The following is a 144179-nucleotide window of genomic DNA, read 5'->3' as shown; positions in this document are numbered from 1 at the left end:
GATTTTCCATTAATTTAGTAAAGTAGATCCAGAACAATTTATAGACAGGACAGCTTGGCTTGAACCAAATTATTTTGAATCTAAAATGTATGTTCTGTAGTTTCTAAGATGGCTGCACACTGATAAACAGTTTAATTTCAGCTCTTCTTGTTTGAAAAAAGAAACTGATAGATAAGGGCCAGTAATTCTGCCAGTTTTAGTAAAATTCAGTTACTGGCTAATAAGTACATGGCCTGGATGCCAGCAAAGAAGAAATACAAAGAGCCTGAAAAAAATAGAAAAGGTAAAGAAAAAAGTGACTAGGAAGAGTCGTGCAGCTGTTTAGCAAAAAGCTGTTCAAGTTCCAACGTTGGTTCAAGATATGTCTTCCAGTAATTTAGCAGAAAAAATAAATCAAATGTGCTCAGAGCTAATTAAAATAAATGGAACACTGAAGTAGTATATCAACTCAAATGACAAAAAACTGGAAGAATGGAAGAAACTTTAAACAGCTATTCAGATGATCTAATAAACTACAAAAATCAGAGGACAAAATGAAGAAAAGGCTGGCTGCTTATGAGACTGCTGAAGAAGAGTTGTTTCAAAAAATGGCAGTTAGATGGTAGAGTATGCAGAGAAAAGCTGAGATTTTCTGCCATACCAGAGAAAACAGAGGGCACAGACTGTATTAACTTTATGAAAGCACAAATAAGTAAATTACCTGGTATTCCACAGCAGGATTTTGTATGCTCCAAACCTAGCCACAAGAAAGCAGTCAAAACCTATATTAGTAAAGAAGTGATCATACCAGCATAAAGAGTTGATCATAACAAAACCATGGCAGAAAGGAAAAGTATTAAAAATTGGAGACAGTAGAGTATTTGTGGAAAATGGTCATTCACTGTACAGCAGGTAGAAGAGAAGCAAATCCATCCCAGCTATCACTGGGACGTTATTTGAATGTCAAGAGGTTGGCATAAAATTCAAGTCGCTATACTCATCTCTCTTCAGAATATATTTTTCCTGGTGAATCAAAGTTGTTTTTTGATGCAGTACAGGCTAAGGAGGAAATAATTTGGCTGGTCCAACAAAAAATGAGCTATAGAACAGAAGGGGACTCTGCTTCTCATTCTTCTGATAATAAAGCTCACAGAGAGACTTTGCCAATGTTCCAAAGGAAAGTACTTTAGAGATAGAAAAAGGTGCAGGACTTGACAAGAAGAATTGGGAGTACCTTGGATTTAAACTAGAGTCTGAGGTTGGGAGATGGAGATGAACAGAAAGAACATCAGCAACATTGAAATTAGTGAATAAATGTGAGCCTATAAAGCTTCAACCACATTTGTGAAATATGGCTTTACAAGAAAAAGTGGCTGAGAAAGACTGGACATCTGTTGACATTGTTAAACTTGTGGGGGACTGAAAAGCATATACCCACATCATGTCATTAATATTTGGAAGGACACTTAAAGGGAAAAAAAAGAAAAAAAGTAACTGTAAGCAAAAATGTTTTGTTCTTAACAGTATTTACACAAAACATTTCATGAGATAAATTGCATGTCATATACTAAAGCATTTTTAGTGATTGCTTTATGTGATAAAGATACTAATGTAAACAAGTACAATTTTCTTCACTAGTTTTAAGAAATATAGCATTAAAATGTAAAAAGAAAAGATAGGCTGGATAAAAGCACATTTAAGATATAAGGCAGTAATCCTTGGCTGTTTGCATGGGGGTGAGGTGTAAAAGTACACTGATTATAAAATATGTAGATTTGAGATGTTTTCTTTTACTTTTGCATAGGTGGATGTCTGGATTAAGGGCCTTGGATTAATCTAAGTGAATTTTGCTTAAAAAAACAGAGTCCCTTGTGAATGTAATGAATAATTTTCCTTTAGCAAATGGATGTTCAGTGTCAGTTGAGAAGTCTGCAGCTGAGGGCAGTTGTACATTTTATACATTATGTTCTTTTGTTTCTATGGAAACAAGCTGACTATAGGCAAAGGCAATACATCTTGAGTCATCTGGACATTGTCTGCTGACAGAAACATAAAATTAAAAGGTACAGGGGCAAGCTGGTTAGTGAAAAATAAAACTTGAAATTATTGGAAGTGAATAAGAGATAGCATTTTTTCAGGTCCCTAAATTCTTCATTGAATTTACTACAGCAGTGTATAATTTAGTTTTATTTACAGATAGTAAGTGCACTATTTTAAGGCTCAAAGTTAATGTTTTTTGAAATTATATGACCTGTTTTTCACATCTGGGAGGGGAATAAAGATAAGACAAGAAGAGACAGCAATTAGTATAAGCAGAAGAACAGGTTGTTACGTGCATCTTAACACTGATAACCTTAGGTTTAGGTGTGTTAATGCCTGTGGGTACAGATGTTGTTTGGGAAAATTGTTCCTATCAAGATGGTTAAACTTCATTATCTGAAGATGTACATAGTTTTGTGCATTTGTTTTAAGTTAATAGGTTATTGGGGTGGTCCAGGGTATGTCAAATATGATCATATATCCAACCAATTAACATCATTATTATATCTGGGAATACAAATACTTCCATTGCCCTATTCATAGAAATTAATAGATTAGTACTAAGCTAACTGCCCTTGCGAGCCATTTTAAGCCTAGCTATTTATCCCTTGTGAGACTCAAACCCTGCACCTTGTGTTTGTAAGGCAAACACCTTAACCATTATGCCACCCTCCCATCCCCTACTCATAAAATCGCAGTTTACTCTCTCAAATACATTCTCTGCATCAAGACCCACCAGCAACACAGGTATTGTCTTACATTCTGCTTCATTTTGGATCATCATTGTTCTACTAATGTTGTAAAATGTTTGCCTCCCCTCCACATCAGCAGTGATTCATATCTATCAATACTGGCAACATATTTGCCATTCTTTTAGCTACTGCAGGCATAAACACATTATAATCATGGTGTAAAAATTGAAATGGGCCTATATGAAGCTGAGTCTGATGGGTCTTTACCATATTTAGGTATTATAGCCACCACAACTTTCTTCCAGGATGGTGGTGCTTACCGTCCTTTTAAAATACTGTTAAATAAAACCTTCAAGATCTTTATCAGTTTCTTACCTCCTAGCTTCCCAATTTCCCAGGAGTACCAATTATTCAGTGAGACTTTACTGCAGATTGATTATATGCCTTCATTTTTATCTCATCTCCTCCTGTCTTAATTGTTAATTGTTGAGCCTCATTTACCTATAACCTCAGCATGCTTAATATTCCATAAATATTTCCAGTTGTACTTTTTCTTGATTTCCACATTTCTCTGCTTTATACAAATTTTAATAAACTTTCTGAAATATCTCTAGTACCGCTTCAGGAACTCTGTTATTTTTTCTTGTTATGGGCTCCCTAATTTTAGTCACAGCTCTTTCTACTTTCTTTTGCCTAAGTCATTGTACTACTTTTTTGTGCTCTGGAGTTATTATCAATAACAGTTGCTTAACAGCAATCTTTCTAAACTTGTGCATGGTATCCAGATACTCCCCTACTTTCTCTTTAGCAATCTGCAGTTGCATCTATTCTTGTTCTGTGTGATTCCTCTTTTTCTGCAATACTTTAACTTTTGTCAGCCCCTTTAAATAATTCTTGTCACATCTTAACCATAACACTTTTTCTTTTATTTCTACCCTCTTTTTAAACTCCACTTTCATTCAATCTCCCTTGCTAGCTATATCAGGAATTGACATCAGAGTACAGACAAAGACAAAGGGATGGGGAATGTTAAGTGAAAGACCTGATCTGGTAGAGTTGTGTTCAGTTGAAGCTAAAACAGAAGCTGCTGGATAATTAGTGTGGAATATACAATATTACACACTAACTAAAGGAATCAATTAGAGGAGATTAGAAAATATTGGGAAGACAGACTGGATAAGCAATTCACAAGGAAACAATGGAAGGACATGTGTATGGTTCTCATATATGCAATAAAGTCTATAGGATTTAGGACTTTTGCTTGGAAGCATTTGCATATGTATTTTTATACCCCAAGCAGATTTTTTCCTCAGATAGATGGCAAGTGTAGGTGGTGTGATGGGAAAGAAAGAAATAATTGCAGACATATGTTTTGGGAGTTTAATGAGTTAACAGACTAAAAATTCTCTACAGAGTACTGTGTCATACTTATTGTGTGAGCAAATGGGTGTTACTTTTGAGCTTGTAATGTATCTGAATTGCCCAGGCATAAGGCCTTGTTAAGTTTAGTTCTGGTGGCTGCCAATAAAGCAATTAGTAGAAAATGGAAATCAAAGTCTAAACCAGCCATATTTGAAAGAGTGAAAAATTGTAACAGGCATAAAAAAATGGAAGTGGGATCTTTAGAAAAGGGCAAAAGCAAATTACACAGAAGAAAATCATAAAGTGAGGGAACAATACATGCAGGAGAAAATTTTGAAGGAGGAGTGAGGTTTAAAGGAAGGCAGGAAATGAACAATTTATATAATGTTGGACTGATGATGATTGTATAGAAGAATATATATGATCTATATGATATATAATGTTTGTAACTATTAACATCTTAGTATGGTTTGTTTTCTTTTATATAAACATATGTTTACCTTTGTCATAGTGATTGGTCAATAAAGGGGTCAAAATATGTGAAAAAAAATGTACACTTCATTATCTGGAGCTTCACATGACTTGGTATTTGAACCCCTTATATCTGACATTTTTATACAGGATTTATCTAAAGCCTATTTATATTCATAATGCTTTATTTATGCCATTGATTTAGCCTTATTCTCAATAATAATAAACCTGCCAAAAATAACCTAGGGATTGTTGTACCGATTATAGGTGCATCAACAGGTGATGATGATGAGAATGATGGTGGTGGTGGTGACAATGATTCTATATTAGCAAATCATCAGATATGCCATTGATTTGGCCTTGATTTCAGTAAGAGTAAATTATGATATGGAACAAATTAATGTAAAGCCTGACTCTGCTACAAGATTGGTTTGGTGAACATGATATAATTGTAAATACCCAGAGGATTAGTCACTTAACTCTGGCCATTCTAAATAAACTTATATATTTATCACTGAAGGTTACCAGATAGTGGAGCTCATGAAATATATATTTTTTAAGATAATAAATAATCATCTTACTTTTCAATCACATTTGTTTAGTCATACAGATAATTTATGCTTAACTTTTGGTGTTATGCAGGATTAAATATGTCCTGCCTTTTTGGATAATGCAAAATGTTATAACCCTCTCTTTGTTCTTCTCATTTTATATTTATTATGGTAATTTTCTTAGCTGCTTCAAAGTTTATTTTTGGAGACTGAGGTAATGTTGTCATGTAGCCTTATACTTTTATACAACTTTTCCTGATTGCATTCATTATTAACTGGTAAATCAAGCATGCACTGCATTGCTATTTTTTACACTATACCAGGGAGCCTGCTATGCTTTCAAAATATGTTGTACTGTATTTCCTAATTTATTTCATTTTAAACATGCCAGTGGCCTCTCTACAATAGGCCTCAATAAAGATATTTTAATCACATTTTTTTATATATTAAATACAAAATGCCATTAGTATACTGACTATGACTTTCTAAGGCTTATCTTAGATTTTTTTGTTGCTGTTATGTAACAAATTTTAAGGGCTTTTACTGTCAAGCAAATACAGCTCTTGAGAAACTCATACTTCTGTCATTTTGTTCAATATGTGATATGCATTATTCTTATAATAATTAATAATGAAGACTTACTAGTAGTTTCTTGGCTTATTAACTATATAGTGTTAATTTTATGTTTATTATGTATTGGGAGGGATTTAGCTCAGTGGCAATGTAGTGCCTTGGTATTACAGTCAGGTTTAATCCCCAGTAGCTAAATGCATTGTTAGGCAAGATAGCCAGAGGGTTAAGGCTGTGAACTATAGTTCTGATAGTACAAGGTTTGATTCCTTCTGTCCTCATTTTCCTCCTGCATGACCTTGAGCAAGTCACTTAGCTGGACAGTGTATGGAGACAACTGGGAATTTGGGCTCGGCTCATCAATGCTCTCCTGGAATACAAGCCTGGTAACTACCTATGACACTTGTCTATTTTTCAACTAACTTTAAGAAAGGGAGCATAAACATGTCTTTGTCTATTGCACGTTCATATTTTTTGTTGTACTGCTCTGTAAAAAAGGGTTTTACTTGATGGGTTTCTTAGTATAAGTTGTATTAATTATTTAATTGATTAGCATAAAGTTTTTTACTGTCCAGTATCTCATCCTTTGTAATTGTTTTCCCCATTTAGTTTTGCGCTTTTCCAAGCAAAGCCTTTACATAGTTCCTCATGCTACTAATGTAGATGTGAACACATTAAATTAAAAATTATATTAAATTATATTACTAAATTATTGCTTTCATACTGGTCTGAACATTAGTATTTCCCGTCAATTCTCTGCTCACAAAGGCAATTAATTGAAAGTGCACACACACACACACACACACACACACACACACACACACACACACACACACACACACACACACAAAAGCACCCACCACATATATAATCCTCAAGTAGCTTTGCATACTTATAAGAATTAGAATTCAAAATGCCAGCTCAAAATTAGTCATAATGTTAGCATACCTCTCAGCTATCCATATTTTCTTAGAATGTCCAGATTTTTACTTCTTATGTTTGGTCTGTTCCTCATAAAATTTCCTCTAGCAAATCACAGAGGAATGAAGTCACTAAATAATGACATACATTTGAGTTTGAGTATTCATATCCTTTAGAAAATGCATGCCAACACAAATCCTGTTATTCTAGCAACTTTCTAAGTTTGTAACAATATTTAAAATCTGTCCTTAGTTTTGCACCTCTATTCTCCCATTATTTTAGCCTTTCTCCAGATTTCTTGCATCACCTGGTTGAATGGTATGAAAGTTACACACAATAGTTGCAAACAAGCTGAAACAGAAAACTGGAGGAAAAAAACACATTAGAAAATTAGGCAGCCAATGTTTAATTTTGTAAAATATCAGACATTTTGTTCTGAAGGTTACTCCATTAACAGCCCTACAAACTGTAGTTTTCTTGTACTTCTAAGTCTAAGACATTTTCCATATTGCAGTAAAACTTTTTGTAATTATTCTTATGTACTGACTAGACGTGCTCTCCAAGAGACCATTGAGGAGCATAGCCCACTTTCTCAGACCCTTTTCTGGCTAAACAGCTTCTTCATAAGATGCAGCAGGCAAAAGAAAGCTGAAGGAATCAAACTCTGACCTGCAGGAAGCAGCGTATTAGTACTTTTATAGTATTAATCCTTTACACTACTTGCTAGAGGACAAAATATATTTGTTTTACTACTGCCAGATTTAGAATGTCCTACATCATCGCAACTTAATTGTAATGCTTACATAATTCACTAGAATTCGATGATTATTCTCATACCCCAGCTGATCTATAGTGTAAAGAACATAAATTTCATAATAATATTCTCCACAGCTTCCTTATGAAGGATGTCTTAAGTAGTAGTCATAGGATACAAACCACTGCAGTTTTTCATTCCCAACTTCATGATCAGTTGTGCATAATGTTGCAAGCTACTCATAGGTGATCCTTCACTAAGATAAATGAAATGTCACACTAAGAATGTAAGACACCATCTGAACACTTTTGTCTGTTTTCTAAGATGGACTCCCACAGCAGTTTCTTGGGACCAATGTCACATCTTTTACAGCTGCAGCAGCATAATACACAGTGGTCTACAAATTAATGGTCACATATGAAGTGCTGACTTCAGGACTGTTTTAATAGTACTAGTCCTGCTTTTCCCTTATCTGCTCCATTGGAATATTAGATAAAAACAGGAGTTAGTGCAGAGGAGTAAGACTATGGGATGCAAACAAGTTTCTTCCTTTAGTCAAGGGTTTGATTCCTTCAGTGTCCATTTGTTTACTGTTGGACTCTGAGCAAGTCTCTGAATAAGACAATGCTCTGGGGCAGTTGGGAAAGTAAGCTAGGTCCTTCAGTGGTCTTCTTGACTGCATATCAAGCCACTGGCTATAAACAGCAGTAAACAAAACCAAACAATGAACAGGTTAAAAGTGTTGAATAGAATCATATCTCCACTTCACATTGTTAATGTATTGTTACAAGGAACTGGGCATTTTGCCACCAACTTAGATAGTACCTTAGAAAAGCTTTACATGAAGAGGTAAAATGCATATTTCTTTAACAGAGGTAGCAAACCAATCTGTAAAACAAATCAATAAAACAAAACAACAAAAAGAACCATATGGCTGTTGGATGTGGCAGAAAAACATTTAAATGATAGCTCCACCCTCCCAATCCCTTTAGCTCATATAACAGTCCCACTCCCATAAAAATAGCAGCTTTACTTTGGCAGCCAAAGTCAAAACTATTTTAACAACTGAAATATCACTTTATTTTGTGTAGTCTTAGCACTGCATACGTGTATCATTTGTGCACACTAGAACATTGATGGAAGCTTGCCAGACCAGGTTTTTGAAGCATTAACCATCAGCAACAGATGACTGAGTAGGTCATTCAGGGGAATGGGTCAACTTCACACCGCACTGTGGCCATGGGAATGCTGAGAGTTGTTATTATGAATTACAAACAGAAGATGAAAGAAGTCCATATAATTAATGTACTTTGGAAGACTGTCTTGTAAAGCAGTGTGTATTGACTTCTGTTCTTAATTTATTATCTGCTGCATTGTCTATTTTTGTGTAATAACATCAGTACTATTGGTGCTTTTGTATTTGCATTTGTATTTGTTCTATTTGAGAATGTTAAATCTCCTAGTTCTCCCTGAAAATTGAATGTGGGTCAGTGGGCGTACTCTGCCAATACATTTCATTATCATCATTTTCTTTGCTGCTTGACTTGGTGAGGTTTGTACTAGCAAGCTGGGCAAACCAGACATCTTTATTCCCAACAACAGTTTACTGCTCATCCTGTGGGATCCTGAAATATTCCAAGGCAAACTGAGAACTATAATCCCTCCAATATGTCAGGGGTCCCCTCCTCCCAGTAGGCTGTGTCTGTTATATATCCTGTGGAGGCCCCAAAGGAGCTTCTTCATGAAGGACTCAAACTACCTCAGCTGACTCCTTTCAATGAGGAGGAGTACTGGATATATGTAGAGATCCCTCTACGTCCTACACTGTCACGGAGAGGGATCCCGGCTACCCTACATAGGAACTTAAGTTTCTACTGATTGCCACAGTGATCTTATGCTTTTTGCTTCAATTTAAAAAAGACTCAATTATGTATTCTATACACATACTACTACTCTATAAAGGTTATGTTTTTATATAAAGTATGCTGGTGAAAGGACCTGGCTTCATTTAATGTTTTGCACTTTTGTACCAAAAATCATCTGTCTTTTATTTTACAAATCAAATACAAATCATTGGGGCTTTCCATTTAGAGCTCATGCTAGACATGTGGTCATGGAAACTGGAGGCAGACCAAACATTAGCACGGGCATGGAACACTGTTCCAGTAAAAAACATTTATGGGTAAACAAATTAATGTATACCTATTGAACAAATGAAGTAGATTCCTATGAACTACATCTGAGTGGGTATAAACTGTCAACTTAAACTAAGCTACTAATCGAGTCTGTAATATAGTGGTTACCTAGAACATCACAATTAACAAAGGCACGATAGTCATGCCTGTGCTGTGCCATTGTGGTACAACTAAATTGTTCCAGGGGCTTGTCACTAGGTTAAAAAAGCAGTCTGCAAAACAAAAGTAGCAGTTTCCGTCTGCATGCCACTCTGCTCTGTTAGTTTGCATCTGTTATTATACAATGTGCAGGCCAGTTTGATAAAATGGTTGAGCATATTCCATCACATTTTAACTTCATTAATAATTGTTACCTCTTCTTTTTAACTTCATTGTTCATTGTTTATTTCTGTCTCCTTTATGTCTATGTCTGTTTTCATGTCTTACTGCACTAATGTCCTTATTATCTTCATTTCTATTTTTTCTATATTTTTGGACATATTTATCTTTTGTATTTGCTTACTTATTTGTTTCTTTGTTGCACTGCTGAAATGCCTTGATTTTCTGACTTTCTGCTATACTTCAGACTTGATGGGCAGCTTAGTTAGCGGCTTCTGAATGTCAAGATGTAGATCGTAGGAGTCTGCTTCATTCATTCAGTAAGTATCCCAAACTAATGCATGCACACACGAATATAGGAATATATCAATATCAAAGGAAACTTAATGTTACTGGATTCTCAATCAACACACTTATGCCTCAGTGGTACCTACACGCATATGAACTTTTAGTACAGTGATACTGGAAGTTAAAGACTTCAGTGTCAGCAGAGAGTGGGATTGTTACCCAAACGTTACAGTGCAAGGGTGACATTAAAAGCCATGTTAAGGCAGACCAAGGAAGATGATTAAACAAGAAATGAAACAGAAAAGTACCTCATGACAAACTGAAACAGTTCATGAGGACAGCATGTTTCTGCTAAGATTAGTAGACAAAAGTAACAGAAGGTGAAGATAGACAGAGAACAGTTCAGATGTAACATTATTTTTTTACAGAGGCGGTTGTAAAATTAGTATGTTGGAGTAAAATATGTAGTACAGTACAAGAATGCATGGGGTAGACCTATAGTATTTCTGATGGGATGTAGGCAAAAAGATTTTGATTGACAATGAATTGTGGCTTATCCATAAACAGGCGGATTGACAGATTAGGTAAGCCAGATGGTTACCTATCTGTCAGCATATCTTGTGTTCTTATACATACCCTTGTTCTACCTTATAGTATCATACCTGAGTCAGGGCATCCTATTTATTACCTTTGAGTGCTTTTACACTCACCATTTACACTTGTTTCTTTGGAACCACTGGATGTACCCAGCCCAAGTCCAGTGAATAGCTCATCTGGAAATCATACGCTCGCTTCCTTAGTCTAAGCTCTTTTATCTTTCTGCCACTTCCATCTCCAGCTTTTCCTATTGTTTCTGAAGGCACTAGTCTTCCGCCAGTGATAAGGGTACTATGTTAACTGTGTTTCTGAAAGTTCACAACAAACTTCAACCTACTTCTCCTTTTTTCTTGTGTATGTAAAATCTGCAACAATAGCCTGCCATAAACATAACTCATTGTACTACCTTTTGACCTTCTTATCTGTTTTCTTAAAAAGCGTAAAACACTTCCTCTTGTTCTTAATCATTTTATATTTTAACGTCTGATAATCTTCTTTCCTTTTTTACAAAGTTTAAGGTTCTCTATTTCTTAATCACTTCAGCTGTCTTTACTTCCCTTTGTGCCTTAATGTCTTATATATCCTCACTTATTAGCTAACCTTGCTTGAGTAATTTTCATTTATTTGCCTAAATATCATGTGAAGTATACTCTCTCTCTGATTAGGCTAGCTCAAAACAGAACTATATAGATTTTTTGCTTTTATAGTCTTCTATGAAAATAACACACATTTCTGGAAACCTGCGTTCTTTATTTGCTGTTAGATTTAGGCCATATTTAATCTCATTTCTGTTAACTGACTTCTTGTAGCTTTGAACATCTTCCAAAGGTTCAGTGTCTTAACGTGCAAACTTTTGATAACAGGATGGTGTGTAATTATATACCAGGAGTGTGATGTTCTGTTGACATTCCACTGCAGATACAGGAGTCTCTAGACATTATTACATGCCTTCACTCCACTTGGGTGACCACGCCAATCAAGGAGGCTTCATGTTGCCAACAACTTCTTCTCCTCCATATACACACAAAAGCACTTTACATTATTAGCTCGAAAGCTCACAAAAAGCAATGTTATTTTGTTTTATTATTCACTTTTGCCAGTGCATTTAGTTTTTATAAGCAGGTTGAAATGTTAATAGTAACAGCTGTTATACTAGTCGTTGAGTTTTCATTTGTCCATTTTGGGTAATAATATATACTGTATAATTTATTCTGTCTGGGTGGAGGTTTTTATGTCTTTTGGTGTTTGTTCTGTGATGGACTCACTACTGCATGAAGAAATCTACTAAGCCTAACACATTAAACACATGAGCCCTTTACATTTGCCAGGAAGGGCTGTGAATCTGGATGTGATAATACTAACAATTATATAGATATTGTTTTGATTTATTATATTATGTCACAAATTAGACATTTTTCCATGTATTATTGGCTGCGTGATTTCTGAGAGATGTGGTATATGTAGGAGTCTGTTCATCACTTACAGGCTGCTGTTTTCATGTTTGCAGTTTCTGAATGACATGTTTTTAATGTTAACTAAGCTTCCAGTTGCTTTTTTTATTCTTTGCTACTTCCATTAACATCCCTGCCATGGTGAGATGAGCTAAGATGGTAGGAAGATAACTCAGTTTTGTCTGCATGACAGAGAAAGAAGGAATGATTTTATTGTTATAGATTCCTAAAACCTCTGTCCAGAATAAATACAGTTTGCTGCAATTCCACACATCGTATACCACTGGATTTTTAAGCCAGATATCAATCTACAACATGTAAAATTTTGTACTGTATAAATCATTTGGCTTGTACAACTGAAGTAACAAGATTTTAAGAAACTAAAAACAACTTTTTTCATCTTAGTAATGCATTTCCCTATAGGAATACATCAATAAATTAAATAAAAATTTAGCTGCTCTGTCCAGAATGTCAGTGTCCTGATTACGTTTTGTGAAATTATAGCAACATTATTTGTTTTCAAATTGCATACATTCTATTAGGAAAGACAGAAGTGAAAAATGATCTAACCATCGATTAGCTGAGGAAGAGCTGATCAATACACCTGAAAAGTAGGATTTCTCAATCATAATTTAAAATTAGTTATTGCAAAAGCATCCTGGGTATATTTTTGGTTCCAGAATAATCTCTGCAGGTTTGCAGGCAAAACAAATCTTCTTAATAGGATTATGTTTGAAATGTAAGTCCTGATATATATTTGTAATGTGTATGTCAGGAAAGATCACAACAGGATGCATAGGCACTCCTTGGGGGATAAAACAATACTTCATCTCTCCTTACTTAATCCATTGATCTAATTGCCTTTGATAGATCTGTGACATATGAGGATCCTCGCTCAGATTTTAGACATAAAAGAACACAACATGACAAGATGCATTAAAAACACACTGGAGCTCCTAAACAAATGGATGACTATTAAAAAGGACCCACACTTTTACATTTGATTTTAATCATCCTGTCTTGCCATCAGTCTTCAGTTTTGCTGCTTTTAATATGCTAAGCATTCCTTCTTTGTCAGCAATGCTCACTACCGTAGATCTGGACAAATTTCTACCATCCATTGAGCAGTCTTTGGGAGTCAGTGTTGCAAAACTAAAGCAGTCAGTGTTATAGATAAACATCTTTAAGATACAGACATCTTTGTTATCACCAGTTATTCACACATTGAGCTAAGGTTCTCCCAATACAGTGACAGATGTATGTCCTGACATCAAATGAGGCATTGTGCCCGATAGTTATAAATCCATCAGTGATGCATTCTAAAAGTATTAATCCTGTTTATTTCCCTACTTCTTTGCTTTGTTTGTGATATGCGCAACAACAATGACTTTCTACACCAAATGCCATTAACCCTGCAAACAGAAGTTAGTCTCTGCCTTTCTTTGATAATGAAACTGTAGAGACTTCCAAAATGTCAAGGCCTGACATTTCTATCTATCTTGCTTTCAAAGTTATGTTAAAAAAGTGCAGTGTATGATGGTGCACTCTTTTGTGTTAGATAACTTTCTTGTGCATTCTCTTTCTGCAGACTAGGTACAGCGCACTCCAAGTGGATGAGAATTGGATGTACTGACTTGTACAAAGTAAAGTGACTTGGTGCTCTGAGGCAGAGGTGATTTGCTTTTGTAAGTTTCATTCTTTGGTGCATACCATGTCGTCTTGTGTAATGTGTCTGGCATGACAGTATACAGTACAGTACAACATTCTTTTTTACTGTTACTGTATCCCAAGGTTTGTGTGACTTATACATTAACAGATGGCTGTGGTCCTGCAAATAAGGAATTCCTTCTTCCAGACATAAGGTGCCCTGCTAGGTTTACCAATGAGACATTGATGATTCTTTTTTTCGGTTCACCATTTATCGAAAATTAAATATCAAAAACAGTGAACCCAAGAAAACAGAAAATAAACTTTTTTTGTAGGGGAGCAAGCTCTCTGCACTTTCCCATGTTGGGGACAACCCCCACTCCCCCTAGATTATATATACCAACTCCAGAGTCACACCACAGTGAAAAAAGGGAACCCCCTTAAACGTGCATTGCCAGCTCCCACAGTAGAATACATTGCAATGAAACTCAACGAGACATTAAGTTTTTGGTCTTAGACCACTCAACCACCAGTACAGTGAAACTAATAGGTAAGCCATTCTAGTCTAAGTTCTTTAGTACTCTATAGCAGAAGAGTCCCTTAAATCGTAGCTCCTTTAGTGTTAAACTTTATTCTTTCTCAGCATCCGGAATACAAACAACCAGCATTTAATTTTTTTAACAAGTTCTAAACTGGCTGATAACAGCAGCAGAAGAGACGGCTTACGTATACCATAACTCAGGTCTGATGCCATTATAAACTACAGATTAGACTAATGAGCTGTGAATAAGTTCATTACTTTCAGCAGGTTTGGATTTCATTCTTGTGGGTTTCTTTTCCATTTGTCATGTTCCTAGTATAATTTAGATCCCATGTCAAGGCAGCATTAGTGACTTTTAATTTTATGTAGCTTCTAAAAATAAATGTATAAAGCTGCTCACTGCTGTAGTATTATTTTTCTATCTACACAACTGATTAGCCTTGTTCAGTCAGTGATCCTGGATTTCATATCATGGGCTAGTGTGCAAGAGGCTCAGGCTGAATGCCTGATGGCCAGCTTTCATCCTTGAGACTGATACGGGTTTAAAGCACTTCAATATTGTCATCTATGTATGACCAGACAATGTTTCCTTATAGTTCTTGATGGTTTGTAAATGGTGGAGGACATTTGTGGGAGGTGTGTATGCAATTACATGTATGTAAACACCCATTTATTCATGTCTGTGATAATGGTCGTAGGCCTGGCTATTTAGAAAATTACCGGGAGTACTGTGGTTACTAGAGGCAGACAAATGCTTCATTTTTTCACTATCTGTTCAGTCTTTGCCATATGTGTCATTTTTTACTTCTTCCACCATCTTCCCTTATTAGTTAACCTGTATCTGCAAGGGGTCTATATTATAACATCGAAGTCTTAAAACTTCGAATGTTATAATATTGAACCCTATGCACTAAATGCTGAAAATAGCGAAGCTGCAGAATATCGAATACTTTCCTAGGGAAAGTATTCGGTGGGCCATTTCTGCAGCTACGCTATTTCCTCGACTGTGGAGTAAAGGTTACTGACTGGGTTAAGGTAAGTGTGTGAACAGATTGGGTTAAGGTGAGTGTGCGATAGGGACGTTAGGGTAGGGAGCGGGTGAGGTGAGTGTGCGATAGGGACTTTAGGGTTAGGGAGCGGGTAAGGTGAGTGTGCGATAGTTATGGACTTTAGGGTTAGGGAGCAGGTAAGGTGAGTATGTGATAGTTAGGGACCTTAGGGTTAGGGAGTGGGTAAGGTGAGTGTGCAGTAGTTACGGACCTTAGGGTTAGGGTTGGGTTAAGGTAAGTGGATAGCTAGTAGTGTATGTATGGCTTAGTGTAGGGTTTTGTGAAGTGTATGTGTGTGGATTATTTATTTTGGTGTGCTTGTGTTGTGTGTATGTTTGTCAGAACAGCAAATTTTTCCCTGGGAAAAAAATAGCTATTTTGAGCATTCGATGTTATAGTCTTTCAATCTAAATGGTTCAATATTATAACATTCGAAGTTTTAAGACTTCCATGTTATAATATAGACCCATCTGCAAGCCTGTCCTGTTTGTTACTATCCTCTTGACCACCAACAAATGTTTATCAGTTAGATGTTAACTGACAATTAACACTGTTAGATTAGATGTTAGGGGGCATTATAATTGTTCAAGAATTACAGTGATTTATTCATTTAGATGCCTGTGTAACTTGTTTTATAGAGAAGAAACAAAGATACATTTTGCTGCCAGAATTAAAGAACATCTTAGAAATATATGTACTGGTAAAAATATAAGCCATTTACCTGCATATTTTATAGACAGACATACTAGTGAAGTGAATTTAATTGGAAAGCTAGGTGTTAGGGGAACAGTTAATTTTTTTTTTTTGCAGTTTAAGGAAAGTATGTTTATTCTTTAATGTAATACTTTGGTACCCTTTGGTTTGAAAAGTGGATGTAATTGGAATTTAAAAAAAAAATAAATGATTATTTTGAATAGTGGATTGTTTGGTAATTAATGGTATAATTTCCTATTTTCTTATATTTAAGGGTGTTTTCTGTTTTACGTTTATTATCCTCCCATGGAAGGCTATTGCCGAAGTGCCAAGGGAATAAACTTTTTTTATGAGAAAGTCATTGCAATATTTCATTTAAATGTATATCAGTCTTATTCCCTGTCATGGCTCAGTATATCTCTATAACCAAGTTAACCAAACCAAAGTGTAAAAAGGTCACACAGACAAACCAATTAGTAATAACTACATGAAAAGCTGTGTGATACCTTAAACCACCTGTAATAGAGGCACATGGGAAATATGCAAACGATCCCTTAAGGACATCAAGTGTTTCAGCTATATGGCTTCTGAATGTCCATGACTTTTTACTTTTTAAGTCTTTATGGATACATTCAGGCCAATAAAGTCAAACCCCACTTGCTGTGTACATGCATGTTTCAGCCTTCTTGAGGGATAACACAGTGAAAACTCTAGCTTGGCTGTTAGTTGGGATATTTTTGCAGGCACCTTAATGATCATGGACATCAGCTGGGTTTAAACACACTGTGTTTCTCAAGTATAGCCAAAGAGTCCACTTATGCTGTGCTGTAGTCTATAACCAAGTTAATTTTCTCTTACAAGCATTTTCACACCAACTGTGATATTTGTATTGCACAGAGTTCACTTTTCCATGTAGTCAGTTTGTTGACAGAGTGAACTGCTTTGGAAATACATTGAAAGTGCTCTCTGTTGTGTATTGGAGGTGTTGTAAGAAGTAAGATCAAGTACTTGTGGTTACAGTAAATGTAGATTTTTGTTTTGATGCCCAAACTTTTCACTATAACAAAGGTTTTGGCATTAAGAGTGGGAGTGTATGTGTGAGTGTTTGCAGGTTAAAGTAAAAGTAAGGGGAAGGGAATGGATTTAGTGTTGTTCATGTGTGCGATGTATGAATAGTGTGTGCCTGAGTATCTTGTTTAGTGGTAGTGTTACAGAAAGGACTTTTAGTAAGATAAAGTATAGGACTGGGGCTAGGGGCAGGGGCAGTGTTATGGTTCGTACTCATTAGTCTGGGATTTGCCCATACCACCATAAGCAAAAATTAAACATATGAAACACCCAGTCTGATGGGATATTGAACAAGTAATATAAGCTACTAGCCTTATACAGTTCTTACTCCCTCTCAACTCATGCATGAAAATTTAAGCAATTGATGAGGAACTCAAGAATGCTGTGAGAAGCACCGTGGCTATCTACAAGCTCAAAATAGCCTCCAACTCTTCAGAGAACCATAAGACCTTTTTATTTGTGTATGTAAAATCTGCAACAGTAGCCTGCCATAATCTTAACTCATTGTACTACCCACAGCAGCTCAGAATCCATAGCTAAGATATTATTGAATAAATTCATCTCTAATTCACTCTACGTATTTTGCCCTTGGTCCACCTGCAGCAGTTCAGACCAAATTCCCTAGAATTAGTATTGACCGAATCTCAATTCTCCTTTCCAAAAAAAAAATAATAATGACACCTCCATGGGACCTGGCTGCTTATTTCTACACTTCAAGCATATAGGTTCATAGGCTTTTAATACGTTTACATTCAAAAAAGACTATCAAGAAGCTGAGCCTGGTGGGAAACTAGCAGTGCCCCCATTAACTGGCGTTTCTCCACATCTTACCTGTGAAAGTTTGTGATCACCCATCCAGTCATCCAGACTGCTATTAAGGGTTGCTAGAAAAGTACCCTGCTTGGTAGGTGAGGGCAGTCTATTCCAGAAATGGGATATACGTTGAGTTAGGTATCTGCCATGCCATCTGGTAGCTTTAAATCTCTTGAATAGGTGTTTGCTTTACCACTTGTTCTATTTAGGTGAAGGAGTTCAAAGAGCCCTGGGTCATTCATAACACAGAAAGCTAAGCAGAGATCACCCCTCAGGAGTCTGTCTATACAACAGTGAGTGGAGTGATAAAAGCTTTTTGTCTAGGAGTCTGTATGACACTGAGTAGAGCTCTTACTCTATCAGAGTAACTATGGCTACTGAAACCTGAGATCTTTTTGGTGAATAAATGTTCAAATCTATCAAGCCAGTTGAGGTACTTGGTGAGGTCCATGCCAAAGGGTGTATCATAGTCAATGATGGGCATAAGAAGGGATAAATAAGGTGGGAATTTAAGTTCTTTGGACCTTGAGGAGATGAGACAAAGGATATGTTGTAAAAGGTAGGCTGATTATCTACCTGCCACAGAGACATGGTGGTCAAAGAGGAGCCTGTAATCAATATATGTACCCAGCTCCATGATGATTATTATTGAAATTTAAGTGTAATCTTGTCTATTTGTTAAGCAGTAGTGATACTAGATTTATCAAAAGAAACTGTTGCATTTCTTGGTGTTAAGGGCCAAGCCTGTGATTAATACACTAAGGATTTGTTTGGTTCAACATTAGCTGGAGAATTTGAGTATGAGAATGTGATTTGTTAACTATCTAATTTGCAATTATCAGCAAATTTAGTTAGCCAAAGCCCCTTGATATCAGTTTTTATATCACAGAAAGATATAACAAAGAGAAAGGGAACCAAGGTAGAGCCTTTGGGACACAGATGGTGACATTTTTCTGTATAGAGCAAATACTCCCCAACCTTAATGGTATGGGTTCTGACAAACAACTAATTACCAATCCTTAGATGCCACACCTGAATTATTTTTAATCCATACTCCTAAATACTTAATGTTATCGTGTCCCCATAAATATGGATATTGCTGAACAAATTTGTGTGTGGATACATAAAGAACCACTATTGCCTTTATTTTATTAATTTTGTATCCTGAAAAGATATGAAACTGTTGCAGAATGTTCCACAACACTGTAATGTCCTTTTCTGGTTTTGTCAGGTATAAAATAATATCATCTGCAAATACAGCCAGTTTAGCTTGACTACCATACCAATTATATCCTTGAATTTTTGAGTCCCTTATTTTCTTTGCCAATGGATCGAAATGTAATGTAAATAGCAAAGAGGAAAGAAATTATCAGAGGACACCACCCACTTTAATTTTTGCTTCCAATTCCTTATATGTCCTCCTAATCAATCTTATAATTTTATCAGGGGATTCAAATACTTCCATTGCCCTGCTCAAAAAGTCCTGGCTTACTCTGTCAAATGCTTTCTCTGCATCAAACCCGCCAACAATAATGGTATTTTCTTACATTCTGCTTCCCTCTGGACCATCAATATTCTGTTAATGTTAAATTTTTGCTTCCCCTTCACAAAACCACAGTGATCCATAGTTATCAATTTTGGCATTACTTTTGCCATTCTTTTAGCCATTATAGACTTGAACCCTTTATATCAGGGTTTAGTACTAACTATCCTGTTAGTAATTGAGCCCCATCTACCTCTAACCTTGGCATATTTCATTCTTCCATAAACATTTCCATTTGTACCTTTTCTTGACTTGCATATTTCTCTGCTTTATACAGCTTTCATAGAATTTCTGAAATATTTCTAACACTCCTACAGGATCTTGTTACCTTTCTTATAGGCTCCCTAAGCTTGGCGACAGTGCTTTCTACTTTCTGTTGCCTGAGTCACTGTGCTAAAAGTGTTTGTGCTCTAGTGTTGTTATCAAAATCAGTTAATTTAACAGCAGTCTTTCTAAACTTGTGTATATTACCGAGGTAATCCCTACATTCTGCAGTTGATCCTCTTCTTGTTCTGTGAGATTTCCCCCTATTCTGCAATACTTTAACATTTGTCAGTCCCTCAAAATTATTTGTTACGTCTTAACCATACCTCCCTTTATTTTATTTACACCCTATTTTTAAACTCCAACTTAATTTTATCCCACTCCCTAGCTATATTTTCAGAAGTAATTTCTATCCTCTTAAATAGCTCCTGAATAATCTACACCACCCTTTCCTTAAATCATTCTCTTTTCAACAGATAGGTGGGAAAGCACCAGTGTTTCATTTTTATTTCATTACCCTATGTTTTTATTTTAGTTATTATTGTTGTATGATCTGAAATAGTTATTGGGTACATATTAAGATCTTCAATTAAATGTGCATGTTCCCATGAAATGTAAATTCTGTCTAGCCTAGCCCAGTTTTTATATCTTGGGGAATAATATGTAAATTCTCTCCAAACTCCTATTACTAAATTCACATCTATGCAAAATATTTTCTTAAATTACTTCAAAAATCTATCATCATCTGTTATACTTTCCCTTCTGAGCCCCCCAGACACATATTTACTGCTGCAAATCAAATTCCAGTCCCGAACTGTAAGCAATATACCTTACTGAAAACTGATTATTTCTCCCAGAATTTTCTTAAGCTCCTTTATAGCAGTTTTTGGTGGAATATCAATACATGTCAGTGTAATCCTCCTCCTCCCTTGCCAGTAGCCGCTTAGTACTACAGATGTGCCATTATTATATTTTTTATTCTCTTCTATCACTATTGGACCTCCTCTTGCAATTAATACAATACTCCTCTTTTCCTTTCTCACAGATATTCTGCTGAATAACCATCCTGAAAACCTTTATCAAATTCACATGTTTAGTTCTTTCCAAGTATGTCTCCTGTAACATAACTATTTGCACTCTACATTTTTAAATATAGTTCACTATTCTTTTTGCATTTATCTGTGAGACCACTGACATTTAAAGATATTGCAGAAAGCATCATTGTATTAAAAAGTTATTATTTCCACCTTTTATGTATAACACCTTTTTTAAATGTCTAATTCCAGCTTTTGAGGTACATGTATATACTCTTTTGCAGGTTGAACTTTTATATAGTTGTTTCATGTCATATCCTTTTGAGCCTATGTCACGTTACAAAACGTTTTGTTTTATTGAAAGCCCTCAAACAAAAAAAACACACCCCAATACTCCCCTAAAACATATTAACTCAACACTAACACACACAATTATGTGCATCTTCAAATATTGAAGTTTTGCCCTCCTAATAGGAATAAATGTCCCAAACTGAGAGCCACACTCACAGACTTGAGTTAACCTAAAAGAAAGAGTGCTGTCTGGGTTTATCTTATCTTTATAGTTCAGCTAGAAACTTTCAGAGAACATTATCTCTTAGCCAATTTCTCTCTTTTTTCTAGCCAATTTCTCTTTATCAGATTGTAGTCAATTTCTCTTTATCAGATTGTCACAATGTAGACATGAGGATCAGATACAGAATTGTTACTAAGCATACATTTATTTGCTAGAAAAAGCCTTATAATATTCAATATTCTTTTTCATTTACTTTCTTTCTCTTAAAACATGCTACTAGATCAAGCTAAAGGCCTTAATCCAGTCATCCCCCTTGCACGAATGAGAAAAAGCACACTATTTTTTATCTTTTGTCATGCTCCTTTAACCAGACTTTTTTTTAACATTGCATTGCCTTATCAAGGAGAAAAGAAGAAGAAGGAGGGTGGAAGAAAAAAAGAAGAAAAAAAAAACAGTAGCACCTGTTTACAACAGTATCCCCCATTGCATTTAAAAATAACTATGAAAACTACTTTATAGCATGCAAATAAAATCATGCGCTATAAAAATAGTACTATTAAGAAAAAAATGTTGTTTTATTTACAGTTAACTTTCTCCCTCCTATTCTCCTCCCCAAACATTAATGACATGAATAGTGCATTTACTTTAGAGTCCCCCACAAGTTCAAGAAAGTCCAAAGAAATCCAATATTTCCAGATTTTCCTATTCTATTTCACAAATGTAGTTATTGCTTTGTAATCCTATATTTGTCAATTTCCAAGTTACTTGTTTTATTCCTGTTCATCTCCATCTCCTAAATCCTATATCTGCTTCATTTCCAACATACTCATTCCTTGTAGTCAACTGTCATGCTCCCTTCCTTCTTTCCAGCATTTTCTGTTGAAACATTGGAAAATGTTTCACTAGCACAGTCTCTCTGTGGTCTTTATTACCAGAAGAAGCAGAATCTCTTTCTGTTTCACAGCTCAATTTTTGTTGGACAAACTTTTCTATTTCCTCCTTAGCATGTACTTCATCAAAAAATGAATTTGTCCCTCCAGGGAAGAATATTTTGAAGCTAGCTGGGTACAGCAGTTTGAATCTCATGCCTGCTTCTCTACATTCCCTGGATAATGGAACAAATTGACTTCTCTTCTACCTGGTGTATAATGAGTAGTCATTCTCCACAAACACTCTACTGTCTCCCACATTTAGTACTTTGTCCTTCTGCCACAGTTTTGTCAGAATCAACTCCTTCTGCTAGTAAGAATGCATCTTTACTATTAAAGGTCTAAGTTTTTTCTCATAGCCAGATTTGGAGCATACACATGCTGTGTACTTTCAATTAACAGCTACTGCCGTGGAATGCCAGTCCAGTTGCTTATTTGTGCTTTCATAAAATTAATACAGTCTGTTCCTTCCAGCTTCTCTCGTACAGCTGAAAATCTCAAGTTTTCCTACACTCTCTGCCTTATGTTTTAAAACATCTCTTCTTGAGCAGTCTCATATTCAGCCAGCCTTTTTTTCATTTCAGTCTTTGATTTTTACAGCTTTATCACTTCATCTGAATATCTGTTTAAAGCTTCTTCTATTTTTCCAGCCTATAATTGTTTGAGTTGATATACTCCATCAGTGTTTTGTTTATTTTAATCAGGTCTGTGTACAGATGTCTTATGATTTTTCCTAGGTTACTGGAAGTCATTTTTGGAACTTGCACTGCTTTTTGCTGAACAGCTGCAGTGCTTTTCTCATTCAATGCTTTTCCCTCACCTTCTGTAGCTGATTTTCCTTCAGGTCCTATGTATTTCTTTATCCCTGGCAGTGCACTAAAATTTACCTAGAAACACAACCGTCCACTGACCTTCTCTGCTGAGTTTCTTTTTTCACACTGGGAGAGCTATAATTAAGCTGTTACTCAATGTGCAGCCATCTTGAAAGTCCCTAAAGAACATGTTCTTAAAGTGTTATCAAAGACCAAAAATACTTTCTTCATGTATTCTGTAAACATACCTGGGTGTTTAATAAACCACATCAAACATACTCTCACTGAACCCCCCCCTTAAATTGTTTAAACTAAGTTTAGCAACAGGTTATGTTCCAGAAATCTGACACACTGCTGTGATCATATACTTCCACAAGAGTGGCCCTATCACGGACCCAAGACATTATACATTAATCAGTCTTATGAGTCTGATTTGCTAAATTTTAGAGTATAGTATAATCAATATCATTAAGGCAGCCACGGTGGTACAGCGGTTAGCGTTGCTGCCTCACAGCAAGAGGTTCACTAGTTCAATCCTCGGCTGGGGTGCCTTCTGTGCAGAGTCTGCATGTCCTCCCTGTGGTCGCGTGGGTTTCCTCCGGGTGCTCCGGTTTCCTCCCACATCCCAAAGACATGCTGTAGGTGGATTGGACACTCTAAATTGGCCATGTGTGTGTGTGTGTGTGTGTGTGTGTGTGCCTTCTGTGGAAGGTTGGGCACCAGGCTGGCAACTCAACTCCGTAAAACTCCACTGCCAATCATGAGCGGACAGGTGATCCGCTGTGGTGACCCCTAACTGGGAAAAGCCAAAAGAAGAAGAAGTATAATCAATATTATTAATTATGATATCAAGAATCTGACCAGGCTTGACCCACAACACTTTGGCTTTGTCAAGGGAAGCTCATATCTGTTGATAGGTTTATAAGTACCTGCTAAGTTGTTAAATCTTATTAAGCAAAACCACCAGGGAACAACCAAGAGATGATGAATAATGAAAATACTGCAGAAAACATTATGATGGAAAAAGACAGGAACTTAATAAAGCATTAAATACAAAAAAAGAAAAAAATGATTGTCACACAACATAGCAGTTAAGTGCTTTCATCCTCAACAGGACTTTTTCAAAACTGCTCCAGCTTCTAACACACTTAATTAAATGACACATTCTACCAATCAACTAATTAAGAATAATCCAATGAAAACCTACTAGAAATAAATACATAAATTAAACAGCCATTTTTTAAATTAACTTGTTATATATGTATATATAAATATATGTACAAACAATAAACATAAAAATTAAAAAATGAATTGCTGTTTTTATTTTAAAACAGGAACGATTGAGCAGTAATCGTTAATGCCTTGGAAAAATACATGCATTCAAACGAAACTGCCAAAACAGCTCCTATTTACTTAAATACTCCTTCCAATGTTCCAGCCTATTCAGAAGTATCAGCTTTTTCTAAAACAAAAAATACAAACTCCTTAACACTTTTGCATACTTTAGAATGTTTAAATAAAGCATTAGTGAGGTTACTCTTCTTAATGTACTTGTAATGCTCATAAATCCATTTTTTGAGCTGCCGTTCAGTCTTGCCCACATAAAATTTGTTGCAAGAAATTACTCAAATAGACGACTGCTTTTGTGTTGCAGTCAAATTTACCAGAGCATATTAAGCTCCTGAGATAGTTCTTACCAAATGTATTCTTACAATCAAATATATACCAGTACTGCTTACATCTGCCACATTTGATCATTTTTGATTTATTAATATCAAATGAACTAGGTGCAAATTTTAACCAGCTTGATGTAACACCCCTTTTAAAAATGACTTTTGGTGTGGCAATACATTTTTTTGTTATTAACACTTCATTAAGTTCCTGTGTTTTTCCATCGAAGTTGGTGGTGTTTTCTGCAGTACTGTCAAATCTTATTAACTTTTTTGAGAGGGTCACAAAAGCTGTAGACAGTGGTCATGTTGTTCATACAGCTTATCTCGATCTGGTAAAAGAATTTCATAGCATAGCTAATGCCAAATTTATAAAGAAACAATCTGCTTTAAACATAGAGCCTTATGTGGATAGCCAGTTGGCTGACAGAAAGAACCCACATAGTTTGTGAGGCAGGTGCCTCTTCAGATACTGCTTAGGTACCCAATGAAGTCCCCCAGAAATTTTCATTGGGTTTTCTTTTGTTTATCATTTACTTTTTTAATCTCAAAAATGATAACCAGGACCTCTGGATGACCAGATTTGCAGATGACTGTAGTCTACTTGCAACTGTCAAAAAAGCCCCTCAGATATCTGTACTCTTCAGAAAGAGCTTACCCTAGTTAATACTTAGTGTACAGATAAAAGCTCAAACTGTGTAGTATTGTTTATTTCAGGAAAAAATATATTACTCATGACATATAGTTTAAATAACAATGCCTTACTAAATGAAAATGTAGTTAGAGACCTGGACAGTTGGGTTAATAGTTTGTTCTCCTTTGGTCATCATGTGGCAACTATAGTCAGGAAATCCTTCTGCTAGCACAACTGAAAGCTAAATTCATTTTATTTAGATCCATAAATGTTATCATTCACCTATACTGAGCATTGATCAGACCCATTATAGTATATGATGTTCCATTTGGGATGTATCTCACTTGACATATAGCAAGCATGAAAAGCTCCAGATGTTCCTAACAAAAAAGACCTCTGGTCTTACGAACCTTAGTAACTAATGAGTGAGAGATCTGAGCCTTGCTTACATTGCCACTTCAGAGCCTATGATGCCCGACCTCTCAGTAAGTTAAACAGTGTGGCTAACAACAGAACAAGAAACATGTACCTTCATCAGGAGATGCAGATAAACAGTGCACAATCGAGAGATATATTCATTATCCAGTGCTTCCTCCTTCTATGGAACAAACTTCAGCTACAGTTTAAACAATATGATTGATTATATTCCTTCAAATTAGACCTAAACAACTGGATGGTTACTTTCAAATTTATCCCAGGATTAGCTGACTTCTCTCTCTTCTTGAAAAATGAGGTAAATCCTGAGAGTATTTATTGGCAAGTTGTATGTAATCATTAGATTAAAGTACCCTTGAAACTCTAATAAAGTTAATAAATTATCATATCTCAAGCTACCCTATTCATTCTTGTTTTTTTCCCCAGATTTTCCCTAATTTTCTTCCCTCTAATATAATATAAACTAATAATATTCTATCTATATCTCTCAAATGAACTCTTAGCTTACCTTCAAGGGTTCTTTTATAGCACTATTCACTAATCCTACATTGGTTGCTATATCACTAGCTTAGTATAAACCCAGGAACAGAGCTGTATCTGGCGCCATTCCCCAGTCTGACATGCCTCCCCTGTAAGTTGGGGAGCAAAAAAGGACTTCTTCTGCTTTTAAAAGTGTAACAAGCAGTTTGCTACAACTTATACCACACATGAAGCATGTCAGTGTCATAGTCCTGTCCATAAAAGTAGTATCAAAATTAATGTCTGCACCGTCATTCAGAAATGCCAGTACAGAAATTGATTCTGGTATTGCACTTCAAAGTGATAGGCATCTCCTGATCATGTCCCCTAACATCTTGTGCCCAGGGCTGCTGCCCCATTCACCCCACCCTAGCTATGCTACTCAGTATGAATATATAAAAATTCTGTTATTCCTCCTAACACTTTTGCCCAGATATCTAGTATGGCTTCCTAAATCTGCAAGACTGAGCATACAAAATAGTGGCACACATCTAAAAATTCAATCTTATACAGGTTTGTGTGACATATATGTAAATTAGGTCAGATTGTATGAATTTTCTGTGATTTGCATTAATTTGTTACAATGATTGTGTTTGCAATCATAAGCTTGTCCAGGAAACCTGCATGAGTACAAACTTCACACTATTTTGCAGCTACATGTTGCACTAACAATCATTCAGAAACTACATTGAAAACATGGGTCACAGGCTACCATTTTGTTCCTCATGGAAGTAACTCTTTTTAGAGGGGATTTGGGAGAAGGGCAGTTTCTGCTACTGAGGGACAGAGAGTGCGCCAATGTACATGAAGTAGAGCAAAAGAATGTGTTATCTTCTTCATAACCATTTCAAAGGGCATCTACTGGGGCCCCATGATGATGCCTTGAAAAACGTTGATGCTGTTATGATGGTGTTGAGTAGATAACTTCAGCCATGGGCATTACCAGAATGGGGAGACAGAGCAGGCATTGTTATGATGATCTGTGGCATTGTACCCCTGATGATCTCATCAAGAATGACATTTTAAAGAGATAGCACTATAGTCCTTTCTTAACCTGTTTTATGTTTCATATTGTTGTTACTATTTGTCAAAGTCAGCTAGGAAATATGTGTAGGCTACTGTGTGGCTCTTCAATGTCAGGTGGAGATGGTAATATGCCAAGTACATTTAACTGGAGCACTGAGAGGACCTGTTGTGTGTTGGGGTTATGCTTCACCATCTTTTGGTGTTTGCATACTATCTGGCATGTCCTCATATCTACCTGTGCTATATTTTCTCCTGGTGTAATTCCTCCAAGTCTTTTGAGTTGCTAAGACTGTGCTAGAAATGGACCACATTACTAAGTCAGGACACAATTACAGTTCATGAAATTAGTACTGTTTCATTCTTTGATGTCAGCCAAGAGTGCTCTTCCCAGCACCTACAATGTGCCCAGAATTACCTCCTTTTGTAATGTAACTCATACAGGGTTACATGTACAGGTAACAAGTATGTAAATTATTTTTTATTAGACCTATTACTCCTACTACTATTGGAACTGTCTGGGTATCTTTCTTCCACATTGCACTCATTTCTATCTACAAATCCTGGCACTTTATGATTTTGTGACTCTCTGTATGTAAGACACTGTAATCACTGGGTGTAGCAATTTCAATGATCAATGCTACTTTTGTCTTTTCATGGACGACTATATCTGGTTTTCTTGCATCTGTTTTTTTGAACTGTTATTAATAGGTGATCCCATGTGATATAAACTTCATCTTTCTCTATAATTCTTTGTGGTTCATGTTTCCAATGCTTCTCAGCTGATTCTATATTGTACTGTTTGTAGTGTTTATACAATCCCCAGTTCCACAGTCTTACCAGATTATTATGCCTTTCAATATAAAGGCCCTTTGCTTTGAGTGTATCACATCCTTCAACAAGATGAGAAACCGTTTCCAATTCTTTTTTACAGAACCTGTATTTGTCTAATTTGCCAAACTTTTCTATGGACTTTGTAAACCAATATGTACATAATCCACTATCCTGGGCTGCCAGTATTAGCTATTCATCTTTTGGTTTCTGTTCCCCTCTCCTTAACAATTGCTGTGTCAAATCTTGGTGAAACTGAGGTTATTTCAGGAGTTCTCTGTACTTGTCACAATATTTATAGCATTTCCAATTTTCTTTCCTTCTCATCTGATCCTTTCCCTTATACTCATTCTGTTTTTTTTGGCACATTCAGTTCCTGTCTGACCTTTGTCTACTTCTGGTTTGATTTGCATCCCTGCTTGATAACGAAATGCTTTTTCTAAACTAAGCAAAGATATCATCTTAGACTTCTCACATCTTATAACTTTCACTATGCTTGCATCATGAAGTCAGTAGGTATGTATGCAGTCCCACGACTGCAGAGCTATACATGTAATACCTCTTTCAGAGTCAGGAATATATAGTCTTGGTATAAATGATTTTTATATAACATTGGATAAGCATGAAACATTTTTCTTGTTTTCACATCTAATCGAGATAATACTTTTCGGGGCCAGTCAATCACCCCAAAAACCATAAATTAAGACAGGAAGAGTAAACTGATTTATAGCTTGGATTTTATTCCTAGATGTCATGGCAGTTCTCAATATTAGTTTTAGTCTTCTGAAGTATTCCTTACTGAGCTTTATTCTCATTCATTTATGCTTTATTGACAGTTCTTCATCTATTTTCAAGTATTTATACAGTTCTTCCTGATAAAGTTCCTTTATATCACATTCTTGTTCCAGGTTGATATTTTTTGGTGCTGCAGCTTTCATGTTTTAAATGTTGCTTTTACACATTTATGAAGACTACGTGTCATTTTTATATCATCTGAGAAAGTTTTAACCATTTGTAGTTGTACTTTCAATACCTCATCCAATGAACAATATAGGTATCAGTCATCCACAAAAAGTGGAAGAGAAACCTTTAGACAAGTTTGGTTTCTGGGAGCCAAATAGTAACCAAAGCCTAATCTGTTAAGGAAAATGATTAATGGGTTAAGGGGAAGGCAAAATAGCAGTGTTGACAAAGAATCACTTTGTAATATTCCCCTTTGAATTTTTATTCCTGGAATAATAATTTACTCTTTCTCGTGGCTCAATTGCAAAGTGGTTTGCCACGGTTTCCTAGTCACTGTAATATAACTGAACAATGTAGGGTGTATCTTATATATTTGTGAACATTTCTTTGTCCATGAATGTGGGATACTGTCAAATGCTTTTTTGTAATCTATCCATGCCATATTTAGATTCTTCCCCTTTTTACAATTCTCTTTTTATGACTTTATTTAGCAGCAAATGATCCTTTAGGCTATATGACTTTCTTTTGTTACCCTTTTGTTTTATTACCATGATTGAATTTTTTTCTAAATGACCATAAAATCTTCATCAATTCCAGTACATAATTTGTACATTGTTGAAGTCAAGTTAAAGGTCTGTATTTCTTAAGATAGCTTGCAGGTTCATTCTTAAGGAGGAGTATCATTTTTCTTGTTGTTAACCAGGGTGCTGTCTGTTCAGGATGTGCATATTAAGTAATTCTTACTCAGGGCTAAATCGGTTAAATCTTTGAGTTAAAAATGTTAATACTTTTAGCCAGAAGTTAAGTACTATGCCTGAGACTGGGGTTTTCCATTTAGAAGCTTTTCTTGATTTTGTCTCAGCTTCTATATATGTTACTTCATCCCATTTCACATTCTCTATTTTCTGTACGAGCACGTTAGTATATACATTGGCAACACACACTTGCCTGCTGCCCATCTCATAGTTAATGAGAAACATGTACGAGACTGTCTTCTGGCATCTTACAGAGTTGTCTGATGTGCCTTTCTCTTCAACATGAGCAGAACATGAGACCAGGAGATAAGAAAGGCTTGTAGCTAGCAATGCTCAGCTCTACTCACAAGTGTTGTTGTTTTTTAAACATATTCAGTCCAATGTCAGGATAGATTGACTTATGGCAAACTTCACATTGCATCTCCTCACTGCAGGTGTAGATGATAGCTTTGCCAGCAGGCATCAACTACAACTCATTCTTGCTGAGGATGTTGCTGTGGAGCACGATGATGATGACGCTGTTAGTGTCTCAGAGGATGGGGGCTCTGGCCCCTTACCAGCAGGTAGCATGGCAGCATTGCTTGACATGGTTCACATGCAGAAGGACCATGTTGTGCCAGCTTCAGTGGACAGGACAGTGGGCAGATATATGACCTGGAACAAGAGCCTGCTAGAATGGATAGCAGATTCACTCATCCAACCAGCCCCTACCATCAGACCACTGGGAGAGTACATGACCCATACCACTGGCCACATTGATCCAGCATGTGTTGATTGACCACTGTAATTTCCCTTTGGGCCAGGGAGGAAGAAAACAAACTATTGCCTCTACTCCACCATATTCCCAGCCATGTGTTACCCATACCCTTTATGTTGTCCAACCAACTCCTCACCAATTATCTATCACTCTATCTCATTCTATTCTTTGTTTCCCTGGCTAGTGTTTACACATCCACCCTTCTATGTCTCTGTCTAGCCCTGTACACTGCGCTGTATTCCCCTTTCCTACCTTGCTTTCCCTTTCACCCTCCTCCATCTTCCCTTCTCACTATATAATTCAAACACTGGTGCCCCACCCCCGAAAAAAATTCACCTGCCTCTGCCCCATCCTGCATCCTCCCCTATATTGCCATTCTTTGTGACTCTCTACTTGCTACCTTTCTCTTTTTTTCTACTTTCATAAGTACCTCTTTTCTTCCTTTTTTGTGTCTGTCAGATGTCCACATATATGGCCACCATAGCACTGCAACTGCAAATATTCTATAGCTATATAGTTTTCAGCAGCACTTGATGCGGTCCTGCCACTGGAATGCTACCGTGCAGCCTAACTAATAAAAGCACTATTTTATTTCTGACATGTAACACTCAGTGAGTTCATGTTTTTAGCTCACACAATATTGCAAAATATGGAGTACATCCTCTTTATGGAATGTGTCTTGCACTTATGTTTATGTGTTTAACTTTAAGAATGTGTGTAGCTGTGTTATTCATTTATGTACTCTCAGTGCCCTAGTAGGCACAGATAAGCACTGCTTGTCTCTCTTTGTGTATTTAATGCCTTCCTATGTTGCAGTGAAGTGCTTCTCTGTGTATCCCAGCTAAAGTGTTATAGATTTCCTTTATTTCAAAACCTCAAAGCAAAGTGCTCTGATTTTTGCTGTTGTTTGTAGCCTTGCTTCTTCTACATTTACTGATTTTTTTTATAAGATTAGTCTTACTAAACGGTACATACATTATTACATAACTGAACTACAGTTTCATTGGTGTAGAGGAATAAAGCTCCGATAGCAACCTAGGTGATGTGAGTTCATTTAGTAGCTTCATCCACGGAGCCAATGCATGCTTATCTCTCTTTGTGTGTGTGTGGGGTGGGGCATCTGTCTGGGCATAATCTGTGGTAGAATTCCCAGTGTACATTGAGGATCACATAGAGATGCTCTCAACATGAGAGGGATTATGTCCCATTTGAAAGAGCAGGTGGAAATTGGAAGGCCCATAGCACACCAACCCCCACAGATATGCACAAGGAAGCATGGAGGCGTATCCTCACATTGTTCTTTGTCAAAGCAGTAATATTCCAATAATTGAAAAAGCCACAATTATTGCTGATAAAATTTAACTTTTATGATAAAAGCATCCCTGACAACATGAGGGCCATTGATTATAAATCAGTTCACCTTGCATTAAACAATTTTCAATCTTCCTTAAAGCAGTTGTTTAGCAAGATGTCAGGGTTATTTTGTATCTTAATTAAAGTTGGGTTTTGAGAGGAGAAAGTATATCTTTTTCAAACAGGGGCTTAACCTGTTCAAAGCCAGCATTTTGGAGGAGCAGTAGTGTCTGCTAGGCTCAGTCTCCTCCAACTGCACCCCAACATCATCAGTTTGGGGGTAGAGATGACCATGGCGAAGTAAACAGTGCTTCCACATAGCTCTGGCAATTAATACCATTAAACAGTGGAATCCACTGGAATTCTTTCCTAGGTTTTGCTAAGACTGGAGCTATAATCACACCAACAAAGATAGAATGTGTTTGCTTGGAGTGCAGTTCAATAATTTATTCACTTTTGAAGCCAACCATAAGGAAACAAGCCTCTCAACCTTCCATCTCCAAAATGAGGAATACTACCTCTCATAATGTGGAACAAATGGGCAAAATATGGAACACTTCCTAACAGCTTACTAACAACTTCAACTAGGAAGCTCATAGGTTGGTTAAAATTTGTATTTTTTACTTACATAATAGTTCTGAGTTAATATGATTCAGTTCTATTTACAATGGATGTGATTTAAAAAAAATCACTAACACTGAACGTGTGACAGACCCTTTCTATGTGATACTTCAAGGAACATGAACTTTTAAGACCCCATATGAGGAATATTCTACATTATGAGGTTCACTTGAGTGGTTGCCCTGCCAGTGCTGGAACCACCACAAGACTTATCTACTGAGTTGAGCAACCCGAAAGCCCTACTTGCAAAAATTTGGAGGACATGACAGCTGTCAAACCAGAAAATGCAACATATAAACATATATTAGAACTTTATCCAACTCTTATAATTCTTTTGGAGATCACTGTCAATATGCAGGCTAAAAGAACAAAAGAGTGTATGGCTAAGGTAAGCAGCTATAGGTTTATAGGTAGGTACTAGGCTATCTGCCCGAGGGCATTTTTAAGCCTAGCCAGAGTGTGTCGGCTTTTGCCACCCTATTGATTAATTAACTGAGCCTCTGTCAAGCAGAGCCAATGAAGTGATCCCAGGGGTGTATTTTCTGTTACCCATCCACTCGTCAAGGCTTCTCTTGAATAGTGTTAGTGAGGGGCTCTGTCTAATGTAGTTAGGAATTTTGTTTCAAAGCATGGGGAGTCTCTGTGACAGGAATCTATCCCTCCAACATGTTCTATTTATTGTTGTGGTGATATTTAGCTCACTAGAGTGCATGGCTCGCAGTAACTTGCATTTCTTTAGGTGGAGCATGTCCATCAATTCTGAGTTGGACATGGCTTTGTAAGTCAGGCAGAGATCACCTCTGAGTAAGCGATATGCCACTGAGTACAGCTGGAGTTTTTTCAGTCAGGCTGCATAGGACATATGTTTGAGGCCAGTAATCCTCTTGGTGAGGTGCTTTTTGTGGTCTTTCCAGCTGCTGGAAGTGTCTTGTGAAGTACATCCCAAATGGGGCATTGTACTCTATGATGGGTCTGATGAGTGACGAGTAGAGGGGCACTATAACCTCTTTATTTCTATATGCGAACCCCTTAGTAATTAGATGGGCCACATAGAAGGATTTCCTAACTACTTTGGCAATATGATTGTCAAAGGAGAGATTACTATCTACCTGGGTCCCCAGATCTCTTATTACCTCTTATTAATTCAGGAAATACAGAAAAAAAAATAGATGAAAAGGAAGTCAGTAAGAACAGGAATAACTTGTAGGACTACCAGAGGACATCTCCGTAAACAAATTTTGAAAATCTTTGGAGGAACACCTAATGAAAGCCTTTAACTTAACACCAGCAGAATAAATCATAATAGAAAGGAGACATGGAACTTGGGCTTGGCCATGTGGTCCCAAGTAATGAAACTGTTAAACTTTGCAGATCGATCACAAAAGGATTATTCAAGCAGTAAAGGTGTGTGTGTGTGTGTGTGTGTGTGTGTGTGTGTGTGTGTGTGTGTGTGTGTGTGTGTGTGTGTGTGTGTGTGTGTGTGTGGGGGTGACCTTTTATAACATGTGTAGCAAGGTTTGGGTTTTCCAGAGCTTTTGTCAAGGCATTATCAAGAAAAGCATTTTCTGATAGCTCTGGTATAAGAGTAACATTACTATGATATTAAAGTGTCCTGCAGAGTTAGAAATAAAATAGAAAAGACAGAACTGAACCTTTCAATTTTTTAAGATCCCTATTATTTATTGCTTATCTATTACATGCTCGTAGGGGATGCACATCTTTCCTCTTGGTGCTATTGTCATTTCTTTGCAAAAGCATGTCTGTTTCTGACGTACCTGATATTACAGCTATAAGGTGCTTTTGTTCTTTTGTATACATGTTGAGGCGGGGAATACAGCAGTGGTGCTGGCATAAATACCCTGTATATACATCTCATATGCAATAACTGCAGTCTGTGCATTCATTCCACAATGCAATGTCTGTCCTTGTTAACTGTTACCTCAACTCAGCATTTAATTAACATGTTTATCACATTTTCACTCCCCTTTGTTAAGCAGTAGTGTTGGCTTGCATACATAAATTCCTCAATATACATCTCATATGCAATAACTGCAGTCAACACATTCATCCCGTAATGTATCTTCTGTCCTTGCTAACTGTTATTTCAACTCAGCATTTAATTAACATTTAGATCATATCTCACTCCCATTTGTTACACTGCAACTTTATATCCCTGTTACATCCTTTATTAGCATGCCCATTGTTAGTTATACACTTAACTGCGGTATTGTCATTAATTACCATTACATCAGTATTGCAGGATTTATGTCAGAAATGCTTCATATACACTGTGTCATATTTGCCTAAGGTTTATGAGTACACTTTAAATATTTTGCCTTCAACATTAATTAATTATGCAGTATAACACAGTTTGTGTATGATTCCCCCATTTCACTTCCCCTCCGTCTGTATTATTTCTCTGTACTTGCCCTTAATATATTTGGGCTCTAGTACATGTGTGTATGTGAGCATTGGATATATGCAAGACATTTCATTTACATTCTGTGCTTATGCTTGCAAGCACCTCTCCATGATCATGAACACTATGCTGGCCATGAAAAGGTGCTTGCAAATATGTAGGCACAATGAGCGACATGAATATCCGATTACCACTGCTGCTCATCACACTAACACACTTACATCGTGTAGGCTTAGCATGGTGCCTACACGATTGTTATTGAATCCCAGGGTATATTTTAACATTAAACCTTAGGTGTATGCACATTTTTGAAATGCTAAGTAGTAAATCATGAAGGCTACTCTTTGGCTATATAATCCTGAGTGTAATAGACAATTTGCAAAGTAATTTGAGGTGCAGGCAGAAAAAAGCTGGCAATGATTTCATTAGAACTAGCTGATCCCACAAAACATTCTGAAGGAAACACTAATCAAATTCTGGTAAAAAAAATGTTCACTTCAGGCTTTGCTCAAATATTATTTTCTTCTAAGTCATCAAACTATAACCTTACATTGTTCAATCCATAATGTGATTACTTTCCTAAAAGCAACCTGAGTAATTTTTAACCTAGAAGTATCTCCCAGGTGAACTGCCTCCCATATAAAATTAATTATGCGGCATACTTATCTAAAGCAACTGTTCTGCCATAGGACAGGAATTAAAAAGGTACTATAGACTTTCACACTTCAATTCCTGGTGGCACTCTTGCCCCTAGCCCACTTTCATGGTCACAAATGAAAGTCAATTCCCCAATTACTTACCTAGCACCAACCCATGGATAACTCCCATGATGACATAAGCTGCCCCCCACCGACATTATGCAATCAGAATGTGATTGGCAGGTGGTGTTGGTTACTAGATGCATACCACATGTCTATTAGTGGTTCCATTTACCCTGCTTTCTCCTACAAGCACAACCTTCCATCATTATTAGCACACATTGTATCTACTACATTGCCGCGGTTGAACAGATGTGGCAGTATATTGAATTTATGCCCAGCGCACAATACAGGGAAAGCGGTTGGTGAAGAAGAAGTGTGATTGTCAGAGAGATGAAGAAAGTAAACAGGAGTATAAGGAGACGAGGCATATGATGAAGAGAGAGGTGTTGAAGGCAAAGGATAAGGTGTATGGAGAGTTGTACGAAAGGTTGGAGACTAAGGAGTGAGAAAAGGACCTGTACTGATTGGCTAGACAAAGGGACTGACCTGAGAAAGATGTGCAGCTAGGGTTGCCACCTTTTCAAATGGCCAAAGTGGGACATTTTCGGGACACACATCAGATTTTACAGGCCGACACATACCCACGGTCAGTACAAAGGATAAAACTTTACTTTTTTGCCTATATAAAAGCTTGTTCTTGTAGCAGTTTAGTTGCTTATTCTGTTTCTTACAACATTTAGGTATTTTAGATACAGAAATAACTATTTTATGCAACTATTACATAAAATATGGGACATAATTATGTCCTACAATCTCAGGATATTTGCCATTTTTAATATTTTTTGTCAGGACACAACTGCCCAAAGAGGGACTGTGCCTCGCAAAGTGGGACAGGTGGTAAAGGACAATGAAAGAGACATACTTACAAGTGAGGAGAGTGCGTTGAGCAGATGGACAGAGTACTTTGAGGGCTGGCGAATGAAGACAATGAGAGAAAAAGAAGGGTGGATGATGTGGGGATAGTGAATCAGGAAGTGCAACAGATTAGCAAGAAGGAAGTAAGGACGATCTATGAAGAGGATGAGGAATAGAAAGGTTGTTGGTCCAGATGACAAACCTGTGGAAGCATGGAGGTGTTTAGAAGAAATGGCAATGGAGTTTTTAACCAGATTGTTTAACAGAATCTTTGAAATTGAGAGGATGCCTGCGAAGTGGAGAAGAAGTGTTTTGGTACCGCTTTTTAAGAATAAGGGTGATGTGCAGAGCTGTAGTAACTACAGAGGGATAAAACTGATCAGTCACAGCAAGAAGTTATGGGAAAGAGTAGTGGAAGTTAGGTTAAGAAGGGAGGTGATGATTAGTAAGCAGCAGTATGGTTTCATGCTGAGAAAGAGCACTACAGATGCAATGTTTGCTCTAACAGTGTTGATGGAGAAGTATAGAGAAGGTCAGAAGGAATTGCATTGTGTCTTTGTGGACTTAGAGAAAGCATATGACATTGTGCCTAGAGAGGAGTTGTGGTATTGTATGAAAAAGTCAGGAGTGGCAGAGAAGTGTGTAAGAGCGGTACAGGATATGTAAGAGGACAGTGTGGCAGTGGTGAGGTCTGTGGTAGGAGTGATGGATGCATTTAAGGTGGAGGTAAGATTACATCAAGGATCAGTTCTGAGCCATTTCTTATTTGCAATGGTGATGGACTGGCTGACAGATGAGATCAGACAGGAGACCCGTGGACTAAGATGTTTGCTGATGATATTGTGATCTGTAGTGAGAATAGGGAACAGGTTGAGGAGACCCTGAGAGGTAGAGATATGCTATAGAGAGGAGAGGAATGAAGACAGAATATATGTGTGTGTGAATCAGAATGAGGATAGAGGAATGGTGAGGATGCAGGGAGTAGAGCTGGAGAAGGTAGATGAGTTTAAATACTTGGGATCAATAGTTCAGAGTAATGGTGAGTGTGGAAGAGAGGTGAAGAAGAGAGTACAGGCAGGGTGGAGTAGGTAGAGAAGAGTGCCAGGAGTGAGCTGTGACAGACCGGTACCAGTAAGAGTGAAAATGAAGGTCTGCAAGATGGTAGTGAGACCAGCTATGTTATATTTGTTGGAGACGATGGCTTTGACAAAAAAGACAGAAGTCAGAGTTGGATGTGGCAGAGTTAAAGATGTTAATGTTTGCATTGGGTGTGATGAGGATGGACAGGAGTAGTAATCAGTATATTATTGGGTCAGCTCAGGTTGGATGGTTTGGTGACAAAGCCAGAGAGGTGAGATTGTGTTGGTTTGGACATGTGCTGAGGAGGGATGCTGGGTATTTTGGGAGAAGGATGCTAAGGATGGAGCTGTCAGGTAAGAGGAAGAGTTGAAGGCCTAAGATAAGGGTTATGGATGTGGTGAGAGAGGACATCTAGGTGGTTGATGTGACAAAGCAAGATGCAGAGAACAGGAAGAAATGGAAACAGATGATCTTCTGTGGCGAATCCTAACTGGAACAGATGAAAGAAGAAGAAGCACTAAGGTGAAGAGCAATATATGAGGCATTTTTTTCCTGAAATGAAAGGCAGAGGGATAGTTTTGTCCTGAGATCCACTGACAGTATAATGTGTAATTATCAAATTAACTGATGTGTGAAGTGTTTCTCAGTACATGAATCTTTCCTCACTGTACCCAAACTCATAGTAAAGAGGAAGTTATACTTAATAGTCCTCAAGGTGTGTAGTAATGAAATTTATACAAGCCAGAGATAAAGCAGAAAGCAAACAATGTTTCATGTTGGACTCAAACCTAGGACATTTAAAACTAATTCTAGTTGTGCTACAAGCTGCAAAGGTAAGGCAGGTGAAATCTGATATGGCCTCAGGTTACAGTAATCTTCCCTCCACTGTGCAAGTTATTAGAAAAAAAGCAATAAAGGTAGATGAGATATGCAGCTAAGCGGAGACAATTGGCTGCTTAGAAACTCTCTTGATAGAACATTTGACCACTCACAGCATGACTGGGATTATAAATTCAGTCATCTGTTTACACAATGCATTAAATACATGGTAAGGTGTGAGACTATGATGTATTTGGGTACCCATTTCAGTGGGACATTAAGTATAGGGATGTTTCAGCTGACTGACAAAGAGCAACAGTATTTAACTTGAAAGTAAAATAATAATAATAATAATAATAATAATAATAATAATAATAATAATAATAATGTTTCTATATGTTCTTTGTTTCTCAATAGTTAATTCACCTCTATATGTAAAACAGATGATGCATCATAGTATTTGTATTTGTGTGGCATTGCACCAGTAAATAAAAATATAATTGGCTTTATGGTACATTTTGAGCACAAACAAAACAGCATTCCAGATGATCAGAGTTCAAATTCCAGCTGAGAAACATCCTTATTTTAATCAGTTTGTACGAATTTATAAAACACTCATGCTTCTCCAGGTCTTACTGGTCAGAAAAGATAAAGTCAGGAAACTGAACTACATATCCCCTGCATGTTTGATGAAATGGAACAATCTGTAAAAAGAATAAATATATTAAGTAGTTGCAGGGCAGTCAAGTTAAATCTTGAAATTAAATGTACTATTTGCCAATATTTCCAAAACTGACAGAGCTGTAAGCGGTACTTATTTGAGATGTGGTATAGTTAATGCCAGCATAATACCAATATATTTCACATTCTACAAATTTGCTCTCATCTAAAAGGAATTAAGAATGAAGTGCTTACTCTATACTCAGAATTAATCTTCTTTTAAATTAGCACTGACCCTTTACTGTGTGTGCTCAGAGACTGCATGACATTCTCACCTTTGCATAAGATTTACTGTTTCCAAACCTATTTTCTTGTCTTGTGTGATCTTATCACATTGGAAACTGACCTTTGTAATATTATTCTAAGATGTGGTACTGTATATAGCTCCTAACATTTGATGAAGGGTTACCTGATGGTCTTTAAAATTAAATGAACTGGTTAGCTATCATATAAATGATAACATTAATTTAACATAATTTGATGTGCAGTTCACTTTACTGAATATTTCAGCTTGAGCGTATTTTTCACAAGTTTTTGCTAGTATTATTTTTTGATAAGTTTTAATAACAGATGTATGCTATTAGCATCGTTCACTGCTTGTTCTTTATTTAAAATATTAACCGATACAACACACTAAGTAATATATATAAACAATTTATTATACAGGTTTACAATGTGCATTGATTATAGGTCTCTCTCCATAAGGATTTTTAGGCCCAAGTCATTAGTGCACCCTCATTCTTTAGACTGGACTTTTTTACCAGTAACCTTTTTGAACTATTAGAAACACCTGTGAAAGGAATATTACCTTACAAAAATGTAACTTTAAAATGTATAGAAAGAAAGGAATACTTATTAAAAGTGATTATCTCTTTGAAACAAAGAATCAAGCACTAAACTTAAAATGTTGGCTCAGCTATGTATTTTGCCTTGTCAGCCTCCAGAAAATGTCCCCATTTCACCTTTATCTATGTACAATTTGCCATTTCACTCACTGTTTTTGCAGAGTATCCAATTCAAATCGAAAGTGGAATGGTTTAGTTTCCTGCAGCTCTTTTATCATAATGCCATTTTATATACTTTGACAGTCTGAGTTTGTGGTTTACTAGACTTCCAAGATATGGTCAAAAGAAGGAATTATACATGTATTTGCATTCCCCTTAACATTAAGTAGCCCGCTGTGAACATAAGTCATCCCTTTGCACAAAGGTGAAGCATCCACCGATCTGGGAAATTATAGACCCATCAGCCTAACTAGCCTGATCTGCAAGGCCATGGAACGGATTATCATGGACCTCATTAACAGGGACATTGGCAACCTCCAAACACTCGACCCCATACAGTTTGGCTTTGTCAAGGGGAGGTCATGTCTGTTAAATCTGGTCGACTTCTTTGAGACAGTCACCAGAGCCATAGACGAGGGGAAGACGGTGCACACTGCCTACCTTGACCTGGCCAAGGCCTTCAACACTATTCCCCACTCTGGCATAGTAGACAAACTCTCTCAGCTAGGTATCAATCCATAAGTTATCAGATGGGTAGCAAACTCGCTCACTGATAGAACCCACCTAATCAAAACAAGGGAAGCCACCTCAAGCAGTAGACCCGTAACGAGTAGTGTACCCCAGGAATCGGTCTTGGGGCCTCTGTTATTCGGGATATACTTCTCTGAGGTGCAGGTCAAAAACAGTGGGCTAAGGTTGACCAAGTTTGCAGATGACTGCAAGCTGGGCATGGACATCAATTCCCCAAGTGATGCAGACGTCCTCCAAGAGGGTCTCACCAGAAACATGGCCTCAAGCTGAATGCCAAAAAATGCATCATCATCCCCTTTGGGGAGAGTGATGTCTCCACATATTATCATATTAATAACATCCTAAGCATGCAATCAGTCATGAGGGATTTGGGAAACCAGGTTGATAGCAACCTGACTTTTGACCACCATGCTGTTTCTGCTGTACGGAAAGCTTTTTATATGGTGCACCTCATAAGTAAGGGTATCTCATCCAGGGACAAGGAGGTCATAACATCCCTGTAGTCTTCCCTTATAAGGCCAATTACTGAGTACAATGTCCGTTTTGGCATGTACCTCGCAAAACACATGCAGCAGCTGGAGAGACCACAGCGGTTCCTCACCAGAAGAATCCAGGGCCTCAAACATCTACCCTACACAGATAGGCTAAAAGCCCTGTCCCTCTACTCAGTTTCATACAGACTTCTCAGAGGTGACCTTTGTCTGGCATACAAAGCAATCTCAGACCCCACCTTGATGGGACTGCTGCATATATGCAAGTCAAGCTCCAGTCGAGTAACCTGCACGTGCAACCTCAGCCTGGTCTGTGACATCAATAGGACTTGTTGGCGGAACAGATTTGTGTCCCAGGGACTCCCCATCAGTGGAATAGGCTCCCTCTCCACGTCAAGCAGAGTACCTCATTATCCCTTTTCAAGCACAACCTGGATAACTGGATGGGAAACAGAAAATACACCCCTGGGATTCCACCTGTGTCCCTGCTGGACAGGGGCTTTGGGTGCTGACTTGTCTAAACATGGGCTAAACTCTTGGCTAGGCTTATAAGGGCCTCAGGGCCTAGTAACTTCCTATGATCCTAAGTGCACATTACTGTGGTCATGTGTATGTCAGTATTTTGGTAAAGTGCTTATCTGGTGCCTTTGTTAGTTTGAATTTGACTCAAAATGTAAAACCAGTTGAAAATCTTGCCCATTTATGAACATTTGTGTCTTATCCTTTTATGGTATGTACTTAAGTATTTATTTATATTTTTTTTAATATTTATTTACTGTGAAATTTTGACAGGACAGAGCCTACTTTTTTTGCAGGTCTGGTGAGAAAAGCTCCACAGCATTAACAAGAGAACTCCATATATTGCAATATTAAAATCATGATCATATTCATTTTCATTAAGGTGGATATCAGACCTGCATGTATTTACTGCAGTTTGATGTTTATTTATCAAATTATCAAGTTTATAATAGAAACCGACGTTAAATATTAACACATCGATGTTTCAACATCTAGAATTGTTTGTTCATTCTGATAATATTTAGTATAGTATTATTAGGATGGTGATGCATATGCAGCTTAAAGGATAGAACATTTTTACTTTAGGGAGAGAAAGTTAGGCTGAGTAAAAACAGAGAAGTTGAAAAGTAGGCTGAGATGCCTGAATCTTTCACCATATGTTTTGACATCAGACCCATCAGATGTAGGAATTGTGATTATGTCGTAGCGCATCTCTCAAATGTCCAGATTTTCACAAAATGTCCAGATTTTTGCTTCATATTTTTGGTCTATTCCTCATAAGATTTGTGGTTTTCTGACAAATCACTGGGATGACCTGAGGATTGAAGTCACTAAATAATGACATACATTTGAGTTTCAGACTTCACATCCTTCAAAAATGTATGTAACATAAACCTTGTTACTCTAGCAACTTTCTAAGATTATGAAAGCAATATTTAAAATCTCTCCCCATTTTTGGGCCTTTACCCCCCCCCCCCACCATTTTGTCAGGCTTTGTCCAGATTTCTTGAGCTAATAGGTGAGAGGTATGTGTGGTAGCAACATTATTACTTAGGGTACTAAAGTCTCAAAAGCCAGTTCCAATTCAGTGAAACATCCCTTTCATACTGTACTTTGTATATTCTAGTATTTTTTTAGCAATGGTTTTGCACCTTATTTTGCTGCTTTGGTTTCTAACACTTGACAAAGATGTGCTCAGTATATATATTTAATCCACTGAAATAACATACACATTATTATTAAATCTGATTGTGAAATTCTTGTTACTGAATGGGTAAACAGCAGCTATGTCTGGATGGCTAACCCTTTAGTCAGTTGTAAAAGTTTCCATAAGTGATTCACTTCTTAAGATTTTGGCATCTGTAAAGGCATATATCTTGTTATATTTATTTGCTTCAAAGGTGTCCACTCTTCTTCCATCCATCCAGCCATCCATCCGTTTTCTGAGACACTTGAACTGGTGAGAGCCATAGTGGTAGTAAGCTGGGTAGTGTAGATCAAACTTTCCTGTTCCCAGCAACCATTTCCAACTTATTGTACTAGATACTCTAATGTTCACAAGCAAGCTGAGAGATATATAATCCCTCAGATGTTTCCTGAGTCTGCCCACAGGTGTTCTTCCAACACGCTGTGGCTGGTACACCTCCCATGGGAGGTATCCAGAAGCACTTCTCATTGGGTGCCCAAAACATCTCAATTGATTCCTCTCAAACCAGAATCCTCAATGATTGCTGAACTTTCACTTTTTCATATGGAGTGTACCCAACTACACTAGGAATAAACTTCATTTCTTCCACTTGTATTTGCAATCTCATCCTTTTGGTCACAAAACTCATTACCAAATATAAGAATGGGGCACAGATTACCTGATAATGAGTAGACTTCTTCCTATAAGTCAGTTCTTGCTTCGTCACCATAGCCCAGTACAACACTTTCAGCACTGCCACCACTGCATGCATCCACTCGTCAGGCTTCTGATCCCCTCTACATTCACTTGTGAATAAGACCTCAAAATGCTTCAACTTGACATCTGAGGTAGCTCCCCCAACATGTAAGGTGTTAGCCACTAATTTCCTGAATAGCACCACGTTCTCTGGTTCAGAGTATCCAATTTCCATTCCGTTCACTTTACACTCATAAATGAACTAGCTGCTCCAAATGAATATCACAGCTACTCAAGGTGAATAGGGCAACATCACCTACAAGCAACAACAATCTAACTCAGATGCTCCCAGACTAAATAATCTCCAAATATCAGCTGTGCCTTAATATCCTCTCCATGAAAATCACAAACAAGAGGCCATCTAGGAATGAGAGCTCTGTTGACGTTTGAACATATTTAACTTAAAACTTAGAATACAGACATGATGTTCACTTCACAAATACAGGGAATGAATAGTGCACAACACCAGTACTGTAACCCTGTACTGGTATAACATTTCCCACATGACATCCTGGGGTACCCAGCTGTAGGTCTTTTCCAAGACAACAGCATGCATATAAACAGTAACTAGTGAATTCCCATGACCACTCTGTGCCTGAGCACAGAGATGAGTCATTATTACACAGTCAGAAAAGAACTAACATTGCCGCTCCTGAAACAGAGATTCACCTGTCAGAGAGATTTTGCTTCCTAGTACCCTGGCATAGCTTTCACAGGGGGATAGTGACAAATGTAATGCCTCTGTAGGTGGGCCAAACCCTCGTGTTCCCTATTTTGAAACTGGGGATAGTACTTCAGTCAGGAGGTATTGGTCTCACCTTCTATTCAACATTGAAAAGGCTTATTAATTATGAGGCCCTAACAGTATCCAGCACTTTCAACATTTCCATATGGATCTCACCCACTCCTATGACTTTGTCACCATGAAATTGTTTTATTTCCACAATGTCTTCATCTCCAGAAATAGACTCAATCCCAAAATGTGATTCTCTCATTAACACTTCAAAGAAGGAATATGCACTAGATGTATGAATGCCTCAAGGTGCTCCTTCTACTTCCAAAACGTGTCCTCTCCCAAGGTCAGTGTTTCCCTACCTTTGCTGAGAACAGTCTAGGTAGTGTCCTGCCTTACCCCCAAGCTGCTGGGTGGTTTGAAAGAACCTTTCTGAAGCCGTTTAAACCTCATTCTCTGTTACCTTACCAAACTCCTCTCATGCATGATCTTCATCTTCGTCATCAAACCCCCTTAGCCCCTACCCAAAAATCACCAGAGTCCATTGCCAACACATTCAACAGTTTCTTCACAGAAACAATCCAGGCCCTTGCTAGCAAACTTAAACCCACTTGTCCTAACGCTGAAACCCTTAAACCCAGTGACAATCTCTCCTTTAGCTTCCAAAAAGTTCTGACTTCACTCATTAGAGTCTTAATTAAAAAACTCAAACCAACCACCCTTTCAGCTGACCTCCTCCCTGCAGACTACCTGGAAAAAGCTGCTGATGTCATAGCATACCCTGTCACTATTTTCATAAACAGAACCATAACTGAACCTTCTATCCCCTCTATCTGGAACATATCCCATGCCATACCACTCCATAAAGGTGGCAGCTCCACTGAGCTGTCAGACTATAGACCAATAGCTATCCTTTCCCCTCTGGCTAAAATTATGGAAAAGTGTATCCATAAACAAGTCTTACACTACCTTATTCAAAATAATCTTCTGGCCAACTCGCAGCATGGATTTAGACCACAGAACAGTACCACCTCAGCCCTCCTCTACTTTTCTAATGTCATAAATTCCAACCGTAACAACAACAAACTATCTTTTGGCCTGTTTCTCAAACTTTCCAATGCCTTTGACATGGTTAACCATAAGCTACTCTTACTTACCCTAAATAAAATATCCCTAAACAAGCATGCTATACAATGGTTTCAATCTTATCTTAGTGGAAGACAGCAGGCTGTCCTTTGACAGGACAAACTCTCCACCCTTCTCCCCATTACCCTTGGTGTCCCTCAAGGCTCCATATTAGGTCCCCTTCTTTTCTCCCTCTTTATCAATGATCTCCACACTGTAATCCCAGATGCAGTCTGTATACAATATGCAGATGACTCGCCCCTGATCTGCTCAGCCTCTACCCCTACAGAACTCCTTAGTTTTACCCAGAAAACCTTTAATACAGTGGAAAACTGGATCTCTAATCAACAGCTGATATTAATCCCTAATAAAAGAAAGCTATTGCTCTTCTCCCCTACTCACAAATCCTCTTAACCTTCATTTACTATAACATCAAACAATGGGACCATAATCTCAACAGATATGTATACCAAACTCCTGGGTGTTATAATAGACAACAACCTCAAATATGATATGCATGTAAACCAAATGATTAAAACCGTTAATAAAAAAACTTGGCTCCCTATACAAAAACAAACCTTTTATCACCCCTCTAGCTAGGACTGCCATTGCCCGTACCCATCTGCTTTCAACTCTACTCTATGCCTCACCAATACTCACTAACTTGAACAAAACTGATCTCAGCAAACTCTCTAGCTGATTGTCAGGTTTGCCACAGGAACTCCCTACAGGACACACCATTGTCAAAACCAAGACCTCTTAGGTTGGCTAGAACTCCAGAGTCTAATTCAATTTAATCAACTTACTGTAGCATTCAAGGTTATTAACCATCCAGAAAAAACGCCCTCCCTTAAAAACATTATCCATCCTACAAAAACGCTAGGCCTCTTCGTTCCACTACAAAACTTTTGGTTCAATCTGTTAAAGCTAACAACCTATCTGGAGAATCTTTGTTTGCAAATTCAGTAAGCAAAACCTGGAATTCGCTCCCATCTGACTTTACTCTGAACCTCTCCCTTAATCAGTTAAAAAAAATCTAACCCAGTATTTTAAAACTCATTGGTTATGTCCTTGCTCTAACTTTGACTAAAGCCTCATCTACTTCCATAACCCTGCAATTTCTTTATTCATAGCAACTACCTCTTACACTAAAAGGTTTGAAAAGAGAAACTGTAATATCTTTGCAGATACTCTGTATATAAGCTGCACCTATAGGTTTGATAAGAGAAAATGTAGCATATTTGTATATATTTCTGTATATAAACTTTATTCTTCATAAGCTTGAAATGTGAGACTGTAACTTGTATGTTAATACAATATGTTTGTGCATATACTGTAACTTGCTTGTCTTTATCTGATTGTAAGTTTGGAACATTTCTCCCTGGGACTCTGCTGAAAATGGACATGTATCCAGTCGGACTATCCCGGTTAACAAATGTAAAATAATAAATAAATAATAAATAAAATCATCAACATCATTATCATCAACAACAACAGCCCCCTTTTTCCATTCCACAGTGGTGCAGCAGTAGCGTTGTTGCCTCACAGCAAGAGGTTCTCCCATTCAATTCTCGGCTGGAGTGTGGGGAGTGCCTTCTGTGTGGAGTCTGCATGTCCTCCCCGCGGTTGGGTTGGCATTCGAAAGACATGCGTAAATGGGCGTGCCTTCGATGAAGGTTGGACGTCGAGCTGGCACCTCGGCATTTATGAAAATCTACTGCCAATCATTAGCGGACCGGAGTTCCGCTGTGGCGACCCCTAATCGGGAAAAGCCGAAAGATAACAACAACATGAGCTCATGGTGTCATTTCAACTGTTGCCACATCTCTTGATTTACAGACACTCTTCTTTCTACATTCTTTGGCAGTCATGCCTGATAGTTGCAGGTCTTTCCTCACACAACCAAACACAAACGGCCAGCGATATGCAATACAAAGATACTGAAGTCTTAGATGAAATATATATATATATATATATATATATATATATATATATATATATATATATATACACCTTACCCACTGATGAAGGCTGGATAGCCGAAACCAGTTTGGAGACATTGACAATATGAATATTGAATAAATAAAATATTTGATTTTCATCTAAGACTTCAGTATCTTTGTATTGCATATTGCTGGCCATTTGTGTTTGGTTTTCAATGGTTTGGCCGAGCACACCATACTTGCAAAGCATATAGTTCTTTCCTCACACAATCCATTCACTTCTTGGTTGGACATCCTCATGTCCTCTTGCCTTCTTTCTGTTTCGCCCAAATTTTCTTTACCAAATCACCTCTAGCTTACCGGAACATGTGACTAAACCACTGTAATCTGTTCTCTTTGACAATATCTGCAATTGGGGCTACTCTGGCTTCTGCTCTGAAGTCCTCATTTCTGAATCTGTCTTAGAATGTGCATCCTACTACCCATCCCCGGTACTTAATCTCCATCAGCAGCTGCTCAGCTTTCACCACTCAGGTTTCTGTGCTACACAGAATCACTGGTTGTATTACTGTTTTGTACACTTTACTCATCAGTTTCTATGGCGTTCTTCTGCCATTCACTACCAGTGACATTTTATGCTAGCTGGTTGCAGCACCTCTGATTGTGACTTGGACTTCCTCATTCAGACTTTCCTTTTCATCAATCATACCTTCCAGGTACTTACAGCCGAGTGCACCTCCAGGCATTTTCTGCAGTTACCTCCTACAGCGCCTCTAGGCGTCAAATATTGATTGTTCATATTTGCATTAATAATTCCAAAACCATGTTACATACAAGGTTTCAGAAAATTTTTTGTCTTGAAGCATATGTGATGGCAACCACAACTGTATTGATATTTGACATCCCTCAATGAGTATTTGCTAGAACTGTAAGGTGATAACTTCATTTTTTAAAGGTTTAAGCCATGCCCACTGGGAGTTAAAGGTATACACTCAAAAGAGCTGTATGGGAGGGAATGACTGTTAACCTGTTCAGCTTTTTTCCCATCTATCTCACTTTTCAACTTCTTCTGATTTCCCCCATTTGCAGCAATGACCCCTGTCTTGTATCTAGTCTCACCCCATGTGCCTTCAGTTTTGCATTCCATTCTCCTATCATTTGCTGAAGTTCCTGTTCAGACTCTGCTTATAGACTGACATTGTCTGCATACAGCAGCTTTGTGAATGTGTCCCCTCCAGCTTGTTTGCTAATGTAGCCCATCACCAGTATGAATTGGAGTGGACTTAGTGATGAACCTTAATGCACACTCACTCAGTCCTACTGGGAACTCCTCTGTGAGTCCGAATACTGTTCATAAATGTGCCACTGGGCCATTGTACATAGCCTGCAGTAATTTTACCTATGTTTCCAGGACTTCAGCCTATTATAGGATTCTGCAAATCAGCTTTTGCATGACCTTCTCATATGACTCCTCCAAACCTGGGAATACCCAGTTGGACTCTTTCCTCATCTCCAGCTCCATATTTCTGTTTATTATCTATCTATCTCACTGCAAGCATTGGGTCAGTTGTACTAAATCCTAATCTGAATCTGAATCTGAGCTGCTCATCGTACATTTTACTTTCTACTACTCTGCATATTCATTTATCAACTACCATCTTCAGCACATTCATGCAATGTTGCAGGACTTTGATACCACTCTGTACTGTCCAGAGTTGTAAATGTCCCCTTTATTCTTCTACAATATTAGGAATAAAGATACTGTTCAGAATATAAGGTCCTGGCCACACCTAACTTAACAAAACTTAGCAACAATAAATAAAGTCCTCTTTACACAGAAAAAAAAACTGCACTTAAGTATTTAAGCAGATCTTTTTACTTGTACATTGGCATTAGAATATTTACTCTCCAATCATCTTGAATATGCCTTTCACTCCATACTTCAGTAGCTGTTTCTGCCCTAAGTCACCCAAAATCTTGATCACTTTGCTGTGACTTCTGAGCTTGCTACCTTCTCTGCCTTAATTTTCCTTACCGATTTTCTTATTTCCACTAGTTCGGGTTCTTCTTCCTTTTTTCATTGTGGGCTATGAATGAGGCAGTACAACTTCTGTGGGATTTCTTCATTCAGAAGCTTCTTGAAATTCTCCTTCCATCTGCCTATGATGGCCTCTGGACTAGTGTGCAGACTCTAGCTGACATCCCTTGAGAATGGTGTCTGGTGACCATGTACTTTGTCTTTCTGTTGTTGTCTTGAACCTAACAGACCTTCCTTGTAAAAACTGGTGACGTTTCTTTGATGCTTTAACTCTAAGGGTATAGTAGGCCAGGATCTCTACCCACTTAGCACTGGCAAATATGCATGCCCCTCTTTTTGTCAACATAAGTCAACATGGCCAAATCACCTGGCTCTAATAAAACTGAGTGGCTAACCCTCAATTTAATGAATATATACTGTATTCTTTAGTCTGTCTGTACTTGTTGGTCTAATCTGGTCGCTTTCCTTTTAACATTTGATTTATGGCTTTCCTCAACACCAGCATCTACCACTGACTCCTAGAGTTAAAACTATGAAAACCACTGCCCCTGTTTGCAACATCTCCTTGCTGTTGCCACAATTAAATAAGTCTTGAACAGGGTCCTTTTGTACTTTGCATCCCTGCCCCCCCCACCTCCACCCCCAGTGTACGTGTACTTTTCCAAAGTTGAACATATATACAAAATGTTAGTTGTGATAATATGATGCATCCATCCTATTAAAAAAAACATTAATTATTGCATAGTAGTCAGAAAACATGTTAATAAAAACACAATAGAATCAATTTATATACAAGAGAGGCTTTATGGATAGATAGTCATTAATTCCTGGGGGTGAGTTGGCATATTATTCAATATGGAAGTGATCACACTTTTAGTTTTTTGATACTGGAATCTGTCACCCAAAATCCTAGAGGGGGTGATCATAAAAATTATTTAGCATAAAAATTATTTAGCATATAGAGAGTTATGGTGGCAAGTATACACTGATGCCAACTCACCCCCAGGAATTAATGACTATCTATCCATAAAGCCTCTCTTGTATATAAATTGATTCTATTGTGTTTTTTATTAACATGTTTTCTGACTACTATGCAATACTTAGTAATGTTTTTAATAGGATGCATGTATTTATATCACAACTTTTAACATTTTGTATATATGTTCTGTTGCTTTTAAGGTAAATTGATATACTGCTCTCATTATTTAAAGTGTATGTATTCATTTTTATTTTGTTCTGGCATTTCATCTTTTGTGCTGAATTTATTGTGAGAGGAGGCAGTGTGTTTGTTGGATTTACTGCCGTGTATTTTTTACTTTTCCAAAGTTGGAACTTGAATTCATCCCACACAGCAGGAGAATCTGCTAGGCATTCTTAAGATACCCTCATTATGTTTGGGTTTCCCCTAGGCCACCCAGCTACCACTCCACCCATCTTACCTAATTCACCACCAAATAGTGATGGCTTAGCAAATCATTTGACCCAGAATAAATGACATAACTATGAGGTTGTTCATTTTTGTTCCAATGTATTTAGCACCAAGTGCACTTATGAGCTGCTTTGTGTTTGAAGAAAATTCAATATGAGTAATCTAATTACATCCCAATGAAGGTACAGTTGGTCAAACCCAATGAGTCATGGCTTTGCCTAATTGAAAACACAATAACATTTGTTTTTGTATTTTTTTTTTCAGTTGAGCAAGCTCCCCCTACTCCGCCATATATATAATAACTATATAGTCAAATAACTGCATATAAAAGTGAAAACCACAAAAAAACAAAAAACAAAAAAAAAACAAACTATGAATTGCTGCCAGTGTTATAACAGAAACTTATGAGAAACAGTGACTGACAAGGTGCAGCTCTTCCAGTTGTGATTGACAGTTTGCAACCTTGTCCACTTTGGGTCTATATTATATGAACAGAAATTCATAATCTCGAATGCTCTGAAGATTGAAAATGCCGGACCTCAAAGAGCTTCTTGTGGAATCGCAGTACAATGAAGGTCAGAATATTTGCCTTTTCCTCACTGTAGTGCGATCTCGGAGTTGGTATATATATTTAGCGGCTGGGGGGGCAACCCCCCCCCACAATAAGAAGTTTGAGGTCTGGCATTTTCGCTGTTTAGAGCATTTGAGATTATGAACTTTCGTTCATATAATATAGACCCGTTCACTTTTACTGAATCAGTAGCAGGGAAGCCATTTGAAAATGTGCTCATTATGGACAGTCCATGACTAACACAAAACTTTAATAACAATTCTTCACTCCGGTTCAGATTAGGCAAGCAATACCAACTAGCTGCTTGTCTTCTGATGGCTTTACCATTCTTCATGTCAGTAGGGAAATGTCTCAGTAGATCTATGGAATCAGTAGGTAGTAGCTTGTCAGCAGCAACTCTGTACCCACATAAAATGTTTTCAGATGGACTTAAAGAAGTACTGGAAGCCATCCAGGAATGAGACTTTGTGCTAGTACTTAACAATATGTAATATAAAATAAATCATAAACATGTATTATTTTATAAAAACTGCAAAAGAAATACAGTCAAGATAGAATTTTCATACTTCCATAATGGAGAACTATGGGATATATGCTAATGACCGCTTAAGGACATCAAGTGTTTCAGCTACATGGCTTCTGAATGTCCATGACTTTTTTTTTACTTTTTAAGTATTTATGGATACATTCAGGCCTAATTTTATACAATATACACATGCACATCTACTATATCTAAGTATCCCTAGTTGCTGTGCAGTGAACAACGCCATGACCATTCCATTATGTTCAGAATATTTGCATTTTTTTAATAAATCATTGATCCCATTTTCTGTGGCAGTTTTGTCTGTAAATCAAATTACTTGTGCTGTTCTAAATGTTCTGCTTGGCTGCTACCACAAAGGCAGAAAGGCAACTCAGTAGAAAGATCTCTTACATCTTTAGTGTCTGTGGTGTTCAGACCTGATTTCAGATTACTGCCTCTGAAGAATTTGCATATTCTTCTCATATCTACATAGTTTTTTTTTCTCTCGGTACATTGAATAGCTACACTAAATTGTCCACATGCATATGTTTTATTTACCCTTCCCTTTGTGATATAAATGATGGCTGAAATGGGGCTATGGCCCGACCCACTTATTTGGTTAACAATTGTTAAAATAAGTAAAATTAAAAAAAAGAAATAATGGAGATACATCCACTGTAGTCATATGTGTTGAAAACCACACTGTATTTAAATACTTCGTACCTCTACCTAATGTTTCTTAAAATAATAATATTTATATCTAACACAATTATTCCTTGTATTACTGTTTTGAAAAGAATACAGATAAGGCTTGCAACCCCAGATTTATTATAACATAGAAACTTAAATATTTATTTGACATCTAAGCTGCATTATCTATATTGATGGTGAAAATTTTAACTCTCTTTTAATAAAACAGAGATAAACCAAGCTGATGCTAATGCCTTCATTATGAAATAGGGTTAACACTGGAGTTTGCAGCAGCTACAGAAAGAATTAAAAAACAGGGTGAACAATAAAACATTATTTCACATCCATAACTCATTTTATTTAAGTAAAGTTCTTCCAATATTTCAAAAGGTAATCTTGTTAACTGAAACTAGAAGTGAGTGCCCTTTTCTTATAAATGATTAATTTCTATGAATAAAGTAAACCCAGTTCTGCCTTACATATATTTCTAAAAAGAAATTATAGAAATTTGACCTCTTCTTGACATGCCTATATAAAGTTTTCATTAAATTTACATTATGGTTATGATCTTTTATTTTTTAATCATAACATATTTGGGGCAGCAAAATACTGTAGACAGCAATCATTAATAGACTGAGGATATAGGCTTCATAAACTGAGAAACCTACAGAGAGAACTGAAAATTATTTTCGTCTTTATTTTCATGGTATGCTTATGTGTAATTCAACCTTCCTTAATAATGAAAACTAACCTGAGATAATAACAAAGAGCGACAAGTTCAATTATATTTGCAGTGAATATAATTCTAGAATTATTAGTTTTTCCAGACCTCATAATTTTTGCTTATCTAGATTTACTATCAGTTAATACTTTGCAAAAATATAAGCAATCGACTATCTTCTGCAGTCTACCAAGACTGAAAAGATAAGTAAGCCATCACTCTAGGCAACAGCTCTGCAGTAATTGCTGACATTTTTAAATATGTCACTGTCTAAACTGTTTAACTCTGAGCACAAGTTATCTAAATATAATTAGAAATAAAATGGAAGTAAGAAAGTAGCCTTGCTGTTAACATGTCTTAAAGACTGTAACAATATCACTGTGCCAGTTAACTTGTTTCACTGTTCAAGGTTTTATTTAGGAGATGGCAGTTATTCATGGAAGGGTGTTGTCTGGCCCTGTTTTTATCCAAAATATTTCAGTGGTGATTCCTGTGAACTTCATAAATCTTATTTAAAATGTATAAAAAGACATAGAGAAATGATGATCATAGACTGCTCCCCAGGTTAAATGATTCAGGATGAAGCAAAAGTGTAGACTAGATGTACCTTCTCTGCAGACAAACTGGAAGTCTGAAAGGAAGTCTGTCATTTCAGATTAGCTTTTATCCCACATCTTGACTGAAAAAAATATTTAGGAGTGAGTCCGAGAACTGCAGTTGTTGAATGTCTGTGTGTGTGTGTGTGTGTGTGTGTGAGATCATATGCACATGCTCGCGTGTGTGTGTCCTTTTTGAAAATGGGGCAGCTATTATTTTGTTCTATGGCTTAGTCAAGAAGAAAATTACAAATTCCAATTAAAAGACTTAAACAACTATCAATGCTGAAGTTCTAAACTTTTATTATATTGTCTGTACTAGGTACTTTTTTATTCTTTATTGTAGCTATCTGCACCTCCATATAATTTACAGATAAAATATTAACTGCTTTATGAATATGGAACACAGTACATTTATTTTATATAAGCCTACACAGTACGCAAATCACATGTTCATAAATGTATATACTAAGATAAGCTCTACTGCTATCAGTGCAATTAGCCAAAACGGCATTGCATTCATGTTTTCAAGTGCTTCTAATGTCTGCTTGCTTTTTTTCACTAAACATACTCTTTTTATATCTCATTAACCACTTTTAGGAAGAACATACTTCATGCAGCATTAGCTCATCACTTTTGTCCAAGCTTTTAAAATGAAAACAAAAACAAAGTGGGATCCAGTAAAACAGATATTTATTTGGGTGGTAAAACTTTTTGTCACACAACACTTTTTGAAACTGTAGAGAAACAAAAAAATTAAACACAGTTAAAGTACACCTGGCATATATAATTAATAATTAAAGGTGATCAGTTAAATATTTTTTAGACAGAAAGGACAATTGTAGCCTTCTAGTCTTAGCACTAATTTTTAAAGATGTTCATTTAGACCACAAGGCCTATAGGCATCTAACAAGTCTGCAATTTAGATTCACATAGTAATAGCTCATTGTCTTACTGAGCACAGCTTTTATTTGATGAAGTAAACCAATGTTTAAAAGAGAAAAAAATGACAGGGAATTATTGGCTACCCTCACATTCACATGTTTATACACAGAGCACTGTACTCTTTCCTCTTGATGTCTTCTCTTAACTTCACTTTCATGCTTCTATTAGCTTTTCCTATATAAAAAACTCTGCAAGTCCAGCATCCATTATAAGTAATACCTTAGTCTGGAATGTAAGATAGAATTCACACACAAAAATAAATGTCTTTAGACACTGTGTAGATGAAGCATACAGTGACTCTAATATGACATACAGGACCATGATTGGGTCTCGATCAATCTGTTCAAGACATTGATTTAAAAAAATTCACCTTGAGAACAGAGCAAAGTGATGTTTGAGAAGTAAATATTGACATCCATGTCAACAACACATAAGCAGATAGCTATGACTGGAGAAATATAATTATAAATCTTTGTGATACATGGAGCTTTAGCTCCCCCAATATAATGTAAGTTAGAGAAAAAAGTGTAGCAGCATGAAGTGTGTTATAGCTTTAAAAGCCAGGAAACAGCCGTATCATACAGAGAATAGCCAGCAACTTTAATGGACTAAAAGCTTTAAAAGCTGTTATAATTTCAGTCTGCCTATTTTCTTATGACAGCAAGAAGTGCTTTACAGCTTCTTGCCACTGTTCTATGGTAGCCAGTGTTTAGTTTCTAACTTCTTAAGACTATAGCATAACAGCCCTGACCAGTACATGATTAAAATGGTAATCATCTGAAATGGGACCCCACTAGTTTGAGTCCTGAAATGCAGAGACTGAATGGAAGAAAGATTCAACTTACGTATATCAAGTTGGACATGACAGTTCTGGGAAATATTCCCTTTTCTCAAGATATAGAGATCTTGGAGTTGGTATATATAAGTTCAGGGTGTGTGGGGCTGCAGATAGGACTGTTCTCTGCAAAAAGAAGTTTAAAGGAGCAGAGCAATTTTCGACATTCGCTCTTCTCTTGTTTTTGACCTTTTTTTTGGCTTTTCGACACTCGGCATTTCGAGTGCTGGCATTTCCAAAGGGAGTCTAATAAAACTTACTTTGGACCTCTTTGTTATCAGAGAGGTATATAACAAGACTGTCTTTTTCCCATTTTTGGACTATATTCTGACACATCATGTACTATAATAAATTTTATAATGATGGCATTTCAATTACTGTACTTTGTTTTATTTCTAGGACTTCAGTGAGCAGTTCAGTTACGTAGTTATTAAAACAGGTGAACAAATGAACAAATGAATAAACCAAAAAGTGCTAAAATACTGTGTTAATAAATGCATATGCATATGTTAACAGTAGATGTAATGTTGAATTATTACAAGTCAGTCTAAAATAGTGTATTTGAAATTGTATTGTCAGTGTATTTACACTATTAAAGTGCCACCAGTTCAATCAGATCCAATTCTCATATAAAACATGACACAAAGAGACATCTTATGATCCGAATATAATTAAAGGATGACTGTGTTCAGTAGTTTAGAAACATGATTTAAAACATATATTGATCTTCTGTGCATTACTAACCTTCATGCATTACTATAAGTGGTTAACATTGTAGTAATATTTGTTTTACCTGAAAATAACAAGCTAATGATAGTCATACTGACTTGATTTCATTTTCCAGCTAAACGTCTTCATCTCACAATATAACAAGTATCCCACGCTATGCTATTGTTTTCCCTTCCTTTTCCTACGGCTTCCCTTTTCCATCAAGTCATTAGTTTAGAATGGCAGTTCCTTGAATTATTGCTTTCTCTACGTACCTCTGGAAATAATGCCACTAGATTTTTTCCAAGATGGTTCTTCATTTTCTTGGGTCTTTTCTTATATCAGTAACTCTCAGTGGCCAAACTGCTTGTTTTTGTGAAAGCTCTGAATGCCTTAGCTAGACTTAATTGGCCCTCACTCATTCATTCATTCATTGCCTTAGCTACAGGTGTCAAGATTCCTGTCATTCATATGCTGCTACTTATTCATCTATGAACAATTCCCAGACAAACCTCTCAATTTCTTAGCAGGAGAAATTGGGCCAAAGCCTAAAATAATGGAGGGGGGGCAAAGGCCCAAAATAGGGACAGATTTTAAATATTTCTCTCATAAACTTAGAAAGCTGTTAATAACAGGATTTGTGTTAGCATGAATTTTCTAATGGATATGAAGTCTAACACAAATGTATATCATGACTTAATCACTTCAGTCCTCAGTGATTTCCCAAAAAACACAAATTTAATGTGGAACAGACCAAAAATATGACAGAAAAATCTGGACAACTGAGAAGTATGCTCACAGATTCAGCACTGGCAGCAGTGACCAAAAATATATGTCAGAAGATACAATGGTTTCTAAAAAGAAACCGAAGCTTCAAGGAAAGCAAAAATGGTGTTCCAGAAGGAAACATAGGGAGAAATGCATAATTTTGTTTTTATATGCAGTATTATATCATTTGGAATAAGGGAAAGAAAACTACTCAGAAATGAGAAAAATTACATTTACATGGTTTTGTCCTTTAAATGCAATCACGCATTCAGCATACTAAAAATACTGCAGTAATATAGTGGTGTAATAACTGTAAAGCAACATATATTATATGAAATGTTTATGATCTTAAGGTCATATCAATAGAATACAAACAAGCTCAGTGTCATCTACTGTTAAACTGCAATGAACATGATGCATCTGATATAATCAGCACACTATTTTTAAAATTTTTACAGAAAAACGATACCAGATTTAGATGAGAAACTTCAGTACTAACATGCTGGTGTTTTATCAGAAAATATAGCAAACAAAATTGTTCCTTAAAATCTTAAATAAATATTAGCATAATCAAAATGGATGACCTTAAATGACCAACTGCTATGATTACAATCAGGCTTAGCATAGTTTGTTGTGCTTCTGTACTGCTGAAATAGCGGAATTATAAGTAGGAGTACTGAGCAATACAGTAACAGAAGAAACTCAGAAACAGAAGTAGAACTCTTTACTTAAACTCATATATATGTATAGGGGATGAAAGGAGTAAGTCTTTTTGGAAATGCTTAATATAAACATTAAAAAATGAATTGCGACCATCTCCCACTCCACATTTAAATTTTAAGTGTAATTATTACATTAGTGGTGGTTTCAATTAATCCTGGTCCTGTGCTGTTATATAAGTTCTATCTTACTGAATAACACTGAAAACAAATTATAATATTTCTGGACAGTGCTGTGTGCAGACAGGTTGGTAGATGGCATCCAGGAAATGCATTGTTAAAGAAAAATCAGTAATGAAGTTTGCTCACTCTGCAATATGCCAGCACATTAATAGAGTGTGCCAAGATTTCCTAAAGTGCCTCCTAAGTGAGTATCACTGAAAGTACACTGCTGCTGCTGCTACAGCCTTCTCAGCTGTTTATGCCCATCTGTTTAACTATTCTGCCTTCTTTTTATATTTAGGACATATAATGCAACTCAGCATCTCTTAAGTGATCCTACCTTATTAAATAATTGCTACACCTACAAGCTTTGATGAAAGGGAGCTATGGGATGCCCCTTTAAAGCATCAAAGATGCTATAATCAAAGAACAGTGGCGAGAGGTAATAAAGCACAAGGCAAGGAACTCAAAAACACAAATATTTTGCATTAAATAAATATAAATACTTAAATGCAATACTTTTATTTGGCTAAAAATAAAATTAAAAAGTGGCCTAAGGCAAACTGATAGTTCTAACACCCTACCCCTTCAATTAATCTTTGCAGTAAGACAGTGATAATCTACAAAAAGTGAAATAAATACAGGAAAGTGGGCTTTCAATCTGCTGACATAGCTTTTGGGAATTCATCATTAGCTCATGAGAGCCCTGCAGAGAACAGAGGCAGCAATATGAGCTAAACAAGATGATACTGCGTACCTGATGACACTCCTTATAACATAGACTTTTATCTGCATGCTGCTGGAAAAGAAATCTGATAGAAAAAGAGATACAGATGGAGTAAAGCCACAAAAAATGTACTATGGATTTTAGAATATGTTATAACTCCTACAACAAAGTTATGGAATACAATGAGGTCTTTATCAGAAAGGCACAAAATATTAGGCTGCTAATAATGATCTGACAGAAGTTAAACCCTCAGGTAAAAAACTGAGATTGTAGCGATTATAAGGATCATGTTAAACAAGAAAATCATATTTAGGGTTTTGGAAGTCAGGTTAAAGGAGCATTTCTTGAGAGAATGTGTCTTATCTTTAGAGAAAGCTGTTGATATTTGTGAAGCTGCACAAGAAGCCCCACAGACTCAACCTCAAGGCATGACCCAGATTATCACAGATAAAGGGTCATACTTCACTACACCCACAAGAAATGTAAAGAAAAAGAAAAGAAAAAGAAAACCATGAGTCCATATGGGCAAGTCAGCATCTTCTGATTGCAAGCAGAACTTTGCTTAGTTATGCTGTCCCTATGGGAAATCCTCTGTATTCGCAAGTTACCTAACTTATGTGAAAAGAAAGTAAAATGTTTAGAACGATTTTCACAAAGTAAGTATACTACACACGAACAGAGAAAAAAAGAGGTGCATGAGCTGAGAAAAAAAGATTTTCCTTTAACTTACTATAGACAAATCTGTTTATAATACATATAGTTTCTGCAGAACAAGTACTGAAATATCTCATTGCAAATGCTTGGGAAATGCAGACAGATGATGTAAAAAACACTCATAGTGAAGAAGCTGGACACAGAAGGTCAAAACAATGTGCTGCTGATTATGGCAAGCTTAGGAAGAGAATAAGCTGTACTTGTACAACATGGCAAAGCAGGACTACAGCATAACATTGCATGTGTGTATCTATGCGTGTATGTTTTGTTACATACATCATAGTCCTTGTTTAACATCATTATGATAAAAATAGAAACACCAAAAAATGAAGGTATCGAGAATAACTGATCACCACATATCATTTTATTATGTTAATATGTTTCCAAATTATACAAACTTGTTTGATTTTGTCATTTGCATGCATGATGGATCTCATTAGCAGGTTAACACTCATTTATACGCCATGATGCAGTCACTTGACTGCGATGCGTACTGCATTATTTTCTTTCTACTGTTGTTGAACTACTTGTTTTTCATCTTGCTATTTCATGTAATGCACTACGCTATCTGTTTCTCAATGCCCCCTCAACATTTATTACTTAATTTATTTATGTATTTATATTACAAGTCAATGGACTGGGCTAAGTTGGTCCAATTTTAAACGCAATATAGTTAGCAAAAAATTCTAGCATAATAGTTGCATTGTTTTAACTACAATTATTATTGTTTACAAGGAGTATTAATTATGAATTTATAGTATACATTAATATAGAGTCATTTAAACAATACCATATTATTGTGATGTGTCTTCAATAAATGTACAAAATTGTTTAAATATAAAAGTATTACAATAATAGTTCAAAGATGAGATTGAGGCCTTACTAGTAATCTTTGGTGCTATGTGGAGAACTAAATAACTGATGATACAAGTATATGAGAGTATATAATTTGTGCTGAGGTTATAGATAATGAAGAGGGGATTAGATTAATGTGTTGTTAATCATTAAACAGTAGGGCTATAATTGTGTACAGTTATATGTAAGTGAACGAATATGTGTTATGTTATTACTATCTATTTATAGTAGCATTTGCAATGGGTTAAGCTACTTTAACAATTTAATACTGATTTGAACATTGCTGGAGTTGACTGGGTTGCACTGCATTATGATAAATGGTTAGAGTGAATCCCATAGTTGTGCTGCGATTAATAAAAAGGAGGCCATAAAGGACAATTTTAAGTGATGCTGTGGTACTGCTAAAGTTAAATGTAATATATATTGTTCAATGTGTTTTATTAATAAACCCAGGGCAAAAGAAAGGCCTTCAAAGTGTTTGCCACCTATCAGGGTAAGAACATGAGCTCTATTCCCAACCATTTATTCAGACCCCTTTTTAAATGCTGGCAGTCTTGTCATTTTTCTAATTTAAAGTGGTAAGGCATTCCTGCCTATTGTGAAAGGGCCTCCTTCCTTACTAATGTAGATTTTTATATTTTAATATCCACAAGCATGTTGCTGTTCCTTGTTAACAATTAGGTGTTTTTTGAAATTAACTCCCATAGTAGCCACAAGCATGTCATTACACAAACATTTAAAAATCATAATAAGGTTTCCCCTTACCATTCTGCAATTAATCTTAATAGTCTTTCTTACCTTTTTATACAAACAGCTTGACTGCATAATACTCTTAATTTTTCTAGTAAATCATCTCTGTATCCTTTTCGGTCTGATTATATGAGAGTGATTATGACTACAGACCAAGACAAATGCACCATAATCTATACTTGGTCTAATTATTGTTATATAAATTAGGAGCAGAACTTTAACATCACTACTATTTATTGTCTGCAAGATGTTTTTGAGATCACAACAGCATTTTCTAATCACATACAAGATATTTAAGCCAAAAGAAAGGTCCTTGTTAATCCCACTACCTAAATCCATTATACAGTATATACTTCTTTTGGGTTGGCAATATCAAAGTGAATAACCTTTGCTTTTTTTTCTTACATTAAATTCTATACTACATACTTTGTAATACATCCAAGCCTCCAATCTATAGAAATAACACCGCATTTTATACTGCTCTTACTAACAGATATCTGGTAAAAAAAAAACAGATTTTAAAGATATCAAGAATAAGTGTGACATACAAGCAGCAATCTGTTAAAGAATGTTACTCAAAAAATAACCGTTTATTCCATGGGGCTCAGCTGCTGTGTAACATTTAATAGCCTTCATTGCATTGTACAGCATGTTATCAGTTATCTGTGGATATAAGTCCGTGATAGCAAAAGAAACATCTAACTGACTCTTGAACCCTTCTTAATTTCTTGAAATTAGTATATTTGTAAAAAAAAAAAAAGACATTTATCAAGATGTCAAGATATGTTACGGGGATGTCATTAACTATAACGTTTATACCAGGCTGGATGTCATTTCTATATTGTCTCAAGTGTTCATGCAATGCGTTCTTGTTATCAAGGATATGTATAGCCAGGTTGTTCTAATGATCACATTAGGTTAAGCACATAAGTTTTCTGAATTTATCCTTATTGTTCTGGCATCTGCCCTTATTTATCAAACTAGGCTTCTTTTTATACATATGCCAGAAGTGACTCTACTTTTTTTTTTTCCTTTGTAGTTTGTTGGTTAATTAGGAACTCTAGAAACATATTTCTCTATCAACTCATTGATGAATTAAAAAAATAACTCTCAACAGTAATCAAGTTACTTTGTCTGCAGTATTTCCTTCCACTTCCAATCCTTTATAAGTTTATTTATTTATAAATAGTAACGTTGTTCTTATGGAACCACATTATGATATTTATGTTTTTAGGTTCATAGGTAAGTATTAGGCTAACTGCCACTGTGGGCCATTTTAAGCCTAGCCAATTTCCCTTGGTGATACTCAAACCCTGTACTTCTTTTTTTTTTTAAACACGAAATAGCTTCATTAAATTGTTGTGCATGACATAGGCAATCTTACATTTATATAAATGAAAATAAACAATACAACACAATCTCAATTGCAAACATTACTCATTATAAACCATGCTGACACAACTGTAGCTGCAAACATTATATATCACACACACACACACACACACACATATATATATATATATATATATATATATATATATATATATATATATATATATATGCAGTCATTGTCAGTCAATCATTACATAGCTCATTCAAATCCTGCCTTCTTTTAAACTTCATTAATCCTCTGCATGTATTGATCTCACACTTCCTATTTTTCATATGCAATTTTCTCCTACCCATTTCTAAAGATCCCAGTTCCAGTTGTTTTATCTCTGTTACTATCTTTTGCTACTTCTAGTAAAGTTGGTTTAGACTTTGATTTCCATTTTCTAGTAACTGCTTTTTTGGCAGCCATCGTAATTAGACTCATTAAGGCCTTACTATGTCTAGACAATTCTGATTCTGTATCATAGCTCAAAAAATCATTTCCTTTGTTACACCAATTTGCTCACCCAGCATCTCCAACAGATCAGCCTACAGGGAATCTTACAAGTTTGCCAACTCATTACACTCCCAGAAAATATGTTCCCAGTTACCTCTTTCTTCCCCATCATACCTCTAACGTTTGCTGTCTATCTGAGGAAAAATTATTTGGAGTCTACTTGGGGTATAAAAATACCTATGTAAATACTTCCAAGGAAAGCTCTTAAATCTTCTTGACTTTGTTGCATATTTGGGAGGCATAACTAAATCCCACCATTTTTTCTTTGTGAATTGCTTAGCAAGTCTCTCTCCCCAATCCTTTCTAACCTCCTCAGACTGATTCTTATTATGCAACATTTTATATGCTCTACTAATTATTCCTTTCTTAATGACAACTTCTTTTCTAGATTCTACTAAAAATTCTACCAGTGCTGGTCTTTTCTTTAGGACCCCCCTATTTCTTTCTTTTTGCCTATACTCTGATATCAGTCCTTGGTAGGGAAGTCAGTCTCTAACCTGCAGTCCAAATAAGTTCTTGGTGCCTTCCAATTCTATTACCTTTCTCTCTCTAGTTATTTGCTCCCAATACCTTGGTTCCTTTGTCAGTTTTCTCCAATAAATTCCAGCCCCCTCTTGCTTATTGTCTGTATCCCTAATTGCAGTCTTCCCTATTGGCAGAATCTCCTTGCTCCATTCCCATGTTGGCTTAGTTCTTAGAATACTTTCTGCTACTTTATAAATATAATATTCTGTATGATTATTGTAATTCTCATTAACGGTCTGCATCCAAAATCCCAGTATCTCCTTGTTTCATGGGCTTCACCCCCTGTTTCATCATCATCATCATCATCATCATCATCATCTCTTTCCAATTTGAATTATAGTTTTCTGCTTGTCCTATGTATAGGAGCCTTAACTCACTTGACCCTTGCCATCTTCCTCTCCCAGATAAAATCATTCAGCTCTTTATTAATTGCTATCCACAACTTCTCCTGTTGATAAAAGTTTGCCTGACCTGTGTATAAAACTAAAGGAACTAAAGAAATTTTAACTGCTTGTATCTTACAATTGATATAACAAAGCTTTCATTTTTTTCAGTTTTTGTATTACCATTTTCTTAGTCTCTTCCCACATATCGTTAGCTGTCACACAAGAATAATTTTTAATCCATACTCCTAAATACTTCATTTTATCATGTCCCCACAAATATAGAGTCAATTCATATCTGGGTACATACTTTACCACTATTGCCTTTGTTTTAGCTTCATTAATTATGTATCCCAAAAAGGTTTGAAACTGTCTCAGTATGTTCCATGGCACTGTAATGTCTCTTTCTGTTTTTTTTTTTCAAGTATAAAATAATGTCATCTGCAAATAGAGCCAGCTTTTCTTGAATACCATATCAATTATATCCTTGAATTTCTGAGTCACTTATTTTTTTTGCCAATGATTCTAAATATAATGCAAATAACAAAGGGGAGTGAGGACACCGCCCACCCACTTAAATTTTTGCTTCCAATCCCTCATATAGCATCAAAAGCAACATTGTAATTTTATCAGGGAATGCAAATGCTTCAATTGCTCTGCTAATAAAGTCCCAGCCTACTCTGTCAAATGCTTTCTATGAATCTGGACCCACCAAGAAAGTTGTATTATCCTACATTCTACTTCCCTCTGGATCATCAGTGTTCTGTTAATGTTGTAAAATGTTTGCCTCCCCTCTATAAAATCACATTGATACATATCTATCAATTTTAGCATCACTTCTGCCATTCTTTTAGCAATTATAGACAAAAACATTTTATACTCCTGGTTTAGTATTGAAATGGGCCCAAATGAAGCTGGATCTGATGGATCTTTACCCTCTTTAGGTATTACGGCTGCCACCACTTTCTTCCAGAATGTTGGTATTTCTCCTCCTCTTGAAATACTGTTAAACAAAACATTCCAGATCTTTATCATTTTTTTCCCTCCTAACTTCCAAACTTCCACAGAAATATCATTTGTTCCCGGGGACTTTCCTGTAGATTGGTTATATATCACCATTTTTATCTCATATTCACCTATCCTAATTGTTAGTAATTGAGCTTCCTCTACCTCTGACTTTGGCATATTTAATTCTTCCATAAACATTTCCATTTTATACCTTTTCTTGATTTCCATATTTCTCTGTTTTATACAGGCTTTCATAGAACTTACAAATTATTTCTAATGCTTCTTAGGATCCATTGTTATCTTCCTTGTTATAGGCTCCCTAAGCTTGGTGACAGTCCTTTCTACTTTCTGTTGCCTGAGTTGTTGTGATAAAAGTTTTTCTGCTCTAGAATTATTTTCAAAAAACAGTTGCTTAACAGCAATCTTTCTAAACTCATACATATTATTGAGGTAATCTCTTACTTTCTGTTTAGCATTCTGCAATTGTTCTTCTTGTTCTGTGAAATTCCCCCTATTTATTTTGCAATACATTTGTCAATCCCTCTAAATGGTTCTTGTTAACTGTTAATTATATCTCCCTTTTTTAATTTCCACCTTATTCTTAAACTCCACTTTAGTTTTATCCCACTCCCTAGCTATATTTTCAGAAGAAATTTCTATCTTCTGTAATAGATCCTGAATAATTTTCACTACCCATTCATTAAATTCCTCTCTTTTCAACAGATAGGTGGAAAATCACCAGTGTCTCATTTTTATTTCATTACCCTGTGTTTTTATTTTAGTTATTAGTTATTTTGAAATAGATATTGGGTGCTTATCAAGACCTTCAATTAAATGCACATTCCTGTGAAATGTAAATTCTGTCTAGCCTAGCCCAGTTTTTGTATCTTGGGGAATGATATGTAAATTCACTCCATACTCCTAATACTGAATTCACATTTTCCATGACAAATATTTTCATAAAGCTCTTTAAAAATCTACCCTCATTTGTTATATCTTCCCTTCTGGGCCACCCAGACACGTCTTCACCATTTCAAATCAAATTCCAGTCTCCACCTTTAAGTACTATTCCTTACTGAAGGCTGATTATTTCTCTCAGAACTTTCTTAGGCTCTATTATGGCAGTTTTTGGTGGAATATAAATATATGCAAGTGTAATCCTCCTCCCTTGCCAGTAGCCTCTTAGTACTACAAATCTACCATTATTGTCTTTTTCATCCCCTTCTATTACTGTTAGAGCTCCTCTTGTAAATAATATAGGTATTCCTCTCTTCCTTTGGCCTATGTATTCTGCTGAATAACCATCCTGAAAACCTTTCTTTATCAAATATATATGTTCAGTTCTTTCCAATTGTGTCTCCTGTAGCATAGCTATTTGCACTCTACATTTTTAATATAGTTCATTACTCTTTTTTGTATTTATTTGTGAGAGCATTAATGTTTAAAGACATAAGAGAAAGCATCATATTCTTGAGAAATTATTTCCAGCTTTTATGTATAACAGCTTTTTGGTTAAATGTCGAGTCCCAGCTTTTGTGTTACATGCATGTACTTTTTGAGAGGTTAATCTTTTATACATTGTGTTGTAATCTCCATTTGAGCCTATGTCACATCTTAATTTTGTATACAGTTGTTTGTTGTCATGTCTATTTGAGCCCATGTCACATCTTACAGAACTTTTGTTTTATTAAAAATCCCTCAAACAAAAATACATACACACACACACAAACACACACACACACACACACACACACACACACACAAACACACACACTACCTCCTAAAACCTATTAATTTAATAATAACACACAAAATTGTTACATCTTCAAATATTGAAGTTTTGCCCTCCTAATAGGAACAAATGCTCCAAACTTACAGCCCCCACACACACACACACACAGACTTGAGCTAACCTAAAAGAAAGGTTATACATGCTAAGACCCATGGTACAGCCTGTGGTTCTATTAAATGCAGTCTGGTTATATCTTATCTTTATAACTCTCTCATCTGGGAAAACACTTGAATGCTTTCAGATAACATTTTCTCCAAGCCATTTATCTTTATCAGATTGCCTGCTAGAGACATGAGAACCAGACACAAAACTGTTTACTAGAAAAAAAGCCTTATAATATTCAATATTCTTTTTCATTTACTTGCTTTCTCTTTAAACATGTTACTAGATTAAGCTAATTGCCTTAATGCAGTCATTCCCCTATGCAAGAATGAGGAAAAAGCACACACATTTTTCTTTTGTCATTCTGTTTTAACCAGATCTTTTTTCTCATTGTACATTTACTAAAACTGAACAAGGAGAAAAGAAAAAAAAGAAAAAAAAAAAACAGGAGCACCAATTTACATCAGTATCCCCATTACCCTGAAAAATAACTGCAAAAACTTTACTTTATAATATGCAAAGAAAATCATGCACTAATTAAGTAGTACTATTAGGAAAAAAATGTTTTACTTACAGTTAACTTTCTCACTCATATTATCTCTCCTGAGTATTTTTCTGAACATTAATGATATGAAGTAGGGAGTATGCTTTCGGAGACCCCTACAAGTTTAACAAAGTCCCAACAAGTCCATATTTCAAGATTTTCTTGTTCTGTCATGTTTCACAAATATAATTATTGCTTTGTAATCCCACAGTTGTCAGTTTTCAAGTTACTGATTTTATTCTCCAAACATTAATGACATGAAGTAGGGCATATATTTTAGAGTCCTCTAAAACTTTAACAAATTCCAAGAAATTCCAATATGTCTAGATTTTCTTGTTTTATTCCTCTTCATCTCCATTTTCCAAACCCTGTGTCCGCTTCATTTCCAACATACTTTTAATTCTTCTACTCAGTTTTTTGCTTTTTTCCCCTCTCTTAGGCATTTTCCATTGAAAAACTGGAAAAGGTTTCACTGGCACAGTCTCTCTGTGGTCTTTATTATCAGAAGAACAAGAAGCATAATCTCCTTCTGTTTTACAGTTCATTTTTTGTTGGACAAACATTTGTATTTCTTCCTTAGCATGCACTTCATCAAAACATGATTTTGTGCCTCCAGGGAAAAATATTTTGAAGATAACTGGGTACAGCAGTTTGAATCTCATGCCTGCTTCTCGACATTCTTTCAATAATGGAACAAATTTACTCCTGTTCTGCCTGGTGTACAATGAGTAGTCATTCTTCAGAAACATTCCACTGTCTCCCACTTTTAGTACTGCTGCCATAGTTTTGTCAGAATCAACTCCTTCTGCTGGTAAGATTGCATCTTTAGTATTAAATGTCTAAGTTGCTTTTTCATAGTCAGGTTTGGAGCATACACATGATGTGCCCTTTCAATTAACAATTCCTGTTCTGGAATGCCAGACCAGTTGCTTATTTGTGCTTTCATAAAATTAATACATTGGGCTCATTCCAGCTTCTGAGTACAGCAGAAAATCTCAGGTGTTCCCTACATGCTCTGTCCTCTAATTCTAATATTTTTAAACCATCTCTTCATTTGCAGTTGCATATTCAGCCAGCCTTTTCTTCATTTTGACCTCTGAGTTTTGCAGTTTTATCACCTTATCTTTATATCTGTTTAAAGCTTCTTCCATTTTTTCCAGCCTATTTTGTTTGAGTTGATATACCCCATCGGTGTTTCATTTATTTTAGTCAGGTCTGTTTGCAGCTGCCTTAAACTTTCCTTTAGGTTACTGGAAGTCATATCTAGAGCTTTCACTGCTTTTTGCTGAACAGCTACAGTTCTTTTCCCAAACAGTGTTTTTTCATTACCTTTTGTAGCTGGTTTTCCTTCAGGTCCTCTGTATTTCTTTTTTCCTGGCATCCAGGCAGTGCACTTACTAGCCAGTTACTGAAATTTACCCAGAAATCTAGGTCCACTGACTTTCTCTGCTAAGTTTCTGTTTTCACAATGGGAGAGCTAGAATTAATCTGTTAATCAATGCGCAGCCATCTTGGAAGTCACCCAAACCCTGTACTTCTTATCTGTGAGGTAAAAACTTTAACCATTATGCCAACCCACCCAACTCCCTTAGGATTTCAACAATGGTAATCCAATTTGTTTTGAGGTTGTTGTTAAAAAGAGTAATGTTTGTTTTGGGATATCATCAACATTGAATGTCAACATGTAATGCATCTGCACTTGTCTGTAGGTGTAAATATCCTACTCTGCATGGTCTAATTTCTTGTACCACTTCTTACTTTATTGGTAATCATGACAGCAATGCCAGGAAGATAAGGAAAGAAGAGAAAAACAAAGAAACTAATCTTTGACCATCTCTAATTCAAACTTTGCAGTATATTTACCATCCTGCTGTAGGTTGTATGTAGCATGTATGGCCAATATCTGAAGAAAATTGATGTTGAGAGTTGGGTAGGTATAATTCTTAGTAGACCAAGGGCACTCAAGAGGATGCAATGAAATTAATTTCATAATTAAATCTGCACGACATTGAAGTTGTCTTTAAAAAGAAATTTTGCCATCTGTGGTATAATATGAAAGCTAATATTGTTTTATTTAAGAAACATATGAGTGTCTCACAATTTTAATGCATATAAAAATAATTCAACCCCTCCTTTCTATGTCCCAGGGAATTCAATCAACAGATGTGAAGTGCTATTTTGGTCAAAAGAGGTCTTTTTCTACAAAATAATCAGGTTCAACATTATCATCAATGCTGGTACATACATGTGTAATGTGTGTGCATTTACGTCAAGTCCACTAATTATGACATGAACGTATACACCCTGACAAGATGAGTATTTTTTTTTTATTTCACAGTTTCACAGGTGCTTGGTTTTAACAGTTATTGAATTATTAGAAACAGTAATTGAAATTTGGCTGTTGGCTTTATTTTAGAGAAAAAAGAAACTATAGCTTTGAGTCAGAGATGTTGTTTTTGAAAGGCATAATCTAGGTGTGTGACCTGTTTGACACTGGTCATGTTCTTTTCCCAGAAGGTAAAGCTTTTGCATTCCTTTCATCCTTGTATAAACATGAACATGAATTGGCTTCTTCTTGTTATGAATATTATTATTAAGGTTTCAGCAGTCATATAGCACTGAATCAACTGAATCCAGTTTTGTTTTCAAACCATTCCTTTGTGCATTTAAAAGTAGTATTCAGTATAACTCATGGTCATGGTCAGATTAGAGATTAAATCAAAACCTGTGGTAGGTGACATCAAATTATCATTGTTGTGGTCTTTCTTTAAAACACAACAGGACTTAAAACTGACATATAATATTAGATGGACTGTTTTCACATCCAGTCTTAGGGAACTATAAATCTGTAAAACCTCATATAAACATCATAGTCTATAACTAATTAGTAATTTTGAGAAACAAATGACTTCATTTTCAACTTTTCATCCATACTGACTGTCAACCTTCAGCCCGCTCCTGGTCAGTTAGCCTATTCATTGCCCATCACTGGGTATAAAATTATTTGTTTTGTGCAGTTCATTGACCAGAACTGCAAATTTGTCCAAGACGATGTTGAGACATAAGTTCTTATCTAACAGAGTCATTTATTACAGAGGGATGGAGCTCTGACTCTGACAGAGGGTTTGATTAGTGGCCCTGGCACCAGTGAGGAGGAGTGAAAAGCTGTGTGCTGCTTTACATGTGCTCAGGGGAACACTGGGTTCTGTGATTTCCCTGGTGGAGTTGAGGGAAACCACTTCTTGTGCTGCATTGGGATATACAGGGCTGCTTGAAGAGAACACCCCTTGCAGAAGTGAGAAGATGTCCTCTATGGACAGCTCTTTACATATTTCTCCCCACTGCCTTCCTAGGTGCAAACAGCTAGAGTCTGGAAGACATATGAGAAAAATTCTCAAACCACTCCAGTGACTGACTGAATGATGGCCTCTCTGGCAGACCGAGAGATACATGTTGTGAAAGAAAGATAAAAAGGGAGACAGACAGGCAGCTAGTACATATGTGTTATAATAATACATTAAAAAAATGCATGCATAGATATAGAATGTTGTCTTTAGCAATGTGATGTAAAGATTTCGGAAGACCTACAACTTAGGTCAATTAGGACAATTAGTGTCACAACTGTAACTTGTAATGCTTTTATATGTTGCTAGTGTGATGAAAATGGCATGTTTAGGTTAACAACTGGATGAGATTCCTAACAAATCCTGCACACCTGCACACTGCTAATATTTATGTTGGCCAGTACACAAAGCACCAGTGAACTAATCAGGTATGTAGTAAGTAGAGGATAGTCCTTGCATACCTAGCAAAGGACTGCATTTTTTCCTCTTTTTGCCACACTGTCAGTCTTCAGCCCCCTCCAGATCAGTCAGACCACTCATTGCCCATGGCAAGGGTCAACAAAGACAGCTGTCTCTCTCCCTCCCTCTACACACGCACACATACACACACACACACACACACACACACACAAATATATATATATATATATATATATATATATATATATATATATATATATATATATGGGTACCCTTCAGAATGCCGAAATTCAAAACTTTGAAATCCCTATGATCGCAGACCGTATGTTCAAAGTTTTGAAATACCGACATTCTGAACAGGAAATCGCATACAGCGCGGACTGGGATATTTCCCTTGTTCTCGCTGTAGTGCGATCTCGGAGTTGGTATATTTAAGTAGGGGGGTGTGGGGGGTGCAGGGGGCGAAGCCCCCCTGCTATACACAGTTTAATGTGTGTTTTTTTTATTTTTACAGGTCTAGTTCACATTTTTGAACTTTCAAATGTTCGATCATATGGTTTCGGCCATATGAATTTCAGACATTTGAGCATTCGGTTATGTGAAGTATATATACAGAGAGAGAGAAATGGATACAAATAGATGGGGATATACTGTGTTACCAATAAAATATCTTGTACTGCAGTTCTAGCAAATGAGTTTTGTGATGAATGATTTATGGTTGCATGCCTCGCAAATATACAAGTTTTCACAGAATGCCCAGATTTTTACTTTATACTTTTGGTCCGTTCCTCATAAAAAAAATGTGTTTTTTTGACAAATTACTGGAATGATCTAAGGGTTAAAGTCAATAAATAATGACATGCATTTGGGTTTCATACTTCAAATCCTTCAGAAAATGCATGCTAACACAAATCCTGTTATTCTAGCAACTTTTCTAAGTTTATAAGAACACTATTTAAAATGTGTCCCTATTTTTGGGCATTCATCCCCCATTATGTTAGTCTTTGTCCAGATTTATTGTGCTAAGAGGTTGAGGGGTATGCGGGGTTGTCCTGAGTGTGATTTTCTACTTTAGTTTTGAAATGAGTTTTCATCTTTTTTTCTTTATTATTTCATATGGTGTCATTGTGGTAGTATTTAGTAGCACAATGAGAACTATGTTTAGATATGTTAGATTTATAGTTTACTTATACCATATAGTTAATCTTGTTTTATAGAACTTTTTAGATTTTGATCCATTTTAATAGCAACATGCTGTTGTGATTTTCTTGCATTTTGCATTATTTTAACTTCTTGATTCTAAATGCGATAAAATTCATTTCTAGAGGTTTGAAGTTTGATTATATGGGCATATTTTTTTCTATCTTTGATGTTTATGGGACTTGAGTATACATTCAATGTGTAGAAAACTGTTTACATTCATCCATGGTAAACAATAATTTTATCCATGAGAATTTACCACTATTTGTTCAAAAGGTTTTCCAGTTTTTGTCATGATATTTTTTATGAGTAATGTTATGAGTTCTATAACAAATGGTTTGCAGTTCTTTTTCACAAACAACTTTTGCTAAATTAATAAATTCTTTAAACATCAAATCTTGTTTACTTTTCCAGTTCAAAGTAATAACTTTTCTGGCAATTGCTAGAATTGACCAGAGTAACTGAATCTGAGATTTAAGTATTACATTAGGTATAGGAACATTGAGTAGGATTACTGAGTTAGAAATATGACAGTTATCAGACCATAAAACCTTTACAAAATATCTGAAGTCTTTCCAGTATTGAAAAACATTTCTACATTCAATGAACATGTGAACCCAGTTGGCTTCTAGTAATTCATCACATTTCCAACATTTACTTTCACTGTTTTGGACAATAAGATTTATTTTATGTGGAATACAGAAACTCCTATTCATACATTCCCATGTATACAATCTGCAATATAATGAAGAAGAGGTACCATAAGTAGAATTCATTAACATTTTTTTGGATTCATCAGATATTTGTTCTCCATTAATCTTTACATAGTAATTCCAAAAAATTGAGTCAAACACTCAGGGGTGTCCAACCTTTTGGCTTGCTGGGGCCGCATTGAGTGAACAGAAATGGTCTTGGGGCCGCATATAAAATATATCATATAGTTAACTCTTTCGTTGCTCCGGAAGACGACAGTCGACCTCCTGGCTGTACTGTAGGTACATTTGAACAATGAATAAATGTAATAAATGCCTAATATTTGCCTTAAAATTCTAATTCTCATTCTAATTCTAATTCTCTAATCTAACAGTTAACTCTAACTTCTTAGTTTTATATATATATATATATATATATATATATATATATATATATATATATATATATATATTTTTTTTTTTCTTACAAATAAACAGATATTCCCTACAGCACTAGCATTTCTCACTGGGAAAACCATTCCAGCAGTCCAGCTACGTAAAATGTCAACATCAGCAGTCCTACAATACTATAATCCACAAAAATAACCCAACAAATTTGCAATAAAGTAAAGAATTCACATTACTGACTTAATAAAACAATTCTGAATAAGCTACAAGAGGGTCTCACCCAAACAAATAACTGGTGCCAGAAATATGGCCTCAAGCTAAATGCCAAAAAATGCATCATCATCCCCTTTGAGGAGAGTGATGTCCCCACAAATTATCACATTAATAACAATGCTGTAAGCACGCAATAAGTCGTATGGTACTTGGGCACCCAGGTTGATAGAAACCTGACTTTTGACCACCACGTTGTCTCCATTGTAAGGAAAGCTTTTTACATAGCCCACTTCATTAGTAAGGGTACCTCATCCAGGGACAAGGAGGTCATAACATCCTTCCTTTACAAGAGCCATTATTGAGTGCAATGCCCCTTTTGGCATGTGCCTCAGCAAAACACCCTGTCAAAAGAAAGACTACAACCATTTCTGACAAAAAAGGTCAAATGACTTAGTTATCAAAACAGACTAAAAAGCTTCTTGCTTTCCTCTGTCTCTCACTGGTCCCTATAAAGTTCATCATTGGCTTGCTTTCCAGGCTAAGAAAGATCCTGCCTTAAGAGACTTCCTCTACCTCAGAAATACTGGTTATACTTAAAACGCTCACTACAAAGACCACAGCCTTCACTGCAACATAAACAAGCCACTTTTTATGGACAGGTTCTTGACACAAAAACGTTCAACTTCTGTGAAAAGCTCCTCTCATTATCAAACAATGTAGTTCAGCAACACGATGGCTGGATGGATAGCCATAAATGTGGTCCTTGGGTAAGTAGCATAGCCTTCATCAAACCAGATGGAAAATCCACATAATACCCTTTCCCAGCTGGATGGCTAAGATCTAATATTGGTTACTCAAGTCTAGTTGCCCAATAAGAGGGGCATGTTTAACTAAGAATTCCATTTGCAAAATTATATTCAGTATACATATTAAATCTCTCTCTCTTACACACACACACACACACACACACACACACACACACACACACACACACACACACACACACACACACACACACACACAAAAGCCCCTACTTGTAAAATAGGCAACCTCAGTAATCACATGATACCCACTCACTGAATGAAATTGTCTGGAAGTCAAAATATCTGAAAAAAAAAATCATAATAGAGATGGAGTGATCCATGTAATTTTCCACCACCAAAAGGACCATCAATAAATCAACAAACAACTGCTCGGCAAAAAGTAAATCAATAAGAAAACCATAAACTATAATGCTACATACTGGTGTAAACATATAACTTTTGTCAATCCCCAGGTTAATCCATACCAAAATATTGTTTCAGAGCTTCAGCTATGTACAAACATCTTTCTCCTAAAAACTTTACTCATTGATATTTGCCTTGCTGTAATTATAACTCTAAAAAAAAAAATGTTTTTAAGTTTATTCTGTACCTCAATGATTCTCACCGTTACGAGATGTAATCCCTGCCATATTGTATGAGTATTACATCCATAATTTGCTGTCTCTCTCTATGTATTGTATTATATTGTTTTGTGTTATTTTTGGAGCTTTTCTCTCCGGGCCTCCGCTGAAAATGGACCTGTGTCCAGTCGGACTTTCCCGGTAAACAAATGTAAAATAAAATAAAATAAATAAAAATAAACTTCCCTCCAATCTAAAGCCATTTGACATTCAGACATTTTAATTTGTACAGAAGTTACTCACAGACTGATAGTTTACTGAGCTGTAATGCTGACCTTCACTTTTGAAAAAAACTAATTCCCAGACTTTGTCAATAGCTCAAAGTGTAGAGAGGATTATTTATTTATTATATATTTATTTATTTTTGGAAAACATCTTTAAAACTGTTAAATTGATTACACACCCAAAAACACAGAAAAGTTATTATTATTATTATGTAAACCACAGACTGCTGCAAGAAATCAAAGTTACATTAGCACTCTATACTTATGTCCGAACAGATGAATCATACCTGTCAATTCCAAAAGAAGTAAAGTAGCTTAATAAGAAGGTTATTTGCAAGGTTATATGGCAGTTTATATTGGAAATAAGCAGAGATATTAAAAAGGCTCTGTTTTTCATAATTATGCCAAAAAGTCTTCCAAGGTATATACAACTTCTGATTTAGTATGGAACCATACCTCTCAACCTTAGAGCAAGAAATCTGGACAAAGCGAAAAATAAAAGTGGGACACAGGCCCAAAAATAATTATGCATCACAGACACCATTGAAACAACTGTAGCTGCAAACATTATACATCACTTATAATCTTTCTATCCCATTATTGTCAGTTATACATTATATGGCTCATTCAGTCCTGCCTTCTTTTGAATCAAAGAAAACCATGCTTTGAAATGACAAATGCATTAAAAATAATAAATAAAACACATTGCATCAACATCCTGCAGCTTCCTACCTGCAAGCAACTACAGAGCTTTTACTGAAACTAGGGCTGCTTGTTTCCCCAGAATGACAGCTCTCCCTAATTAAGTCTAATGGTATACAATCTACCAGTATCTGGACTACCTGAAATAAATTAAATTATGGCCTGTAAATTGAAAGTACACTTTGTTTAATTAAACTATATTTCTAAGTCCACTTACTATATTTTTTCAGTAACATTCCAATATCCATTTCCAGGTCACATTACAAGACATTGGCAGTGGTAGACTTGGCATCCTTCAGAACCCCACAGGCCCATGCTAATACATTGTCCATTAAATTTAAATATCCATCCACTGTAAATGGCAAGAAGCTATGTCTTAAAAAAATCTACTTCTGGCATGCATACCCAAGTATTAGGTTTTGAACAAAGAAACATATTCTCCACAGTCCGTAAGTCTCTGTCTTTAATAATCATCTACTGTTGAAGCACTCCCAACACATAAGCACACACATACACACTAAAATCCCCAACATTTAAAAAATGACATTGTGCCCACTTGATTTGCCAGTATTGATGATCCGCCAAAGCTATGCTTACTGTTGTCCAATCTACCACTGCTTAGAACCCACCAATAAAAAAAAGTACTAGGTGCTTTTTTGTTTGTCTGAAAAAACAATACAACTTTATATGCTACAGTCCCACATAGTCAGTCCACTACTGACCCATTAACCCTAGGCTGCTGTCTCATTCTTAATCCCTGGAACTGCATTATCTTGGATGACTACTTTTATTTCCTAAACAAAAGACACAAATTGGAAGATGAGGCAAAAATCTAGACATTCTTTGAAAATCCATACAGTTAAGAGGTATGAGTTCATGTTCAATACAACACTCTCCGTGTCAGGAAAGCCTCAATTTAATGAAAGTGTACTCTTAATGTATGATATATTTGTGAGCTAACTTGTCTGTGTTCAGTAGGTAGACTGATCATTGTTAGCCTCTTTGTGCATGTGTCTCTCTCTGTCATGCACACATATACACACATACACACACACACACACACACACACACACACACACACACACACACACACACACACACACACACACTCTTCTACTTTCACGCACACAATTCTGCTTTCGTGCATGCACTCACTCACTCCATACTTACCTATTAACACAGGTAATTGCTGTCCCTTTCAAAGGCAACAGCGGCAAATCCATACACGAGTCCCTCTTCAGCGAGAACACACACACACACACACACACACACACACACACACACACACACACACACACACACTGATTGTTCGGTGCAAAATAATGGAGTAAACACATTGACCCTTTTTTGGCTCAAAAACAAAACTAGAAGGGTGCTTTGGCACATGCGCACACCGACATTAGCGTTACAGGTCACGGGAGCAAAAAACACAAAACAAAAAAAGTGTTTTGGGGCATGCATACATCGATGTTGCAGTTAGAGGTTGAGGGCCGCATGGAAGAGCTCTGAGGGCCGCATGCGGCCCGCGGGCCACAGGTTGGACACGTCTACTTTAGAGTGTCTTCTCTTAGTATCTTATAGATAGATTAGATAGTTCATTTTTGATCATCTGTCTTTTCAAGACACCTAATAAAAAGCTGGATCAAACTAAATATTGATTCAGTCTCTAGGTTGATTGATACTCTCATTTTGTTTTCTATAAACTGCCGTAATGAGTGTATAAACAACCAACTGTCTTGACTATTATAAAAACTACATAGAAGTGAGTTTAGTGGTTTAATACTCTTATTTTCAATAAACTGAAACCAGAATATCAAGTTATTTTCCTTTAATTTTTGCATCGCATTGATGTTGAAAGAATCTAGGCAATCAGGGGAGTATGCTATAGGGAACAGAAGTAATAGGAATTGTTTAATGTTGTAATTACAATCAATTATATTTTTAAAGTTATTAAATATTTGATTAATGCCATAAGAAAAATGATCAAACGTCTTCAAAAAGTTGATAAAAGCTAATGAACTCTACTTATTCCGCATTGTTCCTTAAACTGATTTTCTATAGTTCTGACATCAGTTATATGAATCTCATGTATTATTTTCCAGCCAGATATATAGGTAGGTAAGAGCCAATGTAATATTATATTAATTATAACTGATTTGGAATAAAGATCTAAGCTAGGGAATGCTATCCCATTACTGTTCCAAGCTCTAATGTGCCATTTATATGCAATCCTAGGTTTTAAGGGGAACCATAAAAATTTAAGTAGCATGGAATCTAATTTTTTAAATAAGTTTTTGGGAGGGGGTAATATCAATGACTGTATATAAAACAAAATTTTAGGTAAAATTATCATTTTAATTAAAAAGAGCCTATCCTCCATTGTGAAGAACATTTTATTCCATCTTTTGATTAGTTCACTAATGGTGGTTATTAAATTATTGTAGTTTAGTTTAACAGACTCTTTCCATGTACTCTTTATACTGACACCCAAATATTCTAATACATCATTCTCCCAATTAAACAGGCTATTCTCACTTAGGTTTTGTTGATCTTGTTGTCAATTAATAATGTTTTGGATTCATTATGATTAAATTTATGCCCTGAAATTCTTTCAGACTTGCTTAAGGTATTTATAACATCATGCAAAGAACCATCAATATCACCCAACATTAACAACATATCATCAGCAAATAGTGGTATCTTAGGACAATAGTCCTTATTAACTTGAAAACCTTTTATATTTTGCTTGTTTCTGATATATGTAGCAAAAGGTTCCATTGAAAGAGCAAACAATAATGGTGACAAAGGACAACCTAGTCTAGTTCCCTTGAGGATTTATAGTGGTGAGGATAGACATGATCCGATTTTCACATAAGCTTGTGCCCCACTATAAATTTTCATTAATAAGTTGACAAAATCTGAGGAGAATTCAAAACCAATCAGAATTATTTGTAGATAAGACCAACTAATAGAATCAAAAGCCTTTTCTATGTCTAGGCTGATAATAGTTATTTGTTTTTGCATGCTATGTCTAGTAATGATAGTAATTTAATAATGTTATCTTGCACTTTTCTATGAAGAATGAACCCTGTCTGATGATTATGTATTAGATTAGATAATATTTTCTTTATCCTATTAGCTAATATTGTCATGAAAATTTTATAATCAGTGTTTAGTAACGAAATTGGCCTATATGAATCACAAGATTTGGGGTCCTTACCTTGTTTTAAAATGGGGGAGATAATTGAATATTTCCATGATGGGAGTGTTATAAATTTTTGCTTAACCGTAGTAAAGCACTCATCATTTTCTTTATTATATATTCAGGAAAAATCATATATAGTTCAGGAATTATTCCATCCAGTCCTGGAGCTTTATTATCTTTTAAATTTGTTATTTGCTCTTTCACGTCTGTTAGTGTTATTTAATATGTTATTTTGTTACATTGACACCTTAGTAGTTATATTTTCTTGAATAAAATTATTTATTACATTATCTGTCTCCAAATGTGGTGTGTTATTATTTATATCTTTATAGTAGTTTTTGAACACTTCTAATATGGCCAATAAGTTAGATGTACTCTTAACTGAACCATCACTTTTATATTTAATCTCATTAATAACATTTTGATTGTTTATTTTTTTGGATCTTACTGCTATTTTATGTAGATATTTAGGATCTACAGCATAAGATTGTAACTTCAATTTTTCCAGATTTATGTCTACCTTATGATTCAGAACGTCTAAGTATTTTTGATTTAACTTAGTAATTTCATTATGTGCTACTTTGTTATTTGGTTTTGCTTCCTTTTTTACATTTTCTATGTTTTTTATAAGTCTAAAAGTTCTTTGTCCCACTCTCTCCTTTTTTTAAGGTACCAAGATTTTATTCTACCATATATATAAACTTTAAATGTGTCCCATAGTATAGTATCAGTCACTTCACCATTATCATTTGTTTCTATAAACATGTCTATTTCTGTCATTATCCATTCCCTAAAGTATTTTAACTTAGTTATGTAAGCAGGAATTCTCTGTAGAAATCTTAAATCATCTACATGCTTAGTTAATGTGAAGTTTATACCATTATGGTCTGAAAATGGACAAGTCATTATAGATACATCACTTATTTTTGAGTATACATTATTTAATACAAAGACCTTATCAATGTTTGTTTGTGTACCAAACCAATATGAATAGTGAGTACAGAATAAGGAATAATGTTATCTTAGACCATGTATATCTTTAAGGTTTATCTGGTTTGTAAAGTCATTTAACTTCTTGGCTTGAGATGTTAGTTTTATTTTACCATTTTTAGATGTATAATTGCATGATAGGCAGTTAAAATCACCTGTTGCTATAATTTCCCTTTTTGCATTTAAAGTAATCAGATCCAGATATCTGTCAACATATTTAGTACTTAGTCCTGGTATCCAGTATGTATTAATCAAAGTATAATACTTCCTATTGATTTCCAAAATAACCATGCTTACCATCCCATCTTTATCTGAAATTGTATCTACAATTCTTGATATAGTATTTTTCCATAAAATAAAAGTGCCCCTTCACTTAGTCTTAAAACATGAATCAGCCAGAATGATGTAGCCATTAAATGAGCATTTTTGTAGGTCTTTTTTTAATAGATTGGTTTCCTGTAAAAAGATGATCTGGGCTTTATGCATTTTGATATAGTTAAGCAAACCAGCTCTTTTGACATTATTGTTCAAACCATTAATATTTAATGATAAACATTTATAAGCCATTGACTATAATGTGTATGTTGTTACTTACTGAAAGACCTTTCTTCCATGTTGACTTGAAATCTACTGAAAACTTACTTATCATAGATGTATAACATGTATTAAGCACTACATTCAAAAAACCCAAACTATTTACAAACACATACATGAAACATAAAGTTTCTGGTTTAGTTAAAAACTTAACTAAACCATCCATCCACCACCTCTCCAACACCAAAAGACACAAATTATCAATATCTGCTTAGAATATAGTATAAAAACAAAAAAGAAAAACATTATGAAAGCAACTAAAGAAATCTGAGTCCATGAAATATACATTAAAAGGAGAGTGTTCAATATAAATGAATATGTCACATATAATAACACCTCTGATAAGTAGATATGTCAGAAATACACATCAGATTAAAGTATGTATAAACATTAAAAGCTGATGGTTAAGAAGATTGTCAATATTTCCAAGACTTTTCAAGAAACATCAGATGTTTTAACCATTTTGTCAGTCATCTATCTAACATTTTTCATGTAAGGCTCTGTTGAATATATATATATATATATATATATATATATATATATATATATATATATATAATGTAAAAAACACTTGTTACAAAAAAAAGCCTCACAGCCCTCTGTTTAGTTACTAAAGGTTTAGTTATGTAACATAAGTCCGATGTTAATATGCATAATGAGTTTTCTAATGCAGCTCCTAGTTCATTTGATGTCATTTAGTTAATAAAAATGTCACTGAATCTGCAGAATGTATGGATCTATAAAAGAACATAGGTATTTTCAAAGGAGTTAAACACTTTTATCAGAACTATTTCCCATTTAAAGTATGTAAGTGAAGGATAACAGAATTTCAAGAGAAAAGAATTCTAAATACAGCCATTTAACAAGTTCAAAAGGTCAAGTGATGCCATCACTGTTGTTTCCTCAAGCTGCAGCTTCATAAACTTGTTAAAAAGTATCTAAATAAGTCATGCACAGCAGAGGTTGTCTCTAGTGAGGAAAAAAGCATTTTTGGTGGGATATCAAATATTGAAGCTTTTAAAGTTTACAGAAAGCAAATAAAAAAAACACTCAAGCTGCCTTGTCAGTGCATGTCATGAATCTCCACAATGAGAACAGTCACACAAACCACCAGTTTTCTCACAGAACATCAACATCATGAAAAAAATTAACCATTTCATATAAAAAGCAGCTATGTAGAAGTAAAAACAGCTGCCTCAAATCAGAAATCATTTTCTAACATTTCACTCATTTACCACCAATTAACCAGACCAGAGGAAAAAAATAACCTAATATATATATATATATATATATATATATATATATATATATATATATATATAAAACATATTTTAGTCATCTATAAAACACCATTAATGTACTGTATTAATGTTTATATGTGTCTAAACAAGGACTCTAAAGCATCTAGTTAGAAACACTAATCAGAAACATATTGTTACACCACCAATGACCCACTAGAAAAAAATGCACTTTGGTATTAAGTCAAATTATACTATTACTGAAGAATTAGAAGACATATATCATTTGTAGTTATTTAAAAGGGAAAAGTATGCAAAGTACTTATAGTGGGGAAAAGAGAGAAAAGGAACATTAGTAACAAAAAGGAATAGGAAGATAGAAGACAGAGAGAGAGAGAGAGAGAGAGAAAGACAGAGAATGTTAAATACTTAGTACTATATGTAATTAGAAGAAGAATATATAGAAAGGAAAAGAGAAAGTTAATAATAAAGATGATTCACATTACCTTACAGTGGAGATTTTCCAGAATCAAATATGTTATGATTCATAAAACAATGTATATAAAATTAGAAGGAATTTATGCATTTGTCCTTAAGTTTCTTAGTTTTGTTTTCTCCTTCCTTCACAGACCATCCAGTATTTGGTTGCCTGTCTCTTCAAACTCTGGGATGATCATTCCATTTCTTCTATGTCTGACAGTATTTTCTTCTTTTGGATAAAGTCTACTGCTTCTTGTAGGGAATCAAAGATCTTCACTCATTCTAGCAAGGTGATTTTTATTCTTGCAGGAAAAAGAATTTGAGCTTTAATATTGGCTTTTTTTCAAGGTCTTAATTAGAGGAACACACTCCTTTCTTCTGGATATGACTGTAGAGGTGTAGTCATTGTCAAAATGAATAACTTTTTCACCCATCTTGATAGGGGAATTAGTCCAAGGTGATTTCAGCATGAAGTCATTGTCTTGTGAGGAAAGAAATCTAACTATTATAGACCTGGGGTTAGATGAACTCAGAGATGAAGTTGGATTTGCCAGGGACAGATAAGCCCTCTCAATTCCAAAGGAGAGGGATTCAGGCATGTTCAGTGCTGATGAAAACTACTTATTGAGGAACTAAATCATGTTAGCACCCTCTGCTTTCTAAGGAATTCCATATTTTCTTATGTTATTCCTCACTGAGCTTCTTTCAAGGTCTTCCAGTTTCTCAATTAGCCTGGAGTTTTGTTTCAGAAGAAATTCATTGTGATCTTCATTTTCTGTCACTCTAGTATCCAGATGAGTTACTGCTTCCTCTAAGGCAAGAATATGCTCAGATTGTTTTATTTTACTATTCCATTTAGAAGTTCCAGTTGTTTACTGCATTCTTGTTTGATAATATCCATTTTGTTTTCAAATTTGTCCATTTTTACTGACAGTTCTTGGATGTTTGTTATTATAAGATGTAGTTCTCTCGTCAATGCACTCTCCTGGTGTGGGTTGTTCGAGTTGCTCATGTTGACATCTCTAGTAGAAAACTTCTTGACAGGAATAATTAAAAAATTCTCTTGACTATGTATTCATTTTTAGAAAATAATAAAAAGCCTATGTTAATCTATCTTTTAGTATAGTTTTAGTTAGAGTTTTCTAAAAATTAAAGTATATTTCCTGTCAGGATATTAAAATCTAAGCAGAGCTATAGATTTCTGCTATCAGACTGGCATCTTGGCCATACACCCCCATAATAAGCATTCTTGATGAATGCAGTTTTCCATTATATATTTAGATAAGTTTAAGATCAACAACAGAATGTTAGATTAGTTTATGTAAATGTACACATACATACATAAACTGTGTGTGTGTGTGTGTGTGTGTGTGTGTGTGTGTGTGTGTGTGTGTGTGTGTGTGTGTGTGTGTGTGTGTGTGTGTTTGGATAAAATTTCAGATTTAGGATTATATTAGTTTGTTTCCAGAAAATGGTTGAAATTAGATTATTCCTGACATAAAGTCTGGCAAGTGCTACTGCTTAAATATTTCAGACTTCCTTTGTAGGGTGAGGCAAACTGCATTTTTACTTTCAAGTGATCTTTCTTGGTAAAAGTAGGTATGAATTTTAAACTGCAAGTTGTCCTTGGAAACATCCTGCAGTAGAATTATACAAAGTCATATTATATACGTATTAAACCACTTACTGTACTGTACCCCCTCATTGTCTTCTTTAAATATTATTGCTCTTTGGAAGTTATATGCTGCAACTAATTATAGTTTCTGTCACTGTTACAATTATTTTCTATTTTTATTTTTAAGGAGTAACATCATACTTCAAACTGATGTCATTTTTTAATTGTCTAAACAAAATACCTTTAAACAGAGCAAGTGCAAGAATAATGGATCCAGTAATTTTAAATTAATGGACCAAACTGCTACAGGCATGACATTCTGAAAATGCAATTCAATTACTTTGATTAGCATGTATAAAACACAAAACAATGTAATTTACAGTGAAGCTGCTTTATATGAAATGTAAAATATAAAGTAACATGCTATTTATTGGGGGGTGGGGAGCTGTGCCTCCACATTGTAAGCATACTAATGCTAAAGTTGCATATTCTCAGAGCAATGAGACTTTTTTGTTCCAAACCGAGTATTCTTACTGTCAGGCAGAACAAACTCAGAGTCTGTATACATAGCGACAGGGTGCATTGGGGAAAATCTTCAACACTCAGGGTACAGGCAGTATATTCTCCTTGTAAAACCAAATATTTTAGTTGCCAACCTTTATTATTTTGCACATATGTTTGCATGCATATAAAATTCAAGTGTCAGTTTCTTGCTTGTTAGTTCCTGTGTAGTATCCCATATTCCTTATTTTTTGTTTTAAGGAGTACTTTACATTACATAGAAGTTATAATATGTTTAGCTCTTGAACTTGCAATGCAATATTTACAGTTACTAAGTTTAGTTTATTACATTTTACTTGGACAAATGTAATGCATAGTAATATTTACTGTTAGATTTAAAGAAACCTACTTTTTTTATTAAAAACATCGCATTACATCACAAACCTGGTTGCTGTCATCCACAAGATAACACTAGTTCTGGATGAGAATTACAACATTATGGTATTTAACAGAATTACAGTTTAGGTGAAAAAGTAAGGCACTTGATATTTCCTACCCAATAATATGTATTAGAAAATGGCTAAACTGCAAACCTGGTTGGTCAAACTAAGGCTGTTATTTCTTCATAAGTCCCTCTAAAAACAAGATCCTTTTGAAAAAGAAAAATCACAGTAAAATGTCACAGAGCTATCCCAAGAAAACATTCACAGAACAAATGGCCACCAAGTCATTCATCAGAGATAAGCTAGCAAACACAATAGCGTCAAACAAGTAAAACAGAAAAAAAAAGAAGAAACATATAGCCCCAATTCAAATTAATCATCAAATCTGAATAGATAAATAAAGCAATGAAATAATACAAAACAGAAATCATGACTATAATACAAATCAAACAATTTACATTACAGTAACAAGGGCACAAAAAATTGTGTGGCTCATTTTCTTAGAAAACTATCATCACTACATTGATTCATCAGAATGTGGTAGAAGCTACATTCCTTGTGTTCCCCAACTGTTTAGCAAAGAAAAGTGAATGCATATGTACATACATACAGTTTAATCATTCTGTTAGGTACTGAGACTGTGTAACAGTGCTAGTGAGGAAATGAGTCCCTTTTCCCACCATTGTTTGATCTCAGAGTTAGTATATTTAGAAATGTGACAGTGTAGGGGTGCAACCTCCATATGGGAGGTGCAGGTGGGATAGCTCACCTCCTATAAAAATACTTTCTATATGTATGCTTGTTAGAGTTCAGTGGGAAGGAGTTCAGTTGCTTGTGTTTGCTAAATTGTATCTTGATGTAAATTCACATTGTTAGTTCAAAGCACACCTTACTATAATGCATAAAATCACTGTTTTTCTACAAAAACAAGCAAAAACCTACAAAAAGAAACACACAAAAATACAACGCACAACCGTAATGTGATAGCAGAACCAAAAGCAAAAAAGGGCCCTCCAGAGTGGGAGTTATAAAGGAATAACAGACCATTAAGGAGTAAGAAATATGTATCATTTCCCCAAAAAATATCCCTGTGTGTTCAGATATTTTCCTATAATTTCCACCCTGCCAGGCATAATTGGTTGCATACAAAGGGATCTACTGTGTCATACATGAAATGTATTGCATTGCTGGTTCAGAGGAAAAAAAAGTTTCATAATGAGTGGAGAAGCCAACAGTCACTAACCAGAACAAGCTGATTTCTATAAATTTTATAGTACAGGATATTTCACATATCACACTGAACAACCCCCCACATGTTATTTATCCATTTTCTATGTTTTTTTCATGTTAGCATGTTTTTTACACTGACTTCAGCTGCTTGCATTAATTGAATACTTTTCTACTGAATAGTTAAGGTAATTTGTACAGGTTTGTGTAAATGGGGAGTCTTACGAGTAGGTGAACAGGTTTCTCTTGTAGTTATTGAAGTAAATTTTAATGATCTTTTTATAGTGGGAGCACATTTATTTGATAATCAGGTTTATGCTAAATTTATCTCAAGACTTTTGTTAGTTGTATAAATTATGTTTTTACTTAGTGTACATTAGTTAGTTTAGAAAGTTAGAATCAGCGTTGGTTTTGCTGGTAATGCTGTTTCTGATTAGCTAATCACTGTTAGCATTTTCCTAAATTTTTTTTAACTTTCTTCTCTATGAAGAATGAACCATATTTTCTGGAGGGTGATTTCGATGTGTTTTTTTTTAATTTAGGTGGGCTATGTGAGTAGATTTTGTATATATGGAGTACGTTTTTTGCATTGTTGTATGTGGTGTGTAAAGTTAATCCCCGGGATTCAATAAACTCCATGTAGACTTCATGCAAAGCATACACAAAATTTGCATGTGTAAGTGGTGATGGGCAGTGAACAGCAGCACTCATTGCATATTCATGTCACGTGCCTCATTTAAACATAAGTAAGTGAAGTTTTGTGGCTAGCAACAGTGTTACTGGCCAGGAAACCATGTAAGCAAACATGGATACCACTCCTGTTTAAATCAGAGCACTGACAGTCTGCGGTTTTGTGTGGAATGTCACAATGATCACCAGGACTTCACAGATAGCTCTCAGTCTCTTAGTGCAAGACACCGTGACAAAGGACAACATAATGGGGGAACAGTGACCCAGAAATAGGGACATATTTGACATATTTTATCTATAGAAATGTGCTAGAATAACCAGGGGTTTGTGTTAAGATATATGTTCTGAAGGATGTGAAATCTGAAACTCAAATGTATGTAATATTGAGTCACATTAGTCCTGAGATCATCCCAGTGATATGACAAAAAGCCATAGATTTGATAAAGAACACATATGGACATTCTGTGAAAATCTAAATTTGGGCCACAGGTAAAGGTTCATGGACAACATTAAAAGAAGCAGCCGCAATCATGGACAATATCAGAATAATACCACCAGTAATTCCATGCCTCTGATATAACATATGTGATTTAGAGTGTTCAGAGATGATTCTGCACAAACACACTTGCACAACTATCATGATACGTCCACATTCTATGAGGTTAATCAGGCACACTGTCCTGGCACTGTAACATCTGTTGGAGGTGTTAGGAGGGACACTGCTATACCAGTATGCATCATTACAAGCAATACAGGCTAGCTGATTAGTGTGCATGGCATATATAAACATATGGGAATTGCTGATTGAAGGCCCAGTGTCTGCTGTTCTAAAAGTGTATTAGTTCCGGCTTAAGCACTTGGGCTTTAGGCCAGTTATTCTACGTTAAGAGGGTTGTGGTCTGCACTCTTGTGGGAGGAGAGGCAGGATTCTGCCCTTCTGAGATGGGAATTTCTGGTCACAAGCTTATTGTGCCTGCTTATTTGAACTGTTTCTTTCTGAAATTGGTGCACCTTGTTGCTGTAGCATAGACCAGATTCAGGCATGTTGAATCTAGCTTTGTTTGTATAACTTGAGCACTGATTCAGGCCATCTTTTTTGGAGAAGGTTCCCCTGTACTCCAGTAGCAGGAGTGTGCAGTTAGAACTTGTCTGATTAAAGACTGCTAGAACAGGGCTCAGTTTTGAGCTTTTTTCTGGTTAATTGGGTAACTTGTTTAAGTCAGTTTGTTCGTTTTCTATTGTTTTTATACACACATATATATATATATATATATATATATATATATATATATATATATATAATAAAAAAAATATTGTTATTATTATTCATCTGCTTTTACTGTATTTATGTTTCTTCCTACTTTATTACTAGGGGCATTGACTACAACACTGATCTGCGATATATAACAATAAGTATCCTTTTCTGTGCATTTAAAGTGTTTTTTGATTGTATCTGCTTTATTTTCTGAAAAAAACCCCAAAAAAGCAAAAAAATATATACTTGTTTCCCACCTTTCTAAGCTAGTATGGTCCAGTTTTCAGGTTAGTGCTGAATTCAGGGCTGTGTTACAAATCTCTGTGTTTGCCCATACCTTACTTGGATAGAAGGAAGTTTCTCTGTTCACCTGTGAGAGAGGGGAGCTTTGAGCAGCCTATCTGTCCCTGGAGGAGTGGTTTCAGCCCAGAAATTAATAGTTCATTGGCCATTTTGGGCTAATTTCTATCTTTTTCATTTCCCTGCTATAAATACATTTGCCCGGTTTTGCGCACCAGGCAGCGCCAGTTAGCTAGGGTAAAACTATTCCCAGCTCCACAAAGTCCCCTCTTCAATTTTTCCCTTGGAACTAGACAACTTAAGCACACAAGCCATTCATTTCATTCATTTCTCAGCCCGGCACTTGCTCAAAACTTATAGCAAGCACTTATAAACCCTAGCACTAGACCCTCCTGTACTGTAAGGAAGGACAAGGCTCTCTATTTGACCTTACCAGCCATCCAGTAAAACAGTTCACTGTACCTATCCAGGCATGTCCAAATTGTAGTTTCAGGTGTACACTCCAGTCCAACTGGTGAATCTGGGCATTTTGAGGCAATGTTACAACTGCCTCATGTATACAGACAACCCTCTCCTACTACCACTAAACACTAATACATGCGAGAGATGCAATTATACAGCCAAACTGGAGGCTAAGCTCTCTCAACCCAAGACTGGATCAGACAGTCAAGAGGAGAGGGGAAATACTTGCATCACACCACCAATCTCACATAGACCCATTAAACCAGCACCGGCAAAAAACACACATAAATACATGAAAACATACTCGGAAGCTCTAAATAAAAATCTGCAAAACCAACAGAGACCTCCAAAGCAGACATCCAAGCAACCTCCACCCCCAACACAAACCATGAAACACATACTTCACAAAACAAGTGTGCCATGCAATCACAGCCCTTAAGGCAAAATAACATACCCAACATACTAGTAATAGGTGACTCTATAGTCAGGCACACTGACGTCCCACTCACTAGGCTGAATAAGGAGAAGGTTACTGTTAGCTGCCTGTCGGGTGCCAGGATACGCCACATAACAGAAGCACTCAGGTCACTCCAGAACAAGTACAAATATGACTCTGTCATTGTCCATGTTGGTGTGAATGACCTGAGCCATACCTCCCTGGACTACATGAAAACAGACATGGAAGAGCTCTCTGATCACGTAGCTCAGGCTGGTATGACCCTGAGTAGCATACGGCACTCACCAAGAATGATACCACGGTATAAAGAAAATATTCTTGATTTCAACAATTGGCTAAAGTTTCTGGTGTCATTCAAAGGGGTTCCAGTGTCTGTCCGCCTGGGATGACATGCACGACAAACCACCCTGCTTCACTAGAGACAGCTTGCACCTGTCGCCCTTAGGCTTTCGAATACTGGCCAAGGCTCTTGCCACCCCCATAGTGCCTTTTTTAGGCAAGGCTCAAAAGACCAACCCACTGCCGTAAACAGCACAAGTAACAGAAAACTGAGGGTAATGCTACTCAATGCCAGAAGTCTAAACCTCAAAATGCATGCACTCGAGGCACTCCTCAGTATGGAGAAAATTGATATATGTGCAGTAACAGAAACCTGGTTTAAGGCTCCAGAGAGCACCCCAGCACTACCAGGCTACAACTCATACCATACATTTCGGCCACAGAACCTGAACCAAAATACAAAAGGCGGGGGCGTATCCATATTCATCAAGGATACCCACACATCCAGGTTAGTGGCACAGGACGATGCTTCAGAGATCATCCACGTGCAACTAACAACGAGCAAAACTGCAATTCAAATTGTAGCTTGCTACAGATCACCCACCATGTCCCAGGACCCCCATTCTGCATTCCTGGAAACACTGGGAAACATAAAGGTCCTACCAGACACCCTAATATTGGGTGATTTCAGTTACCCAAACATTAACTGGGAGAACTACTCAAGTACTAACTCCCTTACCCAACATTTCCTAGAATTTATAAACGCAAACACCCTTGTTCAACTGTTCAACACTCCCACCAGAGGTGACAACATATTGGACCTGGTCATCACCAACAGGGATGACCAGTGTTCCACACTAGTGGTCAACCTCTCGCTGGTTAGATCTGACAATAAACAAATCACTTTGGATATCCATATTCCACCCCCACCCCTGGACAAGGAAACCACCGTGAAAAACTTTTCAAAAGCAAACCTCATGTTACTTAAGACTGAGGTGGAAAGTTTCACTGCCCCCATGCTGAAGGATAACGCTGTCCAAGCTGCAAAATCCTTAACTAATGCATTATACGGGCACCTACAAGAAAGCATGGATTATGCCATCCGAAGCAAAAACAAGACGCACTCCTCCAAGAAAAGGAAACCAGTCTTGTGGACTCCTGCCATAAACAAGCTATACAATAGAAGGAGGAAACTGGTACAGAAAAGAGTAAAATCCCAAGAAGGGAAGACATCCCTGATCAGTATCAGCAAGAAACTACGATCCCTCATAAAATCATCCAAGGCGAGCTTTGAAATAAAAATTGCCAAGGACTCCAAAGATAACCACAAGGCATTCTTTAGCTATGTCAAGAATCTAAGTGGCAATGCTCAGATCTGCTCGGAGTTAGTGCAGGATGGCACAAAATACACTGAACCAACTGATATCACCAACATCCTGGCAGATAGGATTAGCACAAACTTCACCCCCTCTCACCCCCAAAAGAGCCCATAACCATACCAGAAGAATGTAGTATCCCTGAAATTGCAGACACTCAGGTTAAAAAAGCCCTCTCCAAAGCCAAAAACACAGCATCAATGGGACTGGACAGTGTCCCAGGCTGCATCCTACATGAGCTCAAAGACAAACTAACCCCTCACCTAAACACACTGTTCAAACTCAGCCTCTTCACAGGCTACGTACCCATAGAGTGGCACACAGCAATGGTTATTCCACTCCACAAAGGTGGAGCCACAACAGACCCCGGGAACTATCGCCCTATAAGCCTGACTAGCTTGGTCTGCAAGGCTATGGAGCACATCATCATGGAACTCATTAACAGAGACATTGGGAACCTCCAAACACTGGACCCTACCCCGTTCGGCTTTGTTAAGGGCAGATCATGCCTCCTAAACCTGGTGGACTTTTTTGAGACAGTTATCAAGGCTATAGATGAGGGAAAGGTGGTACACACAGCCTACCTAGACCTCGCTAAGGCCTTTGACACCATTCCCCATTCTGGTATTATAGACAAGCTCACCAGCCTGAACATAAACCCCTATGTCATAAGATGGGTTGCCAACTGGCTCACCGACAGAACCCACATGGTGAGAGTTGTGGGAGCTAGGTTGACTCTAAACCGGTTACAAGTGGCATTCCCCAGGGCTCAGTCCTAGGACCCCTCCTGTTCGGCATATACTTCTCAGCGGTACAGGCAAGCACAGGAGGACTATGGCTGACCAAGTTTGCAGATGACTGAAAACTAGGGATTATAATTGACTCTCCGGCTGACACAGACATCCTCCAAAAGGATCTCACTGAGACAGATACCTGGTGTCAAAACCATGGCCTCAAGCTAAATGCCAAAAAATGCATAGCCATCCCCTTTGGAAAAAAATGAAGTACCCAGAAACTACCACATAGGTGGTAGTCCCCTATATACTGAAGATGTAATAAGGGATCTGGGGACCCAAGTAGATAGTAATCTCACCTTTGATAATCACATTGCCAAAGTGGTTAGAAAATCCTTCTATGTGGCCCACCTAATCACAAAAGGGTTTGCATCCAGATCAAAAGAGGTCATTGTGCCCCTCTACTCATCACTCATCAGACCCATCATAGAGTACAACGCCCCATTTGGGATGTACCTTACAAAACACCTGCAACAGCTGGAAAGACCACAGAAGTACCTCACCAAGAGGATCACTGGCCTCAAACAGATGCCCTATGCAGCTCAACTGAAGAAACTCCAGCTGTACTTGGTTGCATACCACCTACTCAGAGGTGATCTCTGCCTGACATACAAGGCCATGTCCAACCCAGAATTGATGGACATGCTCCACCTAAAGAAAACCTTATCCCCTTGAGCCACACACTCTAAGGATCTAAACCTCACCACAACATTAAATAGGACATGCTGGATGGATAGATTCCTGTCCCAGAGACTTCCCATGCTTTGGAACAAGATTCCAATCTACATTAGGCAGAACTCCTTGCTAACACTCTTCAAAAGAAACCTTGACGAGTGGATGGGAAACAGAAAGTTTACCCCGGGGATCACTTCAGTGGCTCTGCTGGACAGAGGCACAGGGAACTAATTTAAGGGGGCGGTGAAAGCCAACACATTCTGGCTAGGGTTATAAATGCCTTTGGGCAGATAGCCTAGTACCTACCTATGTACCACTAGGCTAATAACCACAAGGGCCTTTTTAAGCCTTGCCATACATCCCAAATTTCTGACAAGTTCTGATACCCTTGATAAGTGTAAGCATGGGCTTGGGAGATGAACCTTTTACAGGTTACCTCTGTCCATTAGGTTGCACTTGAATTGGGTTAGGGAGGAACTCTGCTTCACGTGGATGGGGAGCCTGTTCCACAGACTGGGTAGTCTCTGGGATACATACCTGTCTCTCCAGCAGGTCCTATTTATATCACAGGCAATGTTTAAGTCTTTAGAACAGGAAATTCTGGTGCTGTTTGTTTTGCGGATATGCAGGAGCTCCTTCAGAGTGGGTTCTGCCAATGCTCTGTATACAAGGCATAGATCACCCCTCAAAAGCCTGTAGGAGACAGAATACAGGGATAGGGCCTTGAAGTGGTCTGCATAGGACATATTACTTATGCCCTGGATTCTTTTAGTGAGGAACCTCTGTGTACATTTCAATTGTTGGATATGCCTGGTTAGGTACAGACGGAAGGGGGCATTGTATTCAATGATAGGTCTGATGAATGCCGAATACAGTGGAACAATAACTTCCTTGGACTTAGATGCCATACCTTTGTTTATAAGTTGTGCAACATAGAATGATTTCTTCACCACTTTAGACACATGATGATCAAAGGCTAGATTATCATCTATGTGTGTCCCTAAGTCCCTGACTACTGGGTCAACTCTAAGGGGTGTGTTGTCAATATGATAGTTACCAGAGATGGATGACTTCCAAAAAGGATACTATTATGCATTTCTTGGCATTTAGTTTTAGTCCATGGCTCCAACACCAGTTGTTTGTCTGTGTCAGCCCTCCTGGAGAACATTTGCGTCAGTGTGAGATTCAATGACAACTCCTAATTTGCAGTCATCTGCAAATTTGGTCAGCCAGAGACCAGTGATGTTGGTCTTGACTTCTGAGAAGTAAATGCCAAAAAGGAGTGGTTCAAGGACTGATCTCTGAGGGACTTCACTTGTGACTGGCCTCTTTGTAGAGGTGGACTCCCCAATTCTAAATTCCTGGGTCCTGTCTGTGAGCCATTTGGCTATCCACCAGGTGACATACGGGTTTGTACCTAACCTCTTGAGTTTGTCAACACTAGCCGAGTGGGGTATTGTGTCAAATGCCTTGGCCAGGTCAAGGTAAGGCAGTGTGAATGACTTTGCCCTCATCCATTAATTTGGTGACCTTCTCGAAGAAGTCCACCAGGTTGAGTAGGCATGATCTGTCCTTGACGAAACCAAACTGGGTTGGGCCCAGTGTCTGAAGGTTTACTATATCTCTGTTGATAATCTGCATTATAATTCTTTCCATGGCTTTACATAACAGACTAGTGAGACTTATGGGTCTGTAGTTTCCAGGGTCTGTAGATGGCCCACCTTTGTGCAGAGGGATGATTGTTGCCTTTCTCCATTCATGAGGCATGAAGCCCGTTTGGAGGCTACAGTTAAATAGTAATTCCAGAGGCCCTGATAAGGTCATATTACATAGGTTCATAGGTTCATAGGTAGGTACTAGGCTATTGGCCCTAGGGCCTATATAAGCCTAGCCAAAGGTACCCTGGCTTTCGCCACCCATGAAAATTATTTTCCTGTGCCACTGTCGAGCAGAGCCACAGAAGTGATCCCCGGGGTGAATTTCCTATCTCCCATCCAATCATCAAGATTTTTCTTGAACAGTGCTAATGAGGAGCTTTGTTTGATATAGATAGGTAGTTTGTTCCAGAGTATGGGAAGTCTCTGGGACAGGAATCTATCCCTCCAGCATGTTCTGTTTATTGTGGTGACATGCTATTTAGAAGGCATCCTGGGATATTGTCTGGGCCCATTGATGCAGCGCTCTTGATTTTAGAGAGAGCATTAAGGACCTGTTTTCTAGTGATAGCAGGGGGAGTTATATTTGATGATATTTCCTGAAAGAAGGTTGAGGGGGATAGAGGGGTGGAGTTGGAGCTGAATTTATCAGCCAGGAGGTTTGCTATATCTTCTCGCTCAGTATAGGTGGCTCTGCACACAATTCTGTATTGCCTTTGAGGTTGCGGATAGAGCTAAAGAATGCTTTGTGGCTGTCTTTGGCCTGGGAGGCCTAACCTGCCTCAAATATGGCTTTGGTAGGTTCATAGGTTCATATTAGGCTATCTGCCCTAGGGCATTTATAAGCCTTGCCAGAATGTGTTTGGCTTTCGCCACCCATTTTAAATTTATTTTACTATGCCCTTTTTCGAGGTTAGTATACTGTGCCTCTGTCTAACAGTGACACAGAAGTGATACCCAGGGTAAACCTACAATCTCCCATCCACTTATCAAGATTCCTCTTGAAGAGAGTCAATGAGGTACTCTGCCTAACCTGGACTGGGATTTTATTCCAGAGTGAAGGGAGCCTCTGGGTTATGAATCTGTCCCTCCAGCATGTCCTATTTATTTCAGTGCTGAGGTTCAAGTCTCTCGAGCGCGTAGCTCGATGGGATTTGGATTTTCTGAGGTGCAGCATGTCCATTAATTCTGGGTTGGACATGGCTTTATACGTCAGGCACAGATCGCCTCTGAACAGGCGGTATGCCACTGAGTAGAGCTGGAGTTTCTTTAACCGGGCAGCATATGGCATCTGTTTGAGCCCTTTGATCTTCTTGGTGAGGTACTTTTGGGGTCTTTTCAGTTGCTGCAGGTGTTTGGTAAGGTACATCCCAAAAGGGGCATTGTACTCAATTATGGGCCTGATGAGGGATGAGTAAAGAGGCACGGTGACCTCCCCTGATCTAGATGTGAATCCCTTCATGATTAGGTGGGCTATATAAAATGTTTTTCTAACCACTTTGGCTACGTGGTTGTCAAATGAGAGATTGCTATCAACTTGGGTCCCCAGGTCCCTAATTACTTCTTCTGTACTTAATGGATTACCACCTATGTGGTAATTTGTGGGCACTTTGTTTTTGCCAAAGGGGATGACTATACACTTTTTGGCATTTAGCTTGAGGCCATGGCTCTGGCACCAGTTGTCTGTTTCTATGAGGCCCTTTTGGAGGATGCTTGTGTCGGCTGGAGAGTCGATTATGGCACCCAGTTTGCAGTCATCTGCGAACTTGGTCAGCCACAGTCTGGTTTGGAGTCTGACATGGCTCCAGCAATTCTAACCATGTGGGTTCTGTCCTTGAGCCAGTTTGCAATCCATCTAGTGACACAGGGGTTTATATTTAAGCTGGTGAGCTTATCTATAATGCCCGAGTGGGGCATTGTATCGAAGGCTTTTGCGAGGTCCAGGTAGACTGTGTGGACCACCTTCCCCTTGTCAATGGCCTTGGTGACTGTTTCAAAGAAATCAACCAGGTTTAAGAGGCAGGATCTGCCCTTAACAAAGCTGAACTGGGTAGGATCCAGTGTCTGTAGGTCCCCAATATCTTTATTTATGAGGTCCATGATGATCCTTTCCATAGCTTTGCAGACCAAGCTAGTCAGGCTTATGGGACGATAGTTTCCAGGATCCGTTGAGGCACCATCTTTATGGAGAGGGACCACTGTTGCTGTACACCACTCTTTGGGCACATATCCTGTAGTAAGGCTGAGATTGAACAGTAGTTTTATGTTTGGATTTAGCTCTTCTTGGAGTTCATGTAGGACGCAGCCCGGGACACCGTCTGGTCCCATTGATGCTGTGTTTTTTGCTTTGGAGAGGGCGGCTCTTACCTGAGCATCTGAGATGTCAGGGGGGCAGCACTCTGCTGGGATAGATATTTGCCCTTTTGGTGGGGATGGGGGGGGAGAAGTTTGCGCTGAACCTGTCAGCTAGGATGTTGGCAATGTCTGTGGGTTTGGTGTATTTTTTGTCATTTTGGACTAATTCTGAGCATATCTGGGAATTACCACCCAGGTTCCTAACATAACTAAAGAAAGCCTTGTGATTATCCTTAGTGTCCTGTGCAATTTTTCTCTCGAAGCTGGCCTTAGACAATTTTATGAGTGCCCGTAGTTTTTTGCTAATACTGATCAGTGATGCCTTCTCTTTTTGGGATTTTGCTCTATCATTTAGTAGCTTCCTCCTTCTGTTGTATAGTTTGTCTATGGCTGGGTTCCACCAGACAGGACGTCTGCCTTTGGAGGATTGGATCTTGGTTTTATTTGGGATCCCATGATCCATGCATTCCTGAAGGTGTTCATAGAATGCATTTATAAAGGATTCTGCGGTCTGGGCCGTATTTTCCACAGGCCCGGGGGCTTTGAAGGATTCCACCTCAGTTTTGAGGCGTGTGAAATTTGCTTTAGAGAAGTTTTTCGCTGTGGTTTTCTGGGCAGGGCGTGGGGTCGGGATGTGAATATCCAGTGAGATTAGTTTATGGTCTGATCTTACCAGTGAGGGATACACTTCTGGTCTGGAGCATAGAGTCCCCATGTTGGTGATGATCAGGTCCAGTATGTTTTCCCCTCTTGTGGGAGTGGTAACAAGTTGTTCCATAGCATTTGAGTTTATAAATTCTAGGAATCTTTGGGCTAGGGTGTTGGAGCTAGAGTAATGCTCCCAGTCTATGTTTGGGTAGTTGAAGTCACCCAATATAATGGTGTTTGGAGAGACCTTCATATTTTCCAGTGTTCTCAGGAAGGCCGAGTGGGGTTCCTGGGTTTGGGACGTGGTCTGTAGCAGGCTATAAACTGGAAGGCAGTTTTACCCACTGTTAGTTGCACATGGATAGTCTCTGATGCTTCGTGCTTTGCCACCAACCTGGAGGTGTGGGTATCTTTGATGAATATCGATACTCCCCCTCCTTTTGTGGTTCGGTCCAAGTTTTGGGGCCGAAAAGCATGGTATGAGGTATAACCTGGTAGTGCTGGGGTGCTCTCGGGAGCCCTGAACCAGGTTTCTGTTACTGCACAGATATCGATGTTCTCCATGCTAAGGAGAGTTTCGAGTGCGTGCACTTCATTTGCCTGCTGAGTTGTTTGTTTAGTTTGATGAGAGTGCTTTTATCTTGCTGGGTGCGGCACCTCCTAATTTTTGCCATGACTCCTGTTATACAGCCAATTGACTCTGTGGCTTGTCTTTTGAGTTAGTCTTCCTGGTGGGTACAGCTGTGTGTGTGTGTGTGTGTGTGTGTGTGTGTGTGTGTGTGTGTGTGTGTGTGTGTGTGTGTGTGCGCATATATATATATATATATATATATATATATAAATAAATAAATAAATATATATATATATATATATATATATATATATATATATATATATATATTTATATATATATATATATATATATATATATATATATATATATATATATATATATATATATATATGGCACAATCCACACTGTCTTGCATGTTACCCATGCCATTAATGTTGTCAAACACCTATGTATGTACTGTGTGCATCACCCAAACAGGTAGCACACATGCATCTGGTGTAACAACTTGATGGGGGTTCTGCAACATCAGACAGTAATTTTTGTGCCACAAAAAGAATACCTAGGTATGACCAATAAGCTGTGTGACAGCTCACTGTGACAAAGCTGGTACACTTCAGTTACACATCAGTGGAAGATGTGTAGGGAGGTACATGAAGAAGGGTGCATTGTACTCACTTATTGGTGTGATGAAGACTGGGAACTATGGAGGCATTATGGCCTCTTATGTGGATGTCCTTCACATACTCAGTACTTGTGTTACATACAAGGGAGTAATCAGCACTGTGACCACATGCTGTTGGATGTTCCACTTATCATCTACCCAAGGGCACATGTAACATACCTATTGGTCTGATTATAGGGTGTGATGTCCACACTACACTTGGGTAGTGCGTTTGTTGTCGTGCTGTAACAAATTCCCCTATGTTTTCTTGTCATTGCAGGTGTTGTCATGGCTGTGGAAGCAATCTTTGGTGTGTGTTGATTCTGTCTGTATTATACTAATATTTATTTATTTTTTATTTATTTATTTGCCCTTTGTTAACCGGGTTAGTTTGGCTGGGCCAGAGGCCCTTTTTCAGCAGAGACCTGAGGAGAAAAGCTCCAGTACAAAAACAATTAGTTACAATGAAATACAAAATTAAGCAAAACAAAAGTGAAAAATGGTAAATATACATAGAAGACAAATAAAGTTTTAATTTATACATGGTTGGAGAACAAGCCATCTAGGATACAAATATTGTTTGTCATAGACTATCAGTTTACAGTCAGTGACAGGTAAGAATCAATGATTAAGTATATAGTGAAGTCTAGTAAGAGATAAGTAGTAAAGAACAGGCAAATAAAAGAATAAACACGTTATGCTGAAGTCCCAACGTACTATAACCAAGTATATCCAGAAAATGAAGTAGCAGGACACTGCCAAGATAAAAGCAATAAAACCACTTTATTAAACAAGAAGTTAGCGCTTTCGGGATAATCCTTCATCAGACATAGCTTGTAACAATAAAACATCCATATTGTTTGATTGGATGGTTTGTATTTTAAATATGGATGTTTTATTGTTACAAACTATGTCTGATGAAGGGTTATCCCGAAAGCGCTAACTTCTTGTTTAATAAAGTGGTTTTATTGCTTTTATCTTGGCAGTGTCCTGCTACTTCATTTTCTGGATAGTAAAGAACAGGGCAACAGAACAGAGATGCATGAAGGATGTTTTGGAGCAGGAAAATAGGGTAATAAGAGTGATGGACCTAGAAATTGAGGTAACTTTAGATAGGAAAGTGTAGAACGAGGAAAGATAGGGAAAGTGGAAGAGAAGGAGACAGCATAGAGGAGGAAGAGATTCAAGTTGGATCTTGACAGGGGCATGTCCAGGTATTGAGCAGATATTCCTTTAAAGCAAGTTTGAAGTTTCATAGTTTCATAGTTTCATAGTTTAGTACTAGGCTATCTGCCCTGGGGCATTTGTAAGCCTAGCCATAGTGATGTGGCTTTTGCCACCCCATGAAATGGTACAAAAGTGCACAAAAATGCACAGAATAGATTTAGAATACTGTGCCTCTGTCTAGTAGTGACACAATGAAGGCCCCCTTATATAATAGAATTAGTTTACTGTGCCCCTGTCTAGCAGTGACACAGATGTGACCCCTGGGGTAAACTTACGATCTCCCATCCACTCATCAAGATTTCTCTTGAAGAGAGTCAGTGAGGGGCTCTGCCTAACATGAACTGGGATCTTGGTCCAAAGCATGGGAAGCCTCTGTGTTATGAATCTATCCCTCCAGCATGTCCTATTCATACTTGTGCTGAGGTTTAAGTCTTTAGCTCTCGTGGTCCTGATGGATTTGGATTTTTTGAGGTGGAGCATGTCCATCAGATCCTGATTGGACATGGCCTTGTAAGTCAGGCAGAGATCACCTCTGAGCAGGCGGTATGCTACTGAATAGAGCTGGAGTTTCTTTAGTCTGGCAGAATAAGACGTATGTTGGAGACCCTTGATCCTCTTGGTGAGGTACTTTTGTGGTCTCTCCAGCTGTTGCAAATGCCGGGTGATGTACATACCAAATGGGGCATTGTACTCAATCATGGGTCTGATGAGGGAGGAGTATAGGGGTACAATGACATCCTTGGATCTGGATGTGAATCCCTTCATGATGAGGTGTGCAAGGTAGAATGTTTTTCTAACCACTTTGGCAACGTGGGTGTCAAATGAGAGGTCGCTGTCGACTTGGGTCCCTAGGTCTCTGATTACTTTTTCTGTACTCAGTGGGTTGCTGTCTATGTGATAATTTGTGGGTACTTTGTTTTTCCCAAAGGGGATGACTATACATTTTTTGGCATTTAGTTTAAGGCTGTGACTCCGGCACCAGTTGTCCGTTTCTGTGAGGCCTTTTTGTAGGATGTATGTGTCCGCTGGTTTATCAACTATGGTGCCTAGTTTGCAGTCATCTGCAAACTTTGTCAGCCACAACCCTCCCATGTTTGCTTTAACATCTGAGAAATAAATGCCGAACAAGAGGGGTCCCAGGACAGATACCTGTGGGACACCACTTGTGACTGGCTTTGAGTCTGACATTGCTCCAGCGATTTTAACTTTATGGGTTCTGTCCTTTAGCCAGTTTGCAACCCATCTAGTGACATAAGGGTTTACGTTTAAGCTGGTGAGCTTATCTATGATGCCTGAGTGGGGTATTGTGTCGAAGGCCTTAGCCAAGTCCAGGTAGGCTGTATGGACTGCTTTGCCTTCATCAATGGCTCTAGTGACTGTTTCGAAAAAGTCAACCAGGTTCAACAGGCAGGATCTGCCCTTTACAAAGCCGAACTGGGTGGGGTCAAGTGTCTGTAGGTCCCCTATGTCTCTGTTTATGTGTTCCATAATGATTCTTTCCATAGCTTTGCAGACCAGGCTGGTTAAGCTTATGGGGCGGTAGTTCCCAGGGTCTGTAGAGGTACCCCCTTTGTGGAGTGGGACCACTGTTGCTGTACGCCAGTGTTCAGGTACATATCCTGTAGTAAGGCTAAGGTTAAATAGCATTTTTATGTGCAGGTTTAGCTCCTCTTGGAGTTCACGTAGCACGCAACCTGGGATACCGTCAGGTCCCATTGATGCTGTGTTTTTAGCTTTGTTGAGGGCAGTTCTCACTTGGACATCTGAGATGACAGGGAGATTACATTCAGCTGGGATGAGTATTTCTTCTTTTGGGGGTGAGGGAGGGGAGAAATTTGCACTGAACCTGTCAGCCAGAATGTTGGCAATATCTGTGGGTTCAGTGTATTTTTTGTTGTTGTGAACTAACTCTGAGCATATCTGAGGGTTTCCTTCAGGTTTCTAACATATCCGAAGAAGGCTTTGTGGTTATCTTTAGTGTCCTTAGCGATTTTTCTCTCAAAGTTGGCCTTGAATGTTTTTATGAGAGAACATAGTTTTCTGCTAATGTTGATCAGAGATGTCTTCCCTTTATGGGATTTTGCTCTGTCGTGCAGTAGCTTCCTTCTTTTGTTATACAATTTGTTAATGGCTGAGGTCCACCAGACAGGACACTTGCCATTGGTGGAGAGGGACTTGGATTTATTTGGGATTGCATGATCCATGCATTCTTGGAGATGTCCATAGAAAGCATTTGTGAAGGATTCGGCATTGTGGGATGTGGTATCCACTGGCCCAGTGGGCTTAAAGGATACCATCTCAGTCTTAAGAAGAGTGAAGTCTGCTTTTGAGAAGTTTTTCACTGTGGTCTTTTGTGCTGGGGGTGGAGGTGGGATATGTATATCCAGGGTGATTAGTTTGTGGTCAGATCTCACTAGTGATGGGGTATACCTCCGGTGTGGAGCATTTTGTCCCCATGTTTGTGATGATCAGGTCTAGTATATTATCTCCCCTAGTGGGAGAGGTGACTAGTTGTTCCAGTGCATTTGAATTTATGAACTCCAGGAACCTTTGGGCTAGGGTGTTAGGGCTAGAATAATGTACCCAATCTATGTTTGGGTAGTTGAAGTCTCCCAGTATGATGGTATTTTGTGATACATTCATATCCTCCAATGTCTTCAGAAAGGCTGAGTGGGGTTCCTGAGATTGAGAGGGTGGTCTGTAACATGCTACCAGTTGTATAGCAGTTTTGCCTATGGTTAGTTGCACCTGTATGGTCTCTGATGCTTCATGTGTTGCTACTAACCTGGAGGTGTGGGTGTCCTTGATGAATATGGACACTCCCCCTCCCTTTGTGGTTCGGGCCGGGTTTTGGGGCCGAAAAGCATGATACGAGGTATAGCCTGGTAGCGCTGGGGTGCTCTCAGGAGCCTTGAACCAGGTTTCAGTTACTGCACAGACGTCGATGTTCTCCATACTGAGGAGTGCATCGAGTGCCTGCATCTTGAGATTTAGACTTCTGGTGTTGAGCAGCATTACCCTCACTTTTTTTTCATTTTTGTTTTCTAAGAAGGTGGGTTTGTCTTTTGAACCTTGCCTAAAAAAGGCACTATGGGGGTGGCAAGAACCTTGGCCAATATCCGGAAGCCCAGTGGTGACAGGTGCAAGCCGTCCCTCATGAGCAGCGTGGCTTGTCCAACATGTCATCCCAGGCAGACAGACATTGGATCCCCTTAGAATGACACCAGTACTTGAGCCAATTATTAAAGCTGATCATCTTGTCTTTGTATTGTGGCATCATTCTTGGTGAGGGCAAGATGCTGCTCAGGGTCAGGGTCATACCAGCCTGGGCTACATAATCAGAGAGCTCCTCTATGTCTCTTTTCATGTAGTCCAGGAAGGTACGTCTCAGGTCATTCACACCAGCATGGACAATGATGGAGTCATATTTGTACTTGCTTTGGAGTGACCTGAGTGCGTGTGTTATGTGGCGCATCCTAGCTCCCGATAGGCAGCTCACAGTCACTCTCTCCTTGTTCAGCCTGGTAAGCGGGACATCAGTGTGTCTGACTATAGAGTCACCTATTACTAGTGTATCAGGCATGGTGTTTGGCCTTTAGGGCTGTAATTGGTTGACACACTGATTTATTGAAGTATGTGTTGCGTGTGTTTTGTTTTGAGGTGGTGGATTTTTGGATGTCTGCTTTGGGAGCCTCTGTTGTTTTGGTAAGTTTTTTATTAGATCCTCCGAGTATGACTTTGTGTTTTTATGTGTTTGGTTTGCAGTTGTGATAGGTCTATGTGGGACTGGGTTTGCTGTGTGTGTGGTTACCATCTCCTCCTGTCTGGCCATGCCAGCCCTGAGTTGAGAGAGTTCAGCCTCCAGTTTGGCTATATAGTTGCATCTCTCACATGTATTTGTGTTTGTTGGGAGGAGGAGAGGGTTGTCTGTGTACATGAGACAATTGTAGCATTGTCTTAAGATACCCAGATTAACCAGCTGAACTGGAGAGGACGCCAGTACTCTACCACTCGACATGCTAGAACAGTATAAAGGAGTGCTGTGCCTTTAAGGGAAGTGGATATTCACAGGGGTGGTAGGTGGATGTAGTGCTTACTTAGTACGAGAGTGCTTACTTAGTAGAGAAGTTTTGAGAACAAGTGCTAGGCTTATAATATAGCGAGTAGTCTGATTATACTAAGAGTAGAGCTTCCTTAAGGGAAAATTTGAAGAGCAGACTTGGCGGAGCCAGAAGAAGTTTAACCTTGTTTAAACAGGGAACTACAAAAGAGCTAGAAATGGTCCAAAACAACCAATTACTACAGCTCTTGTGCTGAGGTCACTTCCTACAGGGACAGGTAGGCTGCTCAAGGCTCCCCACTCCCACTGGTGAGCAAAGAAACTTCCTTCTATCCAAGTAAGGTAATGGACAACACAGGAACTACACCACAGCCCAGAATACAGCAATGCCTGTAAACTGGTCTAAACTAGTCGAGGAGAGGTGGGAAAACAAGGATTTTTTTTTGTTTTTTTGGTTTTTGATAGAAACACACAGAAAATGCAGAAACAGTGATAAATCAGTTACACAGGCTTGCACATTTTAGTTGGCAGCCTCAACAGTTAAATTAAACAAACAAACAAACAAACTTTCGATCAAATTCGACTAAAAAGTAACTTTAAGTGCAGATTTTAAAATAATGCAGCAAACAGCTAAAAAAACAGTTTAAGCTTGTTAAGGGTAAGCTAGAGAAGCTATTCCAAGCAAAAAAACAGCAAAGATACTTAAATCCAGAAAGTAGTCGCTTTTCTGAGTTCTCTGTAGCTAGGACCACTCTGCAAGACCACGAGGAGCTTGTCTGAGTAGTATAGCCAGAAAAAAACGCCCAGAGGCGGATTTTAAACAGGGAACTACAAAAGAGCTAGAAATGGTCCAAAACAACCAATTACTACAGCTCTTGTGCTGAGGTCACTTCCTACAGGGACAGGTGGGCTGCTCAAGGCTCCCCACTCCCACTGGTGAGCAAAGAAACTTCCTTCTATCCAAGTAAGGTAATGGACAACACAGGAACTACACCACAGCCCAGAATACAGCAATGCCTGTAAACTGGTCTAAACTAGTCGAGGAGAGGCGGGAAAACAAGAATTATTTTTTTGTTTTTTTGATAGAAACACACAGAAAATACAGAAACAATGATAAATCAGTTACACAGGCTAGCACACTTTAGTGGGCAGCCTCAACAGTTAAATTAAACAAACAAACAAACAAACTTTCGATCAAATTCGACTAAAAAGTAAGTTTAAGTGCAGATTTTAAAATAATGCAGCAAACAGCTAAAAAAACAGTTTAAGCTTGTTGCTGGAATTTTGAATAGATCTGATAATGGGAGGGAGGTTGTTCCAGGAGGAGGCAACAAAGTGACTATAGAGACTTCCCCCATGGATTTATTGGGTTTGGAAGTTAGAAGTGGGTGTTGGTTGGGGTTGCGAAGTTCTCGGTTAGGGATATAAGGGGAGATGAGATTAGCAAGTAAAGGATGGGAAAAGGGTTGATGGAGGATGGAATGAGACAGATAAAGCTGAGGCAGAAGGAGTTGATTCTGGAATTGAAGCTAGTTAAGTTTTTTTAAGGAGATACAGTGATGTGACCGATAGCGGACGTTAGTGGCAAATCTTGATATTTTGTTATATGTTAGTTCGAGTTTGGATGACAAATTTGTTTTGAGGTTTGTAAAGATGGGGGTGGCATATAATAGTGTCAGTAAAAGGAAAGCTTGAGCAAGGGACAATTTAGATTCTTGTGTTAGGAATTTTTTTGTCTGTAGAGCAATCCTCCCTTTTGGTGAGTCTTTTTGTCACAATTATTTATGTGGATGTCAAATTTAAGTTCATCACCTATGTAGACCCCTAGAAGTTTAGTGTGAGAATCGGCCTTGATAGTTGTATTATTTAGAGAACAGACAGAGAAGGATGACTTGAGATGCTGGAGAGATTTGGGGAGGAAAATAAGTAGCTTAGTTTTGTTGGGGTTAAGTAGGAGTTGGTTGGATGTGAGCCATGATTCAACTGAGTGCAGGGTGTCTTGGGTGAGGTAGTGCAGGTGGGGTAAGTTGTCACAGGTAGTAATGATGGTGGAGTCATCTGCATATTGTATGAGTGTGGAGTGGAGGCAGGACTGAAAGAGAGTATTAGTGAAAATATTAAATAGTAGTGGGCCCAAGATGGAGCCTTGGGGTACCCCAGCTAGAACGGGAAGGAAGGGAGAAGTGGCAGAGAACCATTTGACACCTTGGGTTCTATTAGATAGGTATGAGGAGAACCAGCAGAGGTAGAGGTAGAAAGATTAAAGGAAGCAAGTTTGGAGAGAAGGAGATTGTGAGATACAGTACTGAAAGCCTTAGAGAGGCCAAGGAAAAGGCAGGACACTAATTTGTCATTACTGAGAGATGTAGAGATAGAGTGAGTAAAGGACAGTAGAGCGGTAGTTGTGCTATGATGAGGATGGAAGCCATGTTGTGTAGGGGTGAAAAGATTTTCCTGAATGAGATGTGACATGAGCTGTTTGTGTATACACTTTTCAAGAATCTTAGAGGGAAGGGATAGGATAGCTAAAGGCCTGAAATTTGAGGGGTCAGTGAAGTTACCTCCCTTATGTAGTGGTATAATATAGGACTTTTTCCAGATGTCAAGGATAAGATTTTCCTGTGTAGACCAGTTGATGAGTATGGAGACTGGATATGCAACAGAGGGGGCAGCGAGTTTGAGGTAATGAGGGGGTAATTTATCAGCTGACGGGGAACAGGGTTTAAGTTTGTAGAGTAGAGATCTTATAGTGGATGTTGGGATAGAATTGAGTGTGAAAGGAGAGTTATTGGTGAGTGGTGGAGGGGTGGAGGGGTGGAGGTTTCCTTTTGTGGTTTGATTAGCTTTTGTAAGGAGTCTATGAAGAAGGAGTTTAGAAGAGTGACACTCTCTAGAAGTGAGCTATTTGGATAGGGGTTGGGAGAAGTTGGGTTTTCTGGGTGTAACAGCTTATTAATGGTACTCCTGAATTTTTGGGGTTTGGAGTGAGGATTTCTCTGTGGGTTAAGATAAAAGTATTTTTTGGCATGGGTGACTTGTATTTTTGTAGTATTACAAAGTTCCCTGTATTGCTGGAGGCTAGAGAGAGTTTTGAGTTTATTCCAGGTTTCCAAGCATTGTTCCTCCTCTGCATGAGGGATACAGTATCTTTGCTTATCCAGGGGGCAAAGTTGTTTTTTACTCAAATTCTTCAATATTACAGTTGGAGTCAGTGATTGCCCACAATCTGTAGTCCTTCAGGCAGCTGTTTCAACACAGGATGTATATGTCATCTGTGATGTCCATCACTTAAATAATGGACAGGAAAGGGCCTAGCAGACATCTCCAATGTACGGACCTGATCGCTTCACACATGTCAATATAGTTAGATGCCACGCATGTGATTCACTGGTCTACCCACTTGGTGATATAGCTGTTTATGGCCACATCTGACAGTGTTGATTGAATACCTCAGTGTGGATTTGTGTCAAATGCCTTGGCCTGGTCAAGTTCAACAGGATGATAATGTTGCCATCATGCATGCCCTCGATGTCCTCTTTCAGGACATCTATCAGATGTAAAAGACATGATGTAGCATTAACAACTCACACAGGTCTGTAGCACACAGCCAGGATATTACATGTTGGCCTACCTCACAGATGAGGAGAGTCAGGATGTGTCTATACATGCATGCTTCAGGTGCTGTCCCCCAGCTCAGATGGATGCATGTTGATGTACACCCTTCTATGGAACATAGCCTCTGTGGAGGGTGTGTTGAAGTGTGTATTCAACCGTATCAGGAAGGTGTATGTGCTGTGTCACTCCATAGGTGATCTGTGATGTTGTCACTACCCATTGATTCTGCGTGATAGGCCTTGATGAAGGTAAGATAGTGCATACTGCCTATCTTGATATGGCCTAGGGCTTTGACACAATCCCATACAGAGGTATCATAGAGAAACTCTTCCAGCTGGGGATTAACACTTACATGAGTAGATTTGTAACCAATAGTTTCACTGGCAGAACACAGATCACAGAACTGTGAAAGCTGGTGAATCAACCTGTAACAGTAGAGCTGTCACCATTAGGGTACCCCATGGATCTGTGCTTGGCCCTTTACTGTTTGGAATCTACTTCTAGACAGTTTAGGCTAAAGTATATGGCTTTTGGCTTACCGCGTTTGCTGATTCTTGAATACTGGGTGCAATCAGTGAGTCCACCTATGATGATAACATACTAGAGAAGGGGCTAACCCAGACAAATGATTGGTGACAAAGCCACATGTTCTACAAATAAATGCAAAAAAAAAATGTGTCTTTATTTTGTCCTTCTGAAAAGTGGAATTCCATGCTAATTACAACATCAACAACAGTCCTGCTATGCTGAAACCCAGTGATGCAAGCACTGAGAATACATGTAGATAGCAATCTGAACTTCGATCACCAAGTGTCCACACTGGTATTGAAAGCCTATGTTGTACAGATCATAAGTTATACTATCTTATTCAGATTTTGGGATTGTATGACAGCACTGTACTCAAACCTGATCAGAACACTAATACAGTATAATGCTCTCTTTTGCATGTGCCTCACCAGACACATGCAGCAGCTGGAGAGACTACAGGGGTTCCTCAACAAGAAAACACAGGGCCTACAAACCATGCCATGTTGTATATGGATAGGCTGAAAGCCATGTCACTGTAATCTGTATTGTATAGAATGAGATGACTACTGCCTGGCTTCCAGGCCAGTCTCTGACCTTGTTCTGGTGGGAATAGTGCATATCCACAAATCAGATATAACTGATGACATCAGCAGTGTCGGTTGAGCAGAATATGGTAATAACAGTGTCTCACATGCTGGTGTAAAAGACTCACATACACACACACAGTTGACTGCAGTGAGAATAGAACCTCTACCTATCAGGAAAGTTGGGTATGTGAGGAAGAAATGCAAACATACAAGACAAACAAGACAAGAAACAGGGACGGTGATTAACACAAAAGGTTGGGGGACACCATGATTGGGGTGAGGGAGGGGACAATGCAGGCTTATGGACATCAAGCTCGGAGACAGTGAGAATTGAGTCTTCACCCACTGGGCTGTCATCACTGTCTCCTTATTCCACTGGCGACTCAAGTGCTTGACATCGCCTCCTCCTCCTATGGACCATGAGGGAGAGCAGCCTCTCTTTCTGGCGTAGGTGTACACCAATGGTGCGGTGCATGACCCTAAGCACCTGGTAACACCCTGTGGGTGATGAAATCACCACCTCTGCCACTGATCCCGGAGGCCTGCATACCTCTCAACTGTACAGATTTTCAAAAAATGTCCAGATTTTTGCCTCATATTTTTGGTCCATTTTTCATAAAATTGTGGTTTTCTGTCAAATTAGTGTCAAATCATTGAAAACAAAAGGGTTTGCATCCAGATCAAAAGAGGTCATTGTGCCCCTCTGCTCATCACTCATCAGACCCATCATAGAGTACAATGCCCCATTTGGGATGTATCTTACAAGACACCTGCAACAGCTGGAAAAACCACAGAAGTACCTCACCAAGAGGATCACTGGCCTCAAATAGATGCCATATGCAGCTCAACTGAAGAAACTCCAGCTGTACTCGGTTGCATACCGCCTACTCAGAGGTGATCTCTGCCTAACATACAAGGCCATGTCCAACCCAGAATTGATGGACATGCTCCACCTAAAGAAAATCTTATCCCCTCGAGCCACACGCTCTAGGGAGCTAAACGTCACCACAATAATAAATGGGATGTGCTGGAGGGCTAGATTCCTGTTCCAGAGACTTCCCATGCTTTGGAACAAGATTCCAATCTACATTAGGCAGAGCGCCTCGCTAACACTCTTCAAGAGAAACTTTGACGAGTGGAAGGATAACAGAAAATTTACCCCTGGGATCACTTCAGTGGCTCTGCTGGATAGAGGCACAGGGAACTAATCTAAGGCAGGTGGCGAAAGCCAACACATTCTGGCTAGGCTTATAAATGCCTTCAGGCAGATAGCCTAGTACCTACCTATGAACCTATAAGACTAAGGTTAAAAAATAATGACAGATATTTGGGTTTCAGACTTCATACCCTTCAGAAAATTCATGCTAATGCAAAACATATTATTTTACCAACTTTCCAAGTTTGTAAGATCATATATTTAAAAAAAGTCCTTATTTTTGAGCTTTGTCCCATTTTTATTACTGGCTTTGTCCAGATTTCTTGCTCTAAGAGGTTAAGAGGTATGCCGGAGGGTACCAGTGCACCAGTTTCCAGGGTAGTACTACCTGAGGGCACAGGTAGTGCAGGGGCAGCAGAGGCAGTGCTGCCATGTTGGCTCTCAGACATGCTGGGCATCGGTGCTGGAGCCAGTGGAGTGGGGGCAGGCTGATCCACTAGGGCCAGTCTACCTCGTTGTGCTGTGTAGCATTTAGTGATGTGGTACACATGGATGACATGGAGACATTTTGATGACACATAATAGAAAATAAAAAAAGAGAGATAAGGGTTGGGGTGAGAGAAAAAAAAAAGAGATAAAATTAGTACCATAATATATGACATACAATGCATTAATACAACTATACAACTCTTTTATCTGAAGTATTACATTTAAATATACATCTTAACAGATACACACTATACTACAGATTGCTGAAAATAATCCTTGAAATGTGCAAATATTGCACGTATGTGTGTTCCAGTTTTACAGATTACAGTTTATAGCAGGCATTTGTGCCACTGGTATAGAATTTTTAAGTTAATGTAAATATTATAACAGTATTATATAGTTGTGAATTGTGGTATTTGAACCCATAACTTCTGACTACAGTCTAATATTGGACTCTTACAATTGGTTTGAGCTACAGACTAATGCATGGACACTTGTATTTACAGTTGGGATATGCATGCTCAATTTGATACAACTCTATAAAAGACCAAAAAAGCTATCTTTAAGTTTCAATGCTACAATAACACTTCTCTTCTGCTGCATACATACCACTTGTTTTTACAGTTGGAATATGCATTCTCAATTTGATACAACTCTATAAAAGACCAAAAAAGCTATCTTTAAGTTTCACTGCTACAATAACACTTCTCTTCTGCTGCATACATACCACTTGCTTCCCTCAGTCTCAATAAATGAGAAACATGTGCCTGCTAATTGAACTCATGCTCAGTGGCAGCTGGGGAAAGAACAGGAAAAAACAGAAGAGCACTATGCATACCAGTCTGGCCTATATTTAGCTTTCTAAGTCTTACAAGTACTCTCTTATTTTCACACTAACACAGCTGTGGAATGTTCACAGTCTCAAATTCCTCCAACGAACGGTTAACAGTATCCCTTTTTCTCCTGGGTAGGTCATTAAAATGATGCCTACATTGCTCTCCAGTGCATGAGATGTAAGCTGCACTGGATACAGCCTGGAAAACTATTCCATGCCTCAGACGTACTGGGAGCCAGAATAGTCCCCCTGCAGAAGCCTTTACCAGGAGTCCAATAAATATCCTGGACTCCTGGACACCTCACCTCTAAGCCCTAAACCTGGCACCTTCCACTCTACTGCCAGCTATGTCTATCAGCCAAACTAAACAATGGAAACTGATGCTTTCCCACCAATTCAAGTTATCACGTTTACTGGCAGTTGGGCAAACCCACACAATGATGTCAACCACTTTTGCATGATTTTAAGGGGAGAGCAGCAGTGCCAAGCAGGGAGGAATTAAATAATTGAAAATGGAAGGTTAATCTGACACTTGACCTTAGTTTGAGGAGTGGCTACTGATGTAGCCTGGACATATACACTGGAAATTGGAAGGTAACTGTTAGGTGAGTTAGGTTTGGAGATATACACTGGGGACATACATGTAATGACCTGACACATTTGTTCTTACCTTTATACACTGAAAGAATTGATTTTTACACTGTGGGATTCAAACATAGGCATAAGGGGCAAAACATTTTCTTCCACAGCACTGATTTTCCATCTTTGCCACAGAAGAAGTGCTGCTCTGATATAGTCAGGAGTCATACATAAATGCAGGTGACAGTTTGAGCTGTTACACATGTATGTGTGTGACCTGACAAGGTTATTGGATATAGCTCCAGTTGTGTATGTGTCTTACGTAATTGTGAAAGCCATGCAAGCCCAGAATGCATAATTATACTTACAGAAATGCAGTAGACAGTATACCCTCAGTAATACATCTGAAAACACAATCATGGTGTCTCATCCCTCATACATATAATTCACATCAGCTCCACTATCTAAAGTGTTATAAGTGAGAATTAATATAATGGGAAGTGGAATAACAGTAAAAGTGCATGGTACATCATGTATTAGAATCCAGGTCCATGTGTATGGCAGTCCTACACTTACACCTGTAGCCACAAGAATGTTGAAATAACACTTGTCTCTTTTTCAGTTCATTGCTATAAACTGCACTGTCACAACAGTAAAAAAAAGGATGCACACCCTGTACTAGAACCCAGGACCATCTATACTCCAGCCCTACACTTAAAACTGCTGCCACAGCACTATTTAGATGACATTCCCTAATTTACTAATCACTCTTAAGGTCTCTGTGTTAACTGCCATGCAACACCGCTTAGCAGGTTTGGGAGGTGTCCAACACAATTAATTGAATGCATCCAGTTTCATTTATTGGCTGTCTGAGACCTGTTTACAGGTTCTATGGCTACAGCTGCTGGGGAACCTTGCTACTAAGTGCAGTTGTGCAATGAAATACAGAAACTGCAACAATGCATTGTTTTTGACCTTTGCCCTTTTACAGACACCCTGTTTGCAGGTGGCCAAACAGAGAGACAGTTAGGGGGTGCAGAGGTTGAATCTGACATTCAGGTTGACATATAGCCATCCCCTGTAATTTCATCGAATGCAGCCAGTAGGCCTATGCCAACCCATTCCAGCGAGCCCACAGATATTTGACAGATAGAGGGCAAGACAATTGATCAGAGAAGTGTGGTTACTGTGACTTAGATGCCTGTTGACTCTGGCCATAGCCAAAGTGTGGGTGAGGTGCCACGCAGGAGGGTTTTTAGGGGTGCTCGGAGGAGGCCTGCTGTCCATCCTCCACCTGATCCAGGTGTCTCTTCCTGTGCAACTCAACATATGTTTAGGGCCATCATGGAGGTGCAGGCATGTTCCCATAGGTGCTCCAGAGAAATGTGTAGGGCTGTAGATGTGGCACAGGCTAACATGCATGACTGCCTCCACCATTTTGCCAATTAAATGGATTGGATGAATGATACATTGGAACGAGTGATGTCTGTAATGAAACATCTGCTGAGAGGGGGACAGCATCCTCATGGGTGTAGGTCAGCCACATCATCTGCTGTTAGCCAATGTGGCCATGCCCAATCATGCTCTCATAGTGATGATACTTCCACTGCTCCATCAGTGGTGAGCTGTCCACACCCAGACGAGGCAGGTCATGGGATCATGGTCCTGGGCATACTTGTGAGGGCAGCTCATTCAGCAGACATCATTCATCTTCACGTAGCAGCAGGGCATCTGACCATGGGCATGGACATGAATCTTTTTTAGATTCGACTTGAACTAGTTTGAGCTTCCCTACTTTCATTAGTGGATTTATACTTTGGAAAGATTTTAAAGAAAGTATTTCTACCATCTATTATTAGGTGGGATATTCACAGTATGGTTTGTATTAGGTGCCTGCACTCTAGGGAATCTTAGATATTCCACACCGTGAAGTTTCCTCATTATTTGTTTTTGGACCCGGTATATTGATGTACTGGGTCTGTGAGACTCTGAGAGACACCACAGGGACTGTTTGTTTAAAATGCAAGGATATGCCACTCATTCACATTATTATACGATACACTGCAGGTTCAACACTCACCTTGTAAATCCAGCAGTTGCAACAGTTTTAGTTCAGGGCTGACTGTCTGATGCAAGCAATACACAGCAAATACATGGGTAGGTAAAGGTTATGTGAGTTGCCTGGCATCGATGTTACTATGTGTATGTGCATAGGAGAAAGGTTTTAGTCCCTTAGATGGTAAGTGTGCAACGCATTGTCTCTTAGCCAATGCGAGGGCATATTTTTATTTATTTATTTAACATTTGTTTACTGGAAAAGTCCGATTTGGAATTAAGCCAATTTTCAGCGGAGGCCAAATGCATGTCTTTGTAACATGAGGGGAAACTGGAGCTCCTGGAGGAAACCCACACAGACGCAGGGAAGACATGCCGACTCCGCACAAAAGGCACCCCAGCCGAGAATTGAACCAGAGAACCTCTTGCTGTGATTTGACAATGCAACCGCTGCACCACTGCCTACATCTGCCTATACCCACAGCAGCTGCTGGTTCCCCTTCTGACTCCTTATCAGCATGTGGATGTGGTGACCTTGGCATTGGTGGTGGCTAATCCTGCTGAAGCTGTTTTCTCAGGATGAAGTTGTGTAGCATGGCACATACTGTAAATATTTCAGCACATGTCCATGGATTGTATTGCAGGGCTCCCCCAGCTGTATCTAGGCACCAGAACTGCCACTTCAGCAGCCCAAACACATGCTCTGTGATATTTCTGGTTTGAGCATGTGCCTCATTATGGCATTCTTTAGTTGCATTTCTAATGGGTGTCTTCAGCCATGGTTTCAGTGCATAACCTGCATCCCCCAGTAAATGACCCTGTGGGATATCCCCTCTAGTGAACATCTGATACAGCTGGAAGGTGTGCCAAATATATGAGTCATTGTAACTGCCAGGGTTGCCTGCACACATGCTCAAGATGATTCCTTTGGCATTACACATGACTTGGCAGTTAATAGAGTGAAAGCCCTTTGTATTGATGTAGAGCCTTCCCTGTTCCCCCAGTGGTGCCTTAATTTCTATATGTGTGCAATCTATGGCACCTAGTACTTCAGGGTATTGCGATACAGGGTAGAACTCCTGCATATTTCTAGCTTTGTCCTCAGGAATACGGGGAAAATACATCTGGTCATTGGCATGTTGGAGCATAGCATTCTAGAACTGATGGAGGATCCTAGATGCTGGTGCCTGTGACACCCCCAACATGCCCCCTGTTGGTCTCTGGAAGGTACCTCTAGCTAAGATTCCAAGTACTACACATACCTTTGCTCTACTTTGATGGGTTCCCCTCGGTTTTCCCTGGCTCTGAATTGAAGATGACAGAGGTTGCAGAGTTGCTGTACTGTGTCTCTACGCACCCTGTAGCGCTCTACAATTTCCGCATCATATAGGTTGTGATAAGTTACCCGGGGTCTGAAAACTCTTCTCCTTCTTGGCCATGTCCTATTAGCAGAAGCAGCAGCATAGACTTCAGCCTGGTGCACATACACATGAATTAAAGCAACAGCAGCTCCTAACATTGTTTCTGTGTAGACTCCTTTCCATGGCTGTATTCCAATAGGCTTTGGAATTCGCAGGAAAAACCAACACTGAGTGTACGTGGTTGCTTTGTAGCTTGTTGAATAGCTCCTCCATTGTGGATTGGTTAATTAACATACAATTCAGCTGCTTATGTTGTAATTTGCATGACACAGTGTTAACCTTGTTTGCATGGCTGTGTGCAGCTCTACACACTCTATACAGTGTGTGTGCAGTTCTACACACTGTATAGATCCACTTACTGAATCCAAAACAGTGCGCTACCATGCGCGAGTCAGTGCAAATGGACCATGTAGGCTTTCTTGAATCTGTCTGAATATTTTCACTCTAGTAAATAAGAAATGTACTCAATGTTTCAGTTTATTTTATTATTTTATTTTGAATTGTTCAATTAAAGTTGGGGAATATTTGGGTTTAGTACATTGTTTTAGGTGGGCTAACGGTGCTTTGGGAGGATCACAGTACATTTTGATGTGTATAGCTTGTAAACTTTTATATTAGTTTTAGTTAGTAGCAAACATATGGAATATTTAGGAATATTTATAAAAGAGTTGATAACACATAAAGACTGATAATACACCGAGAGGAAAAATAAATGCTATTTACTGGGCATATAGATAATAAAAATGTATCGATACAGTGTACTATCTATCTATATATATATATATATATATATATATATATATATATATATATATATATTATATATATAGATACATACATACACGCACATACAGATACACACACACACACACACACACACACACACACACACACACACACACACACACACACACACATGTATTGTAGTGGTTCTTCTGACTGAATCCCATTTTGCTGAACCATAGTTGCCTAAACAAAACTAACTAAAGCTCATTTGACTGAAATCACTTCTGATTTAATCATGATTTACTGAAAATTATAAGTTTTTAAGGTATGTTCAGACTAATAAAGTTTTTCTGTCAAATATGGTTCTACAAATGAGTTTTCAGTCAAACACTCATGATAAATGAGCGCCTCACAATGCAGCAAACTAATTTACCTTGGTTTCTAAATGCCACAAATTGTACATTGAACACTTGTCTAACCTGAACACAGGCATCGCAAAATAAAAAAATTCAAAGTGACACATCTGTATAGTGTTAGTGTTAGGAACAGAGGTAGAGATAGGGTCAGTGTAAGGTCTGTGTGTCTTGTTTAGTGTTAAGTTCAAGGATATGGTTAGATTTAGCATTAAGGCCTCGGATGGAGTTAGGGATAAGGTTTGCACAAATGAGTAGGGGTACTACAGTGATAGTAGAGCGACTCTCCTTCATCACTCCCTAAGAAAGATTCCCAGACAGTCTCTACAGTCTTCTAGACATCAAGGCTCACCCCCCCGCTGTAAACTATTTTGCTACGGTCACACAATCGGTGCTATATTTTATACTGATATTACCTACAGTCACACAGTTGGTGCTAGATTTTATACTGATATTGCCTACAGTCACACAATCGGTGCTATATTTCATACTGATATTGCCTACAGTCACACAATCAGTGCTATAGTTTACACTGATATTGCAATGCTGCATTCCGACCTAACCCTATTCATACTAATTGTAAAACAGACAGAAAAGCATCCCTGAAAGAAATTATGTGATGTTAGTATTTCTTACTTTCTGAAGTAATGTTGGGTATGCAGATTCTATTGCTCATGATATGGAACACTACATCAAGAATAAAACTTACATGTACCAGAATTAAAGTTAAAAACCCGCAAACAGAGTCACTATAAACATATATCAAGGTAACAAAATAACTTTTTTTTTGCCCCAAATCCTCAGATGGGGGCCCTCCTGATACCCATTAATCTTCCTGTCCCTTTGCCTTATACATTTCACATCACCTGTAGGATGGTCTCTACTTCTTAGTGTAAAGTAACATAATGATTCCTTTCTTCTGAACCAGCAATGGGCAGGGTGGTTAGTGGTTATTATTTTAGTGGAGCTGGATTTCCTTACTGTTTTGCCCTATTTTGTATCCTGAGGTATGTGACACCATTAGATGCACCAGATGCAGGATGGGTGGTTGCATGTTTTTACATACTTATGGTACCTGATTATTATATCCTCATCATCATGTCATTCATGTCATATCTCACGGAATGCATCCAGGAGCTACTTCCTGTTATTTACCATCAGCCATTCTTTCACTGGGAATTACACACCATCCCTGTAAGTAATTAGGACTGGCCAACATCTACTCAAGCCCATCCACTTTATCTCATCCATCAGCCCTGTGCCAGCTAGTCAAACCAAGGTATCCAGTGGTACAGTCTGGCACATTGCCAATGCATTAGTGGGCATTAGGAGTTGCCAGAATATGAGGAAACACACCTGCCGATCATGTCTCTTAGATGCCTGTATGACAGTATACTATGCAGCTTTTAGAAGCCTTTCTCAGTAGTTTATTTTTGCTTTATGTCTCTTAAAAAGATTATGCAACTGATTAGTTGACTGAATGACAGAGTAACAGCCAGGACAAGAAAAGTGCAGTTGTTAAGTTTACATTACACAAGTTTTCATTTGTCTTTTTAGTACAACTGCATTTTTATATTAAATAAATCATTATGAGAACCTCATGGTACAGAGGGATAAAGCAGTAACTGTGACCCAAATGACCGAAGTATGAATTGTAGCTGGGTGGGAAAGACAGCATGAGGGTCTGATGCTGTCGCAGCCATCCTGGGGGGAGGGAGGTGGCTAGGTCTACTGCTGGATTGATACTCAGTAGAGGATGGACATTTCCTACTACAACAGGCAGAAACCAGCAGTGACTGGGCTGTGACTGGAAGGCATGCCCAAAAAGTTATCATGTACAAGGGCCAGCATTGTGAGCTCTGTTCATATGTCACTACAGGACTCAGGGACTTAGCCCATCAAAAAAAAAAAAAAACTCTCACAGCTGCAAAGATAATATCCTCACATGACCAGCAGGTCACCTCACTGGAGAATAAATGGCCCAATTAGTCATGAGATGGCTGATGTCTGTCAGGCAGTGGGGGAAGGGTTGTGAAAATATTTAAAAAGAAAAATACACTATTATATTGTGGCTAGAGAAATCCTATGAATCGGATTACCTAAAAAAATTTTACTGCAATACTTGTATGACCATACATTTCTATATATTCAAGTGTCCTTTTTTTATAACATTTATGTATTTGACCCCACACACACACACACACACACACACACACACACACACACACACACACACACACACACACACACACACACTACAAACACATATATATGTATATATATATATATATATATATATATATATATATATATATATATATATATAGGGTTCCTATTAGTTCATCGAAAATTCAGTTCAGCAAATGGCACTTTCGGTGCACTTACATCGAACATGACGTTCGTCGAACTGTTTATACTGAGACTGCGGTACAGTAAAGATTGGAAAATTTACCCTTTCCCCACAGTAATGCGATCTTGGACTTGGTATATGTAGTTAGCGGGAAGTGTGGGGAGCGCAGCCCCCATACAAGAGCAGTCTTTTACTGTCACACTTGCATTTCTATAACAAGGATACTAACTATTAAATTGTATGACAACATTAGCTGTTGTACTGGTACTATGTATGTCTGTATCTTTTATCCTGTTAACTATTAAATTGTATGACAACATTAGCTGTTGTATTGGTACTATGTATGTCTGTATCTTTTATCCTGTTAACTATTAAATTGTATGACATTAGCTGTTGTATTGGTACTATGTATGTCTGTATCTTTTATCCTGTTAACTATTAAATTGTATGACAACATTAGCTGTTGTATTGGTACTATGTATGTCTGTATATTTTATCCTGTTAACTATTAAGTTGTATGACAACATTAGCTGTTGTATTGGTACTATGTATGCCTGTATCTTTTATCCTGTTAACTATTAAATTGTATAACAACATTAGTTGTTGTATTGGTACTATGTATGTCTCTATCCTATATCCTATTAACTATTACATTGTATGACAACATTACCTGTTGTATTGGTACTATGTATGTCTGTATCTTTTATCCTGTTAACTATTAAATTGTATGACAACATTAGCTGTTGTATTGGTACTATGTATGTCTGTATCTTTTATCCTGTTAACTATTAAATTAGTATTAAATTGTATGACAACATTAGCTGTTGTATTGGTACTATGTATGTCTGTATCTTTTATCCTGTTAACTATTAAATTGTTTGACGACATTAGCTGTTGTATTGGTACTATGTATGTCTGTATCTTTTATCCTGTTAACTATTAAATTGTTTGACAACATTAGCTGTTGTATTGGTACTATGTATGTCTGTATCTTTTATCCTGTTAACTATTAAATTGTATGACAACAATAGCTGTTGTATTGGTACTACGTATGTCTGTATCTTTTACCCTGTTAACTATTAAATTGTATGACAACATTAGCTGTTGTATTGGTACTACGTATGTCTGTATCTTTTATACTGCTAACTATTAAATTGTATGACAACATTAGCTGTTGTATTGGTTCTACATATGTCTGTATCTTTTATCCTGTTAACTATTAAATTGAATGACAAAATTAGCTGTTGTATTGGTACTATGTATGTCTGTATCTTTTATCCTGTTAACTATTAAATTGTATGACATTAGCTGTTGTATTGGTACTATGTATGTCTGTATCTTTTATCCTGTTAACTATTAAATTGTATGACATTAGCTGTTGTATTGGTACTATGTATGTCTGTATCTTTTATCCTGTTAACTATTAAATTGTATGACAACATTAGCTGTTGTATTGGTACTATGTATGTCTGTATCTTTTATCCTGTTAACTATTAAATTGTATGACGACATTAGCTGTTGTATTGGTACTATGTATGTCTGTATCTTTTACTCTGTTAACTATTAAATTGTATGACAACATTAGCTGTGTTATTGGTACTATGTATGTCTGTATCTTTTATCCTGTTAACTATTAAGTTGTATGATGACATTAGCTGTTGCATTGGTACTATGTATGGCTGTATCTTTTATCCTGTTAACTATTAAATTGTATGACAACATTAGCTGTTGTATTGGTACTATGTATGTCTGTATCTTTTATCCTGTTAACTATTAAATTGTATGACGACATTAGCTGTTGTATTGGTACTATGTATGTCTGTATCTTTTATCCTGTTAACTATTAAATTGTATGACAACATTAACTGTTGTATTGGTACTATGTATGTCTGAATCTTTTATCCTGTTAACTATTAAATTGTATGACAACATTCACTGTTGTATTGGTGCTATGTATGTCTCTATCTTTTATCCTGTTAACTATTAAATTGTATGACAACTTTAGCTGTTGTATTGATACTATGTATGTCTGTATCTTTTATCCTGTTAACTATTAAGTTGAATGACGACATTAGCTGTTGTATTGGTACTATGTATGTCTGTATCGTTTACTATTAAATTGTATGACAATATTAGCTGTTGTATTGGTACTACATATGTCTGTATCTTTTATCCTGTTAACTATAAAATTGTATGACAACATTAGCTGCTGTATTGGTACTATGTATGTCTGTATCTTTTGTCCTGTTAACTATAAAGGTTTATGACATTAGCTGTTGTATTGGAACTACGTATGTTTGTATCTTTTATCCTGTTAACTACTGAATTGTAAGACATTAGCTGTTGTATTGGTACTATGTATGTCTGTATCTTTTATCCTGTTAACTATTAAATTGTATGACAACATTAGCTGTTGTATTGGTAATATGTATGTCTGTATCTTTTATACTGTTAACTATTAAATTGTATGACAACATTAGCTGTTGTATTGGTACTATGTATGTCTGTATCTTTTATCCTGTTAACTATTAAGGTTTATGACATTAGCTGTTGTATTGGAACTACGTATGTTTGTATCTTTTATCCTGTTAACTACTGAATTGTATGACATTAGCTGTTGTATTGGTACTATGTATGTCTGTATCTTTTATCCTGTTAACTATTAAATTGTATGACAACATTAGCTGTTGTATTGGTACTATGTATGTCTGTATCTTTTATCCTGTTAAGTATTAAATTGTATGACAACATTAGCTGTTGTATTGGTACTATGTATATCTGTAACTTTTATCCTGTTAACTATTAAATTGTATGACAACATTAGCTGTTGTATTGCTGCTTTGTATGTCTGTATCTTTTATCCTGTTAAGTATTAAATTGTATGACAATATTAGCTGTTTTACTGGTACTATGTATGTCTGTATCTTTTATCCTGTTAACTATTAAATTGTATGACAACATTAGCTGTTGTACTGGTACAGGGTATGTCTGTATCTTTTATCCTGTTAACTGTTAAATTGTATGACATTAGCTGTTGTATTGGTACTATGTATGTCTGTATCTTTTACCTGTTAACTATTAAATTGTATGACAACATTAGCTGTTGTATTGGTACTATGTATGTCTGTATCTTTTATCCTGTTAAGTATTAAATTGTATGACAACATTAGCTGTTGTATTGGTACTATGTATGTCTGTATCTTTTATCCTGTTAACTATTAAATTGTATGACATTAGCTGTTGTATTGGTACTATGTATGTCTGTATCTTTTATCCTGTTAACTATTAAATTGTATGAAAATATTAGCTGTTGTATCGGTACTACATATGTCTGTATCTTTTATCCTGTTAACTATTAAGTTGTATGACAACATTAGCTGTTATATTGGTACTACGTATGTCTGTATCTTTTATTCTGTTAACTATTAAATTGTATGACAACATTAGCTGTTGTATTGGTGCTACTTATGTCTGTATCTTTTATCCTGTTAACTATTAAATTGTATGACAACATTAGCTGTTGTATTGGTACTACATTTGGCTGTATCTTTTATCCTGCTAACTATTAAGGTTTATGACAACATTAGCTGTTGTATTGGAACTACATATGTCTGTATCTTTTATCCTGTTAACTACTGAATTGCATGACATTAGCTGTTGTATTAGTACTATGTATGTCTGTATCTTTTATCCTGTTAACTATTAAACTGTATGACAACATTAGCTGTTGTACTGGTACTATGTATGTCTGTATCTTTTATCCTGTTAACTATTAAATTGTATGACATTAGCTGTTGTATTGCTACTTTGTATGTCTGTATCTTTTATCCTGTTAACTATTAAATTGTATGACGACATTAGCTGTTGTATTGGTACTATGTATGTCTGTATCTTTTACTCTGTTAACTATTAAATTGTATGACAACATTAGCTGTGTTATTGGTACTATGTATGTCTGTATCTTTTATCCTGTTAACTATTAAGTTGTATGATGACATTAGCTGTTGCATTGGTACTATGTATGGCTGTATCTTTTATCCTGTTAACTATTAAATTGTATGACAACATTAGCTGTTGTATTGGTACTATGTATGTCTGTATCTTTTATCCTGTTAACTATTAAATTGTATGACGACATTAGCTGTTCTATTGGTACTATGTATGTCTGTATCTTTTATCCTGCTAACTATTAAATTGTATGACAACATTAACTGTTGTATTGGTACTATGTATGTCTGAATCTTTTATCCTGTTAACTATTAAATTGTATGACAACATTCACTGTTGTATTGGTGCTATGTATGTCTCTATCTTTTATCCTGTTAACTATTAAATTGTATGACAACTTTAGCTGTTGTATTGATACTATGTATGTCTGTATCTTTTATCCTGTTAACTATTAAGTTGAATGACGACATTAGCTGTTGTATTGGTACTATGTATGTCTGTATCGTTTACTATTAAATTGTATGACAATATTAGCTGTTGTATTGGTACTACATATGTCTGTATCTTTTATCCTGTTAACTATAAAATTGTATGACAACATTAGCTGCTGTATTGGTACTATGTATGTCTGTATCTTTTATCCTGTTAACTATTAAGGTTTATGACATTAGCTGTTGTATTGGAACTACGTATGTTTGTATCTTTTATCCTGTTAACTACTGAATTGTATGACATTAGCTGTTGTATTGGTACAATGTATGACTGTATCTTTTATCCTGTTAACTATTAAATTGTATGACAACATTAGCTGTTGTATTGGTACTATGTATGTCTGTATCTTTTATCCTGTTAACTATTAAATTGTATGACAACATTAGCTGTTGTATTGGTACTATGTATGTCTGTATCTTTTATCCTGTTAAGTATTAAATTGTATGACAACATTAGCTGTTGTATTGGTACTATGTATATCTGTAACTTTTATCCTGTTAACTATTAAATTGTATGACAATATTAGCTGTTGTATTGCTGCTTTGTATGTCTGTATCTTTTATCCTGTTAAGTATTAAATTGTATGACAATATTAGCTGTTTTACTGGTACTATGTATGTCTGTATCTTTTATCCTGTTAACTATTAAATTGTATGACAACATTAGCTGTTGTACTGGTACAGGGTATGTCTGTATCTTTTATCCTGTTAACTGTTAAATTGTATGACATTAGCTGTTGTATTGGTACTATGTATGTCTGTATCTTTTACCTGTTAACTATTAAATTGTATGACAACATTAGCTGTTGTATTGGTACTATGTATGTCTGTATCTTTTATCCTGTTAAGTATTAAATTGTATGACAACATTAGCTGTTGTATTGGTACTATGTATGTCTGTATCTTTTATCCTGTTAACTATTAAATTGTATGACATTAGCTGTTGTATTGGTACTATGTATGTCTGTATCTTTTATCCTGTTAACTATTAAATTGTATGACAATATTAGCTGTTGTATCGGTACTACATATGTCTGTATCTTTTATCCTGTTAACTATTAAGTTGTATGACAACATTAGCTGTTATATTGGTACTACGTATGTCTGTATCTTTTATTCTGTTAACTATTAAATTGTATGACAACATTAGCTGTTGTATTGGTGCTACTTATGTCTGTATCTTTTATCCTGTTAACTATTAAATTGTATGACAACATTAGCTGTTGTATTGGTACTACATTTGTCTGTATCTTTTATCTTGCTAACTATTAAGGTTTATGACAACATTAGCTGTTGTATTGGAACTACATATGTCTGTATCTTTTATCCTGTTAACTACTGAATTGTATGACATTAGCTGTTCTATTAGTACTATGTATGTCTGTATCTTTTATCCTGTTAACTATTAAACTGTATGACAACATTAGCTGTTGTACTGGTACTATGTATGTCTGTATCTTTTATCCTATTAACTATTAAATTGTATGACATTAGCTGTTGTATTGCTACTTTGTATGTCTGTATCTTTTATCCTGTTAACTATTAAATTGTATGACAATATTAGCTGTTGTACTGGTACTATGTATGTCTGTATCTTTTATCCTGTTAACTATTAAATTGTATGACAACATTAGCTGTTGTACTGGTACAGGGTATGTCTGCATCTTTTATCCTGTTAACTGTTAAATTGTATGACAACATTAGCTGTTGTATTGGTACTATGTATGTCTGTATCTTTTACCTGTTAACTATTAAATTGTATGACGACATTAGCTGTTCTATTGTTACTATGTATGTCTGTATCTTTTATCCTGTTAACTATTAAATTGTATGACATTAGCTGTTGTATTGGTACTATGTATATCTATATCTTTTATCCTGTTAACTATTAAATTGTATGACAACATTAACTGTTGTATTGATACTATGTATGTCTGAATCTTTTATCCTGTTAACTATTAAATTGTATGACATTAACTGTTGTATTGGTACTATGTATGTCTCTATCTTTTATCCTGTTAACTATTAAATTGTATGACAACATTAGCTGTTGTATTGATACTATGTATGTCTGTATCTATTATCCTATTAACTATTAAGTTGAATGACGACATTAGCTGTTGTATTGGTACTATGTATGTCTGTATCGTTTACTATTAAATTGTATGACAATATTAGCTGTTGTATTGGTACTACATATGTCTGTATCTTTTATCCTGTTAACTATTAAGTTGTATGACAACATTAGCTGTTGTATTGGTACTACGTATGTCTGTATCTTTTATACTGTTAACTATTAAATTGTATGACAACATTAGATGTTGTATTGGTGCTACTTATGTCTGTATCTTTTATCCTGTTAACTATTAAATTGTATGACAACATTAGCTGTTGTATTGGTACTACGTATGTCTGTATCTTTTATCCTGTTAACTATTAAGGTTTATGACATTAGCTGTTGTATTGGAACTACGTATGTTTGTATCTTTTATCCTGTTAACTACTGAATTGTATGACATTAGCTGTTGTATTTGGTACTATGTATGTCTGTATCTTTTATCCTGTTAAGTATTAAATTGTATGACAACATTAGCTGTTGTATTGGTACTATGTATATCTGTATCTTTTATCCTGTTAACTATTAAATTGTATGACAACATTAGCTGTTGTATTGGTACTATGTATGTCTGTATCTTTTATCCTGTTAGCTGTTGTATTGGTACTATGTATGTATCTTTTATCCTGTTAACTATTAAATTGTATGACATTAGCTGTTGTATTGGTACTATGTATGTCTGTATCGTTTATCCTGTTAACTATTAAATTGTATGACAATATTAGCTGTTGTATTGGTACTACATATGTCTGTATCTTTTATCCTGTTAAATATTAAGTTGTATGACATTAGCTGTTATATTGGTACTACGTATGTCTGTATCTTTTATCCTGTTAACTATTAAATTGTATGACAACATTAGCTGTTGTATTGGTGCTACTTATGTCTGTATCTTTTATCCTGTTAAGTATTAAATTGTATGACAACATTAGCTGTTGTATTGGTACTACGTATGTCTGTATCTTTTATCCTGCTAACTATTAAGGTTTATGACAACATTAGCTGTTGTATTGGAACTACATATGTCTGTATCTATTATCCTATTAACTATTAAGTTGAATGACGACATTAGTTGTTGTATTGGTACTATGTATGTCTGTATCTTTTATCCTGTAAACTATTAAATTGTATGACATTAACTGTTGTATTGGTACTATGTATGTCTGAATCTTTTATCCTGTTAACTATTAAATTGTATGACAACATTCACTGTTGTATTGGTGCTATGTATGTCTCTATCTTTTATCCTGTTAACTATTAAATTGCATGACAACTTTAGCTGTTGTATTGATACTATGTATTTCTGTATCTTTTATCCTGTTAACTATTAAGTTGAATGATGACATAAGCTGTTGTATTGGTACTATGTATGTCTGTATCGTTTACTATTAAATTGTATGACAATATTAGCTGTTGTATTGGTACTACATATGTCTGTATCTTTTATCCTGTTAACTATAAAATTGTATGACAACATTAGCTGCTGTATTGGTACTACGTATGTCTATATCTTTTATCCTGTTAACTATTAAGGTTTATGACATTAGCTGTTGTATTGGAACTACGTATGTTTGTATCTTTTATCCTGTTAACTACTGAATTGTATGACATTAGCTGTTGTATTGGTACTATGTATGTCTCTATCTTTTATCCTGTTAACTATTAAATTGTATGACAACATTAGCTGTTGTATTGGTACTATGTATGTATGCATCTTTTATCCTGTTAACTATTAAATTGTATGACAACATTAGCTGTTGTATTGGTACTATGTATGTCTGTATCTTTTATCCTGTTAACTATTAAATTGTATGACAACATTAGCTGTTGTATTGGTACTATGTATGTATGTATCTTTTATCCTGTTAACTATTAAATTGTATGACAACATTAGCTGTTGTATTGGTACTATGTATGTCTGTATCTTTTATCCTGTTAAGTATTAAATTGTATGACAACATTAGCTGTTGTATTGGTACTATTTATATCTGTATCTTTTATCCTGTTAACTATTAAATTGTATGACAACATTAGCTGTTGTATTGGTACTATGTATGTCTGTATCTTTTATCCTGTTAGCTATTAAACTGTATGACAGCATTAGCTGTTGTATTAGTACTGTGTATTTCTGTAACTTTTATCCTGTTAACTCTTAAATTGTATGACAACATTAGCTGTTGTATTGCTACTTTGTATGTCTGTATCTTTTATCCTGTTAAGTATTAAATTGTATGACAATATTAGCTGTTGTACTGGTACTATGTATGTCTGTATCTTTTATCCTGTTAACTATTAAATTGTATGACAACATTAGCTGTTGTACTGGTACAGGGTATGTCTGTATCTTTTATCCTGTTAACTGTTAAATTGTATGATATTAGCTGTTGTATTGGTACTATGTATGTCTGTATCTTTTACCTGTTAACTATTAAATTGTATGACAACATTAGCTGTTGTATTGGTACTATGTATGTCTGTATCTTTTATCCTGTTAAGTATTAAATTGTATGACAACATTAGCTGTTGTATTGGTACTATGTATGTCTGTATCTTTTATCCTGTTAACTATTAAATTGTATGACATTAGCTGTTGTATTGGTACTATGTATGTCTGTATCTTTTATCCTGTTAACTATTAAATTGTATGACAATATTAGCTGTTGTATCGGTACTACATATGTCTGTATCTTTTATCCTGTTAACTATTAAGTTGTATGACAACATTAGCTGTTATATTGGTACTACGTATGTCTGTATCTTTTATCCTGTTAACTATTAAATTGTATGACAACATTAGCTGTTGTATTGGTGCTACTTATGTCTGTATCTTTTATCCTGTTAACTATTAAATTGTATGACAACATTAGCTGTTGTATTGGTACTACATTTGTCTGTATCTTTTATCCTGCTAACTATTAAGGTTTATGCCAACATTAGCTGTTGTATTGGAACTACATATGTCTGTATCTTTTATCCTGTTAACTACTGAATTGTATGACATTAGCTGTTGTATTAGTACTATGTATGTCTGTATCTTTTATCCTGTTAACTATTAAACTGTATGACAACATTAGCTGTTGTATTGTGACTATGTATTTCTGTAACTTTTATCCTGTTAACTATTAAATTGTATGACATTAGCTGTTGTACTGCTACTTTGTATGTCTGTATCTTTTATCCTGTTAACTATTAAATTGTATGACAATATTAGCTGTTGTACTGGTACTATGTATGTCTGTATCTTTTATCCTGTTAACTTTTAAATTGTATGACAACATTAGCTGTTGTACTGGTACAGGGTATGTCTGCATCTTTTATCCTGTTAACTGTTAAATTGTATGACAACATTAGCTGTTGTATTGGTACTATGTATGTCTGTATCTTTTACCTGTTAACTATTAAATTGTATGACGACATTAGCTGTTCTATTGTTACTATGTATGTCTGTATCTTTTATCCTGTTAACTATTAAATTGTATGACAACATTAGCTGTTGTATTGGTACTATGTATGTCTATATCTTTTATCCTGTTAACTATTAAATTGTATGACAACATTAACTGTTGTATTGGTACTATGTATGTCTCTATCTTTTATCCTGTTAACTATTAAATTGTATGACAACATTAGCTGTTGTATTGATACTATGTATGTCTGTATCTATTATCCTATTAACTATTAAGTTGAATGACGACACCCACGTCCCCCTGAATCTCTTTTAAAGTTTTTTGTCTAGTCCTTCTAGCATGTCGAGGGATCAGTTGCTAGTGTCTTCTCCTGCTCAGCTGGTGAACCTGGGAATATTGAGGCAATGTTACAATTGCCTCATGTACACAGACAACCCTCTCCTCCTCCCACAAAACACAAATACATGCGAGAGGTGCAACTATACGGCCAAACTGGAGGCTGAGCTCTCTCAACATAGGGCTGGCAAGACCAGTCTTGAGGAGAAGGTTACCACACACACTATAGACCCAGTCTCACATAGTACCATCACAACCTCAAATCATACACATAAACACACAAAGACATACTCGGAGGCTCTGATCAAAAATCTACCAAAACAGCAGAGGCCACCAAAGCAGACACCCAAACATCCACCACCTCAGAACACAACACCTGCAACACATAGACCTCACAGTCAGAGTGTCAAACAGTCACAGCCCTTAAGGCCAAACACAATGCCAGACACACTAGTCATTGGTGACTCCATAGTCAGACACACTGGCGCCCGCTCACCAGACTGAGTAAGGAGAAGGTCACAGTAAGCTGCCTGTCGGGCGCTAGAATCCGCCACATAACGCAAGCACTCAGGTCTCTCAACAGCAGGTACAAATCTGACTCAGTCATTGTCCTCGCTGGTGTAGGCGACCTGAGGCGTACCTCCTTGGACTACATGAAAAGAGACATTGAGGAGCTCTCTGATTATGTAGCCCAGGCAGGTATGACCCTGACCTTGAGCAGTATCCTACCTTCACCAAGAATGATGCCACAATACAGAGATAAGATGATCAGCTTTAACAATTGGCTTAAACTCTGGTGTCATTCAAAGGGGATCAATGTCTGTCTGCCTGGGATGACATGCTGGACAAGCCACGCTGCTTCGCAAGGGATGGCTTGCACCTGTCACCTCTGGGATTCCGGATATTGGCAAAGGCTCTTGCCACCCCCATAGTGCCTTTTTTAGGCAAGGCTCAAATTCTAAACCTACCACCCTAGAACACAAAAAAGGAAAAAAAACTAAGGGTAATGCTGCTCAATGCCAGAAGTCTAAATCTCAAAATGCACGCACTCGAGGCCCTTCTCAGTATGGAGAACATCGATGTCTGTGCTGTGACAGAAACCTGGTTCAAGGCTCCTGAGAGCACCCCAGCACTATCAGGTTTTACCTCATATCATGCATTCCAGCCCCAAAATCCAGACAATACGAAGAAAGGAGGGGGGTATCCATATTCATCAAGGACACCCACACCTCAAAACTGGTGGCAACGCACGATGCATCGGAGACCATCCAGGTGCAATTAACTATAGGCAAGACTGCTCTGCAAATTGTAGCATGTTACAGGCCACCCTCACAAACTCAGGAAGCTCACATGGCCTTCCTGAAAACACTAGAGGGGATAAATGTATCACCAAACACCATCATACTAGGTGACTTCAATTACCCTAATATAGACTGGGAACACTACTCAAGCCCAAGCACCCTAGCCCAAAAGTTCCTGGAATTCATAAACTCAAATGCCATGGAACAACTAGTCACCATCCCCACAAGAGGAGAAAACATACTTGATCTCATCATCACGAACATGGGAGCACAATGTTCAACACCGGAAGTATACCCCTCACTGGTGAGATCAGATCACAAACTAATCTCGCTGGAGGTCCTCATCCCACCTCCACCTGAAATAAAAAAGACCACAGTAAAGAACTTCTCGAAAGCCGACTTCACACTTCTAAAGACTAGTGTGGTCTCCTTTAACGCCCCCAAGCTGGCGGAAAACAGTACTCAAGCCGCTGAATCACTTACAAATGCCTTCTACCAGCACCTGCAGGACTGCATGGATAAGGCAATCCCAAGCAAAACAAAGACTCTTTGTACCAAAGGCAAGCGTCCAGTCTGGTGGACCCCAGCCATAAACAAACTCTACAATAAAAGGAGGAAGCTACTACAAGATAGAGCAAATTCCTTAAAAGGTAAGACACCCTTGATCACTATAAGTAAAAAACTAAGAGCTCTCATAAAATCATCCAAAGCAAATTTTGAGAGAAAAATAGCTAAAGACTCAAAAGACAATCATAAGGCCTTCTTTAGCTATGTTAGAAACCTGGGAGGAAACTCCCAGATATGCTCAGAACTAGCTCAAAATGATGTGAAGATTACTGATCCTACAGACATTGCCAACATACTGGCTGACAGGTTAAGTGCAAACTTCTCCCCTCCCCAAAAGGAGATATCTATACCAAGCGATTGCAGCCCCCAAACATCTCCAACGCCCAAGTGAGAACTGCTCTCTCCAAAGCAAAAACACAGCATCCATGGGACCTGATGGTGTCCCCGGCTGTGTGCTCCACTTAACTCAACGATGAACTAAACCCACAGCTAGGACAGCTGTTTAATCATAGTCTTACCTCTGGATACGCATGCCAGGAGTGGCGCACTGCAACTGTGATCCCACTTCACAAAGGCGGTGCCTCCACCGACCCTGGAAATTACCGCCCATTAGCTTGACAAGCCTTATCTGCAAAGCCATGGAGAGGATCATAATGGACCTCATAAATAAAGACATAGGGAATTTGCAGACTTTGGATCCATCCCAGTTTGGCTTTGTCAAAGGCAGATCATGCCTTCTAAACTTGGTTGATTTTTTCAAAACAGTCACCAAAGCCATTGATGAGGGAAAGGCAGTCCATACAGCCTACCTCGATCTGGCGAAGGCCTTCGATACAATACCCCACTCGGGTATCATTGAAAAACTCATCAGCTTAAATGTTAACCCATACATCACAAGATGGGTTGCAAACTGGCTGAGTGACAGAACCCACAGGGTCAGAGTTGCTGGCGCCATGTCAGACTCAAAGCCTGTCACAAGTGGTGTACCACAGGGCTCAGTCCTGGGCCCACTCTTGTTTGGCATCTACTTTTCCGAAGTACAAGCAAACACAGGAGGGTTATGGCTGACAAAGTTTGCAGATGACTGCAAACTGGGCGCCATAGTAGAAAAAGCATCTGACACAGATATCCTTCAGAAGGGTCTCACAGAAACGGATAACTGGTGCCAGAGCCATGGCCTAAAGTTAAATGCCAAAAAATGCATAGTCATACCCTTCGGGAAAAACAAGGTTACCCCTAGCTACCAAATAGGTGGCAATCCACTGAGCACAGAAGAAGTTATCAGGGACCTGGGGACCCAGGTTGATAGTAGTCTGTCATTCGACACCCATGTAGCTAAAGTAGTTAGGAAGACCTTCTACATTGCCCACGTTATCATGAAGGGATTCTCATCTACATCAAGGGAGGTCATAGTCTCCCTATACTCATCACTCATCAGACCAATGATTGAGTACAATGCCCCATTCGGAAGGTATCTGACCCGACACTTGCAGCAGCTGGAGAGGCCACAAAAGTTCCTCACCAAAAGGATAAAGGGTCTCAAACATCTGTCCTATGCTGCCCGACTGAAAGAACTCCAGCTCTATTCAGTCGCCACCGCTTGCTCAGAGGTGATCTTTGTCTAACATACAAGGCCATGAGAAACCCAGATTTGATGAATATACTTCACCTCAAAAATCTAGATCCATCAGAGCCACAAGGGGGAGACTTAAACCTCGACACGGCTATTAATAGGACGTGCTGGAGGGATAGATTCATCACCCAAAGACTCCCTATGCTGTGGAACAAAATCCCGGTATATGTGAGGCAGAGCACCTCGCTGGCCTTGTTCAAGAGAAATCTTGACCAATGGATGGGAGATCGCAGATATACCCCAGGGATTACCTCAGTGTCACTGCTCGACAGAGGCACAGCAAAATAATGGGTATAGTTCCCCATACTAAAGGGGTGGCGTAAGCCACAAAACTATGGGCTAGGCTTGTAAATGCCCTCGGGCAGATAGCCTAGTATGAACCTATGAACCTATGAACCTATGAGCTGTTGTATTGGTACTATGTATGTCTGTATCGTTTACTATTAAATTGTATGACAATATTAGCTGTTGTATTGGTACTACATATGTCTGTATCTTTTATCCTGTTAACTATTAAGTTGTATGACAACATTAGCTGTTGTATTGGTACTACGTATGTCTGTATCTTTTATACTGTTAACTATTAAATTGTATGACAACATTAGCTGTTGTATTGGTGCTACTTATGTCTGTATCTTTTATCCTGTTAACTATTAAATTGTATGACAACATTAGCTGTTGTATTGGTACTACGTATGTCTGTATCTTTTATCCTGTTAACTATTAAGGTTTATGACATTAGCTGTTGTATTGGAACTACGTATGTTTGTATCTTTTATCCTGTTAACTACTGAATTGTATGACATTAGCTGTTGTATTGGTACTATGTATGTCTGTATCTTTTATCCTGTTAAGTATTAAATTGTATGGCAACATTAGCTGTTGTATTGGTACTATGTATATCTGTATCTTTTATCCTGTTAACTATTAAATTGTATGACAACATTAGCTGTTGTATTGGTACTATGTATGTCTGTATCTTTTATCCTGTTAGCTGTTGTATTGGTACTATGTATGTCTGTATCTTTTATCCTGTTAACTATTAAATTGTATGACATTAGCTGTTGTATTGGTACTATGTATGTCTGTATCTTTTATCCTGTTAACTATTAAATTGTATGACAATATTAGCTGTTGTATTGGTACTACATATGTCTGTATCTTTTATCCTGTTAACTATTAAGTTGTATGACAACATTAGCTGTTATATTGGTACTACGTATGTCTGTATCTTTTATCCTGTTAACTATTAAATTGTATGACAACATTAGCTGTTGTATTGGTGCTACTTATGTCTGTATCTTTTATCCTGTTAAGTATTAAATTGTATGACATTAGCTGTTGTATTGGTACTATGTATATCTGTATCTTTTATCCTGTTAACTATTAAATTGTATGACAACATTAGCTGTTGTATTGGTACTATGTATGTCTGTATCTTTTATCCTGTTAGCTGTTGTATTGGTACTATGTATGTCTGTATCTTTTATCCTGTTAACTATTAAATTGTATGACATTAGCTGTTGTATTGGTACTATGTATGTCTGTATCTTTTATCCTGTTAACTATTAAATTGTATGACAATATTAGCTGTTGTATTGGTACTACATATGTCTGTATCTTTTATCCTGTTAACTATTAAGTTGTATGACAACATTAGCTGTTATATTGGTACTACGTATGTCTGTATCTTTTATCCTGTTAACTATTAAATTGTATGACAACATTAGCTGTTGTATTGGTGCTACTTATGTCTGTATCTTTTATCCTGTTAAGTATTAAATTGTATGACATTAGCTGTTGTATTGGTACTATGTATATCTGTATCTTTTATCCTGTTAACTATTAAATGGTATGACAACATTAGCTGTTGTATTGGTACTATGTATGTCTGTATCTTTTATCCTGTTAGCTGTTGTATTGGTACTATGTATGTCTGTATCTTTTATCCTGTTAACTATTAAATTGTATGGCATTAGCTGTTGTATTGGTACTATGTATGTCTGTATCTTTTATCCTGTTAACTATTAAATTGTATGACAATATTAGCTGTTGTATTGGTACTACATATGTCTGTATCTTTTATCCTGTTAACTATTAAGTTGTATGACAACATTAGCTGTTATATTGGTACTACGTATGTCTGTATCTTTTATCCTGTTAACTATTAAATTGTATGACAATATTAGCTGTTGTATTGGTACTACATATGTCTGTATCTTTTATCCTGTTAACTATTAAGTTGTATGACAACATTAGCTGTTATATTGGTACTACGTATGTCTGTATCTTTTATACTGTTAACTATTAAATTGTATGACAACATTAGCTGTTGTATTGGTACTACATATGTCTGTATCTTTTATCCTGTTAACTATTAAATTGTATGACAACATTAGCTGTTGTATTGGTACTACATATGTCTGTATCTTTTATCCTGTTAACTATTAAATTGTATGACAACATTAGCTGTTGTATTGGTACTACATATGTCTGTATCTTTTATCCTGTTAACTATTAAATTGTATGACAACATTAGCTGTTGTATTGGTACTACGTATGTCTGTATCTTTTATCCTGTTAACTATTAAGGTTTATGACATTAGCTGTTGTATTGGTACTATGTATGTCTGTATCTTTTATCCTGTTAACTACTGAATTGTATGACATTAGCTGTTGTATTGGTACTATGTATGTCTGTATCTTTTATCCTGTTAACTATTAAATTGTATGACAACATTAGCTGTTGTATTGGTACTATGTATGTCTGTATCTTTTATCCTGTTAAGTATTAAATTGTATAACAACATTAGCTGTTGTATTGGTACTATGTATATCTGTATCTTTTATCCTGTAAACTATTAAATTGTATGACAACATTAGCTGTTGTATTGGTACTATGTATGTCTGTATCTTTTATCCTGTTAGCTGTTGTATTGGTACTATGTATGTCTGTATCTTTTATCCTGTTAACTATTAAATTGTACGACATTAGCTGTTGTATTGGTACTATGTATGTCTGTATCTTTTATCCTGTTAACTATTAAATTCTATGACAATATTAGCTGTTGTATTGGTACTACATATGTCTGTATCTTTTATCCTGTTAACTATTAAGTTGTATGACAACATTAGCTGTTATATTGGTACTACGTATGTCTGTATCTTTTATCCTGTTAACTATTAAATTGTATGACAACATTAGCTGTTGTATTGGTGCTACTTATGTCTGTATCTTTTATCCTGTTAAGTATTAAATTGTATGACAACATTAGCTGTTGTATTGGAACTACATATGTCTGTATCTTTTATCCTGTTAACTACTGAATTGTATGACATTAGCTGTTGTATTAGTACTATGTATGTCTGTATCTTTTATCCTGTTAACTATTAAGTTGTATGACATTAGCTGTTGTATTGGTACTACGTATATATCTGTATCTTTTATCCTGTTAACTATTAAATTGTATGACATTAGCTGTTGTATTGGTACTACGTATGTCTGAATCTTTTATCCTGTTAACTATTAAATTGTATGACATTAGCTGTTGTATTGGTACTACGTATGTCTGTATCTTTTATCCTGTTAACTATTAAGTTGTATGACAACATTAGCTGTTGAATTGGTACTAAGTATGTCTGTATCTTTTATTCTGTTAACTATTAAATTGTATGACAACATTAGCTGTTGTATTGGTACAATATATGTCTGTATCTTTTATCCTGTTGACTATTAAATTGTATGACATTAGCTGTTGTATTGGTACAATGTATGTCTGTATCTTTTATCCTGTTAACTATTAAATTGTATGACAACATTAGCTGCTGTATTGGTACAATGTATGTCTGTATCTTTTATCCTGTTAACTATTAAATTGTATGACTTTAGCTGTTGTATTGGTATTATGTTTGTCTGTATCTTTTATCCTGTTAACTATTAAATTGTATGACATTAGCTGTTGTATTGGTACAATGTATGTCTGTATCTTTTATCCTGTTAACTATTAAATTGTATGACATTAGCTTTTGTATTGGTACAATGTATGTCTGTATCTTTTATCCTGTTAACTATTAAATTGTATGATAACATTAGCTGTTGTATTGGTACTATGTATGTCTGTATCTTTTATCCTGTTGCTGCTGTTGTGTTGCTCTCTGAGCCCAAGTTGTAGATAAAAAGGACTATTGGGCCCAGCCCACTTACTCTGTAAACAAATAACTACAAATAAAAATAAATAAAACATGTTTGTAGGCTTAATGGACTTACTTAATCATGATTGGTAAGAAAAGCAACAGCCGCACTTAGTTGAAATGAATAGTGCTTAGCAAAAAAATGTAAAAAGATCTTTATAAAATGACTGATGCTACTCATGATAAAGCCAGAAGTTATGAAGCAGTCAAGCATTTTCTCAAGGTGAAGCCAAAAGTTATGAACCAGTCAAGCATGCTGGATGCTCATGAAGTTGTATAATATGATCACAATATTCCTGGAATGGTGTAAACATTTCCCTGTGGATCCAGAGAAAGACTGAAAGTGTAAATACTTGATAGACTGAGAATATTTAGTTACTGTGGTAGTAGGTGGTGTCCTAAGCTAAGCAACACTATTTAAGGAAGCTATAGTTGATACGAAAAATAATCTGAGATATGTTATTATAAGAAAACACTGCACCAGTCAGAAGTTTTATAGCAGTATAGGTATTTGTAGCCTAACAGAAGAGAAAAGCATAGTTTTTCTCCCAAATGGAGACAAATCAAATTCCTTTCTTTTTAAAGAGACCCTTTTTTTACCTTGCAGCATAATTCACAGAAATGTGTGAAATTGAGAAAAATGTAAAGGTTTGTTACGTGGCACAGTGGTTTGAATAAATTACTCTTTTATTAAAATATTAGTTCTTAATAATTATGTCATGGGGTCTTGAAACACCTCTGCTCATAACACAGCTACTTGGCAACAATACCTTGTAAATGATAGCTTGAGTATACAAATATGTATAATGCATGAACTCGAACATTTGAAGTTATCTGCAAATTTAATTAGAGTAAAAAATAATTTAAAAAGAGTTTTTTTAGGGGCTAGCTCCCTTCACCCCCATCTCCTTACTTTATTATTATCACTCAAAGGTCACTGCATCTCAAAGAAAGAGGCAATACTGACAGGCATTAAAATCCTGTGTCACTGCTTCACTGGTAAGCTGTGAAAATGGACTAACTATTATGCATTACATTTCAAGAACTATGATCTCACTTCTGTGTGACAGTACAAGCTATTGCATTGTGCAACTGTAAAACTACTATTGGTGACAATAGCAACTGTTGGTAAGGCATAAAATGACTATCCCTAAAATTTGCATATTTAAATCTTGGGACATGCATTGTCCATCTTTCATCCTCACACATGGGGGTTTTCAGAAACACATAGCATTCTGTGCAAAGCAGAATTGTTCAGAGTTTTATGAGGATGTGACTCAAAGATCTCTGAAGGACTGCAGTGGTATGAAGGTCATGGCAAGTGGTGCTACAGTGGTCTTGCTGAATATCACTGCATTCAACCGCAGAAGTCAGGGGATATGGAAAGGCATTCTGTGCCATGCTATTGTGGAGCACAGCAATGAGAATGTATTCCATCTTTTTACAGGCTACATCCGTAGCTGTTTATACCAAGGCCAGGGCTGTTAGTACTGCAGCACCGCTACATCCGTAGCTGTTTATACCAAGGCCAGGGCTGTTAGTACTGCAGCACCGCTACATCCGTAGCTGTTTATACCAAGGCCAGGGCTGTTAGTACTGCAGCACGCAAGTATTGTGAGGCTAAGCCCAGTGGCATGGAGGGATGAAGGCCTGAGTATGACCCAAGCACCCTGAGTTTGATAAGTAATCCAGGGAGCTGACGGGTTGGCAGAAAGGATAGGCATACCCATCCTGAGGAGAGGGTGCAAGCTGGGGGAAATCTCTCAAGCCCTGATGGAGGCCAAGACTAGGGAAGATCTCCATATTGAGAAAGAGTAGGGGGGCCTGAGGAGGAGTGACTACCCTATAGACTGAGATGGATTTGTACTCACAGACTACACTTCATGATTTGCCCTACCTACAAGGATGACATCAGTTCACAGGGGAAAGGGACAGAGCTTACTAAAAGGCCTTGTTCCTTCTCACCAGTGCAGATGAGGCTGCCTGCTGACATCTCTACTTCACTCTTTTTCTCTCGCTGTTAAAGATGACTTCATCTTTAGTTGGTTATACTGGATAAACCAAGATTTCCCTTTTCACTTCCCTCCTGTCAAGCAATTCACAAGAGGCAACAGGAGCTATGGGGGACCAAACTGATGGTCAGCTGGGATAAGAAGCAAAAAATAAATAAATAAAGGAAAAAGGTCAGTACTGCAAGGCTTTGTGTGTGTGTGTGTGTGTGTGTGTGTGTGTGTGTGTGTGTGTGTGTGTGTGTGTGTGTGTGTGTGTGTGTGCGTGTGTGTCTGTGTGAGACTTTTTCTTTCATGTCTTTGAATCACTTATTCTTATTGTAGCACTAATAAAGCTCACCTGGAAATCAGTACTACTATGATATTTTCTTCGAATACTCTCCATGCAGTTTACCACAATGACAATAATTTTACTAAAATACTTTCTGAGTACTTTATGTACAGTATAGAGGATTATAACAAGATGTTCAAGACAGGGATGCCAAACAAATTCAGGTCAAGAGGTAAATCTTAGCATACGTGCTGAGAACAAATAATAAAGTCACTGTAAAACAATCAGCAGGCAGAGATGAAGTGTCCCTCTGAAGAACAAAAAGCTTTAAAAGCTGTTAGACACATCATTCTGCCACACTTTTTTTATAAGTGTAGCAGAGGGAAGTATCTAACAGATTTTTAAAGCTCCTCTGCTCTTTTATCAGCCAGCACTGTCTGTTATTAGTCTCTAGTTTTAAGCACCCTTAAGTGCTGTTAAATTTGGGTCTTGTGCTACAGACTTTTGAAAGGAGCTTAGTAAGACTATCTTTATACAGATTTCAGAATGTACTCATAAAGTTCCTTACAGTAGAATGGGATAGTGCTCAAACACAAGCAGAATAATTATTTGTTTGTTTGTTAAATGGGGTAGTATGTTGATCTCAATGCACCATTTGCAACCACAGCCCTGGGAACAGGATCACATAAGAAATGAAAAAACATATTTACAGATACAAGGATATGCTATAAAACACATACATATCTACAGATGCAAAAATAACATTTAGTTCAAGGAGCAGTTTACAAAGTTTTGCTTTAAGATTATTTTACTTTAAGATTTGCCTGAAATTGCATTCAGTTGTGTTATATTGCTTTCTGAGTTTATTTCTTTTATAACTTAAATGTTATTGTTTATTTTAGAAATAATGACACGGAATTAATTTCTCTTGGCTTATTTTTTAACTTAAAATATTTATTTATTTAGAAATGATGACAAGGAAGTAATTTCTAACACATACAGATAAACAATTAAAAATAAAATGTAAATCACAACTCTGCAAAGCATAAGCCATGGTGTTACAGCAATATACCATATCTGGCTGTCGATTACATTAACATTACTCACACCTGGATTTGAACTTTGACAACTTGGGCTTCACCCTCTTGAAAAAAAAAAACACACCATTAGGGAATAAATCTCAGCATAACCCACACCCAAACACTGCATATTACTTTGATGAAGTAGTTTAACATTTTACTTTGAAACACGTCATAGATTTGCTAATGCAGCAGAAGTGTATGAAACAGCATTATATACTGTTATATGGATAACTATTTCCATTATGTTGCTATTTGTAAAATAATGTTTAGTTCAAAGCCTTATAAATTCACTTTATAGTCCCAAAAGGATAAGTGTTACAGCAGCTTGGTTGCTGAAATAGTAAATAACATCTTGGGAAGAGGGTTCAGGTATGTGTTTTCTTCAAGAGGTATCTAATCGGGGGCATGGCCAAGATGAGCACTGAGTAACAGCACTTTCTCTCTGCATTGCCTTTTCAGAATATTTATGACAGGATTTTTTTGAATTTATCTATCCTAATTTTTTTTTTACATATTTGGAACCTACTAATCATCCTTTAGGACAGTGTATAAAAATTTCTATATATTTTTTATTTTTTCCTGTCAAAAAGTACTGTAGAAAATATTTTGATTCCAGGCTACAGATTGAGTTTTTCCAAATCTACTCTTCAAGAAACAACTATTAAGAAGGAACTTCAGTCACTATTATCTAATATTCAAGAACTGACGACAGAAATTGGTAGAATGGATATAAAGCTGGACAATTTCAAAGAAAATGTTCCCAACAAATGGAATTGTTACATGAAGACCTCAAGCAACAAAAGAGACAGATTACAGGAATAGAGATTTCACTGAATGCTATGGACACTAGAATTCAAGAATATGAGCATAACATAGACTTTCTCTTAAAACAAAATACTCTTTTACAAACAAAAGATGATCTAGAGAATAGATCAAGAAGAAATAATATTAGAGTTTTTGGTTTACCTGATAATGATGAAAAAGGTAATATGGAAACATTCTTAATTTCTTGGCTTCCTGAGGTACTGCAACTTCTTGAAACTCTCTCATATGGGATAGAGAGTGCCCACGGGTCCTTGGCTTCTTCAAAAAAAGGTAAAACCAATTCTACTAAATCTGTTATAGTGAAGTTTCTATCATCGCATGACAAGGAGATAGTGTTAAAGACTGCATGGGCTAAATCTCCTATTAAATATAAAGAAAATGTCATACACTTTGATAATGATTACTCATCTTCTGTAACAGCCAAAAGAAAGCTTTTCCTGCCAATGTTAAAAGAACTTAAAAAAAGCCCAAATAAAACCCCACCTATTATTTCCAGCCAGATTAAAAATATTTCTTCAAGATGGTCCAAAAACATTTGATGACATAAAAGCTGCCATCACTTTTGTCAAAACAAGAAAACTGCTTGACAAAATAAAGTATATGGACTGGGCAAATGCCAGTCTTAAAAGAAATGTCGATAACATTCCCTGGAAGAACTCTGGACATAAAAAGAAGCTCAAGAATAAGTGGTTAATTAAAATATTTTACAATGGCTTTCCTTTACCTAAGACTTATTACTTAACCCAGAAGTTGAGGAGATGGAAATGGTTCAACAGGTGAGTCTTTATTGTTTAAATCTCTTTTTTTATGGTACATAGTTATTTCGATGGCATTTTTATAGTTTGTTATTAGTAAATCTAGTTTACTTTATTAAATGTTGCTTAATTACTATAGCAAGTAAAAGCTATTTAATTTATTTATTATTTTTTAATTCTATTAGCTGATTGTTATTATAAATGCCCCGTATATTTGGGGAGTGAATTCTATGGTATCTTGGGGACTATAGTAAATACAGAGACTTAATGATGATAAAACAAGGGTCTTTGATACTGTAGAAATTGTTTTCTTTATTTTTTTTGTCTGTTGTTTGTTGCCCTGTCTCTCTGTGAAGAGAGGTTCTTCATTGATATTGTTGCCATGATGTTGCTTTGCTGATGGTTTTTCCCATCTGTTGTTCTGGTGGTGGGATATGCTGGTGCTTGTGGTGATAGACATGAGAAATGTTTTTTGGTGAGCTGATATGTCTTGATTTTGTCATTGGATATTTATTTAAAACTGGGACTGTGTGGGTGTAATGTTGTACGGATGACTTCTGCTTAGCAGCTGTAGTGGGATTCCCTGATTGCTGTATTGTGAAGTGGCTTTATTTTGTTTTTTTTTTTGTTTTTTTTTGTTTTTTTGCTATTGGTTGTGGAGAAATGGAGGGTTTGGTGTTGATTGATACATCCGTAGTGGTCTAGTGGTTTGTTGGGTTCAGGAGATGGAGTTTATTGAGTTTGCTGTGTTGAATATCTGCTCTCTCTCCCTCTCTTTTGCTTTTTTTTCTGTTCGTTTTTGTTTGTTTCGGACTTGCCGCAAGGTAATCAACAGCTTTGCTAGAGAAAAGCTGCAAATGTTTTCCCTCCTGAATCTCATGCATCTGACTGGGTAAACAGCCCTGTTATGCGAGTGTACTGCGGCTGCTACAACTGAAAGCAGAAAAGAGTGTTGTTTCCATGGAGACATTTATAGAGTGAACTCTGTGCTGAGGAACTTCATAATGCTAGATACAAGTTTGAATGGACTGTCTCTAATGCCATCTACAGGTCAAATGAAAGAAATGCAGTGTTATGACTGTTATGATAAAGCATTTGCAAGTGTTTATACACAGCTAGTTTTGATACATTTAAACTCTTATATTTTTAACACTTATATTCATAGTTTTTGTTTATTTAAGTAAAGCTTTCTCTGATTTGTATAACAAACATATAACATACATGGCAACATCATTAAAGTATTATAAAATCATTACATGAGACCTATACAAAATTTTACATTCTTCTACAAAGTTTAGAAAACAGATATGGGAATAATTCTGGTGCAGATTAAAGGTCAACAAACAATGAATGAAACAAAACATAATCTGAATGAAATTAATTCATTGCATGCAATGTAATCTGAGATGCAAATATTTGCTATTACAGGTTGCAGCAACATAGTTTTCTTTAGGTGATTGCATATCTTGTATATTAATTAATGTTTTGCTATATTCTGAGGGAGATGGAGGTTGATTCTGGTTAGGAAAGGTTAAAAAATAAAAAAAATAAATATATATATATATATATATATATATATATATATATATATATATATATATATATAAAGTTAATTTCTTAGAAAAGTTGTCTCTCCACCTATGAACACTTCCTAGTCATAGACCATCCCCTACTAGTCATAAACATATGCTACACTCCTTCTTAGAAAATACAGAGGATTTTAGTGGAATTTCATCTTATGGTGGGAAACTATAAGTCGGTATTTATTTTGGTCTTGTTTTCAGCTACATCGAGATGGGGAGGTAGCGTTACTAGTTATTGGCACAATGAATAAAGTGATGGGGGAAGGTAGACTATAGGCCTGTAGAATTTCTAGGTGATTAAATACATCCTCATCATTGACTACATACTTAGACTATTGTTTATAGTAAGGATCAAAAGTTCTTCTGGGTATAGCTTGCTTATGGACCATTACAGCAATTCATTGCAAATGAATTAGTTATGACCTTTATTTTATATGTAAAATATGTGGTTGGTCTTTATGATATTTTAAACTCAATCTGATTTACATAAAGAGGAAATTTCACAACACGTCTTTATTAAATATATAATTTACGATGACTTGAAGTGATATTTAAAACATAACATCAGGAATTCAAAATGAAACAGTTACATTTGATATATTTTAATATGTTTGTTGAATGAGTACATACAATTATAATGGAAGTATTTTATTTCATAATCTTTCTTTTTTTTTTAGTCACATATACTGATAAATAATGTTAAAATATGCAACAACAGATATATTTTGGGGGGTGAGATGAGTGTTGTTACTAGTTAGATGGTCAGTTTGGGTGGCAGATGTCACTCAAATTAGAAGTTTTTAACTCCAGGGGGGGGTTTAGAGAGTGTCTATGTTATTAGTAAATGCAAATTTCTGTTAATAGTTAATATGATGTTCACTAAGTCTTACAAAATTGAATTTGATATAAA

The sequence above is a fragment of the Protopterus annectens genome, chromosome 11.part0, assembly GCF_019279795.1.
Source record: "Protopterus annectens isolate FY-2018-M chromosome 11.part0, PAN1.0, whole genome shotgun sequence".
In the NCBI taxonomy this organism is placed as follows: domain Eukaryota; kingdom Metazoa; phylum Chordata; order Ceratodontiformes; family Protopteridae; genus Protopterus; species Protopterus annectens.
The sequence above is the reverse complement of the archived record's forward strand: the minus strand, read 5'-3'. Positions refer to the sequence as shown.